Source organism: Trichoplax adhaerens, genomic scaffold (assembly GCF_000150275.1).
Source record: "Trichoplax adhaerens TRIADscaffold_8 genomic scaffold, whole genome shotgun sequence".
Classification (NCBI taxonomy): domain Eukaryota; kingdom Metazoa; phylum Placozoa; class Uniplacotomia; order Trichoplacea; family Trichoplacidae; genus Trichoplax; species Trichoplax adhaerens.
This window is the reverse complement of record NW_002060950.1, coordinates 1,706,001-1,837,612: the sequence shown is the minus strand read 5'-3', so window position 1 is coordinate 1,837,612 and position 131,612 is coordinate 1,706,001. Positions and strand designations below refer to the sequence as shown.

At 34.2% G+C, this 131,612-nt stretch overlaps 19 protein-coding genes across 19 annotated transcripts in view; 9 read left to right on the top strand and 10 right to left on the bottom strand.

Annotated features, from left to right (window-relative positions):
• Nucleotides 1–24,905: 24,905 nt before the first annotated feature.
• On the top strand, nucleotides 24,906–26,875 carry TRIADDRAFT_28310 (uncharacterized protein; the record flags this gene model as incomplete). Its single annotated transcript, XM_002114759.1, has 8 exons — nucleotides 24,906–25,005; nucleotides 25,291–25,387; nucleotides 25,591–25,646; nucleotides 26,044–26,103; nucleotides 26,197–26,305; nucleotides 26,457–26,478; nucleotides 26,577–26,675; nucleotides 26,774–26,875. Coding segments are annotated over 8 exons (645 nt in total), but the record flags the coding sequence as incomplete, so codon positions are not given.
• Nucleotides 26,876–29,927: 3,052 nt separating this feature from the next.
• TRIADDRAFT_58636 (uncharacterized protein) lies at nucleotides 29,928–31,108 on the top strand (the record flags this gene model as incomplete). The annotated part of the gene is made up of 2 exons (XM_002114758.1): nucleotides 29,928–30,206; nucleotides 30,863–31,108. The coding sequence occupies 2 exons, from the start codon at nucleotides 29,928–29,930 to the stop codon at nucleotides 31,106–31,108; spliced, it is 525 nt and encodes a 174-aa protein (XP_002114794.1).
• A 2,197-nt stretch (nucleotides 31,109–33,305) lies between these two features.
• On the top strand, nucleotides 33,306–33,908 carry TRIADDRAFT_58635 (uncharacterized protein; the record flags this gene model as incomplete). Its single annotated transcript, XM_002114757.1, has 2 exons — nucleotides 33,306–33,467; nucleotides 33,675–33,908. 2 exons carry the CDS (start codon nucleotides 33,306–33,308, stop codon nucleotides 33,906–33,908), a joined length of 396 nt encoding a protein of 131 aa, XP_002114793.1.
• A 1,777-nt stretch (nucleotides 33,909–35,685) lies between these two features.
• TRIADDRAFT_58634 (uncharacterized protein) lies at nucleotides 35,686–37,136 on the bottom strand (the record flags this gene model as incomplete). The annotated part of the gene is made up of 7 exons (XM_002114577.1): nucleotides 35,686–35,912; nucleotides 36,044–36,086; nucleotides 36,162–36,269; nucleotides 36,416–36,535; nucleotides 36,680–36,728; nucleotides 36,954–37,016; nucleotides 37,123–37,136. The coding sequence occupies 7 exons, from the start codon at nucleotides 37,134–37,136 to the stop codon at nucleotides 35,686–35,688; spliced, it is 624 nt and encodes a 207-aa protein (XP_002114613.1).
• A 690-nt stretch (nucleotides 37,137–37,826) lies between these two features.
• TRIADDRAFT_58633 (uncharacterized protein) lies at nucleotides 37,827–38,255 on the bottom strand (the record flags this gene model as incomplete). The annotated part of the gene is made up of 1 exon (XM_002114576.1): nucleotides 37,827–38,255. One exon carries the CDS (start codon nucleotides 38,253–38,255, stop codon nucleotides 37,827–37,829), a length of 429 nt encoding a protein of 142 aa, XP_002114612.1.
• A 1,630-nt stretch (nucleotides 38,256–39,885) lies between these two features.
• TRIADDRAFT_58632 (uncharacterized protein) lies at nucleotides 39,886–46,602 on the top strand (the record flags this gene model as incomplete). The annotated part of the gene is made up of 20 exons (XM_002114756.1): nucleotides 39,886–39,994; nucleotides 41,478–41,598; nucleotides 41,824–41,947; nucleotides 42,047–42,112; nucleotides 42,313–42,372; nucleotides 43,371–43,482; nucleotides 43,601–43,632; nucleotides 43,714–43,757; nucleotides 44,036–44,093; nucleotides 44,200–44,331; nucleotides 44,438–44,566; nucleotides 44,669–44,741; nucleotides 44,838–44,899; nucleotides 45,056–45,154; nucleotides 45,250–45,359; nucleotides 45,665–45,805; nucleotides 45,965–46,008; nucleotides 46,113–46,217; nucleotides 46,310–46,358; nucleotides 46,455–46,602. 20 exons carry the CDS (start codon nucleotides 39,886–39,888, stop codon nucleotides 46,600–46,602), a joined length of 1,818 nt encoding a protein of 605 aa, XP_002114792.1.
• A 586-nt stretch (nucleotides 46,603–47,188) lies between these two features.
• TRIADDRAFT_58631 (uncharacterized protein) lies at nucleotides 47,189–52,103 on the bottom strand (the record flags this gene model as incomplete). The annotated part of the gene is made up of 12 exons (XM_002114575.1): nucleotides 47,189–47,287; nucleotides 47,379–47,491; nucleotides 47,746–48,251; nucleotides 48,360–48,464; nucleotides 48,697–48,786; nucleotides 49,273–49,325; nucleotides 49,469–49,618; nucleotides 49,907–49,929; nucleotides 50,043–50,299; nucleotides 50,662–50,719; nucleotides 51,403–51,513; nucleotides 52,085–52,103. The coding sequence occupies 12 exons, from the start codon at nucleotides 52,101–52,103 to the stop codon at nucleotides 47,189–47,191; spliced, it is 1,584 nt and encodes a 527-aa protein (XP_002114611.1).
• Nucleotides 52,104–55,907: 3,804 nt separating this feature from the next.
• Nucleotides 55,908–56,629, top strand: TRIADDRAFT_17859 (uncharacterized protein; the record flags this gene model as incomplete). The annotated part of the gene is made up of 2 exons (XM_002114755.1): nucleotides 55,908–55,965; nucleotides 56,484–56,629. Coding segments are annotated over 2 exons (204 nt in total), but the record flags the coding sequence as incomplete, so codon positions are not given.
• A 1,183-nt stretch (nucleotides 56,630–57,812) lies between these two features.
• TRIADDRAFT_58629 (uncharacterized protein) lies at nucleotides 57,813–61,202 on the bottom strand (the record flags this gene model as incomplete). The annotated part of the gene is made up of 7 exons (XM_002114574.1): nucleotides 57,813–57,865; nucleotides 58,106–58,154; nucleotides 58,890–59,036; nucleotides 59,155–59,301; nucleotides 59,405–59,497; nucleotides 59,583–59,749; nucleotides 59,855–61,202. 7 exons carry the CDS (start codon nucleotides 61,200–61,202, stop codon nucleotides 57,813–57,815), a joined length of 2,004 nt encoding a protein of 667 aa, XP_002114610.1.
• Nucleotides 61,203–64,549: 3,347 nt separating this feature from the next.
• TRIADDRAFT_28388 (uncharacterized protein) lies at nucleotides 64,550–65,632 on the top strand (the record flags this gene model as incomplete). The annotated part of the gene is made up of 1 exon (XM_002114754.1): nucleotides 64,550–65,632. One exon carries the CDS (start codon nucleotides 64,550–64,552, stop codon nucleotides 65,630–65,632), a length of 1,083 nt encoding a protein of 360 aa, XP_002114790.1.
• Nucleotides 65,633–68,547: 2,915 nt separating this feature from the next.
• On the top strand, nucleotides 68,548–69,756 carry TRIADDRAFT_58627 (uncharacterized protein; the record flags this gene model as incomplete). Its single annotated transcript, XM_002114753.1, has 3 exons — nucleotides 68,548–68,663; nucleotides 69,111–69,217; nucleotides 69,569–69,756. 3 exons carry the CDS (start codon nucleotides 68,548–68,550, stop codon nucleotides 69,754–69,756), a joined length of 411 nt encoding a protein of 136 aa, XP_002114789.1.
• A 1,168-nt stretch (nucleotides 69,757–70,924) lies between these two features.
• TRIADDRAFT_58626 (uncharacterized protein) lies at nucleotides 70,925–76,297 on the bottom strand (the record flags this gene model as incomplete). The annotated part of the gene is made up of 10 exons (XM_002114573.1): nucleotides 70,925–71,041; nucleotides 71,218–71,505; nucleotides 71,642–71,746; nucleotides 71,853–71,971; nucleotides 72,247–72,329; nucleotides 72,578–72,663; nucleotides 72,807–72,878; nucleotides 73,005–73,091; nucleotides 73,308–73,381; nucleotides 75,808–76,297. The coding sequence occupies 10 exons, from the start codon at nucleotides 76,295–76,297 to the stop codon at nucleotides 70,925–70,927; spliced, it is 1,521 nt and encodes a 506-aa protein (XP_002114609.1).
• Nucleotides 76,298–78,655: 2,358 nt separating this feature from the next.
• On the top strand, nucleotides 78,656–81,519 carry TRIADDRAFT_58625 (uncharacterized protein; the record flags this gene model as incomplete). Its single annotated transcript, XM_002114752.1, has 4 exons — nucleotides 78,656–78,736; nucleotides 80,427–80,457; nucleotides 80,571–80,627; nucleotides 81,071–81,519. 4 exons carry the CDS (start codon nucleotides 78,656–78,658, stop codon nucleotides 81,517–81,519), a joined length of 618 nt encoding a protein of 205 aa, XP_002114788.1.
• Nucleotides 81,520–83,682: 2,163 nt separating this feature from the next.
• Nucleotides 83,683–88,029, bottom strand: TRIADDRAFT_58624 (uncharacterized protein; the record flags this gene model as incomplete). Its single annotated transcript, XM_002114572.1, has 18 exons — nucleotides 83,683–83,916; nucleotides 84,132–84,230; nucleotides 84,321–84,356; nucleotides 84,513–84,574; nucleotides 84,983–85,061; nucleotides 85,176–85,261; nucleotides 85,347–85,399; nucleotides 85,549–85,648; nucleotides 85,738–85,803; nucleotides 85,908–85,979; nucleotides 86,111–86,389; nucleotides 86,445–86,621; nucleotides 86,731–86,896; nucleotides 86,970–87,088; nucleotides 87,249–87,377; nucleotides 87,534–87,598; nucleotides 87,739–87,823; nucleotides 87,936–88,029. The coding sequence occupies 18 exons, from the start codon at nucleotides 88,027–88,029 to the stop codon at nucleotides 83,683–83,685; spliced, it is 2,001 nt and encodes a 666-aa protein (XP_002114608.1).
• Nucleotides 88,030–88,155: 126 nt separating this feature from the next.
• On the bottom strand, nucleotides 88,156–93,750 carry TRIADDRAFT_58623 (uncharacterized protein; the record flags this gene model as incomplete). Its single annotated transcript, XM_002114571.1, has 10 exons — nucleotides 88,156–88,355; nucleotides 88,559–88,685; nucleotides 88,799–88,895; nucleotides 89,017–89,122; nucleotides 89,304–89,375; nucleotides 89,472–89,647; nucleotides 89,790–89,927; nucleotides 90,107–90,220; nucleotides 91,560–91,646; nucleotides 93,569–93,750. The coding sequence occupies 10 exons, from the start codon at nucleotides 93,748–93,750 to the stop codon at nucleotides 88,156–88,158; spliced, it is 1,299 nt and encodes a 432-aa protein (XP_002114607.1).
• Nucleotides 93,751–101,629: 7,879 nt separating this feature from the next.
• On the bottom strand, nucleotides 101,630–104,110 carry TRIADDRAFT_58622 (uncharacterized protein; the record flags this gene model as incomplete). Its single annotated transcript, XM_002114570.1, has 7 exons — nucleotides 101,630–101,700; nucleotides 102,050–102,132; nucleotides 102,288–102,459; nucleotides 102,624–102,851; nucleotides 103,116–103,245; nucleotides 103,749–103,824; nucleotides 104,061–104,110. The coding sequence occupies 7 exons, from the start codon at nucleotides 104,108–104,110 to the stop codon at nucleotides 101,630–101,632; spliced, it is 810 nt and encodes a 269-aa protein (XP_002114606.1).
• Nucleotides 104,111–105,406: 1,296 nt separating this feature from the next.
• Nucleotides 105,407–112,797, bottom strand: TRIADDRAFT_58621 (uncharacterized protein; the record flags this gene model as incomplete). Its single annotated transcript, XM_002114569.1, has 26 exons — nucleotides 105,407–105,497; nucleotides 105,607–105,677; nucleotides 105,788–105,875; nucleotides 105,983–106,104; nucleotides 106,375–106,408; nucleotides 106,497–106,607; nucleotides 106,926–106,968; nucleotides 107,178–107,259; nucleotides 107,367–107,429; nucleotides 107,509–107,639; nucleotides 107,729–107,823; nucleotides 107,904–107,998; nucleotides 108,267–108,354; nucleotides 108,439–108,481; nucleotides 108,576–108,633; nucleotides 108,749–109,041; nucleotides 109,112–109,179; nucleotides 109,307–109,392; nucleotides 109,530–109,598; nucleotides 109,919–110,011; nucleotides 110,101–110,193; nucleotides 110,476–110,552; nucleotides 110,693–110,822; nucleotides 110,968–111,060; nucleotides 111,373–111,414; nucleotides 112,630–112,797. 26 exons carry the CDS (start codon nucleotides 112,795–112,797, stop codon nucleotides 105,407–105,409), a joined length of 2,427 nt encoding a protein of 808 aa, XP_002114605.1.
• A 1,455-nt stretch (nucleotides 112,798–114,252) lies between these two features.
• TRIADDRAFT_58620 (uncharacterized protein) lies at nucleotides 114,253–126,660 on the bottom strand (the record flags this gene model as incomplete). The annotated part of the gene is made up of 33 exons (XM_002114568.1): nucleotides 114,253–114,485; nucleotides 114,724–114,799; nucleotides 114,922–114,990; nucleotides 115,080–115,308; nucleotides 115,963–116,059; nucleotides 116,217–116,272; nucleotides 116,353–116,414; nucleotides 116,493–116,581; nucleotides 116,687–116,759; nucleotides 116,987–117,091; nucleotides 117,245–117,330; nucleotides 117,964–118,035; nucleotides 118,122–118,214; nucleotides 118,382–118,588; nucleotides 118,698–118,808; nucleotides 118,886–118,986; nucleotides 119,227–119,324; nucleotides 119,622–119,719; nucleotides 119,861–119,962; nucleotides 120,134–120,289; nucleotides 120,570–120,698; nucleotides 121,087–121,212; nucleotides 121,297–121,431; nucleotides 121,527–121,652; nucleotides 122,177–122,305; nucleotides 122,381–122,437; nucleotides 122,558–122,629; nucleotides 122,780–122,846; nucleotides 122,954–123,027; nucleotides 123,853–124,023; nucleotides 124,344–124,474; nucleotides 125,370–125,430; nucleotides 126,516–126,660. 33 exons carry the CDS (start codon nucleotides 126,658–126,660, stop codon nucleotides 114,253–114,255), a joined length of 3,636 nt encoding a protein of 1,211 aa, XP_002114604.1.
• A 3,756-nt stretch (nucleotides 126,661–130,416) lies between these two features.
• The window catches only part of TRIADDRAFT_58619 (uncharacterized protein), a gene marked incomplete at both ends in the record, with an annotated part of 3,283 nt that continues 2,087 nt past the window's right edge, over nucleotides 130,417–131,612 (top strand). The window contains one exon of the mRNA XM_002114751.1: nucleotides 130,417–130,441. Coding sequence (XP_002114787.1) covers nucleotides 130,417–130,441 — 25 coding nt within the window. The remainder of the gene's footprint in view (nucleotides 130,442–131,612) is intronic.

Here is a 131,612-nt window from a genome sequence, read left to right as displayed (position 1 = left end):
AACTCAAAAAAATAAATAGACAATTGCAATTATTGACAGGGAAAGAAAGTAACATGATGACAATGTCATAAGATGCTCATGGGGTAAAAATGAACTCGTTATTGGGCGTTCAACTGCATTTTTTACATCTTGATGTTGATCAAATTTTCTCAGGAAATATCAAATGATCATCTTCTAATGTATCACTATCCCAACCGTTTTGCTACTTTATACTGACATACAACGAGGCAAGGAGATTGATAAATGAATTAACAATATATTTTTTTGGATTGTATTCTATCCCATTTTCCTTATATCATCATCGTCATCATTGCAAATCATCAAGATAGTTCCGTCCCTATCGATATTGACATTCGCTATCGATAGAACTCTACTTGCTCCTATAGCTGCACTTTCTCATCATCATCATTCGATTGCATACGAGCAAAAGTAGAGTTCAGTATGGTTCATTTTAGCCAAATTAAACATGATAAGAATGATTAACAGTCGATGGATAGTAAAAACAAAAGCGATAATTGTCATGAAAAGGAAAGCATTTACCTATCAAACTGATTTGGTCCAATCTTTACTAGCGATAGCTTATAAAATACTCAACGGTCATGATGAGATAGTAGAAATTGGATTGACTTGGTGTATTTTGTTGGTAATGTTGTTTTATCACTGGCTTTTATACATTGATGGATAGGATTAGAATAAGGAAGATGGATTAAAATAGGCAACGAAAGGGGAATATAATACATCTCTATATTGAAACTCTATCTGTAGTTCTATCATCTATTTTAATTCATCGTTTGTTGGAGCTGATTATTCCCGTTCATCAGAGGATTAATTAATGGAGAATCATCACGACAAAGTTGGAAAGCAGATTGTTTAAATTGCCCAAAATTGATAATCATCCTGGCATACATAAATTCAAGTTAGAACTACATTGGCAATTTAGCAATTGAAAGGTAAAATAGTGTTCAATCAATCTTCTATCAAGAAGGATGTGATATAGACTTGGAAGAGTAACATAATAGCGTTAAATTAGTTAAGACCACTGGTTATGATCGTTATTCAAATCATTTTGCAAATTTTGATCTAATAGGAGACTTTGACACGTTTAGTCATAACACTCGGCAAACAACAAACTTACAAACAATGCCTACTCATAATCAATGCGCTTCTATACCAAAGGTAATTGTTCACTAAATAGTGAATTAAGGAATATTGGATTCTTCTATTCCTATTTGCACTATCAGTCAATGATAATTACATCTATCAAGTCGATGAATAAATGGAATTGAAGATGGAGCTACATTTTTGCATAAAATAGCAACAATTGGATGCATGAACTTCAAGGCATGATCGTGTCAGGATGATAGTATAATATCTGTGGTTTTATTTTCCATCATCGTTGGGGAGAAAAAAGTAAACTTTGACTGATTCTATGGCAGACACGATACTATCTTAGAGAATGTCTCTCGATATGGTGAAAAAATGATAGAATGGCTATCGAATCGATTTCAATCCCATCATAACTTGAATAGAGTAAAATAATACATGTGAATGAATAGCATGATTAAAATTTGATTACATCCAAATGCAACTTTTTTCTTCTTATGTGATCTTTGAACAGCTCCTTTTTTGCTCTTCAATCGGTCCTCCACTATTTTATACAATAAAAAATCAACCCAACTAGATGATACAATAGTTGAGATACTTCGAGTTGATCAAGCAGTGTGATTGATTATTTTCCCCACTTGGCAAATGATAATCTAATATTGGCTGTATGTCCAAAAAAATCAGCCTTACCTTACATTTAATAGTAGAGTGATGATGAGTAATTAATTAGTCAATAGGGCAAACTTTTTTTCTCTCTTAACAGAATTAAGCAATGGTTTAAAAATTAACTTTAGCAACAATACCCATAGATAAAATAGACAAGATTATGTAAATTGCTATTTGACAGAGCTATCCAAGTGTATTTTAGTCAATGTTGACGACTGGATGGAGGATAATTTTTCAAGAATAACGATGGCGATTACCCACAGTCAACAATAGAAGAAACGAAATGGCGCTAGGTAAACTATTCAATACGACATCCCAAAATCAACTACAACTAGGAATCTAGGATATAAATCATTTCCATGATGGTGATATTGACGTTGACCGATTAAGTTATGACAACAACTTGGATAATAACCTTGAGTCTTGAAATAAACGAGTAATGGATGTTGTTGTTGAAGGGGTTAAGCAATCTTGACGAAAGGAGAAAAAAAATGCTTGACTTGACATACAATAAAAGAGGAAGATGCAGTAATCAGGCAAATCAATTCTTGAAAATTCAATAGTTTAGTCAATTTACAACTGTCTCACGTCACCAATCAGTCGGAATGGTATACCACCAACTGTGAGATCCCCTACGAAGATCAACAAGGCGAGACATTCTAGGAATGAAATGCAAGTCGACTTGCATCGTCAGGATATTAGATCGTTCAATTAGTCATCTTGTTCACTTTCATGTCTACCTATCGATGGCCATTGAAATTGCCTTGGATGGAATAGATTGGAAATGAATGACGATCGTTTACTCATGCAAGAATTACAAACGGATAACGACCATTGATGTCGGCAATACAGTAGATAGATTCCTCTTTAAGTTGTTGTTAAAAGATGGATAGGTAGGTGAAGTTAGAAAGGATCAAGATTAATTTGATCTTGATGATAGCAAGTAAGCGATTTCGAGAAGTAGTGGTTGAAGAAATGGAATTTGCATGTTCAAGATTAATAGATTCATGAATAATAAACATGTCATAAAAGAGAAGAGTTAACTTAACTGTTCAAAGAAATCAAGTTCAAGTTGATATCAATGTAAGGGAAGAAAAAAAGGGAATACGAATCCTATTTCAACTCTAATCGATTATTGTGCCATCGCTTTAAAACAATATTGTAATTAGCCTGAAATGAAGACAACATTGAACTTGATCATCCCTCACTAACAATGATTTTCCTTTATGCTAATACTCTCACTCTTTAACTATCATAGCAAGAATTGATCGCTACTATCCAAGTAGATATTTCCATCATGGAATCCACATCATTTCCATGAAATAAATTAACTTCATTTTGTTTTCATCCACTTTTTCCTAACAACTAGATTACGATAATACTAAAGAGATTTTGATGGATAAGAGGACAATACCAAAAAATGGATGGTTTTGTAGAAATGGCATTTTAAAAGCAAAGATCATTTTCCTCTATCCCAATTCATATTAGTAATGGAAATAGAAGGTGATGAGATCATTTCCTTTGACTATCAGTGAAAAAGTCGATGAAGTAGATCGATTGAAAAGGAGCGATCGAACGATGATTGATCACGTTGAAATCGCCGGAGTTGATGAAAGAAAAAACAGCCTGAAGTTCATTTTTGTTGTTTATAATAATTGAATGAAGGAGAAAAAAAGAGTCCATTGCCGTAGACAAGGTCATAACATTTCAATCACAAGTGTTTAATAGTAAAAAGAAACGGATAGCAAGAAAGAAAACGTGACTCTACTTCAAGCAAAGACGAGAGAGAGAGAGGATGGGAAGAAAAACAGCCGGAATAATGTACAAAAAGATCAATCGATTGACAACTCGTGTTTGGAAAAAAGTTCATGAAAAATCTTGAAATGAATGTCAAGTCAAGTTTACGCAGTTGACGATTATTACCGTATTCGATTCGATAGGAAAGATGACTTGAAGAATGAAATATTCCATCATCATCGTCCTATTGACTACTGTTATTAAAATTGGATCATCATGCTAACTAGCACAGTCATGATTGTCCTTTTTCAACTTTAAAAACGACGAAAGGATAGGAAGAGAACAATTTTGGCAAAGAAAAAAAGAGAAGGCAAGAAGAAAGACAGGAGATAATCGCTTTCCTCTCTGTCTCAACAACGTTATCTATCATCGATGTTAATTTTATCTAATCCAATTCAATGCTATCAATTTCTATCAACATTGGGTACTTCAACTAAAATCCGTCATATTCCAATTTTTTTTTACCTTGAGTTTGGCTCATGATGAAGTCGATCGCAATCAACGTAAAGTCCGTAGGGCCAAGACAAACTCGACAAGATGTGATGATGGCAAATAATAGATGAGGAGAGAGTGTACAGTGTACACAGTTAAGTCAAGACAAAAGATGATAAGATGCAAAATTTTGAAAAGTGTGAATTATCTAAAAGGTAATGTTATTGAAAGTTGTTTGATAAAGGACGCCAATCAAAGCCGGTCGATCAATCATTATTAACTGAAACCAATCAAGACAAAAGCATTGATTGACAAGTAACTATTATCAAATTACGTGTGTATCAAACAGCATGGCAAATCATTGACGTTTTCATCTTGATTCGATGTTGGATGATGAGAAAGAATTATTTGCATTTTCTTGCCTTGTAGGGTATTGGCGTTAAACTTATTAGCCATCATTGTGATAGACGAGCATTTTATCATCATACTTGTCTTGAATGATTGGGATAGTATCCGTAGAATACGATGAAATTGTGAGGGAAACTTTCATCAATGTCGATATCAATCGTAGAGCCCCGGTAGAGATAGGATCGTTCGAAATTCAACGATCAATTCTCCACTCTACTTTAAGGTAGCAGCCTTGCTGTTAAAATAGCAGCAGAAAGTTGAAACTTACGCTTAGCAATGGATGATGAAGGCACAAGGCAGAAAATGATTGCAATCTTACGCGGTATTCATAACTAATCACCTACTAATTGAATTGTGATTGCTAAACTTTCTCCACCACAGTCAATCATCATATTATACGATAAGTAAAGTGGCCATCATTCACGATCTCTAGCACTGTTTAGTATATTATTCGTGATAAGTTCAAGATGATCCATCATCCAATTAACAATCTTTTACACTTTTCGCCGTAACTAAATGCTACATTGAACTTGTTGACTTTACTCGAGTAGGACAGTCCCGCAGTCAGGATTGATCATCATCGAATTTGGCTGCAATCGCTAGCTACCGTAATCTTCACCTTAGTTAATCAACTACGAGTGTGTTTTACCCAGCCGAGCAAAAATGACCATCATATATGTAATTACCACTGTTAAACATATTCACATCCAGTTCAATACATGAATCATCATGAATTCACTATCTTGTATGCTGGCGGTAGTACTCTTTCATCTTAACTCGATGTTACATCGAACTTGTTGACTTTAGCCGAGTTGGATATTCCCCTTCTACTTGGATACAATTAATCAACTTCAACTCCATTTTTATAAATGGAATAGGATCAATAATACAATCTCCATCATGATGTTATCCAACGGATCGTTTATACAGGTACTACAAAGTGCTAAAATTGACCATACGATATTGTAAGCGATAGCTATACTTGGTGGCATCAAGACCGATATCAGCATCAGTTGAGGTAAATTGTTGTCATTTCTAACCAAATGGCCAACTTACTGACAACGGCTATTCCGTTTCATCTCGGATATTAGCGTCTAAAACTTACTCTTTCTCCAATAAGTTAATCACTAGCCCCAATTGAATTTGAACTAGACTTATAAACTCATTAAAAATGGTACACTTTCATCATCTTGCTAATTAATCAATGAAATAGCGGCGGACATGCGAGTAGAATTCAATTCATTCCTTTGTGGTGACGTATAAACCAAAAATGAATATCATCGTCATCTTGAGAAGATGATGGGAATTTTATCCTTACTAAATGTTACGAATATATCCGAATTGTTAATTCTTTTGGATAAAGGTTTAGTTTAACTTTAGTACAATCATCTTAATCGTGTCCTTTCTATTGAATAAACACATCCAGGATATGCATAGATAATAATGGAATTACGGGTACTTTCAAAGAAATTTTCTGCTCCCAAAAAAACTATCCCCAAGAATAAAACTCAATAGTAACAGCATGTCAATTCTTGCAAGATCACATCATCCATTGCAAAGCTATTGAATGATTTACGCGCTCTTAATAGACAGATATTCTCCCAATATTATCCATTGATAGATAGATAATGCTGTAATCAGAATTGAAATGATGGAATAAATAAGATCCTGTTTTTACTTTCATTCGTGATTCATTAATACGCGTTCATTATGATAATCGCTTCATCATCAGCTACCACGGTGTAATGACTGGTATTACCTTATTATCCAGCGTTTTACTTTTCTCTTTTTTCAAGAGGAAATTGTATTGTTGACTTTTCAACAATATTGGCTAACGTTTATTATTTATTATGATGATTTGTTATCTAAGATATCTACCTATTCTCTCTCAGTCATTATTTCACTTCATGGATTACTTATTCAATTTGATGTTATGATTATGAGCATAGTTCTTTTTCTGCAACTTGTAATGCTAGTTATTTCAAAAGTAACTAACTAAATAATGATACGCGTTATGAACAGTAGCCTTCAATTTAGCCTGAATATCTTCCTGTGTCATAAAACAAATATAGTATTTCAAGCCATTTACTTTAATCAATTTTAATCAATTTGGGATTTATAACATATAAATACGGCTATTTTATAAAATAATTTAAAGTTTCAAAATTGAAGATTTGTATGACCCGATATTGACTTACTGATTTAAAACTTGATGAAATCAGTTAATTCATTTATCTATTAAAGTTATGATGGAGAAGATCTTATTTTCTTAGTTTTAGGCTGGGAGTCATCGCAATCGATGAATTAATATCAATATTTTATCATCATTATACAATCATTACTATTGGAGTTATAATACTGGATAAAATAATCGTTATCATCGTCATCAATAAATGTTATCATAGACACCATGCTTGGTGGACCATACTTGCTAATTTACGGATGCAAATTGGTGATAATCTCATCGTAGCAGAGAACTTTGAACATTATTAATCATCGCCAGTCAATCTGTAATCATCATGTGATTAAGGTCTAATGACAACAGTAAAAATGATCAGCGTACTACTAACATCATCAATAGTGTTGAGTAAGCAATTGTTGATTATTGTGGTCATGTCATTTCCATCATGATGCATTCTGTCATGGTAACAAGGTAGAAAATACTCAACGATCTTATCACGGCAGGATAGGATAACCAATATTAATCATCAAATGGTTGGTTATATCAAAGCATGACAGAGATCATTATAAAGTACTTATTTCATAAAAGTAAAAAAATATAATTGAGACGGATTATACAAAACAATACCTGGCTAAATTAATGTAGTCACCAGACTGGAAAGAAAGAAAAGAAAATTTAAAATATCTTCAATCATGACGTGAAGAGTGAATAATATTTTTTTTACACTAAGATTCAACACAAAGGCGGGCAATATTTATTGAATTATTGTTTGTCAAGAATGTCATCACTCAACAGCTGTTACATTCTCTCAAGCCAATTTAATCTAATACCCCTGTTTTAAAAGTGGCTACTGTCAAGAAATGACATCACTTAATATCTAATTTCTTTTTCCTTCCCTTCTTCAATTTATCGGATATCATTTATTTCAACTATTCTATTAAAGAAGTGATCTTGTCGATAACAATAATAATCCTTTTTTTATATTATTGTTATTGAAAATTAAGTATGCTCGAAAGATCAATCATAACGGCAAATCCATTGCGATAGCATAACTACATAATTCTAGACGAATTTGATGCCAATTTGAAATTTTCCAACTTATTGACTTATTCGATTCAATTGCTGAATTGTAATTCTTGATGTATAACGGACCATTTTTCTAAATTTATTAAGCGATGACAACCCCAAATGACTACTTGTGCTAACTTGATGGCTTCTACACGTCGTTATTTGATCCAATGGGAATCCTTCTATTCCGTCTGTGTTTTTATTCACTAGGACAGGATTAACTCTTGACAACAGTAAAGTATTTTTGCTGCGTATTTATTTTAACTTGAGATTATTTAGTTAATAATGATAACAACAATTAATTAGACAAAAAATTCCTTCCTAAGCGGTATGCTTGTATGGGTTATAACTATTGCGGCTACCTTGTATTTCCATGTTATATTAAAATGATATTTCAGCGATTTATAAGCAAGGGAAAAATATGTTGACTCGTTTCTCTTTATATTTGCCATCATTATTGATGCTAATAAGGTAAAATAATGCTCATATGGTTCTTTTTTGTCAAAAAGGGTTGGGCCATTGTCTATTGTTTAATTGATGATATTAGTGTAATCAAACAACGGGATTTAAAGAAAGTTCTTTAAAAATTTGTTAGAAATAGAACAAAAAATTTTTTGTCTATAATATTTCAAAGCGATTATACGATTCAATCTATTGGTCTCATCATAGCGAGACAATAAACCAATGTACCATAGATCATGTTTCAATTAGCTATTATGATGATGATGATGAGGATGATGATGTTACTACGGCGGCCCAAGTTGACTTGAATGTCTCGTTGATCATCAAGACGAGATTGAAGTCAAATTGACACATTTTATACATTAGCAAGACAATTCTATCAAGATTATTTTATTTTCTTATCATTCAATTATCAGCAGTAGTACGTTAAACTTTTAACAGTCATCGATAGACATACCAATACGGAGTCAAAAGACAGGCCAAAAAAGAATAATAATAATAAAAGGGTTAGACTTTAATTAAGCAAATCAACTTTAATAGTTATTTGTCCTTCTATCTGATTTTATTATTAAATAATATTTTCGCCTTTACAACACTCGGCCAAATTGTAATATTGCTTTCTATTGCATAGTCTTTATATCCAGTTAATCTATTGTTCACTGTTATAGTAGTTATCTCTTATGCCTGTAGGGTAAATCAATAGCAACTATCAATTTATATTTGTCATTTAAATCAAGTGGATACGTTGCTATAACTTAGTTATGATAAGCAGTTGACTTTGTTAATTCAAAAAGCCAATCAACTGATCAACTGAAGTACTAGTCTTATGACTCTGATTAACGAGGATTTTATAGTCATGATTAATGATCGAGGAGTAGATTAAAAAATCCAGTTGTTATCCTATTTACTTCAATCTAAATTGAACTTTGATCAACGATAAACCATAATAGCCAACACCGGCATTCTTAATCAATCACTCATTAATCAGCTAAAATAACAACCATCTCACTTTGGGCAACATTTTCAATTATTATAATAGCGTAGGAATAGTGTAAAAATCGGAAATTATCCTCTATCCTAGCGGGCGAAATTTGTTTATTGTTTTAATGAATGCCACATGCTAAGTTGGAAGTATTATTATTACTTAGCCATGTTGATCCATGAACATTTTATCAAAACTATATTTTTGTCTCCGCTTTATCATTCTAAAGGGTAATCTTGGTTGCTTTACTTATTCAATTTATTATCGATTTTCTATAAAATAGAACGCTTTCTTTCATAATGATCTAATCATAGAACAATACAGATGGAATTTTTAATTCAAGACAGTCATATTAGAAGAAACTGATGACCACCACGTAAAAAAGACACATGTTTCAACTTGTCTCATGAATAGACACAGTATTTGCTTTCATCAACAGATTAATCATAAACTAGCTTATTTATCCCAATTGAAATAGATAGTGACTATCACTGTATAATGTAATTACGTAAGGAATTATTTTGAAATATTCGATAACCATATACGTATACTGTAATTATTTAGAAAATTGGATTACTCTGTCATAGTTTGGGTTCATCTCATACAAGGATTAAAAGTAATATCAGAACTTTTCTCTATTTTAACTGTAGTCAAATGTTGTATGATGGCAGAGTTTGTTTTGAGGTTATTTGATTTATGAAGAAATTTTTGATCGGAAATCAATTGAGGCATTAAAGCACTTTTTCATTAGACCTCTTTCAACATTTTCCCCAATCTTTTAGCTTTACTAGTTTATTCTACTAAAAATAAACACTATATGTAAATATGTTATTTGATATACTAGAAAATTGAATGCAATGCCTATAATTGCCTTCTACGTTAAAAATTGTATGCCGCTACCTCTGACGCTGTACAAGAAATATCACTACATTAGTTTGCTTGGATCTCGATGTAATGGTTGTAAAATAATGTCTGATAAAAAGAATCCAAGATGTACGCTAATAGAAATAATGATTCCATTCTAATTGGTCAACTAGAACAGTTACTGAGTAATGCCTTTATCTATTACTACAGTAAAAGTTGCAATAAATCGAAATGCATCCGGCGATGATTAACTTTTCCAAGCGTTAAGGAAGGGCACTAATAATCATCGTTTATTAAACTGTATTCTACTCTTTGGTGATAATAAAATTCATACACATCACAAAAAGAATCCATTTAATTCAATACAGATTGAAATTAATCCAGTAATGATTGCTTCTTTCTCAAGTGTTAATGAAGATTATTAGGAAGGAATCTCCATTACTACAAGAGTTATCCATGGCACGACTTGCTATACTAGGATAAAAATAAAAAGAATAATAAATTAAAATACGTTGTTGTAGAGAAGATAATAAGGTCAAAAGAAGTAATAATAATAATAATAGTAGGGATAACAATAAGCAGCAGGCTTATTATAATGATGACACTATTCTATCGACGATTAATAGTATAACCGGTAAGCGATGCCGCATCGTCATATCTGTATATAATTACTTAACGCGTTTCTCTCGTCTCCCGTTGCCATTATTTGTTTTATTTACTTTAATATGACGTATGGCAATAAGAGAGTCCACGGCCAGTCAGCATAGCAACATTCAACAAGTCAAGGTAATATCATGCAACTCGATGATGAAATTAGCGATTGATCGTGCCCCACCGAAACGAAATCAATTTCAAGCCATTCTCTTTCTTGAAAATAGCGTCATAATGATCCAAAATAAGTTGCCGCTAAAATTGAGCACAGATAGTATCCCACGCCCAAGAAAAAGTTATTTTAGAAAAACTCCAATCTATTCTACAAAGTAATCCCCCTCTCTCTCAACCTGATGATGATGATCTAAATGCGTTACGGTTGAAAATATCATCCATTGAATTGTATTCTCTTTTCATTGGAAAAGAGGAAATAGCAACTTATCCATGAGCAAAATCATAAGGAAAATATCCTCCATCATCAAGCATCATCTTGATGATGAAAATTGAGAGCTTAGCTTACTTTCTTGTTTGATCGGAATAATTTGTCTTTTGTTTACTTTCCCGCGAGGTCAGCCATCATCCTTTTGTTGTCGATTAATTGGCGTTTTCAATAGCCGTGTGTTAATCATACAAGATAATCAATTCCTAAACATCTAATTATAGATAGATAAATAGGCTTATTCAAAAGACACAACACCTGTCTTACTATAACATGCAGACTAGTCACGTCATTACCCCCTGCTAGTCTTTACTTCATCATCATCCATTTTTATTCTTAGGCACGTATTGATTCCGATCATTTTCATCATCATTCGCTAGTATGGCCATGATTGATGGATTTCATAACGTCATAAAACATGGTAGTAATCAGTTTATCTATTGGTTTAATCCTTGAATTAAAAAGGACGGAACAACTTTGGGGGGTGGGGAGAGAAAGACTATCCACTTGATTTTCTCTTGATTGACTATTTTCATCGATTACAGTGTTTATTGAATAGAGAAATAGCGATCGGGATAGCTTAATCGTCAAGGATTGTGGTAGTCTCTATACAGTAGTATGCTATCGAAGGGATAAAAAAACAATCATGCTTTGATTAGGCATTCTTTCGGTAACAAAGTGTAAATTTGTAAACTATTTTTCCTATCCTTTTGGACCGTCGGATAGAATACGAACTCAATCCATCGAGTCCGTAGACTGGATTTCTATTTCAGCTGGGCTCAATCATTTTCTTCATGTTGACCATTAAAATAATTGAAGTTGTCCGTGATCGAGACCCCAGACCACTCATACGAGTTATACGAAGTAGGCAATGGTTGCTAAATTAAGTTAACGAGCAGAGATGGTCAAAAATTCTGTAGATACAAATCATCCAAACTATTTGTCATCATCGATAGGAAATAAACGTAGCTGATAGTTCATCAGCAAAGAAAATATTCGAAGCATACAGAGGCAAAGAGGGAAAGAGATAAAATTAAATTAACGACAAGTATAATACTTGGATAATTTTATATCATCTACTTTACGCCATAAAATTTTTATAGCAACAACAATATTGAGATTGAATCAATAAAATATTTCTCGCGTCATTTTTCTTCATCGATATTATGTATTGATGGGATAACAGTAGTACAAAATAATTATTATTTAATATTATTCCATTGCATCTCAGTAATTACTTTATCTCGTATTATTCTCACCTTGTAGCATTTGAGGAAATGAAAGTTTAGATTGTTCAAATCACTCGGTACCGAAGGCAATAATGTCGCCATCTTCCATGATTGGAAAAACAAATAATTTTTGACGCATAACTTTCTCTACGTATCTATCTTAAAGCTTTGTTAATATTTGATGACATATAACTCAAGAGGCAACACAAATCAAAAGTAATAATGTTACATTTTCTATTCTTAATGTTACTTCTTTTCATCAACAATATTAAATTTTTGACTAGAACATGATTAACAAAGTGATTTTTCTTCTCAAGAGACAGTAGGATGGAAATGGATTGACCCCCAAATTTTCAAATGAATCACTCAATTTGAGTTCCGTGGATAGTCCATTTTGATGCTAAAGTAAGCGATGGATGAAAAGTAAAGACCGACTAACTAATGACTACGGAAACGATTCAAAATTCTCTTTTCCTACCCTCCTCCTATTTCTCAATTGATCTAATATCCATGATTTCCATCTAGTAATAGTTTAGCTCCTGTATTGAATCTTACCTAGGCTAGTTATTCTATTTTAAAGACAAGAATCATTGACAGTATTCTTCTTCCTAGTTGATAAAATACTCGCCTCTTCCTCTCTTTAATAAAAGCCTATTGTAATCATTGCAAACGAAATGGAATAACTCGAGCAATAAGTCAATTAGCACTGTAGATAGAAAGACTTTTCATTCAATTCGAAGGACGATGATTTATTAGAATATAATCTACATAATAAGTTATAATGCAGTCTTCATAAATGGTAGCCTATCTCTTGCTAAGATAGCTCACTGTGGTGTACAGTGATTAGTAAATTAACAGTTTAACTAGCTCGATCATTATGATTACAACTGAGTAAAATGGATATCAATCTGAATACTGACACCATTTTCTATCGTTTATTCAAGTTGTTACGCAACTAATTCTTCCATCCCTATGGTCAATACTGGAGTAACAAAGTATGAAAGATTTTGAAGGGTACTTTTACTTTATCTCCACTTCTTTCAATAAACTGAACTTGGAATTTGTGCTCTATGTAAAGTTGTCAATCAAGCTAGAAAATGCAATGCAGTAATGTGTCGAAAGATCTAGACGCTGCTGAAATTTTTTCCCGTCGTCAATGGTAAAGATTGTTTTCGATTCCGTTGATGTTGTAAGTCAAGGTCGAGCTATAAAATCCCCCCAAAATGACATAATTTGAGGGAAACAAACAATGTAGAAATATTTAAAGGAGGAAAACGACTAGATTTACGGCTTATATCGGGGGAAAAGGGACCGTTTAGTCTAATGCTGACTAAAATTACAGAATAGAGCCTTAATAAGTGATTATAATTCTTCTATTATATGATCTTTGTCTATTCTCTATTCATAATTAGGGAAGAAAAATTCAATCTTCTCCCTTCAATTTTGAATGTGACAACTATGATGGAATTTTCCCTTCGTTTTACATTTCACAAGGTGAGAAAGTCGAAAGACGGCTGTGATACCTCGTTCAAAGCTACGACTGGATGCAATATGGATAATGTGAACGTATGTCGATGTGGGCAAACATCATTATTGATGACTGCCCCAACTAAGTAATCAATTCATTATTATCATTAAGTAAAGAGAAAGAATGCAGCAAGACAAGGAAAAGTACAATATGTCAACTTAGTGATTACAGCTTCTTTAACACGTGCTGTATAGTATATATATATGTACATTAATTATGTTACTTTCCGTTTTTGGAAGATGGTGATGACACCTTCCCTTTTTTTCATGAAAGTCACATACAAAATGTGGACATTGAATTAATCAATTTTCGATAAGGATGACTACAGTAATTCTTATTATCGGTAGAAAGTGCTCAAGTTGTTGTAGTATCGTCATGATGGGGAATTCTCATTAAACATTAAACGTAGGATAAGCTATTGACTGGAATGCTGGATGACTATAGTCTTGGATAAGCGATCAAAAATGCGCGTTCATGCCTTCAATATTCTAGCAAACTATTATTGAGATCTTTTTGAACTTTCCTCTTTCCAGATTAAAGTGTAGAATACCGTAGGTTGTCATTGATTTAGGAGAAGCAATAGAGAGTGTACCAGAGTATCATCTTCAATATTTCTTTCGATATTCTTTAAAGTGAGACATTTTATGTCGATTAAAATTGTCCTCTTTCGGAGGTTCAGTGTAAAATAAGTTAGTAATGTGAGCACTAGAAGGCTACGGCCGAGGACAAGTAATGTAAAGCGTGTTCAACATCCTTTTTCAATATTTCAAAATGATCGTATTCGTATCTACCTAATAATTTGAGTTGTTTAATAAGGAAGAATGGAAGATAGGTAGAGATCGTCATTAGAATCATGATTAGGGGAATTTCCATTATTGTCAATGATAAAAATGATATTCTTTTTCATTTTATTGGCTGTCATCGCAATTGGATATGAAAATTCTATAACCTTCTAAGTTCCAATCATAATTTGCTATTGTATGTACAAGATATCATCAAAATAAACTTTGAATTGGTACTACTTTATCTAAGGTTGATTTTTCGGTATAGTGTCTGCCTGATATCCATAAGTCCACTGCTTTCGATACCTTAGTTCATGTTGGAAATCGTTTCATTCTACGCAATCAATGTGCAAGTAAAGTCAATGTTAGCAGTTTCAAGGTAAAGGTAGCCGATTGTAGAATAATAAGGTCAATCACCCACGGATTGGACAGTATTGACTATTTCCATCATATGACCATCATGAAATGTACTCCATTTAGCGAATGGATGAAAATTTCCAGTTGGACCGGAATATCTAGGACACCTTTCTATAGTCGTGATGAAGTTAAGATTTACTGTCATTAGTGATTGGGTTTTGGTGATTGATTTGCCGATGGATAATCAATCAATCCTATACGCGTTGATTTCTTTCGGAAGAGAAATTGAACCTATTTTCACTTCATTATGATGTCATCATCATTTTCTTTGATAGCCATTGAGTGGGAATGGATTTTGAGATTAGAAAGTAAAATAGTCGATTGAATTTTATGAATAATGTATTCAATGGCCGTCATATCTGATTGAAATCATGTTTCAGTTCAACGCCTAGAAATGAAATGCAAACAGGAGCAATGCAAGGGGTCAATGATAAGCCCCTTTCCGTCTGCTTGCTATCCTATTGTGAAGGATGAATTTGGATGTAGAATAGATTGATTGTAAATGTACCTTCTCCTGTATCGATTCATTTCATTTTAAGCCGTGGCTAGAAAGAAAGCTATTGATCATGATCAAGATTGATTTAATCCCCCTTGCTTTACACAAGACTGAATGGATGCCACTGTTGATGAATGGAATTGACATGATCGGTCAATCGTTGTCCTCTAGCTGATGTTATGTTTGGAATTGGGGAGGTCAAGAATTCAATCACCCAGTCACAAGATTAGGGAGAATGATTGAACGCCCCATTTCTCTCCATCTTGGGTCCATTGGTAGTAGATCGATTGGATTCTTTTCCACCATGAGCTATTGGACAATCAAGTCGATACGATGAGTTCTAATCAAGGGGTAAGCAGATCAATCCATGCTTGACCTGTCGCTCCTATATTGTTCTTGCTTCTGTTTTAAATGGACGGCCAAGAAATGATCCATCGAATCACAAGATTGGAGAGAAATGACGAAGCGCTGGATTTCTTCCAATCTTGGATCCATTGATACTGGATGGATTGAAATCTTTTCCGCCATGAATTATTTGCATAAGCGTTGAAAATCTTTCCTGCCCCCATTTCCCTTGTTGAAGCCACTTGCCTCAACTTGGTTGACTCTCTCACAGTCAACCTGAAAGTGAGCTGATCCATTTTCACATTGACTCCCTCACAGTCAACCTGAATGTGAGCTGATCCATTTTCACGTTGACTCTCTCACAGTCAACCTGCAAGTGAACTGACCCATTTTTACGTTGACTCTCTCGCAGTCAACCTGAAAGTGAGCTGACCCATTTTCAGGTTGACTCTCTTCACAGTCAACCTGAAAGTGAGCTGACTCATTTTCAGGTTGACTCTCTCACAGTCAACCTGAAAGTGAACTGACCCATTTTCAGGTTGACACTCTCACAGAGTCACAGTCAACCTGAAAGTGAGCTGACCCATTTGGACGGCCCCCTCACTGACTGTTAACGCGTCGGGTCGACTGTCGTCCAAAGTGACACGCAACATATTTAGAAGGTGGTACTGCAATCGACCCACAGTCGACCATGTGATCGTGTTGAGTCAATCACGCGCCACTTGCATTGTTAGGAAACTGATAAGAATTTGGCGATGCTCACTAATGTCAACCAACTGGTTCTTCTTTGACAGGATTTGCTTCCATTTTCAGTGAATTACTTCCATCTTCAGTGAATTACTTCCATCTCTGTCCTTTGGCTAAGCTTTTCTCCCATTTGTAGACCCGTTCTTGCTGGGTGAAAGAAGAAGTTGTCCATTTGCAAAGAGAAATTTATCCCTTTAGCCTATTGTTGTGGTCAATTTACTATTAACTCAATAGGAAATTGGATTATCCTTGAAAGACGACGTAGCGTGACTTTCACTACTTTCCATGGAGGTAAATGAATCCATCAGCCATGATTATGCAAGTGCTGATGGCATCCATTGATAAATTCCTTTTTCTATTTCTTAACATCCATTCAATTCTCTTGCATCTTATTCTATCGACTGTCTTCAATTTAGCCCTATTCTATCACGTATTGCATCCATTGATATCGTATTCAATCACCTTGAATTTTTTTCAATCCAATCGATGTGCTTGATTACAATGTATCTCTTCATTTTTGGCCCAACAAACATGGATCAACTTGTAGGTTAGCATGGTTTGTTTCAAGGTCTTTCAAGTAATGACTTTGAATCAAAAGAATCATAAGAATCAACATCGCTTGATCGATTGACCGTTGACACATACAGAAAGAGAGATGGATGACTAGAGACCGCTGTACTTTTTGCACATGATTCATGCCGGCATAACCTGCTCTAGTCCATAATGTGTTGCAACCATACAGTTGAGAAAAAAACAGCTTTTTTCTCAACTCGATGCTTTCAACTCGTCCTAATCGACAGGCTTAGGCCCTTTCCTACCCCGGTACAACATAGTGCAGCGGTTTATTCAAATCCTTGTGCTTTCGTTTACCTAATGGACTTATTTGGCTTAGCAGAATCCACTGGATATCGATTCTGCCCACAATGCAATGACTAAAATCGTATAATAATTCATTCGTCAATCCAATACGACAGTTCACCATGGATTCAATTCATCAGTTGTTACTTTTCTCCTCGGGGAAAATCAATTTAAAATCGTATCCCTTCTTTTCATCATTATCAACGCTCTTTGATTAAAAAATTTCTCCATGTTGATCAATCAGTTGGAACCGTGTGAGTCGATTTGGAGACAGAAAGACAGTTCAAATTCAATACAACTACGGTAGTTCCAAATAGACACGGATGAGAGTACGCATTTCTGTAGTAAAATAACAGTAGAACATAGCTACAATTGCATTCATAACATAATACAAGATTACGGCAAAATAATTAAATTCATTGCTGATAAACTAAGTACACATTCATTTCCGATGGATACTACTAGTACGCTTTCGTCAATTGCATGGCTCATTACTCATGCCATGACGTTGAAGAATAACAGTTTCACATTTCATGTACATGGACTTGGCTCATTCGATCGTCAATGAACATTCTTATTAATTATTGACCATCGACTAACGTACACAACTCGATCACACATCAACTTGAAATGCGTTAATATCAACGTTGCACTAGCAAAATGAGATATTATTATCCTTGTTCAAAGGCCAAAGCAACACTCTTACTACTTTGAAATAACTACTGCACAGTACGTGAGGAGTAATATAATTTGCACTGCTTTTTGATTGGCTCCTCACATTATGGCAACACTGGACATTGTTTGTGTGTAATGTAATTGTGATGAGTAAGCAAGTCCAAGCATCTTCCTACTCGACTAATTGCTAAGCTTTTGCTATTCTCTTCAATGGTAGTTCATGCTAAAAAAACCAAACGTATACCCTTAAACATCAATTGCAGTACTAATTGACATCATTGCAACAATTATCTTCCTTTGCTAACTTTTACCACCTAGACAAGACTACGAAGAGATAGGGGTTAATTATGCAGTAATTAATGAGTCATATTCAACATCTCATCTAGCGTGAATAAATGCATATTTTACCTTCTAGTTTCAATTCATCAAAACACGGTATTGTATGCTTTAGATCCAACTACATGGTGATCGATAGAAAATGAAGGGTTTTCAGCCTTTCTATCTTCTCTACCGTCAAGAGAAATGTTGTTTATACGATCTGTTTCAACACGATCGTTATGTAGCTTTTTGTATACTGCTTGGACTAGGCATGAACAGTTGATATCAAAGGTTATTTAAGACGTATCGGAAAGAATTTTCCCCTGGGTAGAGATGACTATTCCTTCATTAATATACAATTTGAAATTTGCCGCTATCGATGGACTGACTTTATAAGGCACAAATGACGGTTAAAAATACCAAGTGTACATAATAGGATGAAATAGTAGCGTGTAGTTTGGTCATTTTATTGAAAACGGAGTAGAATAGGGCAATGCACAGACACTGTAGGTTAATTCAAACTGTACTGTACTAGGCAACTTAGGAGCTATACACGATGATAGATGATAAAAACTGCCTTCAAGATGCTTATTTGTACGCATCTGCTTACATAACTGCAGGACTTATTCTTATACTTAGTCTTGAAATATGATTCCCTGCCGTGAAGCTGGTCTTAGCTCGGTGCACTTGTAGTTATTGCTAGTCACCTCTAGATCACTATTTACTATGCAGCAAGTTAGAATAGTAAATCCGTTTATGATATTGACTTGATCGGTAATTTTAAAATTCATTCATTTTATTTTAATCATGCTTCTATTTACTCTAAAATAGGGTGTAGTAAGGACTGTATTTGCTTTATTTATAGTGAGTCGTGGTAGAAAATTAAACATTTGTATTCACTACTACGCCTGTACTGGTTCAGTACAGTCGATGACAAAACCACTCTCTCAATCACTAAAATAAGATATTTAGTTACCTTTGCGGCCTTGCCACTAATAAATTACTCATTTAGAAATGCAGCACATTGCAGTCGCCTTGTCTATGTTGCTCTACTCTGCACATTAGAGGAAAAATTGGTTTAGTTGAAGAAATCAAAGATAAGGGGATGATATCAATAGAGTAATTATACAAATTTGCATTTCTTGGAACAACCTATAGTACTTTATTAGTGTAACACATGAAATTAGCGGAGAATTAATCATCTGCTGTGGTTAAATTTCATGTATCACAGTATACGAGTATTGCGACTTTTCCCTTGATCAAATAACAAAATACAACAATTCTTATCATCAACAGTAAGATTTGACTCGATTAAATTATCAAACTACAAGTACATCCAGCACAGTATTATTGCATCTATCACGACAATCATCAACTTTTTCTATTTATCAACTAGGGAAGTCGATGCCATACGTAAAACTAGATTTCACTAACTGCAGTACATATGGCCAGTCAACAATAACCAAGAACAAATAAAGCTGCTACACTACTCAAATTACAATTAAGATACTTTGCAGTTAGTAGGGGTTGGTTGCACTTTTGTCATCCGTGGCTAATCCATTTTTGTGTAACCTACAGATGTTATTCGATAAATAACTAGCAGCAACAAGAGGCCTGATACATACATTAGAATTACTGTGGCAACTAGTAACAAGTTGTCCAATACAATATCATGATCACCGTTGTTGTCTTTTTGGTTCATCTTGCTTAAAATTGGTTTGTAAAATTACATAAACGGAGGTAAACCTTGATAATCCTTATTAATTTATTTATCCATTTTACGGTGGTAGTCACGGTACTAACTGCGCTATATACGAGTATTTACTTTTGTATACCGTAATACTTTAGTGGACTTCCGTGAAGTTATGCAAATAGACTACTAAAAGTACCATGACCTTATTTGTTTCTATTTTGACCTACTGTATATATTTTACCCTATTTACAGTTTAGTAAGTACTTCTTGTTAGTAAAAAGAATACACTAGGGTAAATTTATGCCATGACATTGCACAGATATTTCTACTCTTGATCGTGATGGCTCAATCATATTGCTTCATACGTCAAATCGTCATGTCTCTCACTGGTAAAATTTCAGTTTTACTCTACGTTCTTCAACCATAACAATTTCACGTTTGTGTATTTAGATACTTGTAAACAACTGGTTTGATATCTGTTTTTAGCTACTGAAAATAACATATGTGTAACACACTCCGAGAGATAATATCATTTTAAAACCGAGAATCAGGGGTAAAATTGACAATGCCGAATGAAGATGACAATAAAAGGCAGTGGAAAAGGGGCAATCCACATTCTGCATCTTTAACGGCCTAGTTCTGATACATAATGCCGCTGGTCTCTGTGATTTTTTATTTATGAAAGCCTGTACTAAAATACATAAATTGACAGTAGAAAGTAATCATATTATGGGAATCTTTCAGTCTGCAACCCTAGTCCTTCCAGAACTATGACGCCCTTAAAGAGGCCCATCAGTCTGTTTTATCCACCTTTATGAAGGCGATTAACTATCCTCAACCAGTATTTTTACTTTTAGCGCAGTTATTCATTACTTCTTGTAGTTATGGTAAGTTATTATTTCATTGCTTATTTACTATCCTGTAATGTACTGTATGACTATGTAACAGTTTTGTATAACGAATAAGCTGACCGATAAAAATGAGCACGATTGTGAATTGCGTACTGTGCACGCTATAATCCAGCCCTTAAATTAACATTTAAGTCTATCAATCTCAGTCAAACGAATCCCGTATAGCTAGCATTCAAGAGAAAATCAGTCAACAAGTCCGCTAGGTGGAATATAGTACAGCTAAATTTCTGCCCAGCTACTAATTGTAGTCATGTATTAATAGTAATCCACAACCTTTCCATTAAAAAGTGTAGTCTATATTGAACTTTATCGATGGCATATCGGGTGGAAGCCAAAACAATAGCTCGCTACAATATTTGCCATACGTTTTCTTTTAGTATCAGTATGCTTCAAGTCGTGTATTGATCAGGATGTTACTATTGCAGCTATAATTATTCTAATTAAATAAGGGGAAAAATGTAGTTTGTCAAAAATAAAGCAAAAAGGTGCTAACGTTATTGATGGTAATACCGCATCTTGCGAAAATAGATAGAGATAGTTTGGCTTGATAAAGGAATTGAAATAGACTACATCTGTTAAGGCAATGGAGGCTCTGCTTTTTATTTCTAAAACCAAAGCGGTAAAATCAGCAATGTATCTATATACGCTGTACTTGTACCAAGTGGAAGAGTACATTGTGATCATTTACAAAGCTACCGATGTGTAATCATTGCCATTCGGTTTTTACACGTCACTTACTACGAATTACTGTAGGAAAAGGTCTTCTCTAGAATTTACGATGTTTAAACTTCACTTTTCGAGCGTTTCTATTAGACTTTTCTACGTTATAAGTTAAATTGGATGATCCAGTTTAAATTAGTCTATAATAGCATTCAGAACAACACACTAATATACGAGTAATTGAACACATTAGTCCCCATCTCGGGCGCAAAGTAAATTCTGTAGAAAGCGTTGCTTTCCATCAGTATGACAGTATACGATTGTTGGTGTGGTATTGCATGCTGCATAAAATATTTGCCTTGCTTTCTGATGACTGTGTGAATTCGCCGTATAATTTCGTTCTGTTCTTAAGTTTATTAATAAATGTTATTTAATAATTAATTAATTACAGCAATTATTTGCCGAGAGGGAAGCTACTATTGCAATGTACTGTAAATTGCTGTAATATCCTTAGTGAATGAATGACGGGAGGGAATGTGGTGTTTGTTAAGAAATTTCGTTTTGGAGACCATTGAAAGAACAAAAATTAAAGCCGATTTTCCTTGACGATCAACAACCGTACAGCATGTTATACACCATAACGAGTCGTAGTATACAGTACAGTAAGATAAACTGATGTACAATTTTCCATGGAGTTGGTTTTACTTGGATGATAAAAAATGCATCATTCCGTCAAAACTATATTGGTACAGTGAGAGGGATGGCATTTTTATTTCAATCATCAAGTTACAGCGTGGATGCAAGAACTACTAAAATGATGGATGGACGTATGATAGACTTTCAATTACATCATGCTATGATAAACTGTATTTATTATGACGAGGAATGAAAACTGATTTATTATATAGCTTAGCCAGGAATGACTCAATAAAATGCCTGTGATATTGCACGCTAGCTAATACAAGACAAAATAGTGGCAGATTGATCTACTTTCAATTTTTACACACCCCATTGTTCATTCCTTACTATCGCATGTAGAAACATTTTTTGAGGTAGGTAACCAAGCTTGAAAGGGAGTAAATTGAGAAAAGGTTAAAGGCACGGTCCACCCAAAAGCCAATTTACTTAAGCGAAATTTAATGTAAAGAATATGCTAAAATGTTGTGTACATTTACAATCCGTTGATGACTTTTCCTTTTTAACATACAAAAAAAACACCATCTATTGATAACTTATGTCAATACTATTGCAAAACAATAGCCTGGACTAGACAATTGAGGTAACAATAGCTCTTGGCATGGTATGCATTGTTAACGCCCGCTCTTGTAATCAAATAAATAGATATTTTATTTATAGCAAATGATCCAAGCGTAATCTGATCTGCTATCTGCAATCTTGATTATATTCATTAAAATTGTTAGGTTATTTCAGTTTAACGACAATGATGAAAACAGCATTTTGCTAAGGAAATGACCCTGTTGAGGTTGGTGTTACAACTTAGCACCAAGTCGGAGAGGAGAGAAAGTTCCAATTGCGCTACAAATGACGTACAGAAATGTTAACTTGAATTCACTATACAGTATTCAATCCTATTCAAGATACTGTAAATAGCATAATGGATTGGAACTTATGATTAATCTTGAATTCCGTCTTGTGATGTTTTTTCATGTACTGTATTCGACACAGGTCGGAAAAGAACGTAATATTTTGAGATACTTGAAAGTTCAATTTTTTTTTTGACCGTCTTTATCATTATCACCGATGTAATGTACACAGTAGAATAGAATAAAATAGAATTGATCGTATTGTACTGTATGTACTGTACTGTACAGTATGTACAGTACTATACATTGTTATCTAAAAAGGAACGACGATAACGAGTGGCCGCTTGGATCAAGTTCTTCGTAACGAATAGCGATTGCCTTACGTTCGAATACTCTAGATGCAATATCATGTCCTAACTCAAATAGATACGATAGAACAAGAACGGAATCAGTACGCATGGACTGGCAATTACATATGGTACTTACATAATTTTTCCCCTTTCTGCTATACGTACGTATAACTATTGACCACAAACAGACAGTAAGTTGATCACGGTGAACAATGCTCAAAATAGATACTGTACAAGAAGTACAGTATTGAACATCTCTACGGACTATTATGCTACATATTGTTTTACCTCTTCTGCTACTCATTCCGAAGAAACACTGAAATCGGTTAGGATGCAATATTGATTTCAATAGATACTGTAGATGAAGTACAATATTGCTACTCATTCCGTACTGTAGAAGCAAGGAAATCCATTTTGTAACCATATCAATTTTCCTATTGCTAAAGTCTTCAATCATCCCTAAAAGGGTCTTGTTCCCAAAAATTTTGAACAGTTTGTTATTTGCATTGACATTCAGTGAATGCAGTCAGTCGTTGACTGTATTATGCTGTTTAATGATAGCGGATAGAAAAGCCATCGTCCTTCGGTTCTGTAAATTAAAATATGGACTACTAAAAAATGTACTCCATGACTAAAATCCATATCAATACAGCAAAATTTAACATCAGTCTACATACAGTTTTAATGCTATTTACACGCTATAATTGGCAAGATATATTTTGTACTTCCCCTGAATAGCTAGCTCTTTCATAACGGTTAGCTCGTTTCAAAGCTGCTTAATTCTAATCAATGGTATCGATAATTTCGTAGAAATTTTCGTCTATTTCATTATTAGTTATAAAATTAATATTATTATGTCCTACATATTTCATTAGTTGCCATAATTCGATCATTTTTTAGCTGAGACTTTAGTGTACAAAATATTGACAGTGAACAACTTTGATTTAAGTTTATTATAGTAATACAATATATTAGTTATCATGTATAATTTTATCATTGACTGATTTTTTTGATCAACAACTATTGCTATACCCGAATAAATATCGACGTTCTCAACTAATTTTCTTACTACCGAGTAACAATAACATCAAACGTTTTAGATCGTAAAATAGCTAAATACCCAAATATCTAAATCTGTAATCTGCCTATAAATGACAAAAGAGAGCAAGGCATAATGTTATAAAAACGTATTATCAGGCTAAAGCTATTTTTAAATACTGGGATGATAATGTAAAGGATACTCTTGATGATGTTGAAAATTGAAAGCCAATTTTTTAATGATAATGTTTTTTAGAGTCGAAAGCTGTTATTAAAAGACATCAATGAACATATTACATGTGGTTTGTGCAAAGGATATCTTGTAGATGCCTCTACGATCACGGAATGCCTGCATACATGTAAGTTCGATAACTCTTGCAGCTGTTCTCGAAACTACCAATAAAGACTATCCTTTACATATTTTTAATTATGAAAAACATTTTACAGCAACAACTAATGCATACAGCCAACATTTGCTTGTAATTGCTGCTCAATATAGATTTATCAATGATAACGTAGTTAGATTAACTTAATATTTCATATGCGATGCTGTAATAATATCAGAGAAGATGTGGTTTACATCGATTTTTTTTAAAGTTAACGAAACATTTACCACCTGCTATGCTAACTAATGATTCGCATAGATTGCAAAAGCTGCCTAGTAAGATATGTACAAGATAGTAACCGTTGTCCTACCTGCGATATTGTTATTCATGAAACTCAGCCATTGTATAATATAAGGTTTGTTGTCCTAGTTATGAATTTACCGATTATTGTTTTAAGAATATACCATTATAAACTCTATTCTGCTGGCCTTGTCCTGTCATTATCAACTAGTTGTATGTAAAATGAATTATATACATGCATTCATAGTGATAATATGCTCTTAATCTTGAAGTTATTGATGATGAAAGTTATTGTTGCTCTTGTTGTATGACTTTCAGGATGGATAGAACAATGCAAGATATCGTTGATAAATTCGTTCCTTGGTTAAAAGAAGGTATACTGCGTTCAATTTCGGTATCCATTATACTTTAATTTTTAAATTCATAAATCATCAGGGTTATTTTGAATGTAATACCCTGCGATAACTGAAGAAAGTATAACGTCGCTATAGCAATTTTGCGTAGCACAGCATAAAGCTATAGTTATCAATAATGCTATGTACGGTTAAAAAATAGCAACTATTATTTTCTTATTCAGCAAGAACTAATTCAATTCTTATTATCTTGCTATTAGAAAATGATTTCGGCCAATAAATAAGTTAAAAGTTAACTTTTGTCAACACAAATAAATTCTTGAATGTTTTTGAACCCATTTTACTAACTTATACTTATGTTCATCAATAATTTAACACATTTTATTCATTGATTAATCTTAATCCTTTTGTGAATTAGCGGAGAGGGAAAGATTGAATAAATTTTATATTGACCATGGATTGCAAAACCCTTTCACAAGTATGTAAAGTATTATTTGCTATAACCTAGTGTATATTTACCCTAATCATAATTGTATTTTCTTTTAACTATGTTTTATGTCGGTTTGTAAAGCACTAACAAAGCAAGATAAGTATAGAGATGATAGGCAGCGAGAGAATATAGAAAAACGTCATGATTACGATTATCATCGATCTGATGAGCAAATTGCTATATGTTTTCGGTACATAGCTTCACTGCTTTACTTCAAAACATCTATGAATTTTTCATTACAGTTGTACCAAACTAATATTCTAACGCTAATTAGGTGTTTAGAAGACCAAGATAAAAGTTTGCTTACCCCTATAAAGGTAGAAAAATTTGATCAGTGGAAGATGTGCAGACTCTTTTAGCCGAGTGCTAATGGAGTTTAGAATCTACAAGCTCGATAATTAACAATACCTTGCAAGATTCTATAACGACTTTCTTTTGTTAATCTACTTATTATTCTATAGTCTTTAGAAAGAAATTTTATTTTGTGTTCATCGCAAATAACTATCCGACATTTGAAGAAATTTTTAATTAAAAAATTATGTCTTCCATCCTTAGATAATGTAAGGTCGTGTTATTAACGCAAAGTCTTTCTTTTTCATAAGTTGATCATTTTTGTAGTATAATTTTGTTATAGTATTTCACATTTTTATTAAAATAGATAATCATAACTTGTAATGGTGTCAGCGTAGGACAAAGTCATAGTATGCAGTTTGTCCGATTAACTCATTGGCTTAAGGTGAGATTTAGATGTGGAGATTAGAATTCATAGTATATGTTGTCGTATCGCTAGTATATTAATTTTTTGTTACCATGAAGTTTTTTTATATTTATAGCATATTGATTTTTGGTGTTGTAAAAAATTTTTGTTTTTTTCTACGCGCTTATTTATCAGGAGCCTCCGGTTGTTCTAAATTATACGTGTATCTAGGAGAGTTATGAATACTAGCTGTGACCGATTATTTCATCAATGTCTACAAAATTTATACAGATCTAATTACTGGTAATATCCGATCGTAATATAGTTTAAGAGCGTAGAATGTGTAGTATTCATACCATTTACCCATATGTATTCACTAGAATAATTTCGCAAGACGACCAAACTAACTTACTTATAATTTTGATATGTATAAAATCTTTCTTGCGATTGGAAATTTCGATTTGCCTTACTGACTGCGTTCCAATTTTACTTACTTTATTGATTTAAAATCAATACTTGTAACATCAATTAATTGTACCAAAATTAATTTCTATATAAATTCTACAATTATCGCTGTTATATGCATGTCAATGACTGAATTATCCATTGTACAATAGAATAAGGTATGAACATATACGACAATGATTGAAATTCTAATAACGGATTAGATTTGACTGTAATTAACTATTCGTCCAAGTCGTTACATTTATTATGGACTGCATTTATTTTGTTAACGGTAATAAGTTTGTTTTATTATTCTGTTTAATGGCTGTTCTTGTTGTATATTGTTTTCGTTACGCTGTATGGATGTTACAGCAATGGTTGAATGATACAAACACCTGTTAGAAGAGCAATAAATGCCGTTTTACAGCATCAATCATTTATTGCTACTGATTATACATGCTATAGTATTTTCTAAATTACATTATTGTAGCACATTCCAATACGGAATAAGCTTCGATCCGAATTGTTTGTTTGATAATGGGTGCATTGATAGAGCGTAGCTTGAGTAATTTCAGTTCCGAAACTGATAAATTCTCTCGTTTTCTGTATAGAATTGTAATTCGTAGTAGATATACTGGTAAGTCTACACAAGATTCGTTGCATGGCAAAAGTTAATATATATATATATTCGTAAGACAACATAGAGACATTTACTTTTGAAAAAGAATAATAATTATAACTAAGTGCAATTATGCCGGTGATGGGCTTTATACTCGTTGAATGTTCGATATCATTTGCATGAAGAGTACGAAGTACTATTAACACTTTAATCAATACAAGAATCAATATGGTCAAGATTGCTAGTAAATAGAGTATGTATGAATATCAGTGCAAGATGAATTTACAAGATGTGTCTTCTGAAGTGAAAGAATTGCTCTAGCTAATGACGTTTAAGGAACTAACAGCATCATACTGTACATATACCGGGTATGCATGGATATTTCTGATTTTGAGTTGATGGCCATAAAATCGAGTCCAAATTTTACTGTACGAGTGTATATCGTGCTTCATTGTAAGACTAGCTATACTGTAGGTCTGTACCTTTACTAAATATCGAAAGCCACATAGCAAGCCAGTAAATTATACAGCAGTAATATGCATTGAGTTCATACATACACCACTACAAGCGTAACCGTAGATACCCAAGTGTAGGAACTTGTACAGTATGTAAACGGGGTTTTCACTCCTCAGGTGCCCCCCTTAGGGCAAATTACTTTCTTTATGTTCTTTATGTTCAAAACCATAGCGTAATGTTACCGTTACGGTAGGCAAGCGATTAAGTAATTATGACTACTATAGCAATCCAAATGCCTTGCACGTCTAAAGAGTTTTTTACTAGATACAACAGACTATTTTTAATAGTAGTACACCGAAACGGCTAGATATTTCTTTCGTCTACACGATACATTGGCCCTCGTTATTCATAATTCATGATTTTCACGTTAAATTACCGTTAAAAAATTGTGACGTCATATTCATTATGGTATTTGGAGCATCAGCTGTTGGCAATGGCCCTGTGGCCCAATGGATAAGGCATCTGACTACGAATCAGGGGATTCCAGGTTCGAGTCCTGGCAGGGTCGGTTTTTTTAGAGTTTTTTTTTAGACCTTTTACCTGACCATTACAAGACCCATTACAAGTATGAATAATGCACAGAAGACACCAATTCTGTGCTCCGTGATAGAGGTTGGATCTTGCAAATTTGCAACTGTAGAGGAAAAAAACAGTATCGTAGTCTCTAAAGCTAAATACTTTATTTTTTTCGAGAGAGTAGTAGAATGAAACGGAATGAAAAGCGACTTCTAAGGTACATGACCTGATACCCTTCAAAAAATTATCTGTCGAAATCGTGGGACTGTAAGTCTGTAACTATGAACAGTCTAGCAAACTAGTAGTTGTTTATCAATTTAGCTGTCGTAAAGTGGTCCAACAGTGCTGGTTATTACTGTACTGTACACTTGTAACCGTGCCAAGGGACTTGTACAGTATATAAATTGAAAGATTTTACTTTGAACTTAAAAGTTTATGGTGACATCATTTTTGCTAACGATTGGAACTCTGTATAGTTCTGCTACATTTACGCCTTTGGCCGCAATGCACTTTTGACTGCAATGTAGATTTGTACAGATAGCCCACTCCAACTTACGAGCAAAAAGGATATCGCCATAATGAATTTGATTTACAATGCTGTACTGTACAGTACTGTTAATCTGTGCAGCATTCGTACTGGTGTGTGATACTGTACGACCCGCGGCGCACACGATACTGGACTGTAGTATCGTACCGCACCGCCGCTACCATGACTTGACTTACTACTGTACACTGTACACTGTACAAAAAGAAGAGAAAACGCTGGTGCTGTACCGTGCAGTATAGTACTTAGGCCCGAGAAAGGTTCGGTTCGGTCCAATACTTTTATGATCTACAGTATATTAGTACTGTACAGTTACAGTGTACAGTACGCAGTATAGAGTACTGTACTGTAGTACAGTACAGTATTAACCAGGGTAGGAAAAAGGATTGTGGAAAAATTACCAGAGTAGTGTGAAGAAGCGTTTGGGTAGAGTAGTTCCAACACCAAAAATCCTTCACGATTTCATTTATGAAGCAATGGATCGCAATACCATAGAAGGGAATAGTTCACCACAACTATCGACTTTTCAGTCTCAACCTGGAGTTGCAGGAGCGACAATTTCTTCGATAACCCATTCGGCTATTGGGCTATTACAGCATGATGCGTCTGGTAAAGGATTATATGTTGTAGAAGCACCGCAACAACATGCTTACACAATATTTAACGGCGATCAACGATTTGTTGCTGGTAATGTGGATTTCAATCCCAACTCTGCTGTTACCACAACAGGAAATAATGTTCACCAAATTGCTTTGGTAGGTCAATCTTTGTTGTTCTTTTTTTGTTTCCTAGTCACTTCACTTGTAGAATTGTAATTATTGCTGGCATCTTTGTAGTGCTTTAGTAAAAGCGATCTTTTTGCAATGTTGTTCTTAAAGCGGGAAAAAATTGCTTGAATAATATTGATCTCATGTTATGGAGTGTTGTGGTCGCTATAGTTGGTCTAATATGGTCGATACCTATAGGATTGAGACGGGACTCTATTATTTTTAGATTGTGTACGCTCGACTGAGAATAGTCTATAGCACTGCAGATACTGGTAGACTTTCTCAACATCAACATTGACAAATTGCAGATTGGATGAATTTTTCCCCTCAACTTTATTGATTGTATTGCATTCATGAATCTCCTTGCATACAGTGCTGTACGTATCGAGTTCGTTTTATGCGTGCGAATGGATGAGGTCTAAATTTCGTCTAATTGATGCAATAACAACCATTCTATCGAATATACATTGGGTGAACTTTGAGAATGGGAGAACTACCATTACTTATTGATATTGGTCATAAAAAATGCATACTGCTTAGAATATGTAGTAAGTACAGTAAAACATGGCAAGTCCGGTGGTCTCTATTTTCTTTGAGAGGATTGTCCACCGGACATTACACAACTCCAACTCTTCACTGTATAGTACAGTAACGTTTTATGCCGCGATAGCACAGTGGTTGCGGTCAATTGTGTTAGTCATAAAGGACCGACTGTGCACTTTCTGTGGAACATCATGCAAAACAAGCGATCACCATACTCTCCCTACCGTTCATTCGGTGTAGTCCGCGATATAGACCAGGGTTATAAAGCGAAACCCCTCTCTCCATGGCTAGCCTATGAGTGTGGTGTAGCTAGACCGGGAACGGTTCGGTTCGGTTCAATACCTTGATGATCTATATCGCGCAGCCTTTACTACAGTACTGTACTGTAGGCTACAGTACGTACGGTAGCAAAACAGTAGATACTGTATCATGTCCATGCTAACTGTAGTTGCTATGGATTTCTTGTCCAACGTCTAACCTGGCTAAGCCAAGTTGTTAAGCTACCTAGTTTGCAATAGTGTTTACTACTCTTCCAGACTGTTAAATAAAGTGATAACAGTCTAAATATTATGTCAATACCAATGCCTGTACTTACGTATCTAATATCCAACGTTGATCGGTCAAGCCATTTCACTAGCTAGTTCAAACGAATCTATAAAGATGAAAGAGGGTGCTTCAATAATGCTCTTTTCTGCAAGGATGAGTAGTTAATTAAAGTGATAACAGTCTAGATATTATGTCAATACCAATTACTGTACTTAGGTATCTAATATCCAACGCTGATCGGTCAAGTCATTTCACTAGCTAGTTCAAACGAATCAATAAAGATGAAAGAGGGTGTTTCAATAATGCTCTTTTCTGCAAGGACGAGTAGTTGGGCTACTTGGATCAAATAGCAACAGAGCAAATTATGTCAATACTAATGCCAACTAATGTACTTACGTATTGAACGTCCAATGCTGATAGACCAAGCCACTTCACTATCTTGTTCAATAATTCAAACTGATGAATAAAGATTAAAGAGTATGTTTTCAATAATACTCTTTTCTGCTGTGATGAGTAGTCAGCGACTTGGATCATGGAACAACAGTCTAGATTACCAACTATTGTACTTACATATCTAACTTCTAACGCTAGTAGCTACTTCAAAACTGATGAATAATGCATAACCAGTGTATTTTCAATAATGCTCTATACCGCAGTGATGAGTAATGATGAGCTGCTTACAATTGAAACACGATGAACGATATCATTGTTTGTAGCCCGGATGCCAATACCAACTACCGTACTTGGTATGCATTTCTTTCTAACGTATCCAACATTGATAGGCCAAGCCACTTAATTAGCTAGTGCAGACTGCTTTCCGTATTGCTCTTTTGGGCTGTGGAATAGAGTATGTTTCCTATGCTACTCTTTAATATGATGATGAGTGGTGACGTGCTTAGATCAAGTAATTACTTTCTAGATACGATGTCAATACCAATGCTAACTACTGTACTTGGTATGCATTTCTTTTCAGCCTATAGTAGTATCACTTGTAGGTATGCAATGAGTCGTTTTGAATGGCTTGAAAGATCTTTGATGCCATTAAAATGCCCTGAATATAAATACCTTATTTATAGTTTAAGTAGCATTATGTTGCCCTTTATCGTAAAAGAATAACCCTGTAAAAATATTTAGCAAAAGAATAGAGTCCTATAATCGAAATATTACAGTAATACCATGTTGGTTGAATATGTCTTACTTACCATAGAATTGATCATAGTTGGAGACCCGGTAGTATATACGAATTTTATAGCTAGTTATTACAATATCACTGGAAGCTACAATATTACTCTTCATGAAGTATCCATTGAGCAAGGATATATATTTGTAGGATACATTCTTAGGATAAAAATCGATCCAAAGTGTGACAATATCCGCTTGATAGTGAATGTCTTGCGGAAAGCAGGACTGATCATACGTAGTAAACACAAGTTGTATAGCTAGCGATTATAAATATTTAAGCATTTAAAGTATCCATTTAGCACATTATATCATTGTACACTGCGTCGTTACCGTAAGCAATCATAAATTATTCATTGACCAAGGTTGTGTATGAATAGGGTACCAATTTACAGTGGGACTCGATCCAGTGTATGGCAAGTTAATACCTTGTAATTGTAGCCTAGAAGAACTACTGTACTTTCATATGGCTAGCCTATCTGCTGCGTATATGAATATACTGAGTAATTTCTAGATAAGCTGCAGTTGCACAATTGCAAGACTAAGCTGCTTCATGTGAAGAACTTTGTAATTATTAGAGTTGTGTTATCACTACGGCTCTGGGCGAGCTTACTTAGTTATCATACAAAAAATGAAATAGAAATGAATCATACTATAAATAGAAGAGTTTCGACGACAGTTATATCATGAATGTTGCGCTTTATTAAGACTACACTATAACGTTATAGGGCATACGTTGTGGTACTCCACTGCATTCTATATGACTATGCTTGCCGTTATGTGCGCCAGATGATGATGATGTATTATAATTCTATACAGATGAATGGACAAAGTCTTCCTCATAATCAGCGTGTACCCGTTCAAGTTGAAGCTATGGAGGAACCGCTGTATGTAAACGCAAAACAATACCACAGAATTTTAAAGCGAAGGCAAGCTCGCTCAAGAATGGAAAGTGAGGGAAGATTAGCAAAGAATCGAAAAGTATGTTAAATTTGGATAGTAATTAGTAGTTCATACCATTGCAATTAGATGATACATTCTCTGACTTGTTTTCGCTCTAGGCACGTTACTTTCCTAATGAATAGAGTAATAGTATACCAACTTTATTATAGTATATACTCTTACTGGTATATAATTTTGACACCTTTATTGATTGATTGATTATATTACTTGTTTGGATTCATTTAGAAATATCTTCATGAGTCTCGACATAAGCATGCTTGTCGCCGGCGACGAAGTAACGGTGGTAGATTCATAACTAAAGAAGAATCGGAGAAAATGGTCTCAGATAGCGATCTTAGTAGCGATCAAATAGGACAGCGAGGCGATGATATGTCTAATCCAGATAGTATTAACAATAAATCTTCACATTCAAATAGCGTTGGACAAGGCGAAAATAGCAACGGCATCGAGAAATCGTAATACTGTGCCAAATTAGGTTTAAGATTATTATGATTAGAATTTGGTATGCTTTTACTGACTGAATTTAAAGTATCAGTTATCCCACTATGGTATCGTCTCACAAGAAGCTGTTTTAGATTGCTTGTGCATAATAAATCTTTTCAAGTTAAATATATACTTAATTTATAACCATATACTGTACAAACAATACCAGGATTAGGACTAAAGTAACAATTAGTACATACTATTTGTAAATCGATGGCTGTTACGGATTATTTCTTTACATTTGTATCTTGTCATTTTCATTGGGAAATAGCAAGCTATTTTGCTGCCCATGTTATAGTATTCGGCAATAGTGCAGCTATCATATTAATAAGTTAGAAGAATAGTATCAGATCATATTGACCAATCGATTGAGTTATTGCCATGTAAGATTTTGGGCTTTTCCGGAAAGATTATTTTATCTGTAAGGTTGATTCTTAATAGATAGATTTATATATTATTTGCACTACAAATACGGATTCGCCTTGTTGCAGTAATCTCGGTATGATGTATATTATTAGCTGACCATATTGCGCTAACCTGTGAAAGAAGTTGCTATTGTGTTACGCCGTGAGCTATGGACCTAGCTTATGGTGTAGGTACAATGAAAATCACTAAGATGTGGGGCAGTTATTAATTTGTGAATAGCAACAGCAAGGAATGTGCCCATTTAGCTGGTCAATTATTTGTATTGACTTATTACGTAGATATTGTTGTAGAAGTTACATGTTAGCTTTTGATCAATTTTATATGTAAATGTCTACATTTGCTAAGTATTATTTTAACTTAATTTTTACTGTACACAGAATTGACACTGACCTGAATAAAGTAACGTCTCTAAAAATATGTAATCGATTGAAGCATTGCTAAAACCCAAGCGTGTTATTCTATTTTAGCTAGGTATAAAAGTTTGTGGTGTACGTACAGTATTATATTGCAAATTGACTCTTTTAAATAACGAAGCTCGTTTCCCATTCAGATAGTGTAAAAGTTATTTAGACTACTGTATCTACGGTAGTATCTAGTACATTATTTGATTTATTATAGCTTAGTTTAGAGACTATCAGACTTGAGTATAACTGTGCTAAAAAGGTGTGTTTATCGTGCTAATGTTTAATATCAGGCATGAGAGCATTTCATTATTGTTAAGATCGCACTATTGCAATAGTGCGATTAGAAATGGGTAGTGTACATGTTACAATGCCAGTTAACGTAACAAGTTCAACAATACAGGCTATTCAAAATTTTTATAGAAAGAAATTTATATGTATTCCTTATTATGGTACAACAAAAAATCAGTTTATACATTTAGAATGTAATATATTGTAAATCAAGATTTTTGATTTATAATATTATACTAAATCCATTAAAATATCCTCCTTGCTAGGGAAATTGAGGTCTGCAATGAATTACGGTACTTTAGGTTAAATTATAGGATAAAGTTGAAATACGCACATAGGCATAAATTGGACGCTATCTATCTTTAGGAATTCAGAGTAATTATAGTACAATTATTACGGTACACCTTTTAATTCTCTATTAAATGGTACAGAACTACATTGTTATTTAACAGTATCATTGTAGCTTAATATCTGCAATAACTTAGTCAAAGGCAGGTAAATATTCGATAATGCCTTTACATCAAGTGGTAAGATTGCTTAATTTTTTTCAGTAAAGAGTAATAAATAGGGTAGTCGTATAGTAATAATTGTTCAGTACAGTATATACCGGCTACGTTTATACAAAGAATATTTAGTTAACTTTCGACAAGACTAGCACGGGCTACTTTTGCCGTAATCTTCCTTGGTTTTATAGATGGAGTTGCGGTAGTCTGTATAGGCGATGGCACAGTAGGCGTAGAATCCTGCAAGCCATCGTCGATAGGTTTTTCACAGACCTTTTCTATTTTATCTGTATCTTCCAGTTCAAAATTTTGCAGTTCTTTATTTAATTCGTCCATTTCTGATTGATTTAGTGAATGATCTATGGCGAATATAGTGGTATAGGAAGTTCAGAGTGAAGTTCAATTGTGATAACAGAAATACTGCTATACAAGTGATGGATGAGTAACACCATTTCATGTAAACAGAAATCTAGCCATGAAAGAAAAATACCTCCAGTAATACTATCGTTCATCTCTTGGATATCATCCATTGCCTAGAATGAAATAAAGTCACAGTCTATTGAGCACTAGGTGGTATTACTTTGTAAGAAGTAAGCTATAATACTCACAATATCGAAATCGGTTAGAATTTTTGCAATGTTTTCGCTAGACAAATCTTCATTTTTTGTTGTTATGCGATTTAGAGCTTTTGTAGTAATTTCGTATACTTTCAATATCTATGGAATAAATACGTTTCATATTGAATAATAGTGCAATTATGAAATAGTACGGACAGATTGCAGTTTACATTGTACTAAAGAATGATATGAAGTTGATTATAATTAAATATACCCGTATATAATTAATTATGTAAGAAATTTACCTGGCCATTTGAAATGGCATCATCAATAAGTTGTAAATGCATGGATAAATTTTGATAATTCAGTTCACACTTGTGGACATTTTGTTGATGTCGCTTACTAGTTGATAACGACGCTCTAGCCTAAGTAAAACAATATACGCGTAGATAGACTAAAGTGAAGACATTGAAAACCAGGACTATTGGATAACACTAAGTTGTCTTACGGCTAGGTGTAAACAAGTATATCTATCCTATTATATAGTATTGACGAATTGCTTTTTGTACCGAGTCCTTCATGTTATCTTTCCAATATTTTAAAGCCCTTTCTTTATGGCTGTAAAAGTAGAAATTGAAGATTATCTACAGGATAGTGTCAGGAAATTGACTAGCATGCGTTTTCATTTATAATTACAGTATATATTAAAATTGTCATTAAATGGCTAAATTTATAGGTCAAGTCTACTACCATCAATTTCTATTTGCTTATCATAGTTGTATAGAGCTAACTCGGGCAAGAAATGCAACTGATAGTTTGTTGTAGTATCGTAATTATTCTGACCTTTTCATAAGCTGGCTGTGATGGTCGATTTTTGTTTGCAATATAGCCATGAATGCTTTAATTCTGCAGTAGAGACGAACAGAGACAATTTACCGATATCAAGCATGGTGGAAGTGTACACAGATTATAGTATCATGGAAAGCTTAAGAGTCCCGATCATTTGACTTACTGTCCAATAGCCATGATTGCTTCCTTTGCATCGCAAGTCAAGGTATCATGTTTTTGACAAAATTGAATAGTCTATGTGCAAAATAGAAGGAAACCATTTTTTTAAATCATTGGTATAGGCTTTGTAAATGAATAAAATTAAGAATGAGTTATTGTGAACCTTGACGGAATTATTAACAAGGCTTATGGTACAGTAATTTTCATTTTGTAGCCAGGTTAAAATGGATTCAATTTCCGCATCAGAGTATCTTTTTAAAGATTGATAATTTTTGAGCTGGATCCAAGGTACAATATAATTGAAGAGTTCATCCTTGTATCGTTGATTATTTTCATCCACAACTGACATCGCTACGTCCTAATCATTTAGCAGAAAAGGGTAGAATTACAAATTAGTCATTGCATGTATGATATAGACATTGATTGGAAAATGCTATTTTACGCTGGTAGTACATCCAAATTGAAGCATTTTATTGGTTGTTTGAAAGTATTCAAGAAGTAACTCAGACGTGATCAAATTAGACATGTTGATTATTAATACAGTATTTGTGTTTGGCGGTTTGCAAGAAGACAAGCTTGTAGAATGCTTGTAGAATCTGTGCAACATTTTTACCGTACTGCATCCATGCATGAATTAAAGTAGGGCTTGTTAACATCAATAAAAGGCTAGCTAGTAATGTGGAATTGGAAAGAAAAGTGGTTACTATTTTATTCAACCTTGATTACTGGTAGTACAATCCATTGATTTGTAGTGGAAGGAGGTCCGATAAAATAGTTTTGAAACCAAGTGACGGATTTTTTCAAGTATCGTATCCACATGGAAGAGGATTGAAATTCGCTAGTAGGAATGAGTTGATTACTACTCAGCATATGATCTATGATTAAATTTAGGCCAAGTGGTTGACGACCATTTCTAGTCAGTATACTTTTAAGTTGATTTCTATTCATGTCAATATGATGATGATGTTGGCAATAACGCAGAATACATTGCTTCCAAAAGTTCATTTTACTATCCCAATGAGCACAATTAACCTCTCGATTGCTTGGAAATGCAGACATCATAAAGTTCATTCTTTCATCATCAAACCATTCAAGTGGTCTATCAACATTATGCGTATCGCTATCCGTAGTAGCCATTTCTTTTCCCTTATGATTTACGTCTTGAATTCAGAATGGATTGATTGATTGTAGATTAATTCTTTGCAAAGCATTTCATTTGGATGCCCAGGTTATCCTTCCTTACAACTGATGATAACATCTTATGGCCATATTCAATACAAGATTGCGTATGCCAACGCTTGAACAGGATTGATGTTACTCTAGTAAGCAGTATGATAGCAATAAGCAAGCTGAAGATATTGAGTTAGCATGGATAAGAAGCACCAAGATGAACGATGATGGAGAGCAGTTGTTTGCTAGGCTTTGCAGATGAGCTCATTTCTGCAGCATTTATTGCTATGCTATGTTGCATACAGTAGTGTAGCAGTCATAGAGATGGCTGTACAACTTGGCAAAGCTCTTGATGTTGTAGTCTACCTCTGTCAAGTGTCTTGTCAACAACGTACCGTAGCCTACAGTGTACAGTACAGTACTGTAGTTAGGCTGCACTGTACACTGTAGCCCAAGTGACTTGCATAACGGTAACTTGAAATGACGGGTGACCTTTGCTGCAAGTCATGCGTCCAGTACTGTAGAGCAAGTCATAGAGCGACCGTGGCAGTTGTGAAAACAGACAGACATAATACAGACACTAGGTAAGGTACTACAGTGGATCTCCAGTAAGATCAGTAGGCAGCAGTGAATTTGCGTTTTCACTTCATTGCAAGATTGTGATCGTACAGCACAGGTAAAGAGTCAGTTGTCAGTTGTAGTAGTCCATTCATTAGCAGTTATTGGACAGTATTGAGCAATGCATGGATGCTTGAGTGTACAGTGTACAGTCCAGACAGGACAGTACTGTAGCATGGACTCGTACTGTCCATGGACATGGGACAGTCTTGATACAGGCACGATAGCTTACTTCAGTTGGCACATTGGAGCCATAAAGAGCCATTGAAAGGAGAGTCATACATGATACAGTCAGTCGGTACACTCCACTGTTGACTGGGTATAGTATGAGCAGCAATGTGCTTCACCTATGCCCTGTCAACGCGTACAGGCTGAAGCGGCGAAAGAGTCAATGCACAACGGAGAGTCATGACACAGACAGTTCAACCTATCCCCTAGTGTAGCCGCGTACAGGTGAAGCGGGTCACGAGTCATCCAGCGCACCGTCGTGATACAGACAGTTGACCGTATTGTGGAGAGTGTAACGGCGTACAGGTGAAGCGGCTAAGCTCATTTCAGCCATGCTGGGCTGTACCGTACAGTGGTGTCTATCGACGATACTAGACACGGTCAGGCTAAAGCCGGTAGTAAACCATTGAAACCGAGAGTCATGATACAGGTAGTAGGGTACTTGAGTAGAAAGCCATGTAGAAGAGGCAATACGCATGCGTACAGTCTCGAAAGGCGGTCAACAGCCATCAAAGAGACAGTGCGCATGCGTGAAGCCTTGAAAGACGGTCAACAGAGACTGGAGAGGACAGAACTGCGCATGACTGCATGGGGAGGCAAGTGTCTTTCACAAACCAGTAATCATTGCTCCACTGTATTGTACAGTAGTAAGCCAGCTATACTAAATGATACTAGTGATCAGGCATGATCGCGAGTATCATACGTTGGTTCTTCTTGCTCGCTCTCTCTCTCTTCATGGTAGAACTCCGCCATGGCCAATTCGTCGGCAGATTCCTCCTCGTTAGACCAATTATTCGCTCAATTAAAACGTTTTGCTGATGAAGGAGACTATAATAAAGCTGATCCTGTCATTAAAAAGAGTAAGTCAATGATGAGGCTATGTTCGCGTTTCAATATTGAGAATGATTGCCTGTCAAAATGGATTCTTCATCAATCGCAAGCACTGGCAGTGCGTAGCAGAACTGGCGTTACTCTTCTTCTTCTAGTCTCCATCTTACATATTCAATGGAGATAGAAAATACCATCCAAAACTACATTACCCATGGCAATAGTCGACATCGATACACCATTCATCATCAGTAGTAACTCAAGTCAAAACAATCTCTTACCATTTGTTCCACAAATAATGACTACCTCCCCATTCTTCTTCTACTCTCCAATACTATATACAAAACTAGACTATCCATGGCAATAGTCGACATCGATACACCATTCATCATCAGTAGTAACTCAAGTCTAAACAATCTTTTACCATCAAAACTAGACTATCCATGGCAATAGTCGACATCGATACACCATTCATCATCAGTAGTAACTCAAGTCAAAACAATCTCTTACCATTTGTTCCACAAGTAATAACTACCTCCCCATTCCTCTTCTACTCTCCAATACTATATACAAAACTAGGCTATCCATAGCAATAGTCGACATCGATACACCATTCATCATCAGTAGTAACTCAAGTCTAAACAATCTTTTACCATCAAAACTAGACTATCCATGGCAAATAATCGACATCGATACACTATTCACCATCAGTAGTAACTCAAGTCAAAACAGTCTCTTACCATTTGTTCCACAGGTAATGACTACCTCCCCATTCTTCTTCTACTCTCCAATACTATATACAAAACTAGACTATCCATGGCAATAGTCGACATCGATACACCATTCATCATCAGTAATAGCTCAAGTCAAAACAATCTCTTGCTTGGGTTAGACGAGTAAGTACTCCCAATGGATTCTTCATGGATAGCAACAACCGTCTACAAGCTAATCTGACGTATTCAATAGGGGATCGAAAAGCGATACAAGACTATACTCTTCATGGCAACAATCTTCATACAGATTGCATTCATCATCGGTAGTAACTAAAGTGAAAACAATCACTTGCCATGGCTTAAACGAGTAATTAGTACTCCAAATGCATTCTTCATGGATAGCAACAATCGTCTAGACGAAAGGACGGCACTCTTCTCCTTGTATACTTACAGTCTTTACGAGTACATCTGACGTATGAAATGGACTTGTTCAATAGGGCATCCAAATACTATACGAGACTATACTTGAAATAGGAATAGCCTACATACTGTACAGATAGCATTCATGATCGGTTGTAACTAAAGTGAAAACAGTCTCTTGCCATGGCTTAAACGAGTAATTCGCACTCCAAAATGCATTCTTCATCAATAACAACAACCGTATCGAACCTAATCTTACGTATTCAAGGGACTTATTCAACAGGGCATCCAAATACTATACCAATAAATAACATGCATTAAATGAACAAATGATCGTAAAAATGATATGTTACGACTAATCACGCTTCTTTTCGCTTTATAGTTTTAAAAGAAGCTCCCCAGGATAAAGACGCTCTGCTATGTCGACTTTGCAGCTTAATTCAACAAGGAAAATACGACAATGCTTTAACTTTTATCAAGTCTAAGCGAGACCTATTATCCGGGTAAGAACAAGTAGCTCAGGTTCACATTCTTGACCTATTTTTATACATTTGGTGTAGAACGATCGGTCCTTAATATCCACTTCAATGTTAAACTGCATCTGATGCATATAATTTTCTGTCTTTCTTATGCAATACGGCGGAAAAATATCACATGGCCGCTCTCTCTCCCAATCTAAATTATGTATTAATCAATATTATTGTTATCATGATTAAACTATTCTATAGCGTCGATTTGACTTTCCAAGAAAGCTACTGTTATTATCGTTTACATAAAACTAAAACTGCACTGGAACTTCTTCAATCTCAAGCCAATCCGAACGACAAGTGTAAAGAGTTATTGGCGCAAGTAGTAAGTGAAATTTTGATTACCAAGTCCCATTTTAATAAACACGACCATACTATTACAATCACTCACCTTCATATTCTATCGTCCTTTCGCTGACAACAGCTTTACAGGTTGGAAAATTATAAAGAATGCATTACTGTATATCGAAACTTAATCAAAAATTCTCAAGTAAGTGTATTCTTGCTTTACATACTATTCTATACTATATGTATTATCTATAGAGTATCCAAAGATCCTCATATAGATATCTTGATCAATTAAATGCCTATGGAATCACTCTAGTTTATAGCTAATCAATGTCTCAACTGGACGATATAACATAGTTATCTAAATACATGGAAATAGAACTGAGTGTAACTTACTTTTAGGATGATTTTGAAAACGAAAGAGAGACAAACTTGGCTGCTGCCTGTGCATTACTTAGCATCGTAAGTCAATCGTATAAAAGAGATCACAACAAATGCTATCACGTAAAACTTGTTTAGAATATTGTGCTTGTAAGTTGTACCTAAGCTATCGAAGAGATCATTGAGTTTTTTAGACAATTGACCTGACCCATTGCACTTTACTTTATGAATATGAATGATACACAAAAGACACAAATACTCCGTGATGGAGGTTGCAACTTGCAACTGTAGAGGAAAAAAAACTGTATAAGTATAAATGATACACAAAAGACACAAATACTCTGTGATGGAGGTTATAACTTTCAACTATAGAGGAAAAAAAACAGTAGCGTAGTCTCTGAAGCTAAATACTTTACTGTTTTCCATAGTCTTAATTTACATATTCCACCACTTGCAATGGATCGGAAGAGACACAATGCTATACGATATCTTAACAGTCTGCAGCGCTAGCACCGAATATGCATAGACATATTGATCTACATCAATGATGGCGTATTATCATAGTATCTTAATAATGAAATTTGCAAGATGTTCATATGATTTCTACCGCGCTTATTTGACAGAATAGGCCCATTTCTATGCTAAAAGTATAATTAACTGCAAGGAGATACAGTAAAATTCTTGCCTAAATGGTAAATAGACGTCGCTCTTAATAATAACACCTTAAGACTGCAGATGAACACAATTATTCAGTTATTCTACACGTATATAAAAGGTACTTTAGATAATAGTTCTAATTGATCAAGTTAATTCATTCTCCGGCTATTACAATATAAAATTCAACCAACTGACCGGACAGCAAAGTGACCTTCTTAATTGTCAATATAATAGATACTATCTTAGTTATACCGTAGTTAAAATGGAAACTTTCATCCAAATTGTGAGATTATTGTTTCCCTACCCAAGATTATGGAATACAGTCCTACTGTATAGCAATGCGCTTATCGTTACAACAAACGTTAACATGAATATTGCTTATGGTATCTTAAGCTGACCTTTATTTTTGTAACAAAAACTAGCATGACCGTAATTTGCGTGAAGATACTTACGAATTGCGTTACAACGCTGCCTGCAATTTATTATCCAGAGGACAAATTAAAGAAACAATCAATAAGCTCAATGAAGCGGAAGGTTTATATCCTGATTTGTGATCATTTGAGCGTAATTTACAATACTTTAATCACATACATCCTATTTATAATAAAATTGACCATGCTTTTAATTTTGCTTTCATTATTATTGAATACAGAACTATGCAGGCGATCTTACGATGATGATGCGGTAATGGGTCAACTACTGTAATTATTTTTCTTTGCTCATATGCTGAAAGTAATTTTTTATTAACTTGTATTATTTCCAAAGGATGTAACCGAAGAAGAAATTGAAGACGAGCTCGGTGTTGTAAGGTACTATAGTAATGATCTTTTTTAGCTGTAAGCACTATAGGATTTACTCCATCACGATCCTTTAAATCTCGCGATCGATGTTGACATCCACAACATAGTTATTAATTCGACAATGATCTGCTAGAGTACAACTTGGTTTTGCTCACCAACGTAATCAAAACAATACTGAAGCTCTTCGCCTATACAATCAAGTTTTGAAAACCAAGTATGGATCAATATTAAACCACTTGAAATTGCCGATTATGTTATTAAATCCTATCTTTATAATACGATTTTAGACCCACCGACACTACTTTGGTTGCTGTCGCTTCCAATAATGTCATTACCATAAACAAGGTAAAGTAGTATTTGAATTTTGCCCTATTTATGATGGTATTATATGTGTGTACAACCTAACGTATTAATTAATTGATGTCTCATCTTTCTTGACTAATTTTTTTAGGATAAAGATGTCTTTGATTCAAAAAAGAAAATCAAAGCCCTAGCAGCTGAAGGCCTACGTCACAAACTAACATCATCTCAGTTGAAATCAATGGAACTAAATAAATGCTTGCTGCATATATATGCTAATCAAGTATTGAAGAATTTTTTGTTTAATATACTCGTACAACAATTTCACTTCTGTACTCTCTCTAATAAAACGTAGCACTAATATGTCAAAACAATTTCCTAATTTACAGCCTGAACAATTTCAAGAATCGTTACAACATTTAATAAAATCTCATGACATGCATGAAATGGCGGATATTCTGCGTTCTTTTCGTTCAGTTAAAGAAAAAAATTTCGAGAATGCAATCTCCATCTTGCAGGTATAGCATTGAATGTGATCAACTATAATGATAGTATTTCAATTTATCGTAGAATTTACCATTACAAAATTAAAATTACAAAAATTGGGGTCTATTCGCTAGAATATGATAAAAGAGTCATCCAACATAACAGAAAAGGGATTCTTAACACTTGCCCAATTGTATTTAATGCAAGGTATTATAACTTCTGTAAATGTAACAATATTTTAATATTTTATGCCCATATTTTACTAGTGCTCTCACAATTTCACATTGTCTTTATAATTGTTAGGTAACAAACAAATGGCGATAGAAACCTTGAAAAAGATGAAGGACAATCACAGATTAGGAATTGTTAGTAATCACATTCATGGAGACAAATGCATTTTTAGGGATAAATAGTAAAATTATTTTGATGACAGTACATCTAGACTATATATTTTTACGAATACTCGATATACATATATGCCTACACCCCTTGATGAAGTGTAAATATCTTGTGTAATTCAGATAGCGACTGTCGTAGCTCTTTTGACGAATTTGGGAGAGGCACATTCTGCCTCAAAACTAATGGATGAAAATACTCAACATTGGTATAAAGAAGCCCAGGTACAATAAACTATAGTTCAATAATTTTTGTCGGCGCTTCTCTACCTATAATTCTTGATATTCATACGCTTTTATCACGTAATTTATATATGTAGGGTTCAGAATTGCCACCCCAGTTGTTTGTCGCTCTGAAAGAAAACGCCAATCTTAAACTGCAGCTTGGTAAGCCCGAGGACGCCGTTGCATCTCTTGAAAGCTTACGAAAGTAAGGGAGCTTTAGCTGATTCGTACGCTTGGAAAATAACTGATATTCGAGTAAAAAACTGAGGATATTTATCTACTAAAATGTTTTGATTTGGTGAATTCATTGTAGATCAAGCCCGAACGATATTAGAATTTTATCACAATTAATTACAGCTTACTCAAAGTTTAACTCAGAGAAAGCAGAATTGTATCCTTACATGACACAATTTTGACACTTAAATGATTGTAGCAACACCATCTGTATAGGACTGATTCTGTTCATCTCCAAACAGTGTAGTACTACCTTAATTCTATAACCTTAAAAAGATTAAGTAAAGAACTTCCAGATGTAGAAACTGAAGTTGATATCGATGTCGATAACCTGGAAATGGCACAGCATTTGTATAGTGCTCGTCAAGCAAAGCGAATGGTAAAAGTTGGCACAGATGCTGGCGACAGCGATCTTAAGTAAGCCTCTTCTTATAAGCATAGATCAAAAAAATTTCTTGCTCAAGCGCGTACTGTTAACTGGAAAAATACCTAGGCTGCTAATTAATTATACTCGACATCGAATCAGGAGAATGTTATTTAATGCGTTTCATGACTCAAATAAATCTTTATTTGTAGGCCTATCATTGTTCGTAAGAAACGCAAAGCTCGCAAAAGAAAAGGTGAATTATTTGTATATCATAGTGAATAATTCTATTTTCGTACAGTTCTTAAAAGCTGCAATCTTATCATAAGCTACCGCCTAATGTAAATAAAATTTCTATAGGAAAATTACCAAAGAACTTTGATGCTACTAAACAACCTGATCCAGAGAGATGGTTACCTCGACGTGAAAGATCATATTACAAGAAAAGGAAGCGGGCACCAATAGGTATGCAGTAAAATAATGCAAAAAATTACTATTAAGGTTAAAATAATGAGTTCACTGAAGTAACGATCATATACTGTAAATACCATACGTAGGCAAAGGTGGTAGTCAAGGAAGTACTGCAAGCTCTGCTGGATATGATGCGTAAGTCTGGCTACGAGTGTATATTTTTATTTTTTATCGTTGGTTTTTTGCGATTTAATTGAAGTATTTTCATCATAAACTTTTCATATAAAATAGATCTGCTACTGCTGCGGCAGCAACATCTCAAAATAAGACAGCCCCAGTAGCGGAAGCTACTAAACAACAGGAGAAGCCCACTGCAGCCCAGCCAGTAAAAAAGCCCGTAAAGAAACCTGTGAAAAAGAAAAAGGGCAAAGGATGGTAATACCCAAACTCACAATTAAATACTTTTATTATACGTGATGATGTATTTTTAACATTTTGACTAATAAACGGTAAAAAGACTTAAATAAAGATCTATTTGAAAATGACAAATTCGGTATTTTACGCTATCCATCACTCATTAATTATTCTGAATGACCTTATCACAATGAGTAGCTGCTAATTTTGTGTTAGCCATAACTCCTAAGAATGACTGACTTTACGATTAAATCTTTTCAATTTATTTGTAAATACACTTGCACGATAGCTAAATGGTAACCAAATAAGACATCAGTAAGTAGGCTTTCCAATAATTAATAATATTTTATTGCTATTATTACAGCAGCAAAATTATCGTCCGTAGTTTGAACATACTGTACATCGTTTAATATGTTTGACATAAATAAAACAACAGCATTTATATCAGGTCCAGTGCTGCTTTTTCATTCTACCATACAAGTATCTTACATTCCAATTTTTGTGTAATTTACACGGTAGTTTCGATCACTACTGCAAATGAAATGATATTATATCAGCATTATATAGATAAGGTTATAGTACGCTGATGTTATCATTGGTGAAGACTGAGGTTATTCATTATTGAAGCATTCTTGACAGACTTTAACCGGTCGATTAAAGCCTAAACGAGGAATTTTCTTGCTGGCAGATACACAGTTCTTGCAAAATATCTAGTAATTAAAGAAATTATTCGATTGTAAGATGAGAGTTAAGTAGTTAGTAATTCGCAAATAGAAGATCGAAGCGCAAAATAGTACTTACTTTTCCACAATTTCTGCAATGATGCTTTCTCCTTAACACGGTAAAGGTAGCTTCGCAAAAAGTGCAAGCATCACATCTTGAATCAGGGACCCAAGAAGGCGGCTGAATCAGATCTAATTAATAATAACATCACTTAGGGCAACGTAGTTCTTGAAAGCCATCAAATGTTATGAAAGACAAGTATACGTATTAATGTGAATGTGACATGTTGCTAATGGACTGATGAGTAGCATTATCACTTATTACATAATAACATAATGCTGTAACGTCTGTGCCAAACGCAATTTTACTTGAAAAAGTCCTGCTATGTTCCGTGTTTCTACCCGTTATTAAACGACTAATTAGCCTATACCCAAAACTATCCTACCATTTTGTAATTCTTGGGGTCTTTCATGCTGAACTTCATTAACAGTTCTATGCATTTTATCTCCATCATTTGAGCTGCTACTATTTTCATTAGTTGTTAACACTTCCAATGGAGTAGATAATTCATTTTTTTCTTCGGCAACACTTTGATTCATATCGCCATCACTATGAGACGGTTTCGACAATAAATTAACCTTAATAGACTTTTGGAGAGCAGATCTGATATCTTCTGCGTGAATATGGTGCAGCCGATCGGCAATAGATGAAATTTTAACGAACAACTCATGTAAAATATCGCTATTTCCTTGAACTTGCACTACTTTCAACGCGGTATACTTAATATCATCACCATCACTGTTCGAAACAGGCGCTTGACTTGCCATTCCAATACTATCATTATTTACACTGGCTTCCTTTGCTGCCGTCTTTACTACCTTATTATTCTGATTTGACAAATCAATCTCCAATTTTGATAAATCTTCATCACCAACTTCACGTAACAGTAATCTAAACGAAGATATTTTAACACAAATTAGAATTAGTTCTACGCATATGTTAACATCAGCATTTATTATTCAATTCCAAAAGATGAATTAGTTCAAGAAACTAATATACTTGATTTCTTGTAATTCCTCTCTGAAGCTATTAAACATTAAGGGTATTGTCATATCGGAATTGAAATCATTTTCGAATTCTTCTTCATGGCAACCGGAAATACAGCTTTAGATTAAAGCGATAACAAGAAATATTACAATTAGATTATCTTTATAATAAAATATATAATATTGGATAAAGTAAAGGTATCATAACTACTGCAATGATAAACTGTTGATCCATTGTGTTGACTTGTATAATTTGATAAAAAATTTAAAGTAAATTTTTTGGATGTGAATAGCCCGATAATTTGCGAGATTGGTTAGTAACTACAAGGTTTCATCTAGAAAGCACTTACTATAGAATTGCTAGACGTGGTACGGCGAAGAAAACTGTGGGATCGAAACATTCTAATTCGGCAGATGTTATAAGATCTGACTTTAATGCCCTAGAAGATTAGCAAAAGCATCAACTGAAGTTAATGATCCTTAATCATATGATAATGTATAAGTTATATTCTAGATTTATTTTTAACCTATCAATGGCTTCTGAAAACATTACAGCAAGAAGTTGTCCATCTTCAACTGATGTAGGTGACTTTAGTTCTGTTAAAAGGTTTACATATCTTTACACACAACCGTGGTAAATTGAAAGAAAAAACTTTGACTTAGTATTTATAATTTCAAATAGGTAAATGTGAAGACAGTCGTATTAAATATTGATGATATTAACGATAGTAAGATTACGAAGTAATAAACATCTTAATGTAATATCATTGCACTTAAATAGTATCCCATGTAGTACAGCCATCAAAACTGAAGTTAATTTACGCATTTTTTTCCCATTTAATAGATACAATAACAGTACGTGGTTGCGGTACCTCATAACTAATAATCTTACGAGAATGGAAAGAAATGACAAATAATAAATTTACCTCAATTCAAATTCTGACCATAGCCTATCAAGTTCTATTAATTCATTTATAACCTATAAAAACAAGAGAAACGATGCAGTTTATTTGATAATAAGGGTAACGTAAAACGTAATTATGAAAGCATGTGATTTTTAAACCACAATTGATGATAATAAGACCAGAGAAATTATATCTCAATAAAATATAAGTGTAGTACCTTTTTAGGATAGATATTAATATTTCGTAATGATTGATTTTTGAGCCGGTCCCGCACTGTATTTAATTGCTTATGCAATTCTGCTGCTAAAGGTTTCATTTCCTGGCTTTCCTCCTCGTGATTTAGAACTGCACTACCAGCTGAGATCCCCTATTACAAGTTACGATTGCAAATGGAACATGAATTTTACTTGCAATTTGTTTATTAGTCTCTTGTAATCACCATAATTGTTTTCGTTAGGTAATATTAAGAATTGAAGGTTTTAAGCTATATAAAGATGTATCTTCTACTGTAACTAGCCATATTTAAATTGATATTCTCGTAGGCAGTGAGCGGAAGACACTATTGTAAAATTTATAGCTCACTTTGTACTGCATACACATTATTAAAAGTCGTAAAATACATCGAATAATACCCCTAAGAAAGTGGGATTCTTACCTCGATTCCGAACCAGATCATTCCTATTTGAAACAAAAATAAAAAAATGTCTGATTAATACAATTCCATAACTATAAAATTTTACGGATATCTTTGATTCAATCAATCATCAAAACGATAGAATATTGATACGTACCTCCTAAATTGTCGGTTAAGAAATCTTCAGGAAATTTTAAACGATAATGACGAGGATGACGTAGATTCATTGGTATAGCCTCTTCCATAACTGCTGTCATTTTCTGATAAACAAGCTGATGTTGTTCACGTAGCTTATTAACTAAAGTCGCACAACGTTGGACATCTTGTTTACCATCAAAACTTCCCAATTCACGAATAATTTTATTTAACGATTCATTGGCGTGATAAAATTGGGCCAGAGGTCGAGTATCATTTCTCTATTGCGTAATTTAAAGATATCTTATATCAAATTCTTTTAATTAACAGTAAAATTATATCGCTATAGCTGTGTATTACGCAAGTTATCCGATATTGTTATGGTGGTATATCATTCGGCTCCTTATCATAGTTACATCATATTGAAAGAATTATTAGATTGTATCAATATGTAGACACCAACTCAAGAAGAAACATTTCATCCACCAACATTTAAGCTGCAATTATCGTGCATTGACTAGTATATCACATTACGGACTGAATAATGATATGAAGGTTTATATTTATATTTTAATGGGGATACCAATACCTAGATACCGCTATCGATTCCATCATGATTTTATTGTTGTATTATCACTCACTTATTACTTATACAAACGAGTGTTTTAGGTACGATACCCACTGCAGTGATATTATCGACTATTGAGTAGTAAAAACGAGGCCAGTTAAGACATTCAATGACAGGATGGTTTCATAACGACTTGTCTACGTCGGTAGAGTATAGCTGAAGGAAAAACGTCGTGATTTTTTTGGCCACTCTGTTAATACTACGTAGTTCAATGATTGAAATAGATACAACTCAGAAACTTATTCATAGAATGCTTAGAATGGAAATTGATGTCGGTATTTCGATACTGTTTACTATTTACCGTACATAGCGATGATGATATGACAGACTTTCCATCAATAACAAGCACACAATATATCCCCTATAGTCCGCAGAACTGCTGTAAAGTACAGTACCAACGATTTATGATCCAATCAAGCCACTACTGTATTTTTAAACAAGTAAGACAATTTCCTTGACTGGTGGACTACGGCATTAAAATTCATTTTGGTATTCCTTAAGCACACTGTGTGAGAGTCGATAGAGCAAGAAGAGTAAGACGATATCATACGCTTGTCTTGTACGGTAACGCAATTTTCATACAAGTAGTCAGTAGTCAACAAAAAGGAATACTGATAAGACATTTCCTGCCTCTTGACTGGTGAAAACTTTGGACATGGATACCATAGAGTACAAGGACACTATGCAATAGTCCATCAATTGCCTATTTGTACAGTATGACAGATATGCAAAATCAACTTTCTAGTCTTATTACCTTTGGCGGCTGAATCCACTGCTTGACTTTTAACATGGTTATTTTTCAACTTGACACAGTGGCAACGTTTGCACCTCCTACCAAATAGGTATTGAGCAATAATGTAGTCCTCTAGTAATAGAGTAGAAACGCTGTGGAGAAGTCTTTGGATGATGTTATTGAAAGTTTTTCTAGTACGCGTATTTCATGAATTGAATTGGTTTTCGTCGCTTCTTACAAATAATTCTAATCTGCTGTGTCACAGAGAATATAGACAGTCAACAACTGCGAGAAATGAATTTTACTGACTGAGTAATCAAGTGATTGCGATCAGAGACTGCGACGTCGGTGAGTGGTACCGTGATGAAAGAAAAATTTCAACGATGCTTCGATCAATTAATGTTGAGTGCGTCGACTACAAGTTGATTTTCTCTTAGACGAAGGCAATTTTGGTTTTTTTTTCTTACAGCCACATCCTATCCTTGGACGAATAAGCCAAATAGAATTTGGTTTCTATGAATCTCGACGACTGTTGTCTGTCTTCAACACTATCAAGAATTGATTTCTTAGTGAAAAAAAATTCAAAGGAATGAAAGCAAGTCCAAGTGGACGTTTGCAGTGGGATTCAAGTTATGGCAGGTCAAGCGATTTTGACCAACAATCAATTCAACCTTCCTTGCTACTGTGTAAATAAACATCCTACCTGTACCAGTGCCAGCCATAGTGGAGTACCGGTACGTATCAACTGTTGTCGTCCCGCTATAGTTAGAGAATGGGTTTGCCTATACAAAACTGTGTAACTAGTTGTACAGTACTAAAAATACAGTACTAAGTGGAAAATTACAGTACCCTACTGTACAGTAAGTACTGTACTCAGTTAATTGTTTTGCATAAATAAACATACAGTACAGGTGTACAGTACAGCCTCAGTACAGGCACACCAGTGCCATAGTGGAGTACCGGTACGTATCAACTGCTGTTGTCACGCTATGGTGAGGGAATGGGTTTGCCTATACAAAACTGTGTAACTACAGTACAAGTTGTACAGTACTAAAAATACAGTACTAAGTGGAAAATTACAGTACTGTACTGTACAGTACACTACTGTACAGTACGTACTGTACAGTACAGTACTCAGTTAATTGTTTTGCATAAATAAACATACAGTACATTGTACAGTACTGTACAGCCTCAGTACAGGCACACCAGTGCCATAGTGGAGTACCGGTACGTATCAACTGTTGTTGTCACGCTATGGTGAGGGAATGGGTTTGCTTATACAAAACTGTGTAACTAGTTGAGTTGTACAGTACTGTGACTGTACTAAAAATACAGTACCAAGTGGAAAATCACTGTACTGTACTGTACTGTACTGTACACTGTACAGTACAGTACAGTAACAACCGTACTGTGTACTGTATGGTATAGTACTGTACGCCCAGTTAATTGTTTTGCCTAGGACGTCAACGTCAAGACTGAAGTCGTCAACCTGACCCACAGTACTGTACAGTGTACAGTACACGTGACTCCTGAGCACTGTACGAGTGTACGTGCGTGTCAATCGGTACTGTATTGAATCGAAATGCTACAATCAAGGGCTACGGTATGGTGTTCGGTACTAGGTACTGTGCACTGTACCGTTGATTGCAACGTCGATGCTGGCATACGCTATCAAACAGCCAGGTCTAGAAACAGGCTTTACCATCGCATTGGTTTTGCGCCATCTTTTCAATCATTTTCGGATATGTAGCACTATCAAGAGTTTATACGTATGCTTATGGAGTTACTGTAGCTGTAATCACATTAGTTGATGCTCCAAGTCGATCAGCGGACGTACAAGTCCACTCGTTTTAGAGGATATAAATTCGTGTCTTCAGTGAGGTAGTAATGCATGTGTAGAGCGGTTTTAGCCAAGCGTAGAACGAGTTTGATGCATTTTGACGACAGCTTTTGTAGCAGTCGTTCTTTCACCTTGATCCGCAATGGTCAAGCGTTTTGCAAGCCTATACCTCAAACGTTGGATTGAAAGCTTGCTGTTACTAATACTGAGTGAACACTTGTTCACTCAGTATTGGTAGTTCAATTTGTTGCCATGGATAAGCTTGATCGAGACACAATGTTTTCAAATTATCGGTTACAACAACCGCTTACAAACGATTCAAGAATATCATGCAGTTGCACTCATAAATTTTCTGATGACGATGATAGACAAATAGCATCCACAAACTGCCGACTACCTTGCAGTCATATTGAAGCATAATGAATAGAGAGAAAGTCCTTCTCAACAAACAATATCGTCATGGACCAACTATTGCATCCATGTGGTTCTCACTCTCATACTTCATATCCAATACGTTTCAATCTGATCTTGAAACCAGACTACGTGTATATAGATGAGTAGAACTTACAGTATATAGAATATAGACCGACATACGTGCGCTGAAAACGAAATGGATGCAATCGATGAATCTCACAATCGAGTACATGTGGAGCACTTGAAATTTTATTTACACTTTCACCTAGTGTAAACCAAAGGCAGTTTATACAGTATATTTTCCTCAATTCAGTAATTAGATACATTAACTTTTGTACAGAGTTGCATAATTATTAAATGAAGCAAATCTAAAGCAAAGTACTCTGTATCTGAGTTTATCTTCCGATTTGAAGATACAAGATAGAATGCAATTGTAGTAATAATAACAGATGCTTTGAGCTATGGATCGCATTAACGCCATTTCTTTTGATTGACCATTTGTTTCAATAACTTTGCCTGCTTATTACTGCAAAAAGTAGGCTTTCTTAGATGTCGGCGGTTCTTTTTCGATTTGCTTAAAGCCAAGTGACGTCTACCACATTTCCAACGCTTAATTTTACCACTACCGAGCATTTTAAATCTCTTGACAACAGCTTTAACGGTTTTCCTTTTCCCTTTTTTGCTGTACACGACAATGCTACGATTGGGTTGCTTTCCTATCGGATTGAAAGTATTGTTCCTCCATATTGAGTTGAATAGAAATAGATTCGGACGGCCATTCGATGCGTAGGTTTGCGGAATGCTTTGATACGAACGATATGAAATCAATTTTAAACTGGCAATATTAGAATGACCGGGTAGCCATCCCTTAGGCATCATTTGTGACGTAAAAGATGGTAATGTGCTATATCTACAAGCTGAAAAATACATGCAAACAAGTGAGAAATTTCATTGAAAGATCATTAGCATTTATTAGCTACTGCCTACTAGATGCATGCATGCAAGAATACAATCATTTAGTGTGTACTAGAATCATTGAAAACATATCGTAAATAAGCAAATCTGCAGCAGATGCAAGGATATTATTCGTATATTGATCCTGAAATGTCCCTGCAACTGGCTAGGTAGTCCTATATTACCGCTACTACAGTAAAGTATGGAAGGGGTGCATCTTGCAGCCAACGAGAATCAAATTGTAATTACATATAAGGCATCCGAGCAGATATACCCGTACAATCATTATTTTTATCGATAATTCCTGTTATGCAGCATGATTTACTAAGGCATTCGATTACGCTAAGAGCACTTAGCATCTTTGCATGTTGAACCATACAATGCACTAACACGCTACAACACTGAAAGAACACCGACAACAGTAAAGCCTCTATGCTATCAACTTTGACTCAAACTATGTCCAAATTTACAAAACATTTCAGCGTTCTTTCCACATTGTTCAAAAGTACTCCAAGTAGTCGTAACCACATGTACATTTGTAAGTTATCCTATTATACACAGCATACACGGAATCTGTTTCAAACGAGTTATTTGAACGCCATGATCAAGTTGCTCATAATATGGCAGAAAAACGTAAATGTACGACACAACAACATCATCATTGAAATAAAATCATTCTCTTCATTTCATTACAATGGAATCTACCTGAGGTGGCTAAACTTCTCATGATAGAACCTCGCATTGCCGTCAGGATTAAGGACGCCATCGCCAAGCTACTCCAAGATTTACAATCTCCAGATGAATCTTGCCCAATATGATCAGCGACCACGCATGGTACTGTTACCAGAGTGAATGGGGCACCTTACGTTCACAAGACACTCAGCGAGTTGTAGTCTAATCCAGCCAGTTTACGATACTACGGTGCACCGTATTGACCGAGAGCGTATCGACCACATTAGCAAGCCGACAAAACACGATAGTACTGTACTGTACTATAGTGGAATTAATTACTTGTATCAAGTGAAGGAGTTTCGTAAGATCAGTGCAATTTCTACAGACATCTGCGATGGTTGGCATTGAACGAGATCCAGCTAAGGATGCTGAAAGACATGCCAGAACAATCGCCCATAGAGAAGCGATACTTCAAGGGCAAAAGGGCAAAACTATCGACGAAAATGCTCAAAATTCTGCACTAGTTAAAGAGGCTGAGGAACGAGCTGCCGCTTTTCAGGCATTAAAAGAAGCTAAAGAACAATCAGCTTTGGAGGCAGCGAAACAACCCAATACACAGCCTGATATCAATGCATTAATGATTGAGGAAACTCCTTTTCAAAAGTTGCTAAGAAAATTTAAAGAAAATCCTTTTGTACCACTAGGTTAATGCTCTCTTCATTTCTACAATAATAATACTGCATATTATTACCTTAATCAAGCGTACCGCCAAGTGTGCGGTAGCACGTATAAAATTAATTCAACAATTCCCAATGATTAGGCAATGATGAAGGATGAGTAGTAAAGATACTTGATCAAATCAATATTATTAATGCATGGATGGCACGCCAGTCGTTATTGATAGTGCGATAATAACTGTTTATCCTACTCACAGTTAGTAGCCGTGTCGACTAAAATGATAATTATAATTGTCATCATTTATATATGTTGCAGTACAGGTGCACAATCGACATATATAATTATAATCAAAGAAAGTTATGCTAGATAGAAGAGAACTTACAGTAAATTGGTGATGTTGGTAATACCGTAAAGCACTTTACCAAAAGATCAGATTTTACACTTCATTGCTGTACTATGCTACACGTACTATATCACGGTAGCTTTTCAAGCTAAATAGACGTAACTAAAAGATGCTTATTATTCTGGTAATGGACATTTTTAGGTATGTTAGCAACTACGGTCGCTTTAAGTTATGGTTTGGTCAACTTCCGAAGAGGGGATCAGAAAATGTCGCAAATGATGATGAGAGCTAGAGTTGGGGCCCAAGGCGCCACTATTTTAGCCGTAATCGGAGGACTTTTAGTCTCAGGTCAAAGAACTGTCTTTGGTAAAGAAAATTAGTGTTCCAACCAGTTGTTTTTCTCCCTATAACATAGGGTATTAGTTTAGAAAACAACTACAATTAGACTATAATTAATAAATGCCTACTAGGATAAACGAGTCTACACTCAGTAGCATAATTAATTCTGATGTTAATTTCTTGAATTTGCGTCAAAAAGATTTTTATTGCTCTAAGAAAAGACAGTGTGATCTGCGTGGACAACGTGTATGCAGTTGCCACATTGCTTGGACAATTATAATATAGGTATACACATTTTGGATGAATCTCCAATTAAACCAATAAGATAATATTCAATATCAATTGACGACATTTCCTATAAGAAATAAGCTTTATACAGTGAAATTTTTAGAATGCTATTGCAGCCTTATATTGAGCTGTTTTATAGATCACTGTTCGTTATCTCATGCAAACAATTTTAGTTCTAAAATTTTTGCAATGTTTGCTAAAATAGGCTTTACATTTAAGAATACGTGAAATTGATTCAACTATAGTAGTTTCATAGCTATAGATACAAATTCGAACATATAATTAATTTATTGTGTCGTTCAAGAAGAATCAAATTCGTATTATCCACTTTTTAATATTAATATGAGTAAAAATTACAATATAAAAATAAAAATACAGCTACTGCAATATCGTGCCTATTCATAAAGTTGATCTATAACCTATTATATATTTATTATTACCAATATAGTAAATTTACATGATTCACCAGGCAGGTGTTGATTATATCAGAGAAATCTTATAAAATCATTTGCAATCCAAGTGCTATACTATATGATAATCAATACAAAAGTGTGACTCTCAACGATACATAAAACGTATAAAATATCTGTAAAAACTGATCTATCTCTTAGGCATAAATATATGATATTTACCATGTCATAAGCCATTTATCAACCATGATACTGCATGAGATAAAGCTATACTGGCTTAATGATTTGCTAACAGATTATTAGTAAAACGAGTTTCGCTAATCACTACGTTGCCTATTCATTAATGGCATAAAATCATTGTGGCTTAATAGACAACCTTGAAGACTTTACAAGTTTTATAGCTAAAAGAATTGCCAATTAATTTGAGTAAAAGATTAGTTTAAAATTCCGCAGTGATTTACAATCTGTAGTTATAAGACAATCTAATTTTCTATCAGCAAACATTTTCTTTATTGTCAGCTTGAGCACCTTTCCTTCCGAATATACCTGTTTACAGTAAAGTCAGCTGTTATACATGAGGTATCTAAAAATATTGGACTTAGTATGCATTAAAATAAAGCCATCGCAGGAAATAACTTACGTTGCTTGAGCGAATGATTAAACTTCGAGGGGGGTTTATTGACTTTATTAAATGTAAATTATACAAGAATGAGATACTAGAAGCACTAAGAATAAAGAGTGCTACTTCTTTGAATAAAACAAGAATGGCTTAAAAACGATATTTACCTTTCAAATTTTTGTTCTCATTCGTCTTCTTATCTGCATTCAAATTTTCCTATTACAGAAATTAAAATAGAATGAGTTTTTAGGTCACAATCTGAAGTACGATTTTCAGTAATCTCAAATATTTTTGATATCTACTCATTTGCGATCATAATGACTAAAAACAACTTGATCAATTTACTAATTATGGCTTTGAAGTAATTGATCAATTTGAAAGAAAAGTTGAAACGATAAACTCTTTAGAGACACACAGTTATAATCCATCAATCGACAAATTTAAAACAAGCGCACATTATCTATTCGGATCGGTATATCGTACACTCTAATTAAAATGTTAATTCATACGTAACATTTCAATATAAGGATGCAATGGCGTAATTGTTGTATATATAGTTCGTAATAGATTAAATACGATATCTTAACCATAAAGGCATAAATAAAGGAAACACTATAAATGTACGTATATGATGATTGTATGGTAGTACTTGTAATACAGTAGGTGATAACATTGTAAAAGGCGGACTGATAAGTTACTAATTGTAGTGCGAAGTATAAACTGTAATCGTATCGAGGTGTAACCTCGTGTAGCTATAAATACCGATCAACTAATAATAGAATGCGGTTATCAATCTTACTCACGGAGTGAGCTTATTATTGAAGAACATAACAATAGTAATAGAATTATATTTGCAAATACATAACGAATATTTTAAAGTGTTCTGTACTTGCTCCTTATGATAGTTTATAGAAAAAAGAGTAAGAAATGTTAAAAGTAGGATAAACTTACTGAAGTAGTCACGAATACATGATCAATGAGGACATCAATTTCATTATTTAGGACTAATTTCTTTTCAGCTTCCTTACTTAGCAGCGTTTTATATAGTTCCGAATTTAAAAATCTTTGGTAACTATCAAATTTTAATAGATTGATGATCTAAAGCAAAAAATTTTGATAGCATATCCTTAATATTTCTTAATTTTCTCACTATACATAATCATACATGTATATATACTGGACATTACATAATGTAATTCAAGATGTTGATTCAAACCTGTCTTTGAGCCATATCAAACATAGTCACATTTGGCGATTTCAGATACTTTCTGATCGTCTTTAATACAATGTAATCGACATTGATAGGCATAGCTGCATCATCCGCCAAGTATGTACGATATATAGCAGATGAGAATTTCTTAATCTATACATGTTAAGTAATATCCAAAACGATCATAAGATAATAATATACCGACTTTTATGATAAAAAGAGAGCTAATAGAAATCGAAAGTCCTTGAAAATTAACCTCAGCGATTTCCGTTGTAGGGAGTTTCTTAAATTTCTGGCATGCGTGCAAAAACAAGATATTTTCTTCACTATGTTCTTTCATAAGATACTCCTACAGAGTCAATGAAATTAGTACCGGCAAGATTGTTGATAGCTAGATATGTTAAAGCATATAAAATGTATAAATTAAAACTTACGTAGAATATACGAATCCCGGCAGGATCCACCAGTAAGAGTTCAATCTTAGTTTTCCAAGTTGCAACGCGATCTTTACTTGGTGTTACATCAGGCTGCTGGTTTATCTTTTCGTCGGACATTGGATTAGAGACCTGTTCGGACTGATCGCTATTATGCATAATTTCACCTAATTTATAAGAGTAAATCAAATAAGACGTTTGCAATAGAATTGCACTAAGTGTTTTACTGTACAGAAATGAGCACGAAATATAATGTATGGAAATTTACTAACTTTTTTGCCTTGTTTTTAACCTTTTATTCTGATGATTATTTTCGCTGTCAGTGTAAGTAACGACATGACTACTGGATCTTTTCCCTCCAGTAACTTTATCGTTGCTATTTAATTGTTGTGGTATATCATCAATAGCAGTATCAGAACGAACAGTTCTGATTTTGATATATTTATTTTTCATTTCCGGTAAATCATTGTTATCAATCATAATTGGAGTTTTGCAATCACTGAGCTTATTATCAGCATACTGCATGTGTAAATTTGAAAGCTTTCTCAACAATGATTGAGGTAATGATGGTATTTCTACTTTTGATCGATGGATATGAAACTGCTGCGCTGCCTGGTCATAATTGCACTTAACACTGAGACACTTGTATAAATGTAATGAAAAGATTGATTTTGCGCCATCTTTCTTATCGCAAAAAACTAAGCCAAAGAAATGTTTGTCGTCCAAGCATGTTCCAGTAACAGCCAATTGATCAATATTATAACATTGATTAATTTCGCCACTGCTAGATTTGATACAAATTGAACTATTTCTAAATTGGAATAAGGTCAATAATAAACGATTTTCTTGATCTTGTTTTAATTCTTGCATACAATCACGAATTTCCGATAATGATTTAGAATAGAAATTTTCATCATGCGTGAATGCTCTACTGCCAACAAACTTAACAATGACAGCATCGAGCATATCACCCGTACTTGTATTTTCTAAATGCCCACTTAATGAAGAATGTATTTTACTTGCAGAATAAGTGATACTAAATCGATTAGTACCTCGATCTTGATCTGCATTCTTTTTCTTGTTCACAGTTAATGCTTTCATTGGAGGTGGTAGTGATGAGTCTGTATCACTGTCGCTGTATTCATTGTCTGACTCTTGAGAATTGATACGAGCTCTCATCTTTGCAAAGAGTGAATCTTTCTGTAATTCTGCAAGCAATGGGTTCGTACCATTCTTAATATTGGAATCACTTTTTGATTTGGAGTCTGATAAATTTTTTTTTGCAGCTAGAAATCTTTTATTTTTCTTGACGTCATGAACGATCGAGACTCTCCTAGGACTCCAAAATGTACCAGAGGGTAATAAATGAGGGTTCTTCTTTTTACATTCGACTAATAATTTTAGTGAATCATTTGGATTGGTAATTAATCGTATAATGCTGTCGTAATGTAGCTTGTCGACCTCGACATCGTTAATTTCGTACATAATATCTCCAACCTGTAGTGCAGCATAATCAGCAGCACTATCTTTAACAATTGCTTCAATTACGGCTGGTGCTTTACTGTTAATGCTAAATCCATAGCCAATATTTCCTCTTTTCAGGACAACGGTTCTAAGCATGATGAACAACTATTTATGTAGCAGTTTGCAAAGTACTGTGGTTTTAGGTTTTAAACATGTGACGTTTACTTCAGCACCTGGAAAAAAAGATGAATTTATTATTTTACTGTATTTAGTTTGTGTATTAATATGCCTATAATAATGAATAGATAGGTGTGCAGCGGTGAATAGCTTGAGGACACTAACTATGCAGTTTACTACTCATCGTGAGTACATTAAAGGTTCACATGATTTTAAAAAGGAAGAGACACGGTAAACAATTGCAATCGACTTTGTGAAATAGGAATCGATTAGTCCACTGTAGAGTACCTGAATTATGGCCAATCACTACCCGACTTTAGTACGAATACAGTATTTGCAAATGGCAACGGTTGTGTAAACTGTGTGCAAATTCGATAAATGCGTAATGTATACTATATCGATTAAGAATACTACATCCATATTGATAAAAAGATAGAAATGATCAAAAATCATACAGCTATTATCCAATTCGTATACTATTTCCTGATATCTGTCAACGATCGACCGTATTTGCATGCGGAACGTAGATCAGAGTAGAGTTGGAAAGGGATCCATTCCGGTTAAACCCCCAAAATTGGCAAACATTCAATATTACGTAAAACAGCCAATAAATGAAATGACACTCTAGCATCAACTAACGATCAATCTAAGCCTTACAATGAACACGATATTCACATCAACAACAGCATGCTATAACTATGGCAATAGAATTTACCTGCTATCAAGGGGAAGTAAGAGATCACTAATTGTATAATGATTGATAGAGTCGATTTGCGATGGAATGGAATTCTTGATCGCCAGCATCAACAATAATTCAATTTATATTTTGAAAACCGTTGCATCGATGATGACGTCACACTGTTCCAAGTCACGTGAATCGACGCTCGAATCTGCCGTGGATGGATGCACTCACTCATGACCATAGCATCAATATAAAAGTTGCCCGGGTGCAATCCCTAGGACCATATTGTGTACTGTATTTTTTTTGGCCTGGCACTGCAATAACAATGACCATCAGGCTTCATACAGTACGTACTGTACAGTGTACAGTACGTACTGTACAGTGTACAGTACGTACTGTACAGTGTACAGTACACGTCTACAGTCCGAATACTGTAGTCACGACCAGGTGACTGAGAATCGACTGTACAGTACAGTACTTTCTGGCTTTCTTATTACGGTGCTGTACTGTACTGTACAGTACTGTACAGTACACTGAGTACAGTACAGTATACTGTACCTCCGTAGATACTGTAGTCTGTGGTCCGTAACTTGATCCTGTAGTCAAGACCAGGTGACTGAGAATCGACCGTACACTGTACAGTACTTTCTGGCTTTCTAATTACGGTACTGTACAGTACCTCCGTAGACAGTCTGTGGTCCGTAACTTGATCCTGTAATCACGACCGTACAGTACAGTGTACTGTACAGTAAGCACGTACATGTACTGTACAGTACTGTGCCTCCGTAGACAGTCTGTGGTCCGTAACTTGATCATGTAGTCAAGACCACTCGGTGGTGAGGGTTAGCGGGAAAATCGACCATTAACGTGTACAAACACCGAGTGTAACTCGATCACTATACCATCACCTAGAGTAGGTCTTTCAAAAAGAGTGTCGGTTGCTACAGTACTGCGCAGTTGGCTTGTCAGTACATCTCCTACAAGTATGGCGGAAGAAGAGGCTACATTTCGTGTGCAAAAAAGGTTCAATGAATACGATGACGGCCAAGCGATTACCAAAAAGAATCGTTTAGAACAAGAGTATGGTAAGTCATTGAAGTACTTTGGATTTTAGAAGCAATTTTGTACAGATAGGAACGTTTTTTGACGTCTTCTTCAGCATTACTTTATATCCATCGACAAGAGTCGTCATCACAGTACAGTAGGACTGAAAATAGCACATGATCCTTGTGTCTATAGAGTTGGTCAGTAGATGACTGACACTCAGTACGGTACGTACACTGGAAAGAATGAGCTGCGTTGAAGTTCAATGTCGAAGTCGAGTCACCATGCTGTCAACACCACAATCATCAAAATGGCTCAGCCCTTGTACATATACCCTAGTAGGCCATAGACTAATGACTGCAAAGAGACCAAAGACACTTTGAGTAGTCTACAGGAAGGCTAGAAGAAGAATTTCTTCATCATGGAGGTCGGATTCTCCATGATTTTCATGACATGTCGTTGCAACTGGAGGACAGTTTGCTATGAAGATACTTGAAGCTGAAGTTGATTCAATCTTGTGTCTGCTACAGCTAGCAAATGCTACAAGTATTGTCGATCCTTCAAGCTGATAGACTCAACTTGATCTGTATCGATCGGTACCCATGATCGTTAGCCCAATACGCGCCATAGTGTAGGGATTGCCAATCTTAGGCTTGGAAATTGGAATGATAGGCAACGTTAAAAGTGAACATCGAACCATTTTATTTATTGCAATTTGTAGTGGCTGTCACCATTTTATACTCTAGTGGACAGAATGATAAAGTCTAATGAAGTGTGCTAAATACACCTGTACTATAATGCTAACCTCGATCCTAATGATTCTTCTATTCGTTCCATACTGTATAATTCAGATAGCGTATTAGTGATGATTGAAAAAAAATAATATTGGAGTTGCAACGTTACTTGGCATTTCTACCCCTTTCTAGGTTGACTGTGGAATGGCTATCGCCAATTTAGTATAGAAGGAAACTAAGCGTGATGTTCATGCATAATTTAGATAGCGTGCTAGTGATGATTGAAAAGTTAAATTCCAGTTCCAAGATACCCTGATATTGCTACTCTTTTGTATGTGGACTCTGTTATTTGCCAATTTGGTGTCGAATTAGGCTAAGCGTGATGCTAATACTTAGAGTACGCCACTACAGTACGTATTTCGCAATTTACAAGTTGTACCCTTAAATGCCAGGTGCCATACCTTTGCAAATCACTATGGTGAACTACCTAGATGGACGATATGTTAGACATAATAGTTACAGTGAGTAATTGACGCCAATCATGGACACAAGTATAGTAACTTACTGTTCATTCTCTTGTGATGGAGTAAACTGCAGTAAATTTGCCTTTGCTGTCTTTTAACTATAAGGGGCAATATGATCAACACCGTATTTGATACAATTGTAGCTTTTCACGGTTTAGCGAGATGAATTCTTGTGAATTTATTCATAGCAATCCATAAAATAGGGCAAGATACTGTGTATAGATAGATCAATCATAGATAAACGGAATACTATTGACATTATGAAAACACATTTACATATGAGTATATATAAATATAGCGGTGCATGCCATTTAATCAAGCGGTATTATCTTCTTTTATATCATGAACATATCCTGCCAACGTCGACATACTGAAATTATAAAAGACAATAGCAGCGGAGATAAAGTCGTGCTGAAATTACTGATCCCCAATTACGCTGCTGGCTCGATCATAGGAAAAGGTGGAGATGTTATTAATGACTTGCAAAACGATTCCAAAACTAGGATTCGTTTATCGCATAATAATGACACTTTTCCTGGCACCAAGGAACGTGTCATTGTTATAACTGGTAGTATTGCTGGCGTACGCCAAGTAAATCGATTCATTTTAGAGAAAGTCAGTGAAGAAGGTAAAGCTGATAAAGCAATTCAGTACGGTGTACTTGATAAGAATCGTAATAGGCAGTTAAAAATGATTGTACCCAACGCTGCTGCTGGTGTCATTATTGGCAAAGGTGGATCTAATATCAAAGAAATACAAGATAAAAGTGGCGCGCACGTCCAAGTATCCCAAAAAAAAGCACAATATGCCATTGATGAAAGGATTTTAACCGTCACTGGTGAATTTAATGAGAGATTAACTGCTTGGGAATTAATTATTTGGAAATGCCTAGAAGACATCAACAATTTGCCAAATACATCAGTATCGTATAGCCACGTAGAACCAGCGGGTACTCTTCCTGCCCTCCATAGTAACTACTATGGTGGTGGTAACGCAAATGATAGACCGATGGACTCGAGTGCAGCTAGCTATGACCCTTACACCAGTGAAAGATACTCGCCAACTCAAGTTACACAAGATGCGCAGGCTGATCGTCAATATGGAATGCAATCCTATCCTCCCACTGCTAGAAATAATCGACCTAGCAGTTACGGTGAAACGGTCATTAAAATTCCTGTTCCTGATAGTATCATTGGAGCGATATTGGGTAAAAGAGGCAAAGTTATCTCTGATATACAAAATATTAGCGGTGCACATATTCAAGTATCACAGCGAGGAGATTACATTCCAGGCACTAAAGATCGCGAAGTTACCGTTACGGGGACAAATGATGCAGCTCATTATGCAGATAAATTGATAAAAGGTTATCTCGATAAAGAATACAAAAAACAAGCTTCAAATTTTGTCTCTCCACAAAATTATTAGATTGAAATAATTGAAATTAGGCTGCAAACATTCTCGCTATACCAACTGTATGGAATTGGCAACCCATTGGTATGGTTATCAATTGTAATCATACCCATTGAATGAATTTATCTTTCATATCAAATCATACTATGGTCTTGGATTTAATTTGTACTTTTAAAAGGCAGTATCAATATTCTATCATTCTTCACTGCAGCAGTTAGAATTTACATCTATGTCATACAAGTATTTACTTAAAATTCAGTTTTAACCATCCGTTCTCGATTTAAATTGGAAAGATGCGATACAGTAATTGTTTAACGTTTAGAAATTATGTAAATTTTTACTGTTTCACCTACAGTCAATCGATTGCTTCCATTTAGGTAGTCATTACATTTAAAAGAACGTTTTTAATCATTGCCTTTAGATAGCACATTTACACTGTACTGTATATTGAAGGGAATTCAATCACTCAGTTTCTAAACTGTTTTCTACCCATTATCAATCACGTAATGCTGTTTCTAGTGCCACACAACTACTACATATTATTGCAGAAAAGAAGGATTGACATATTATTGTTATCATCTTTGTCGCTACCACATTTAAAATCAATGCTGTCAATTGTTAATTGTAGGATGAAAGCGTATTTCACACATTTTTTGTAAGATGAAATTTGTAGTTACGTTTATGTAAGCGATGTCAATTTCAGATGAAAAATTCTATGACATATATCATAATGATACATATTCATGCTCTAGAAAAAAGTCAGAGTCATAATCCCAACTGGAAAGACTCTGTTCGATAATACATTATCAGCGTGTCTACACGTGTATATTGTTTAATCATTTCAAGCCATTAACGTTTCGTGACGCTTTATTAAAAATATAACAGGAAAATAGTTTCTTGAGACAAAGTAGTTTTTGATTGATCTACCAATTAATTCAATACGATCGACGCCAAGCGCTTTTACGATCTTCTATTGTGTTGCTGCCATTTTGATACCATATTCACAGCCGATAGCACATCATTCTGTTGAGCACGTCCTTTTTTATACATTAAATCACGCGTACAGTCCATTAGTTGCTAGTTGGGTCAAGTCATCTTGAGCGTATTTGTTATGATTTTTTTATGCACGCTTTCGATATCTGATAACCTTATTTGCTAAGTGATGTACATCAATGTACGTAGTGAGAAAAGAAGCTCGCTTCCTATAGCGAGACTTACCACCTTCAATGATACCTTTCTACGGTACAGCGCAAGTGGAGTATATATGTAATCATAATAATAATTGTATATTCATCAAAAGCTACAGGTAAGCTAGTGTTCATCTATTTTGAATGCAAATGATGAAAAACGATATTATTAACAGTAAGAAATTAAGCCGCCATATTACTCAAATGATGTAATGGTATTGGTTGTAATTGTAATCGTCAGCATTTTATGGCTTAACGAATGATATAAAAGAAGGCTTTCAAATGTTAGTATGTTGTATAGTTGTGATTATAGCAGACTATGGACTACGTGTTACTCTATGACTTAACTCAGGAAGGTTAATAATTACCAGAAATAATATTAAAATGCTTATATTTAGTAATTATCGGGCTTCAGTTAATCCCCGGTGCTACACTGTGTACTGTATGCATCAATTTTGACTCCGTTAAAATTTGATTAAAAATTCAATTTTTATGTATATAAAAGTGATGTTGTTGTCTTTGGTCGGATATCTTATGATTGCCGACGGTACGTTACAATTTATCTTCTATTTACTCAACAGTAAAGTTAGCTTATTCATTAAATTAGATATACTCGTACCTAATATCAGCAGTCATTCCCAATTCAATCGAATCAGATTAGATAGGATCATTTCCTATTTTCTATTAGTAAAATAGTGGTGCGATGCATCGAGTCATGGACTACTAAATGTAATCCCAATGTTGTGTTATTTTTTGAGCAATGCATAATTTGATAACTATACATTCTACTGTACCGTACTCGAGATAATTGTTATGCGTTCTCATATAATTTCGATATCCATGTTTTGCCTTTCCAAAGGACAAGCCAGATAGAAAAAAAGGCTAGATTAGATAATCCTATTTTAGCCATCAGTGAGCTGATGGTAAATGCATGCAAAACTGGCTAAAATGGCGTCTTTATTAGAAGTTACCATGATTTTGATGCAAAAATGCGTTTGAAGATGAATTAAAAAAAAAATTGAGGTGTAATGTACTCTATTCTGCAGTCTGTCAAGATGAGTGCCGGCATTGGACTAAGCCTCATTTTGCATCGTTTACCGAGCTTTGAGGTAGAAGAAACAGGTTTTTCCTTCTTTTACCTCGATGTATTCTGCAGTCTGTCAAGGTGAGTGCCGGGCATTGGACTAGGCCTCATTTTGCATCGTTTACCGAGCTTTGAAGTAGAAGAAACAGGTTTTTCCTTCTTTTACTTCAATGCCTATGGTATAAAGTCAGTGAAGTCCCTAGTGCAATACAGTGCAGGAGAGTAAACTAATTGCAAAAAGTCAATCAACGTGATTTCTGATTCTCCAAGCAAAGTGAGCCTAAAGTACAGTATAGCTAAATGAGTTCTGCTGCAAGCTAACTACGTCCATCCAGTCATCCCTACCGTCTGTATCCGTTTTCTTAAAAGTGAGTACAGTATCCATGCTGCCACGACGTACTGTAAAGCCAGTCAATAAGTGAAAACGTACTGTAGAGTTCAGTACACTACTATACTGAACTCAGTGAACTGTTCCATGGGCTACTTGCTGTACACTATACTGTACTGCACTTTCAACTACAAAAATTTCACGAACGAATGACCAGAATACGGTACAGTACACGATGCAAAAGTCATTGTAAATAACTACTGTAGTACTGTACCGAATTGTACCGTGCCAGTGATCAGCTCCACTGTACAGTATATCCGCGTCCTTCAAGATGGCTTCCACACGGTTAACTGTCTTAACTCAATTCGTTAAAGGTCGCTATATTTGCCAACTTCAGCGCATAACACTTCGCTATTGTAATAAAGGAGGAAGTAGTCGAGGCTTAAGGTAATCCAAGCTTGTAGAATGATTTTGTATACAGAGTATGGCTTATTTTATTTGGCAAATCCACATGCAAAGCGAAATAGTGTCACCAGTATGGGTAAGCTGCAAGCTGGTCAAGAAGCCAGCATGGGCAGCAGTGATAGACAGCATGGATAAAATTACTTATTGCAGAGTGCTTGACCTCCTCTTATAATTCTTAGCCATTGACTACAATCATTCAAGATGTACAGTATCTTGATATAATCTAGATGAATCGAAATGAATGATTGTACGCTTGGTCCTGTACTTGGATGATTGGATAATAATTGAATTCAATTTATAAACTACTACAACTTCGTCAAAATAGCCACCACTCTGTACATTAGATTGACAACTTTTACAATCAATAATATTAAATTTGATATCGATATTCCATTGATCGAATGAATGTCAATCTATTTGCTATTTTAGAGAATATATCAACTCCAACGCGGTCGATTTCGCCCAAAAAAATCCACAAGTAGTTGTCTACGTTCGACCGAGACCTTATAGACATCCTTCAATCATTGCTGAATTTCGTAAGTGGTATCTTAATTGCACAACCATAAAATGACCAATAGTTATGCTATAATCACCAAGTTGGAAATGATAGATCAAGATAGAGTAGACTATTGTAGTAAAAATGTAGACTTTTACATTTAGATCCTGTATCTTTAGGTATAACATCCGTCATTGAGACATTTACGCGCATAATGCAAGTAGAGAGTATTCTATTGCTATTGTCTGCTGTAAAGCATATCGATTCAGTTTTTACTTGTAATAAAATAGAAATACGATATATCGGACTAAGACAGTAAGCTATTCGTAGTACTTCTTTTTTACTAATTACAATGTCAAGGTTGATGTCTTCTCTCGTTAATTATTTACAGTCAATGGTAAACATAAGGCCATTTCTGTTAAAAATTTATCACGCGCGGAAATAAACAATAAAGTTGAGCAACTGCGTAATTCGTCAGGAATAACCAGAAAGAAGATGAAAAGATGGTGGCATACTGATTCTCCATCTATTCAAGGAGTATGGACTCCTTTTGATAGTTTACCGTATAAAAATTATTAATAATGCTTTCACTGTGTATCTTGGTATGATCACCACCTATGCTTTCCTATGTTATTTTATACAAATTTAATGGACGCTTTCTTTATCATGACAGTGAAATACTATTCTACACTATTAAATATTTAATAGGTGGCATAATAAGCTATGCATGAGCTCACGAAATGCCAATGATTCTGTTTTCATGCCTATCCAATAATTATTCCGATAGACGTACCCTTTAAGACTAGCTCAAGTTCCCAATTCTATTCTAGATAAAAATGTATAAAGGAATGCAACTTTCGCTCATTTTAAAATACCAAAGAGGAATTCTTTATTTAGCAAAATAGATTGCATTTTATAAAATCTATAAGTTGAATGCTCAAGCCAAACGCGATACTATATGATAGTAAGTATTTTTACTAGCATAACAGACTGATTTAAAGTAACATCTACTGTATATGAACGGAATATCTTTAATTAACTTCTTCATGTAACACATCTGATTTCAGTGCTATAAAATACAGATGCAAAATCACAGAATGAAATACATTGTATACCTTAGAACATTGTATGTTGAGCTAATTGATAATGCAGAAATAAAACAATATTATAAATAATGCTTTAGAAGAATGTATGTGTTGCATCCTATATTAACATAACTGTGATCACGCGAATGTATATAATAAGCGTTGGAAGGTAAGCAAAATTACAAGCAATTCTATTTAGATTTAATGTTAGCAATAGAAGACCATTATGTTATTATCATCATATCATTACCATGGATGAATATTTTTAATTCATTAGTAAATAAATAAATAATTCAAAAAATCAATTTGACCTATCTATCACAAACAGTGATATTATAAAGTAGATAGCTATATATTACAAAATATACAAGCAGGAAAGCAACCACATTTTCTCTATGCTGCTGTCCTAGCTATAACATACTAACTGATACCATAAAAATCAATTATATATATATATATATATTTAACCTAGCCTTATACTAGATTACCACAGTCTACTTGAGATTGTTTCTCTTCATGCATAACATAAAATAAACTAAGCACGTTGAAATAATGCTTTTATGCAAATTGTAAATACCTCGATTTCGAAAGGTATTACTTGAAGAGGATATCTGTACTTATTCTTGATAAAACGTACGATAGTAGTGAAATAATAGAAACTACTATTCCTGACTATTCAATTGTAATTTTTCTATCGTCCCTTCTAATTCTTTAGTTCTCTTAGCTAAAATTCGAGCTGCAAGCTTTTGGTGTGCTAACGCCTCTTCTCTATCATTTAACTAAAAGTGTAATACAAATAAATGAATAATAAAAGACTTATCAAATGAAACTATCTAATGATATTTGCAAATAAGTACATAAGCATAATGTTACTTAAAGTTCTAATCTCAGCAAGAATATATTGTAACATTCTAATTTAGTAGTTAATGCATTTTATGTCCATCAAGTTAATTACCAATTCTCGTAGCTTGGCTATCTTTAGATTTGCTTCTTCCAAGTTATGCCTTTTATCCATATTTTTATTCGATTTATAATAGTTATCGTCAGTAGATCCACGTCTCTTTCCATCGTTTTTATTTTTTAACGATGATTTAACATTACTACTATTAAATGTAATATCTTTTCGCATCATTTCAATAGATAGCATCAAGGTTGTATTTTGATTAAGTTGTTCTTCAAAGGTTTTACGATAAGCATCAGCCGTTTGCATCAATTCACTATTTGATTTAGATATCTTTTTTATCTATGAATTATTAATATTAAGATAATTGAATAAATATTAGCCTCAAGTCTTATAAAAATATCGACAATAATAATCTTCTTGCCCTGATATAAAAGAAAGAATATAGAAGTGAGAACTTGTAGAATTATCCGCTTACTCTCTTTCTAAGATTAACGTTATCTCTCTTTGTAATAGCAGCAGCCTTGGCACAAATACAAGTTTCATTTTCACCTAAACAATGGCAGGCACCAAGTATAACAAGCTGATATCCAAAAGAAAAATATTAAAATATTTAATTTATAATTAGTGCTATGAAAATAACTGAAGTAATATATTATCAGTCTGGTATCACAAATGATATATCTTACCTCATCTGAAGTAGTATCTTTATTAAATTCTTCTGATAAATCTGTCTCTTCATCGCTAGCATTAACTTTATTTTGAATTTTAATACTGGAGGCAAGTAAATCTTTTTCTCTAGCTATTGCTAATATTACATGAATGATAAATTAAGTGTTACTTGCACTTTACGGACGTCATATTCACTAATTATATTTAAATTCTATTTTAATTACTATTAGTTATCATATAGTTAAAATACATAACAAAAACGATTTAAATTAGTCAGTACACTTGCGATCAAAACTATTAAATCTCAAGACAAAAATAATTAGTAAGATTACAGTACAGCATTGAATGTTCTCGAAGATATAGCAAAAACCAATGATTAAAATCAATCTTATGCAATTCCATAAACATTACCTAGTTTCTCAGCGTATAAACGTTTTAATTCTTGTGAGCGGGACTCCAATGTAGCTAAAAGAGCCTTGTTTTCTGTTGTTACTCTATAAATAATTGGGCGAAAACAACATTTACTATTTCTAAATTGTTATAATAGGTGGAAAAATAATTTGTAGTATGAAATAATATTACGATCGGAATTATTACGGCGATTCCTAACCAATTTTATTATATATTAATAGCAAAATCTTATATTCAATCTATGTACGCATATTATTGATTTATACGATAAATAAGTAGTAATGAAAGCAGTAAAAATTTTGCTATATACGCAATAGCGATTATAGTTTACCTATTGAATCTTTCTGACCAAACTGCTTCACTATTCATAATTTGCTTTTCTTTTAACTCCATCTCCCATTTAAGAGCTCCATTTTCCTATTAAAAATATTATTGTTTTCGTATAGTAATTGAATAAAAGAAAAGGTTTTATTGCTTAATGGATCAAGTAAGAGAAGTATGGTATAAATGAATGAAGCGTTAAAAATATGGTTATTCTATCGATTGCATTTGATGCTGACCTCCTTCAATTTTTTAATCATTTCTCTCTCTTGTGCAGTAATTTGCTGTTGTCTTGCTTCAGCAAGTACAGCCTTTAGCAGATTACAATAGTCAATTCTCATATAATTACTAGACAATGATATTGTACTGATTTCGATTTAGAATCGATTAGCTCTTAGTATTTCGTACGCGAAAACTGTGACAGGCTACATACATACTTGGCTATGAAGTATTTTAACAGCGCCATCTTTGCTAACAATTTGTTGTCTATAAGCTGCTAGTTCATTTTGAAGATGGTCTATTTGCTATAAGATGATACAAAATGAGAGATAATAGTGCAGGTTTACGATATGGAAAGAAGAAATGTAGAATAACACAATTTTACTTTTTCCTTGAAAACTTATGTAAAATTGGTCAACTAATACCGAGTAGCATTTCTTCAATCAAGCTATCTAATAGAATTTAATTGCTCATAGTATGTATTTGTTATCGATTTACTGCTACAAAATGATTCAACATACTTTATCAGCAGCTGATAACCTGGCTAACAGATCCTCAATTCTTTTCTTCTTGACACTTTTTGATAGCCTTGTACCTGTACCATAAATTAATAAATATTGATTGCGTCAAGAATAAAATGTTGTTTCTATCATTATCTACATTTGCAGTATATTTCCATTAAATGGTATACCGCTTCTCGAAGAGAGATAATTTAATCAAAATAAATCTTGCTAATAAAGAAGTCGATGTATACTATGTATTAATAAGTTACTGCAGTTTAATAGAAATCATAATGAACTTAATGTTGATAGTATAAATGATATCATTAATAAATTTTCAATTAATCTACGTCTAAGAAAACTAGAAACTATTGCATAATCTTTAACGTTTCTGATCCTAACCTATTTGTGATACAGTGGGCTAACATAGCAACTAGACTAGGATATTTAGTAAATAATCTTAATAAATTGTACAATATACGATTACATTTCATTCAATCGGAGGAAAAAAAGTGAATATAGAAACAAAGTTGACGGTAAGTACATCAATAAGATTGGATCTTTAATTAAGAGGTTAGATATAGCCTATTGATAGAGTCTACAAAATAAGTGATGATTTAATATTGTCGCTACGCACTGGAAAGTTCATTTACTTCTTTTTGTCACTGTATGCTGTGAAAATGATGAAGTTGATGATGAAATAATATTGCTGAGGTATGAGATGATTATTTTAATTCTTTACTTTATCTAATGAGAGAATCGATTTCATCAAAAGGATTGGTTACTAGGTGACAGGCAGTATTATCTTGACGTAGAAAAGGAACAGGAACTTGAAACTACATTTTCTTAATTAATATGCAGTGCTGGAACTATTTTATCCATTATATCGTTAATATGGTATCCTACATTACTGCTGCCATGAAGTAATCGTTGTATAATGTTATAACTAAACACTGTATTATCTATTACAATAATTAAATGGACACAATATATTGTCATGTCGAATCAAGGAGATTTTAAAACAAGTCTCGCGTTAGCTTTAGCTGCCTATCTCTATAAGTTATTGCATTCATTTTATTAGTCATTAGCTTAGGATTGAAACCGTTGTTGCATCTTAACTTGGTTACTATCAATGGCTAAAGACCTATTATTTTGATCAACGACTTACTTACTGTACTCCAAATGTTCTAACATACTATATCTTAAATTAATCATTAAGATGACCTGGTGATTGATGTAGAGATAAGTAATACAATTAAGAATAACTGTGGGAATTAAATTGGCCTTCTTGGTAGTATTATCCTAATAGTTAAAAATTAATTTTATTTACTCGTATACGAATGCTACCTTTACTTTTTAAATACTGTACCATTGTATAGCTGTCTTTTCCATATAATGTAGGAATAATACTTTATTAATTAATAAATGATCAATAATCGACGTGGACTATCTTAACTATTATCATCAAGTAGCCGTTATTATATTTACAGTATGTGGCATATCTACCGTACATACAAGTATTTTAATTAATAAATGAGGTCGCTAAGAGTATCGATTGTGTTAAAATGCAATATACTATATGTTGTATCCACGCACTCGTTTATCATGATGATAATTATAATTAATAATAACTTCATGTAAATTTACAAAGTATTAATGTTGACTGTATATCCTACATTCACCTATTTAACGGTGAAAGAAAATTTTGATGCATGATCGAATTACGTTTACTAACGATTAGAGTAATCGTATGTACATATTACACAATAGACAAACAAGAAAAGTTTGCTCTTGTTCTAATCTTTTATATCGTCAATCTATCGTATCCTACCATAGTGATAAAAAAATAGGTAGAAGAAATATCTAAATTACCATCTAGTCACTTAGCGTTTATTACTTTACAGTGATAATCAATATTGCCTACGCTAGTTACGCTGATTAAAAGTATATCGCGTAATGTTAAGCATGAAGAAGCGAAAGGAATAAACCATGTCATGTAGTGTATGATTGAAAGGATGAAAGAAAAATCAAATCTTATCACTAGTAATCCACAACACGATGATTACAAGATATCTGCTATTTGAGATGGAAATTAATGATGGTGTTAGCGATTACAATTTATAGAGTAGTGGAGAAGGTTACTGTTTATCAAAGCATTACTATAAGGTCGTTACTCTAATACTACTACAGAACTGGATAGATGAGTGCAAAAGAGCAACATTGAAAATCTAAGTACAAAGTGTCATTTCATGCGTGTCTATGAGGATTACACTTGTTATATAAGAAATGATATAAAAATTGAGCTCAGTAGGATTGTCCATGACAATATCATATAGTCTTATCAAAGTTGATATTACTGCAAAAATGATGGATTAATATCATCTATTAGTATAATTAGTAGTGTAATACTATTACGATCAGTTGTATAATAATACTATCATTGGTCTTTTATTAACACTAAGCCATCACTCGAACAATAATTCTATTGCGATGATCGATGCTATTCATTGCTATAACTTACCATCAAATGATAACAATTTACTTCGACTTAGAAGACGTCTCTTCTCCTTAATACGGCTATGATCAATGTCTAAATGGGTAATATTGAATCGTTTGGCAATGGATAACTTTTCAATTGGTTTATTTTGTGAGCAGTTTCGAAGATTGGTCGGTACGTCGACTTGATGATCAATTACGATGTAATCGTGCGTACCTGCAGCTTTCTCTTTATAATTGTCGTCATATGCGTAATGGCGATGATTTTGATTGTGTGGCGATACGATCATTTTGGATTGATCTTCATCTTGTAAATTGGTTGGCCATGGTATTTGATATGATATCATGGTAGGATCATCGGTTAACGTCTCATCTTGATCGAAATCGAAGAAAGTAAGGGGTAAAGCGCCAGGTTTTAAGCCCATACCTAAACCTAAATCGCCAGATGCTTCATCGTCATGGTCATCATCGAGGCCATATTCCGATATTAACGATGGCGTACTTGGAGCACTCATCGGTTAACAATTGGAATACTTTTGCGATTATCTGGCCGAACAGAAAGATGATTTTAACAGAATACACGATAGTAATATTCGACTCTTGAATATTTCATTGCAGCCACCATGCCATAAGGTTGAAGTACCACTGGCGTCCTCACAGCAACATATTCATTTGTCTACTATAAATAACATCTATAATAATTGATGAATCAATACAAAAAAATAAAAATAAAGAAAAAAATACAATTATAAGTAGATAACATACACGATCGACGATCATCTAATCTAATTGATTCAATCATCGTCAATTTTAATCATTAGCAAGGTAATAAATCAGTTATACGATTACATGGCAATGATAGGATCGGATTTTTAATTCAAAAGTGCAATATTACAAAAATCGGCCGGATTATAGTACAGTTAACTTATTGTTCATCGAGAATAATAATTACTGATAATGTGCCCGTTATATATGCGTATTACATGATCTGCCTGTTGTTGGTTTACTATACAAATTTATACAAGCAGAGTATTGTACATTAATTCCCCCCCCCCTAAATCAATCTGGGACATGTGGTTACCAAACATTGTGATAGAATATGGTCAATGATTGGGATTGTACGGACATTTTGTTCTTCTTGGCTAGAGTATGGCCTAGTGTTTTATGATGGTAGTTGGATTAACTCTTAGTGTTGCCGACTGTTGCAGTCGGGAGTGCACAAGAAGAAGTAATGGTAGTACAGTAGCAGTATAGATGATGATAGAGCAAGTAACGATCCTATGATGGTGGATCGTTTTTGTGATGAAGGATAATGAGGGAAATTTTAATGAATATTGATGTCATGTTAAACTTTTCGACTTTGTATTCTACATTATGGAAGTGTAACATTGGTCCACTCTGACTGATGACTTGCCCGTTATGTGCAAAATGCGAGTATAGTGGTGATTTCTTCTATCATCTACAGCTGTGTATGAACTAGCCAGCTGAATATCGATCGACTCTACAATAGTGTATTACTGCAAGTCTTTCCAAACTCTGTAGTACAGCAATTTGGATATAGCAACTACCAAATACCAATCAGAGACTTTAAGATTGTACTGTAAACTACTTCTTGCAACTGACGTTCGTTATTTGGCCAGCAAAAACGTTTTGCATTGCTACCCTTTGTAACCATTGGTGCGGCCATGTATTATTTCAACTAGGGAAATACCTTTTATCATACATGATAGAAGACAGTATAGCACCGTGTTGTAGTGTAATGTATTTTATTGATGAATACATTATTCTAATTATTCTTGATTCTTGATAGACTGTATTTATTGATTTACGAATGACTACTTTAATTTCCAATCATCACTCCCACCGATTGAATTGAGCTCCAACATTGCAGTACGCCATACGCCATACTGCATGATACACCAAGTGTGGCACATATCCAACGTTCCTCTATACTGTATACTGTCATTGATTGCATATGGTCGATCCTCAAGGTTGGACCATTTACATGGATCATAACCTAAATACTATGCAGTGCGTTGCAGCCTGGAAAAGAAACTTTCAAGCTGCATTTGGCACCATTTTCATGACATTTCCTCCATTGCCGACCCCAACATGAACTCGTCATTCCACTCCAACTCATATTAGGTATATGCACTTCTAGTCAAATCGACCAATTCATGGCCATCGATAGCGTACAAGAGTACAGTACGGTACCAGCAGCCAACTGACGGTTGACCGGGTGGGTGTCGCACCTCGCTTTTCCAGCAGATTGACGTGAGTACAAGTCAGCACACCGGCCTATTGTTTTCGTCCCCTTTGGGGTACCCCCGCGAATCTGTACCATACTGTACGTAGTTGAACCGACGTCCAGTACAGTGTACAAGACTTAGTACTGACGAGTGTGTACTGTACTGTACTGTACAGTACAATGTACAAGACTTACAGTAGTACTGTACTGACGAGTGTGCACTGTACTGTAACACTGTACCGTTCCGTATCGGTACTACCGGTACGGTACAAATAGAGCATACCACCATGTAACGGTACCGGTACGGGCAAAGTCGCTTCTTTGACGTAGCCTGGAGTGATCTCTTGCTTAACCGCTGAAGAAGGTTGTTTTGCCACCATTTCTTTATTCCTTGGTGTTTCTCATCTTCAACAGCTATTCTAGACTACTCACAACTGTACTGGCCGATCATTAAACGGTCTATGGATATTCTCATCCACTATTGGACTCATCATACCAAGAAATCGTCATCTACAGTGGCCTTTGAATAAAGTCCAGTCCATTCCATACCGGACGTCTATTGTTGCAAAAACTAATTTTGTATCCAATCCTCAACTATTCTTGTCCAAACAATCGATATTCTATCATGGCGGTCATGCCGATCCATTTACGCAGTGGTATGCTCTTATCCATCATGTTACTAAGCTTGCTACCTACTTTAACCAAGGTATGTTTCCTTCTAGACGTAGATTATTATTATCATCAACTAGCTAATCTCGATGACGAAACACAATGAATAGTCTTGTACAAGGATGTTATTGTTATTTCTAGAGCACTTGATAGGCTGATGACGTTTTGCAATCAACAGTACAGTATACTGTACATAGACTATAGGATACTCTTCACTTCTATAAATACACTCGTCATGGAGAAGAAATAGGAAATGTTTTTTTACTTTCTAGCCAACATCAATGTGCAATACACTCGTTGCTCGTAGTCTCTGAAAAGGAGACATACTGTAGCAACTGGGATTAGCGCTAAGGAAATGAGATGTGGTTGATTCTATTCACACGTTAATTCGTCTATTGTTGTTTTTAATTTCCATCTGCCTTTCAGTAAGGCTACACAGTAGATATTATTTTAGACTTGTAAAGACCCTGTTGAAAAAATTTCCCATGTAATATTGCTTTCAATGCTTTGATAGACTACACATTTGGGGGGGGGGAGGCGCTGTCCTTACTGTACTTTCGCCTAGTAATCTTCCATCGCGGTCCATTTTACCATCGATACCAACAATGCAACATAGATCATCATCGCGTTAATCAGTCAATAAATATTATTATCTACAGAATCGACAATTGTCTTATTTTTGCAGTACACTATTTAGACATCACATTGATTTTACTGTACGTGATCTAGTATTACTTTATATACGTGTAGGTGCCGAGATGAGATATTTATTATTTTTTTTATTTTTCTGGACCGTTCCCATGGCACAGGCGAGCGAATTTTATGTTTGTTTACATTATTTGCATACTGTATTACACTAGCGGACAGTCCTCATTGAGATGTGGTACTCGTATCCTGCACATTAGAATGCGTTGAGCGCTTGAAACAGTCAATAATACTGCCTACTAATTCATGAAAGCTCTTACTGTATGCACACTACATTATCCAACTGTACTGTAGATGCTACAGACTGGAAAAAGACACTCCGAGTGCCTTGCCACTGGACGTCGTAAAAGTCAGTAGGAAAGTGGACAAGCTTTTAATCGATACTGTACACAATATAGTTGTGGATAGCATGGAGAGCGCGCAGTATGCAGCTCCAAAATGGAGGAAAAAATTGCAACCTGTATCTACACAATTCGCTAGTGCTAAAACTTGCTTGAAATTTCTTTCTGATCAATCCCAACTTCAATCGCAATCTATCAAAGCTTCTTGATGACTCATAGAGTCATCAAGAAATTTTATCCAGTACCTCAAAAGTATACAACTCCATATGCTCGCTCTTTCGTCAATTAAAAAGATAAATAGTATGGAATTGATTAATAATAATTATTGATGAATTATAATACAGTACAGCGACAGTAACTACAATCTTAATTCTACATGTAGAAAGTATACAAGTAGATGAAAGATGTAGTAGAAAAGAAGTATTATGGCATAGATAATACGCGTATACTATGCTCTATTGATACTATAGGTACAATTTGATTAGACTGTATACAATTCGATTTTTTGAACGGTGCAATTTCTTATTTCTCTATTAAATTAAAATGAGAATGATTTGAATAAATACGGTCTACAAAAGAGATTATAAAATAGATTTTAATTTCAAGTATGATCCTATTGACCAGCTACAAACGATATCATTATATTCATTCTATCTTTTTCTTCACTTTATTTTATAATAGGCTCATTTACGTTGCGTTGGATGTATGTCAAGTAAGTTGCAATTTAATTCATCTATACGAGTATACTATACAAGGTCATCCGTATAGGAAAATGCATAAAAACGACAAGTTATTTGAATAATAATTGATTTGGATATTTCTTAGAATGTTGCTGTAATGGTAAATGCTGTCGCTGTCGTCACCTTATTTACGAAATGTGGTGTAAGTTTCTATTCATTGAACAATCATTGAGTATGATATTCCTTTTAATCCTTAGCTAATAATAAGAAGAATAGATTTGCTAACTTATAGGTAATAACACACGGGGTGATGATGAACGATTACTTTATTATAACAAAAGAAACGGCTAAAGTTTATCCACTAGTAATCATAATATATAGATTACTTACTCGGTAGATATTACAGTAATCCTTTTTCATTACCAATAGCAAACACCAACTACAAAGGAATTATTGTAAAGGCACAAATCATATGCTACCACAGACAGCTTTTAATTTTTTCCATAACGGATTAATTAATTTTATCTTATCATTTTATTAGTATCAATTGATGTTAGAATAACAGTTCTTTTTAATTCTGACGGAACAATACTTCTGTAATATTAGCAACAATGTAATATTGACTTTGAATATGATTGATGACAGGGTTTTGGCTATTATGGTGCTTAGTAGTCTTATTAAGTTGTTGCTGTGCTTACATCAAACGACGTCATAGACGCTTTGCAAACCAAAATAATCGACTTCGAACAATCACTACTACCGGCGGTAACCTTGCCCAAACAAGAATCGGCAATGGTACCCAAAATTCAACAGTGACAGTATCTTTAGAGAAATTACCCTCTTATAATGACGCCATCAAATCGTCAAACCGAGATTTACCTGAGCCACCGCCACCTGCTTATGTTGATATGCCTAATCTGACCCATGATAACTTTAATCAATCTGGACTAGAGCATTTTACGGAAATCCCGCTACGCGTAAGCACCAATCAAGACAATGATACTGGAAACAGCAAAAGAGATAACTTAGATTCTGAAACCTTAACAATATCTTCTATTCAGCCATCATCGTCGAAAGGGAGTGATGCTGCTTAGTCCTATAATCTGTAATATAAGAAAGTATAAATAATTATAGTTGGCTATTTCATATAGTAAGCTATCTTGAAAAATTATGATATATTAAAACAATAACTAGCATTAAGAATTTCAACCAGCTTTCAATATGTCTCTAGTACTATTCCGCACCCTATTTATCAACTAAGGTAAAATTCATTTTTGCCTGTATATTAACAAATTTTAATGTAGAGGTTAGCTCAGTAATTCTATTGACTAACTGACAATAGCTAAAATTACTTTTTTCAATTCGCTGTTGTCAATTTAGCGACATAATTATTCATCAACCTCTAGCATTAGCAAACAATGTATAATACCCTAATTACGACTATAACCTTAGAATAAGATCATAAAAGAACGTAGACGTATATTATAAAAGTAAATAATCCAATATGGGTAAGCACTATTTAATCATTTTTTTGGCTAAAGCAAGTGGAAATTTCAAATATACATATTTTTTGGCAATTTTGATAACGATGGTAATGAGTCAATCCTGTTGAAGTATTATTAGCTGTAATTGAGGAAACTCAGAACATCGATGATTTTTGTATTGGCTGGTATACTTGCAAAGCATACACAAATAACTTCTATGACTTAACTTGCAAATTTTTCAACATGATAGAAAGGCTGTATTCCTACCCTTTATAGGAAATAAATAAATTAAAGCACTGTATCTGAAGTGATATCATTTAACTCTGAAATAGCCAGACTAAATATCCTCAACTATCGGGCAACATCCTGGTATTTGCTAATAAAAGATATTACAATAGTTACTAGAATGTATCGTTTATGCGGACATCTCAATTTGTTGCTGAATTGAAGGTTTTCTAGCCATTAAAACAAAACAACAAATACAAGATCTTATTAGAGCTCTACTCATCGTTGCTTACTTAATAGCTACTCATGCAGAAAGTTTTAAACTTATGACTACAGTAACTATATTTGAATAAAACTCTCTTGTTGTACGCGTACCATACTTTAGTGTAATACCCTAAATACGTACATACTGCAGTTTGTAATCCTAATTTGATATATGGAAAAGTGTTCTTCTACAGTATTTTTCTTATCATATAATTATCGATCAAAACAGTTGTCTGTACAACCAATAACGTCAGAGTAAAACTTTTAATTCATAACCTTAGTAAAGTAAAAGGCAGAAATAGCTTAGTTTAAAACTATATCGAAACCATCTTAAACCATGATTTTTTCATGCAATGTTACTCTGCTCTCTCATTCACATCAAAAACACTCCTAAATATTACTTATATGTAAATATATTTATATACGAAAACAATACCAATTTATTCATATCCACTATTCTTTGTAGTGCCATTGTAATTGGTAATAATGAAACGATCTACAATTTATAAAACAGCATTACAGTATATTTGAGTCAGAATATTATTGCATTATTAAAGGCAAAAAAACTACCGTAGCAGTATTTACATATTGCTAATTCGTTTCGACTACAAAATAAATTGCATTACGTACAATGAGGGTAATCAAAACTATATTAGTAATGCAGTTAAGATAACAAAAGATTCAATAACGGTCTGATATTTATACCTGCAATATGGTTATTTCAAATAACAATAAGAAGTTCATTCCATCGATAAATGTATTCATACTATTGTACAGTAATTCGATAAATAACGGTATACGGAATATAGTGATAATAATAATATTACAGTATTACAAATCGATCTACAGCATAAGTACGTCGCATCAAATCAATGATAACAGCCTGCTATACATCCAAAATAAAACAGCCGAAGATTTAAAAGCACACAGAAATGCTATTCCCAACTAACAGAAAATATAAAATAATGTAGCAAACTATTCTTAGTGCAATCGTTACTCTATTCTATCGTCGATTGAAATACACGAAATACAAGAGTATGATTTTATCAATCATAACTTTTTAATGTACTGACTAGCCTGTACCTCTTCTCTAAAATTGCTTTAAAAGGTACCTTAGCAACGTGATTCTGCGATCTTTGCTTATCTCATATTGATATACTATATGTACTATATGGACTGGTAGATACGAACTTATTCTTCTTACTTCAAATCGAAACTAACTCACATGCAAAATAATAAAGATATAATTCTTATAAAAGATACGAGCATTATTTACATAATATATCATGCTGTAGTAGTAGAAAATGCTTTCCTTTTTCTACCCAAGATATATCTTTTGTTAGCTGATAATAACTGCTGTTGTTCCGGGCTACACACAATAAGTGCACTACCAAAAGCTAAGGCCGATTGCCCATAACCAGGCATGTTTCCTTGTTCTCCCGGTAAGCGCATCAATACGGACATGATACCAGCTTCGCCGTTATTTACGGGTTGTAATGCAACCTGACTTGGACTTTGCTATTATTGGTAGAATAAATCAACAACACCGCATTAGCTAAACACTCTAGCCATCAAATATCGTCACTTATTGACCAAATTTGCAAGACGATAGGAGAACATAGTACAGTAATGTGATAGTACTACTACCCATTTCGTTAACTTCTATTACCCAGATATCAATAAAATATCGGTAAAGACGAGCATTTTAAATTTAAAGTCATATTAATGTTTACCTTTTTAATAGAGCTGTTATCATTATCGTAACGTTCAATAATGAAAGAAATGGATGAAAATGGCCGGTTAGCCATTTGTTTTAATTCTACCATACGTTCCTGTAGTAGTTGTCAAATCAACAAGCATCATTTTAGTAAATGAAAAATGTAATGTAATACCAACAGTTAAAATAACCCTTAATGACGTACCTGTCTCCTACGATAACGATCAAGGCGTTGCTTTATCTTCCACAAAATGAACGCGAACAACAATAACGAGAAGAAGCATCTATAGCAGTTAAAATATTTAACCATGTTAGTTTCACATTTCGAGGAAAACAGGCCTAATAAAAACACGCCACAATCTCCATAACTATATCTCAATATTACTATTGTACGTACACAAAAAATGTAAGAAAAAATTGCAATAACTCGATGAATGCTATCACATGAACCGCGGATATCTGATATATAAAATAAAGAGAAAAGCTAATTAGCGTAAGTCAGTAGTAAACACATCATTTTTACCGCCCCGTAATATATGAGAAAAGCTCACATATATAATTTCTACCGTAAATTGATAGCACGATGTTAAAATATAAATTTTGATACTTGCCACAATCAACACTTTAGAAGAAAAATTTCCAATATCCACAAACAATGACTTTAGCTCGTTAGTTCCTCCAACTTTGAAAGTATCGATAGCAAACGTTGTTTCTAGCCTTCTTTTATACATTTTTTCTGAATGTAAAATTTTCATCTCTTGTGTGTAATCTACAAGCAATTTTACACATAACCAAAAAATCATTAAAATCAACCGCACAATCTCTCATATATATAGAAAGTAGTATGGTATTTTAGGTAAAACTTACTCCAAGCAACACTAATAACTATTGTCGGAACAAGACGATATTCTTCAACTTCCACAGTTAACTTGACATTGCGATCCGGCTATCATCATAAAAGCATGACGTCATAGTAAGCAATATGATTATAATAACTAGAAAGTCAAACTCTAATAAGATTGCATAGCTACTTTCACCAAGTTAATCAATCACCAATTACCTTTGTCGGAGTGACAGTAAAGTGAAAATTCGTTATTCGTTGATTCTGTATCGAGACATTTACTTTGCTATCTATAGCGACTCTCACTATAATTTATCGTATAATATATCAAGATTACAGCAGCACATCATACATGTATTTATGAATAAGTTTATATTTCAATTTACTTACAATAACAATATCCGCCATTCGCTGCTGACCCGGTATATTTACTAGTATCGCATCTATAAACAAATCCATTTTCAAAATTACTACTACGTAGTAAGAAACCCGCGTACGATTTATGTAAGACATATGAAATATTTCCATAAACATTGAAAGAAAAAATTATGCGAATGGCTATTTAATGCCAAGCAATCAATAGCCTCATTACCGTTCACAATATGAGCCTTTGTTCCCTTCCATTGTACAATAATTTTCGCATATACCGGTCGAGGTATCACAAAGCCAAGAATGTCCATTACAGTTACAGGCTACACAATTATAATTATAAAAATAAAGTAAGGCTAACTAAAAATCGGGATGCGTCCTTGACTGTATCAATATCTTGTGCAATATATACCTGAACATGTCCCGCCATTGACTGGACGACCATAAAATCCCCACAAACAATATTCACAATTCTTACCTATTTCCATAAAGATGTTAAGACCGCAGTTTAGAAACATAAGATTATGGGCAAGCAATCAACATGTTTGATAGCTCAACTTGCTTAAAAATAGCAAATCTTACCACGTGTATTATCGCGACAAGGTCTACAGACACTACCATTTATACAAGTACTGTGTCCATTGCATTGGCATGCTAAACATATTAAATCAGGTTTAGATATTTATAGTTTGATGCTAGTATTCTATAAGATTGGTTTGTAAAGATAGCGACATAATAGCTACCAAAGAAATGTAGTCGTAACTATTAAAATCAACTATACATACCAGGACAGCTTGCAAACAACCATTTGCGCGCATCACATGCTGAATAATCGACGGTAGCATTTCTGCTGTAGACGTATCCATTATAAGAACGAATTGGACCCTCATATCTGCCGCTAATACATTTTCCAACACCAGTTATGTTGGATTCACACCAACCACATCCTGGCACAGCTTGGCAGGCATCACAAGCAGTAAAAGATTCACATTGGGTTTCTAGTAATTGTGATAGCCATAAACATGAAACAAAAATGTTGAGTTTAAACTTAAGGAATACTGTTCCTAATGATCAGATACAATTAAATAATACAAAAGTACTCAGGTATGCAAGTTTTACCTTTGCAGGTACCACTAGTCCAAGCTAAACATTGACCAAATGAAAACAACGCCGGGTAAATAGCAGATGATACACATCGATTTTCGGATTTACACCACATACAGTATGGCGTACGCACACATGAATTACAACTTGACTTGTAGGCGCATGTAGCTGGACAGTCTTGAGTTACAACATCTACAATTAAAAAGTTTACAATATAGCATTTCACCATTATCATATAACAATGGATATCCCTATTAGATTTTGTTATAAACAGGCAGCAACTAAGAGGTTAGTAGACTACCATCAGACTTCTTCTTGGATTCGTGCACACAAAGGTACGCATTAGTTCCCGAGATAGAACGCCTAACCCAAGAACACTCTCGCCTTTTGCATTCATGGCAGCTACCAGCAAGTTCGCAGGAATAAACTTCACGCTTGTAGTACGAGTCAGTGCAATTATTATCCTGCTGTAAAGAGATTCAAATATGAAGTAATACTTCATAACGGAGTTTTATTAATCCAAAGATTTGATCAACGTACCATTCCACAAATAGTCTTCACAGTAGGTTCATTACATTGACTTTTATCACAGTAGGTACAGATAGGATTGTAAGCATCGCATGCCGTACAAGAATCAGCTAACTGACAAGGCAAGTTCACTAAATCGTCAAGGATAAATAACAGTAACTATTAGTTTGATCAAATCATTAAATAAGTACAAGCCATGTACTGACACTCATAGCGCACGGACTTATATAGTTAGATCGAATACGAAAATATGGTCAGTAAACAAAAAAAATTGGATCGTTGCATTCGTACCCCCGCAAGAACTGTCACGTATACTGATGTTTGAGACATTTGCTGACATACACAGCTGTTTCCTGTCTGACCAAAAGCACTTTTCATCGCTAACGCAAGTTAATTCATCTAACCATAAATCGCAGTAATCTGAGCCAAATAAAATACATTCAAAATAATTTAGAAAAGCGATAAATACTGAAATCAATTTTTACAAGTATGACCATATTTTTAAATAGCTATACCTATTATTCAATATTAAACGTTATAAATGTTGTCCAACAATGATCTTAAAATTGAACTTACATGGAGAATAAATTATAATATCATCATAAACTTTGCCACTGAATCCACCAAAAATGATCATAGAACTGCGATCAATAAATTAATTTCAAAGGTTATCTCCAACATAATTGTACCAATAATTAACTGAAAATTTTGAATAGTAACATTATAGAAAGGTCTGGCAATATAATGCATGAAAATTAGTCATATTAACAGTGTACTATACTTGTTATAGGTAACCGACGAATGACCATATCTGGGAGAATCATAAGGAATAGTATCCGAAATGAGCTTTTTCCAAGTATAACATCCTTAAAGGAAAGGTTTGCTTTCATTATGGTCCAGTAAAGCTATCGATACTACACGATAAAATTTTTTACGCCATCGTAACGTGGCAACCTACTATTGATTGATAGTACTTACTGGTGTTGTAGACCATTAATTCGGCACTATAACATTTGGCCGTTCCTGCAGTTTGCACGGTGTCATTATGAGGATTTCCACCCCAAACATACATGTTACCGTTTATAAATGTAGATGAGTGAAGAAAACGTGGCAAACCGCTACCTTTTAAAGTAATCCTGGAAGTATAAAATACCCAATTAGATCATTTTCAAGGAAAGTAATAACTAGCATTAATTGCTTAGACCAACCAATAATGATTGCTAGGATCAAAGGCATATAATGAATCGGTTAATCTTCCAGACTCGGCGCTCAAGCTTCGATCTAAATAGCCTCCATGTACATAAATCTTTTGAGTGACACTATCATAGACACTAGTATGACCGTACAATCCGCGAACCGCAGATCCATATGTGGTAATACAATTCCACTCACGAGATTCTAGAAACGTAGAAATTAAATAGTAAGCAAATATTGATAGATTTTATAGGTATTGTCAAATAAAATATATATATATATAGATTTCGAGCATAAAGTACCAATATTGAATTGCTGAACAAGATTTGTGATTTGATAATCTGGTGAATACCCAAAGAACGTATACATTACGTCATCAACGATTACTGATGAATGGCCAATCATACTAGAGGGAGAGCAGGAGTTTGTTTTTAAATTTTGGATAAGAGACCATATATTTGAAGTAATGTTGTATATCCATAATTCATTAAAGATCTTTCCATCATATTGTCCGCCATATATAAAAATTGCGTCCTGTAAGTAAAATATTTTTAGTCAATAATAAGACTTTCAAGGATAGTTCTATAGCTGAAAATATATTCTGTAAAATCATGTTAATAATTAAGATAATTGTAATTAAGAATAACCTTGTAAGCTACTGAAGAATGTCCGTAACGTCTTGAAGGCATCGCATAAGAACTATTTGGACTAACTGCGCTCCAAATACTATCCTTGAGGTCAAATCTATCCAAAAGGAAATTATTATAAGTTTGAGAATTAATAGGAAGCAACTACCAGACAGGGATGAAAAGTTTAATTGACCCAGAATTTTTACGTAGCAATTTCGTAATTAGACTAAACGTACTTAATAAAATCATTTAGCAATGTCTGCTTCAACGCATAACCGCCAAAAACCCACATATAACCATCGTTAACAACCGCCGTATGAGACACTCTGCCCTCGTTAGTTTCTGATAGAAGAAAGGAGAAATTATTTTAGCTCCAATATTAAGTTATGCGATATAAGCTTACTCTACAACTAATAACTGCTTTTTCATCACAAACTGAGCCGTATCACCCAACAAAAATTGAACTTGTTAGACAGTCAAATCTAAGCTAATATTTGATAATACTATCGAAGAAATAGAATACCTTTCATGCCGGTTATTAGCGCTTTCCAGTAGCCATCACTACTGTTTGCAGCAACCAAAGAAACTAATTCGACTGTATACAATTAGCAATATAATTAAAAGGTCGATATTTGTACATACTTCATTCGTAATTTTATAAAAGATAGATATAATATTGAGTTAATCGAACCTAGTTTGTAACATTGACAAAAGAAACCACGACTACTGCGATCGATTACAAGGGAGCAGCCATCTGAACAAACATGACTGCTACAATCACTTCCTGTCCAACCAGTATCACACAAACAATTTACATTATCGATGCATACTCCATTGCCTGAACATCCATGAATACAAGTCACCATACTACAGATATAATAAGAATTGAAATTGGTGATCAGTCAAAAAAAGTATAATGTTTAGCTAAGCATGGATATTAATTAAAATCAGCTACAATTAAGACGTTTACATCAAGAATGAAAATAAGACGTAAAACTTGACACGATACCTGTAAGAAATGTTAAACCCTTTAGTTACATAAGCTTGATCACTATAAAAGTATAGAAATGCAGCTCCAGAATTGGTGACAACAGTTGGTACCGAAGATTGTATTCCATTAGTAATAGTTTGAGGTGAAATGATACCACTACGAATGCAAATAAAATTATCAAATTAGTTTAGAATTTCTTTAACTGAAATAATCTATCGATTAGTTAAACTACAAATATCTAACCAACTAAGTTATACGGTCTTTTAAATTACAAAAGAAGTATAGAACATTTTTTATACATAAAAATCCTCCGTATCAAATTTCTATTTCAATACCTAAAACTAGCAACTAGAGGAGCGAACGAATCACGGCCATCGAAAACATATAAATGGTCCCAGGAACATTCTGTGGCAAATTCTGTTAATTCTATCCTTATTGTTGTGTTAGTCCTATATAGTAAAGAAGGTACGAGATATACCATAAGCCTATATCAACTATGATCGTAACAGTAAAGGAATAGAATAGCGATAACGAGTAACATTTCTGCTATAGCAAAGTGTGACGCTAAATAAATTCATGAAAAGTGGTTTATTTATATGGCTGGTAAATAGGTTTATTCAATTACTCAATGTAGCTACCAGTACTATATTATAATAAAACAAGAAGATAAATGATATATAAGAAGAAATTGGCATCAATGCGTATTATTTCAATCGTTTCTATTTTGAGACTATCGAACGGTATCATCGTAATTAGATAAGTTCGTAGATAGGATAGATCTCGTTCAACTAAGCAAAGCGGGTGGTAAAACTGTGTTGAATATCTGGAAATAATTTTACTGAATTAGTAATGACAGAATCTACAGCTGTTATCGTTATATCGCTAAATTGAAAGTTGTAAACTATAGTGATGGGAATACACTGTTTCTGACTACATTGTTACAGTATACAATAAAACGTTCAATATTCCTGCATTGGTAAATGAATTACTTATGCCTTTTCTTTAATAATGTACTTGAAGAACATTATAAATTTAATTACAACATTGCAAAATTTTCTAGCTAAACAACTCCTATCTAAAACTGATTAGTGTGAGCAAAACTAATGTTTTATATTGTATATCGTTTATATGTGACACTGTCCCTATTACTACCCATAGAAACGAAGTACGAAATTAATTTAATGTCATTTTTTCTTCACAAAAATTAGTTGTATTAATAAGCAAATAAATAAATTATTTATCCGACACTCGATTAACTGTATAGATTGCAAGACATTAGCGTCTTTATCTAGATTTTACGTATGCGATTAATTATTCTATGCCTATATTTATAGTATCTAAAGGGTAATTAAATTGTTTACGCTTTTAATTTACACTTTATTAAGTGATAGATAGTGGCATAAAATATTAGTTAACCAAAATCAGGTAACGTAGCATAATGGAAACATCAGAATTTGATATCAAGATCAATTAACATTTAAAGGCGTTGACAAAACACCATGATAAACTCTTCTACTTGTACGTAACTAGAAATAGCAGAATATTGGCGGTAATCAATATACCCAGAATAAAATAACGCTAGTAAAGTAAAATTCGTTATCCAGCACTTTGTGTAAAACTGTTTTTACGATATTCTTATAGAAAAACACCTACTTCAATTATGCTTCAATGTAGCTAGCTATCACTTTGGGCTTACAGTCAAATGACATAGCGTCAGCCTGATAGCTATTTATTATGGTACAGATACACGTCTAGAATATGATGCAGTTAGCAAATAGATCAACTTACGTTCCACTTTCAATTAACCAAGAGCAATTCACGTTAGTTTGGTAATGATGAGGAGATTCGACAATACGACCCTTTGGTTCTGTCAAACTGCAAGCAAATATGATAAATAAATCAATTATATAGGGTAACTTATTTCTATTCAAAATCATAGCACGGTAAAATAGATTTTAGTTACAATGAACTTTAAATTAATAGATGGAAGGAAATATTGTTGAGTTCTGACAGATGCTGGCATATATTATTGTAAAACGTTAATCAACAGTTTCCGAAGCATCATTCAGGAGTAGTATTAAACTGGAAAGAGCAAGTTATTTTTCAACCTATTGTACTATGTTGTATGTTAATCCCAACGTCGTGTTGCGGGAAATTCTTCAAAAAAAATAGATTTTATATGGTAGAAAAGGATATTTAACATTTGATATGTGGTAGATTTTTCTTCCTTGTTTCTACCATAGGGGTATTAGTACGGCTTTGATATAAACGTTGTGCATATCGTCCAACACCCAAATAACAATTACTATAATTCAAATTTACTTTCTGACATGACGTTCAATCATGTTTGTTACTATTTTCTAAACCATGCCTAGCACGATCGGTTATTCATACGGTACTATTTCGTCTATAGATCACAGATTAATAATAGAGTATTTTTCTGCTACCCTTTCACGATATGATCTATTAATTTTACGTTTTTACCGCTGAAAACTACCGTCTATCTAGAATAGAGATACTGTCTACACGCACAACTTACGAAATAGACTAGTGCAAGCACGATCTTTGCTGATGATCATCTCGTGGTCGTTGTTTCTCAATACTGTATGTTTGAACTTATATTGTTATTAATCAAGTCCTTTATTACGCCATCATGAAGGGTCAAAAGTAAAGGTGATTCATCATTTGTGACAATATTTCAAGAAATCGGTGTTGGAGGTAGGTATCCTCAGCGCTCGACTGGAAGTCGAGCAAGATGGTTAACTTTATCTGCATGGTATAATTGGAGGCGGAAAATATGATCCTATTGTTGCAGTTTAGTGTATAACTTTACAGCATACATCTAGTATCGTTCATCTATCTTGTGCGCATTTACCACGTACAAATTATGAATCAATTGTACTATCAGCATAACGTTGTTGGAGCAAAATGAATCATCTGTCTATTATTGACGGTTACTGCTGTATCTTGTGTTGTATTTCTCACTAATAACATGCTATCTAGAAGTATGTTATGGAAGAAGAGATACACTACATACTGCTATACAGTAAGTGCTTGCAATCAATTGATTTATTAGCGATGCAAATCGTACCGTACGTTACAATCTAGTGAAATCATGGAGGTAAAATCAAGGTTTCCTTTTTATTTTGCTCGGTCATGACCGTGTATTCTCAGCATAACATTGGCAACCGTCCTCGTTAGCAATCAGTAACTGTGTGACTCTTGCAATTCCATCCAATACTATAGCCCGAGAATACATCTAGTATGACTCTTCTATCTTGTATGCATCCACCACGTACAAATTATGAATCCATTGTAGCCTAAGCATAACGTTGTTGGAGCAAAATGAACCATCTGCCCATTTATCGACAGTTATTACTGCATCTTGTGTTCTTATTACTCACTAATAACATGCTATCTAGAAGCATGTTATGGAAGAAGAGATGAACTACATACCACTATACAGTAAGTGCTTGCAATCAATTGATTGATTAGCGATGGAAATCGTACCGTATGTTCTAATCTAGTGAAATCATGGAGGTAAAATCAAGGTTTCCTTTTTATTTTACTCCGTCATGACCGTGCATTCTCAGCGTAACATTGGCAACCGTCCTCGTTTGCAGTCAGTCACTGTCTGACCCTTGCAGTTGCAGTCAATACTATAGTCGGATACGTCCAATATGGGCAGTAACCTTGACTTGTAGCTCAACGATACTACGGGTCAATCAAGTCATATGGGGTTGCTAGTGGTTTGCTATAGTAATCCTTTATGTCTAGCTCTATTTTGGGTACTTTACCTCTCGAGTCGACCCAGGAGAACGACGATAGCCGTGTAAAGGACGGATGGTATGACGGATGTTCCTTTCATCATAGCTTTATACCACTGGTATACGGTATCAAAATAGACTACGTAATAATACAATTTGCATGATATTGGGAATGGACAATCCATTCCACTTGCGGATTCAGTATGGCCCATTTCCTTGTGGCATTTTGTATCAAAGAAAAATCACTTTTGCTCCATTCATTATTGGATTGATCAGGTTGTCTATAATTTTTACTAAGAAAGATGATATAGGGTACCATGATAAAGCTCTGACTGTAGCATTGGATGACTTTACAGTCAGTACAAGTAGAATAGTGTAGTATGCATTTTCTACACCGGTAACGTTGAATCCAATCTTATTATGGAAAGAGCAACATTGATATAGTAATGATAATTCCTTTTTTTATAAAAAGGCTGTGACTAGACTTACCATACGATTACAAGTCACTTGCAAATAGAAATCATAGAAGCATGCGATGATAAAGACTAAAGTAAGTAAGACAATTTATATCAAGTGCGATTGGCATCTTTAGGTCGAAAGGCTAATGAGTTCAAGTTAATCGAAATAGAATGCGTATATGCGAACTTGGATTGGTGTTGTCAAGGCGTATAGAAAAGAATCCTCTCTACAGCATGATCGCCGTGATCAATAGAATGATTGCAAAATCGTCCCAGGCTCTTTCTTTAACTTTTTTACAGAAATTATTTTCAATACAAGTCCAATTTGATGATGAAGCCAAAGGCACTCTATTACGTTGATATTGTCTATTCTATAGTATACGAGTCTACACGTAAGTCAAGGGCAATGCAGCGGTCAAATCTAGTTGACATTACGTAGTGTTGTATCATCCTGTAGGCAGTCTTGTCTTGATTGGACACACTGACTCTCCTGGGCTGTACATCAAAATAATTCCCCATTGATAACAAGGGATAGTCGATCGTCCATCGGTACTCACTTCAATGTTGTAATAAGAAAAGATTGATGACTACAAATAGCTATTTTACTCCTATGTAAGTTGTACTACTTGATATCGTTTGGAAGAGAGTGAACCCTTGATCCTAGTTTGTACGGTAATCCCCTACTTGATCGTCAATAAAATTATGCAAATGAGGCATAATACCATCGATATTGCGTCTAACATCGATGCTTGGTCAACTATAAAAACATAACAAGATTGGTCTATCATAGCGATATACTTACATTCTTCGACTATAACATTCAGTACAAGTAGGGCCAGTAAAACCTTTATAACATTGGCACTCGCTACCATTGCATTCTCCATTCTTGCATCGTTGGGGTAAGCATGAAGAATTTCCATACGCCAAGAAAATCAAAATAAACAGTATAGTCACAAGATTGATAAAGTATCTCATGGCATCGAGTTACGATAGAGGATAATTACGATAGTTGATACGCTTTCATGAATGTCAATATCGACAGTTTGACTACAACCACTCTTGCTTTCCTCCAAAAAAAAAATGGTGTTATTGACTAGAAAAGTTAACGTTGCGTTTCCAAAGTGAAATGGGAGGATCGCTACTCTCTACCTACAGTACGAGTACAGTATGGTACCAACTGCAGGACGGTACTGTACTGTACAGTACAGTACAGTACCGTAGTGGTTTTTCTTTCCCGATACTGCACAGTGTACAGTACAATTCAGTACGAGGCATTACACTCTACTCCATCCTCATATACGGATGGGCGGACAATTGGATGCACACACAATCGAGGAGTGCACTCAGTGGACCGAGGTGAACACCGGTGTAGCGAGCGATTGAGGTGCTATTTTCATTGAATCGATTCAATACAGTGCGCACTGCTGCTATACGGTACAGAGTAGTGCGGTAGTTGTTTTCTTTCCATGGCCATGGAGGCTAGTATACAGAGGTATGGAATACTAGACGCTAGAGCAGAATTTTGCATCTTCCTTCCCTATCATTGAATTACGCTCTTGTCCAGAGTGTATTTTGATTGTTTGATTTACTGAGCGCAATCACTATGGCATGAAACGATGTACGGTACCGTATAGCGTGGTAGTTCACCGTAGTTGTTTTCTTTCCATACGGGGTAGTATACAGAAGTATGGACAATTGGACGCTAGAGCAGAGCAGTATACAGAAGTATGGACTAGTGGACGCTAGAGCAGAATTTTGCATCTTCCTTCCCTATCATTAAATTACGCTCTTATTCCTAGTGTATTTCGATTGATTGATTTACTGAGTGCAATCACTATGGCATGAAATGATGTATGGTACCGTATAGTGTGATATGGACAATTGGACACCAAAGCAGGGCAGTATACAGAAGTATGGACAATTGGATGCTAGAGCAGGGCAGTATACAGAAGTGTGGATAACTGGACGCTTGCATTTTCCTTCCATATCATGGATGCTCTTGTCCTTAGTGTATTTTGATGGATTGATTTACTGAAGGCAATCACTATGGCGTCGAGCGATGCACAGTACAGTGCAGACGTCGTTTTCATTCCAGAACCCCTATTGGAATATCCATTTTTTTACTTCTGGGTTAAGTTCCTCTAGACATATCGATCGACTGGGCTAACTGTATAAGACAGTTTGTGGTGATTTTTCTCTCATAACTCTTGTAGTAGATCCCTCGCTCGTTTTACCTTGTGTACTATATAGACCGGTATTACAACGTGACTTGTAAAATGGTTGGAGCGACTGGTTGTTTTGGAAACTTGAAAGAAAATACAATTTTTCTATACTGCCATTAAAAGTAATCAAAATATCAAGAGCCAATTGCTCAAGGTTATACTAATCTATCTGCATGGAATTGCAGCTAAATTAAAAGTCCATTTCTTCACAATTGAAAGATATAATTGAAGGCAACACTACAGCTCAACATCTTTCAACCATTTTACAAGGCTCGTCACGCCCCTGTAATAGTGGTCTATACTTTTGCTTTTGACCATTTCTCTGACTTGAGAGAGAGAGTTCTTTCTCTTTCTCTCACAAGCCCCTAATATTACGGTACTCATTAGCTTGACTAGTGAGTAGACTGCCCCATGATATAGTATCCATTTCCAAGTTAAGTTCTTGTAGATATGACACAGTGGCAATGTTCTTCTTCTCTGATCGCTAGATAGAACACTCGGTTGCGTTCATGGCCAGTCAAAATGGATTCTATCAATCGCGCGGGATTGATTACGGTAGAGAGATTTCTTTCTTTCTCTCTCTCTCACAAGCCCCTAATATTGCAGTACTGTACATGAGTTTGATGTTCTTTAATTAAACATTGGCTTCACTATTGAATAGAATGCCCCATGATACAGTATCCATTTCTAAGTCAAGTTCTTATAGATATGACACAGTGGCAATGTTCTTTTTCTCTGATCGATCGATAGATAGAGACGAGTAAGTGGAAACACTCGATTGGGTTCATGGCCAGTCAAAATCGATTCTATCAATCGAGCGGGATAGATTGCGATAGTATGGCGGACAGTACTGTACAGAGACTACAACAGCTCAGGGCAGTAAACTGGACGAGTACACGTACTTCAGTCAATAAACACCATATTAGCATGGGACTTGACCGCTGTCCACGATGCGACAATCTCGCAATGGCTGGACAGGAACTGTCCTATTTTCCTCAGCCTCTTTCATGAAGATAGAAAAACAACAACAAGTAAATAAATACATTGCACAATAGAGAGTAGAAACCCTTAATTTCTATCCAGCAAGTCGAAGAGACCGAGTTGTACTAGACGTGCGTGATCGTCTGGACTCTGGACTCGCATTCTATCCGACAACAACGATAACGGCTATTGATCTACCTTAAAAGAAACGACGGAACAAGATTGACTAGTGAATGACGATGAGTTGATTGAATAAAATACAACAGGAATGAATTAAGCCATAGACCACTGACTAATGTACGGGATATGAATATGCTGTAGCTTTATCTTGGAGTTGTTGTTCTATCCTTCAGAATTGAGATTGATTGTGAAAATAGAATAGATCGGAAGGGATACAGTAAAGTACATACCGTGTATAGAAATCGAAAACAGAAAGTATATAGTACGCAAAAGTATTGACAAGCGAGTTTTCCACGAGTAGATTGTAATAAAATGACCACATTAACAGTAAGTTATAGTGTAGTTGCTTTTATTACTTCTCGATCTTTACTTGTAAGGTCTATCCTATCGGAACAACGAACACAGTACGATTGATCTATTCGTGATCTATATTCCGAATTTCCGATACCATTTATCACTTACTGTAGTCTAAGAAATGACATATATGCAAATAATATCAATGCACCGAATGCCAAATTAAGGACCTTGGGTGATACAGCCTATGATGCTTCGTACGACATAGATATCGTCAATTTCTCAAGTTAACTCACATCCAATTCAAGGGTTGAAATGATATGAATGGAATATACGAGTACATTTCCATATTCTCCAATGCAGCGCCAATGGAATGATATACGCATACAAAGTTTGATTTCCACAACAAAGGTAGACGATTAATCTCGACAAGATTAGTCAATCAATCCATCTACCCCTCTCCATTACCATTTTCCTATGGTTACGCTCACACAGGCTATTTTATTTAAATGCCAATCCAATGGTGTACTATACGAGTAGCTTTAATTGGCATAAAATAGACGATGATATCATTCCATCTACCCCAATTGATCGATAATTTCCTATTTATGATGATATCCACTATTTTATTCAAGAATCGAATGATGTCACAAAATATTGTATAGGCGTATACACAAGTAACACAACCTCTTGAGAAGTAATCTACAGTATATTCTATTCTTGTTTAGATTCAAGATCTTTTATTAAAGGATATCTCATATTGAAAAAAGAATTGAGCTCCGGTGTCTGATAGGAATTTCCCGAATTTAAAGGGTATAAAATAATTTTAAATGTACCTACTGATATCTCAACATAATCTTATCTTTCAAATAGAACACACAAATATTGTATAGATGTATACATAAACTCTCGAGACGCAATTAGAATAAGTTTATAAGGACTTCTTTCCGAAAATTTATTTATTTCCGCTATGTGGCTCTTCGCACAGATCATCTATTCGCATGAATTTTAAATATCCTTATAAGACAGAGTTTGTATAGGCTTACTCTCCTAAATTTATTTATTTTTGTTATAAAGTACTTCTATCAGGTCATCTTGTTTGTTCAATTTTAAATATTTTTATAGCAAAACCCGGAACTGAGTTTATGAGGACTTATTCACGAAATTTACTAATTTTGCCCTCAGATTATCTATTTGCATGAATTTAGAATATCCTTTAAAGAAAGAGTTTTGTATAGACTTGTCCCCCTAAATTTATTCATTTTTATTATCGATTTCTTCCATCAGATCACGTATTCGTATGATTTTTAAATATTTTTATAATAAAAATGAGCTCATAAGGACTCATTCAGGTATACTAGTTTATTTCCGCGATAAGATTCTTCCCCAGACCATTTATTCGTATGAATTTTTGAATATCCTTTTAAGAAAAAGTTTGTATAGGCCTATTCTCCTAAAATTATTTATTTCCCTATAGAGTTCTTCCCATTAGATCATATAGTTGCATGAATTTTGAATATTTCTATTATAAGGATGAGTTTATAAGAACTTATTCACGCAAACTTACTTATGTTTATTATTAATTTCTCCTTTCAAATTATATTGTTATCTATTACATAAATTTTGAACATTTTTTAATAAGAAAGAGTTTGTATGGCATTATTACCATAAATAATTTATGTACACTTTAAAGTTCTTCGATCATTTATTCAAATAAATTTTGAATATCCTTCTAATGAGAGAAAGTTTGCATAAATTTATTCTTGAAAATTTTATCTGCTCTAGAGTTCTTCTATCATCTATTCGCATAAATTTTAAACATCCATGCGGCAAGAAAGACTTATTTCGTTACCGTTACAGTGTTCTCCATCATTTATGCGCATAAATTTTGTAATCCTTTTGCGCGTAATGAGAAAAAGTTTGTATAAATTTATCCTCATAATATTTCAGATTTTCGTCATTTAATTCGGACATATCTTAACATTCTCGTAGTGAAGTAGGCTTTCTACAAATCTGTTCCTGTAGATTTACCCCTGTTATGGAAATCTTGCATTTGTTGGTACGCTTTTAAATATCCTTATTACTTATAGGAAGGAAAACTTAAGGTAAAATAATTGATTCCCATCAAATTATCCCTATTATAGAGTTTTCTCATCTATTCGAAAGGATTTCGAATATCCTTATAATAAGAGGCTGTTTACGTAAATTTCTTTATATTAAATTATCCCCCTTTATTTCCTCGTCATGAGTTATTTGAAATACGAGTTTTCAATTTTAAAATTAATTATATTTGTTAGAAACCTTTACCAATGCAATATTAAATTTCTATTCAATCGATTCTACCTTATCATTTAATCAATCTTTCATTACTTACTCATTCATTAATTAAATTCTTTGCTTGGATGTCAAGTAAAAAATTCCAAATCTCATACTGAATATGCCGTTTTGCATACTTGCACTAAATTAGAACTAATTAAATATTAAAGTCTTGATTAATAATACATGCTAATGCGAAAAGGTTTATTCATTTCCGATTTCAACAAATACTCGTACATAATGGAATGAGTATTCTAATTGATATAGTAAGCAAAGTCATCATGTTTTCGTCTAATTCAATATATTTCAAGATGAATAAAAATTATATGACTATATCATTTTGTATCGCTAATTATTCACCGGTCATATTTTATTCATTTGCAATTACGTATTGATACTCTAATGTTTTAAATAAAATTCTATCGGTATTATTGTAGAAATTCAATTTATAGATGAGAGAGTTCAATGCAAATGACAAGCACCATTAAATTTTAAGCTAATTAAGTACGATTTGAGTAAAGGGACCTTATTTCATCAGCGTTTATATAGTGTACCATAGCTATTAAATGTACTTCAAGAGGATATTTGACATAATATAAAATCTAACTACAGTTCGATAAGGGTTGAAATTTCAACCTCTATTAAAGATGAACATAAATTTAACTATAACTCGATATAGTCATAAATTTCAGTTTCTATTAAAAACTGAGGGCTTACACGTTCTTGGTATAATAAAATTTAGCAGTAACTAAGTATACTCATAGACTACTATTAAAATCTATCAAGCAATACTTGGAATGAAGGATAGAATTTCAATTACAATCAGATATATCATTTCATAATTTATTGTGGATTCGGCTTGTATATATATATATAGAATATATCTCAACCACTATAAGAGACCTATTAGAAGAACATTTAGTGCAATAATAATTTAATTAAAACCAGATACATATACATACAAATTTAACCACTATTAAAACTCTATCGAAAGAGTACTCTATGTATTATGTAAAATTAGGTGGGACTATTCCAAATATTTACTACTACTACAATAGTTCAATCAAGAGAATACATGACATCGTAGAATTTTCTTACACCTTGTACACGAAATACGGCATAGATACTTCAACAATTATTAAATATTTGTTCGGGGAATACTTGATATTATAGATATACGTTATAAATCAATTTGAAGCATTGCTAATGGTCTGTTAAAAGAATATTTGTATGATGTAAATTTAATAAAAATTGTATATGATTCCAATCTTTAAAGATTCATTAATAGAAAATAATGGCTACAATATTGATTCAATTACGCATATATAGTTATGTAAGCTTCTACAACGATTAAACATCTATCTGGGAGAGTAATTGTCATACTTAAAAGTGGACTACATTTCAACACATCTATAAAATCCAATTTTCACTAACGAACTTGAGAATCCATTTGTGTAGACCAAGAATTATCAAATATTGGGCATAACAGTGCTCTTTTTATATTTCACTAATCTTCTCTTCGGCTAGAATATGGCACTTTATTCATAGCAGTTGATGATCGAATAGTCTCCGCTTAGTCTCAAGCTATGGATTATGCTTTGACTGTAGATCTAGTTAAGTGGCCATAGGTACCTCCAATTTTATACCGATTTTCTTTTACAATAGAAATAGATAACATTAACTCTTCTCCGATTGCTTATTAAGCCGTATTCTAATTAAAGTATAATTATAATGACATGCTTTGATAAAGTATTACGATTGCAGAATATAAAAACTTGCTTTGCTTCTTAAAGGAGAATCATATGGGTGCCTATTCACTCTGATACCGATAGTTTAATATTGTATGAATAATTTAAAGCTGTCTTAGTGATTAATTATATCCAAAACTAAATGGCACCCTTTCGAAGAAGTAGCGATTGAAAACATTTATCGTGAAATATCAACTCATCACTACATTACTGGATCATATAATGTTGATTTAATGATCAATAAATCGAAAATGTCATCTATACGAAGTTTGCACAGGCCTTGATAATCATGGTACAACATGAATCACTTACTAGGAATATGTCCAGTATAGTTTGGCATCATTCCAGCGTCAGAATAAATACCATTTGCGTCTTTTGATGTAGTCGAAAATGGTCTACATAGGAGATTAGATTGTTATCAAATTTAGAGAAAGTAGATTCCATTCATTATTTAAAATAAATAATTTAAGAGCGGTTAGTGATAACATTTATAATGTTAAATCATGGTTCTAACGATTGTCTAAAGATTATAGAGCTATAAATCAATAACCTAGCTGGCACTTGATTCACAGATTCTGATGGTATTGGAGGGAAGTAATGAGGATGTTCGAATACAGTTTTCGTCATATCAGTATATCTTAAACCTAGCCCCCCATCAGTTTTTTTTGGAATGTGGCCTGAGTATCCAGGTATTGGTGGAGGCATGGACTCTCTTCGACCACCTTATAATCATATACATCATAACTTCTCCGTCACATTGCTTAGTAATTTTAAATTTTGGCTACAGGTAAGGACTAACTAAATCTTCTTTCTTATTCTACATACGTAATTTAAACTAACTATTAAGTTAAAAATTTCGTAGAAGGGCTTGATATAAATAAAATACCTAAAAATCCATGATTTCGATTCTTGACTAAGTTATCTAGTGCCATTTGGGCGCTGTTAAAACTAGAATTCGATTGTTGATGAAATTTTGAAGACATATCTGTCATTTGTTTTAAATTGGAATAAATTTCTCGGTTTTCCTCCTTTCTTATGATATGATCTCGAATTGAGCTTTCTGCAGTATCTTTATAACGTGCTCCGAAATGATATTTAATACCGGGGACGTAACCTAATTAGAATAAGACCATAGACTATCTAATTTTCTCTTGAAAGCAAATTTACCTTTAAACCATATCTACTATCAGACATGACAGAATCAAGGCATAATATCCATAACATTCTACTACATCTATTAGCACTTCAGTAAGACTTAAATAAAGCAATTATCAGTCTACAATCATAAAAATTTATAATAGCAGCCTGTAGTAGATAGTAGATGTATCAAAATAATTGTAATATTACTATACTGATTTTAGTACGTCGTAGCACTTACCTGTATAGCCCGGCACCATTTCCTGGGCTAATTTTATGTCATCTCCACCTCTTGGGATAGATAGTTTCCGGTTCATATCGATTTTAGGTAGCTTTAACTGATTTGATGCCTGGGAACTCGGCTTTTGTTCCTATTTCGAAATATCAACTCTATAACTTATGAAATCGATAATTACATTTCTATATACTTTCTACCCATTTGCTAAAGAAGTTAAACACATTTATCGACATGATAGAGCTGTAAATAGGAGATTATAGAATTAATTCTATGCATGGCAGCTTATTCTTTGTTTTCAACGCTACGTCAATAGGAATGATTGAAAGCCTTTCTATTTCAGATATATTTTGTTATAAACCATGAAGACAACGATTTTTGTTTGGATAAATTAAGAGACTTAAAAAAATAAAACTTGAATAGAACTTAATCAATCTATCTAATATGTAGCTCTGAGACTATAAAATTAAGCAGCCAAACATCCTGAAGTACACCAGCTAAATGCTTATTTTATTGATAATTATTATACTACAACGTTATTAGTAAATCTTGGAAAAGCTATCCATTTCATTCCTATTAAGTTTCGTCATGTTATTACTTATATTTTCTCTATACCACCAACTTAATTTACTAGCTTACTAAATACAGATGATGAGTCAACTTCCCATAGGTTTCACCGCAATGAAATTTAATGTTTGGGCGATAGCCACGATATCTGTTTAGGAGAAATCATCCATGATCAAATTTGAAGCTTATAGTTAAGATTGGAAACGAGTTACTGTAATCAATATAACTAGAAAAACAGAATATTACTAATCATGGCATGTTGCATGCAGGATGCAAGATGGCATAAAATATTGTAGGAACGATGTTATATCTAACTGATTTAGTTAAAACTCCAATAAACATATCTATGCCAATAATATTACTACTTTATTTTAGTACTATTACCCAGGTATTTGAGCGCCAACAAGTGGTTTTCCAATATGTTGCTGAACCATTTTGATTAATGTACGCAAAGATCTTGAAAATAAACACAATAATAAATCTAGATAGCAAAACTATTAATCAAATATGACCTAAAATGTTATAAAATCATTAATGTTTCCACTCGCAGATTTAGAATCCGAGTCTATTGATATTATAGATTGTTTGCAACATCTACGGCGTCGTTGTTGACTGACAATGGTCGCTAAGGAATTGCTCATAATATGTACAACTGCTTTAATTAAATAATTATGTATTTATTCATTAATAATCATAGATAATTAATTGTTTTTGTGAATGTTGATAAATAGACAAGCAATCATAATTGCAATTTGACTATTTAGTCAATAGACAATATCAAATTATGGCTTAAAGCATTATTCCCCATACTTTTTAATTGTTCTTATGTTAATAGCTAGAGCATTCAGCATAATTTAGTACTACCTAAAAGCAAACTATGTACTGAACTTTCGACAGGTATACTAGAAACTAATAGGGTAATTATCCATGTTAACTGGAGAAGCTATGAAGATCACTGCTTGTGCGTGATTTTACTATGATCTCAGTAATCGAATTCTTTCGCGTTCTCTCAAATATATTATGTAGCCTTGAAAGCCTGAAATTACAGCTAGTACCACATAGTTGTTCAAGTACCGTATTTATCATGGCGAGAACTTGATGGAAAACTTTGGAATAGCTATCAATATTAATTCGCAATTTTGGCACAAAGGGTTTGAGGGTGTTTGCATGACACTTATCTGCTTACGTTATTATGCTTCAGTTTCTACCCAACCACTGTAACTAATTTATGCCATAAATTTCATATCATAGAGTAACAACTTGACTGATAAAACATCACTTTGTTGTATTTATAGAAAATTAACTCAATTCAATGATGTCTGATCTGCTAAAATAACCATTATAATAGTATTATTACACTATGTTCAATGAACTAATGAAAAACAGTTAATAATAGCCTCCTTTATTATCGAATAGAACCACAAGATTGAAATGTTATTTTGATTTATACAAGTGCTCGCTTGATTGACAAGTCACCTACAACATTTTGTCTCCTTTGCCGTAGATACCCTCAGGATTCTATACTTTATCATAGTTATATGAAACTATTTATCAAATATTCGTTAGGCTATTAGCACATAAAATTACGTAAAATAGTTCATATTATTTATTTTATAGCGGCTACAGGTAAATGATATTTTCTTATGAAGTTGCCTAATTCGAATTGCTTGTACACAGTATTTTCGTTGATGATTGCAAGATAAGATTACCACTAGAAATTAGCGATATAGTTATTTCCTTTTCTTATAGGCTTTCATCTCTGCTTGCTGATTTGAGAGTAGATGTTCAATTTCCTTCACTTTACGCTTTCTCTCGGTATCTCTGTGTTTAGAGGCATCAATTTGGAATCACAAGGGTCAGACAACCAATATCTCAATATATAATTTAGTAATTCATATACAAATCAACGACAGTTACAAATTTACTGTACCTCATTCGCCGATCTTCGCGCTGTTTCATAGCCACATAACGACTGTCTCTTCTTAGTTCTCGTGTAAGTCTCTACAGTCCGTGAAAGTAACAGACGTCAAATATTATAATTATTAGATGATTTTCATATCTACAGATTCTCCGATCAAATTATGCATATATTTGAAAATCTTGGATAAAACCTTTTGATCTCGCTTATTTTGGCGTCTGTCTTTCATTTTTTCTAAGTGTTTCTTGTTTCCGTAGCTTCGCTCAGAATTTGTTTGCGTACTATTACAAAACATAAATACCCAAGAAGAAATGCAATTAAACAACAGTTAAATCTTAAACCTTTAGGAATACAGTTTAAGTGAGCAATATGACACTCTGCTTCTTACCGATCTTCAAACCTTGGTTCGAGTAGTTTTAGCGGCTGAGGTTTACGCTTTTGTAATATAAGATAATTTCTTGGTTCTGATATACTGCTACTAATTTTCATTTGTATCGATTCATAATTAGCCTACAATCATGCAATAACACAACGACAATGTGAAAACATTACGTTTCCGCGTGGCGTTTTGTATCAATTCTACAATATACAAGTACGTCTATGGTAGCTACTATCCATAAATTGATTATAAAATATCTAAGGGTATATTAGCTGCAGGCGTCGCATTGAATCGGAAAAAATCTTTTATTTATAAATCTACTTGTAATCTTGTATCATTTAACCTATAAATCAACCTTACGAGAATCATAAAAATGGAAGCTAAAAATGTACTTTTAATACCTTAATTTCTGCTGGATAACCTTCAATATCGATGCTACGTCAAAATACACATTAATATAGTCAACAAATGAATCTTCGTTGACGTTCACTGCTATTTAATATACATATGAAAGTATATTTACCAATTCAGAATTTCAGAAGTACGATGATAAATTTCCGGAAATGCCACCGCATTAGCATATAGTTTCGCGAATTGATCGAGCAAATCAATGGCTAAAGCCAATAGAGACAGCCTATAGTGTAGTACATTTTGAGGTCATTGTTAAAAGTTAATTTGCAGTTAGAGACCACAGTAGATTGTAAGCTAAAATAGGCGTGCATTAACCTTAATGTATCCATGGATATATCTGAAAAAGTCGTTGAATTCAACCAATGCAATTGTATAGGCTGGATCTTAGCACTAAATGAATTAAAAGTGAGTTCATAAAACATTAATGCCTCATTTAGTATTACAGAAGATCTTACAAACTGAGCCATAGATCACAGATGTTCGATTTACGTGCCATATAAATATAATAATAACATGTACTGTAGCTAAGTGATTTTATTACCTTTCCAAATTTTCGATATGAAGTAGATTTTCATATTTTCGATCTAGAATTATTTAAAAATATAAAATTTCAGATATGTTTATGACACGATATCATAACAAATTTAACAAATCTTGGCTAGAGATCGCTTAGATCCACAAACATTAAGTCAATTGTATCGACATTATTTGAATTAGTGAAACTAGCAAAAGCAAAATCAAGGTTGCAACGGCAGAGTGAAAGAGCAACGCAGTTTATAATGCAGCAAATTACCTTTGAATGTTGAGAAAGCAGAGATAATATCCGTCAAAAATATTACAACTTCGGGTACGAATCGTTTGGATTTAGAAACGTACTGTAAAGTAGTAAGTAATTATTAAATCAGTAATAAACGGACTGTTGGTAATTTTCACTAGCTTTCAGCATACATAAGGCAAAAATACCAATTCGTACAGAACTTACGTCTAGTATGTTGTTACAAATGAATAGTCCTTTCGTTATATCTGTAAGACTTTCTACATTGGACTAATAGTGAGAGGATATAAAGTGAAAAAACAATGATAATGTGAAGTACAAACGAGTTATCTAGTAATTTCTTTCGTACCTCAATTAAAAGTTTCCCCATATAAAGCATGGTTGGTGTCGAAATGCAGTGATGATAGTCGGTAGTGGGAAAAATAATTGCCATGACTCGGAAAAAAATTAGCTGATGAATTCCTGGAAATGCAGCTTTACCTAAAACGGAGAAAAATACTTGTTATTGTAAACTAGAATTACTTAAATTAGAGTAAATCTTTGAAAACAGATCATAAAGCGTGAATCACCTTTTTTTTTAGTTTCGTTGACGTACTTATTTAAAAATAGCAAGCAACAATTTGCTGTATACTGTGGAGATACTTGAGCTAAACTAAAAATATGCCTGCAACAAAATGATATACCAAATTGTCACTATCAAGTAAATACAGCTGTTGATAAAGCATTGATCGGATCTTGGCTTACTTAATTAGTCCGTCTAGTACATTTGAATTTAACATTTGTTCGGTGAATTCTTGAGTTATGTTCTCTAAATGATGTAGTAAACAATCTAAGAGGACCTGCAATGGCACATGCAAACTTTTAGAATTCAACGTGCTAATTTAGTAAGTAGAGCAGTTACGACATATCAAAGCAGTATAATAGCCAGATCCGATGACAATTATACGAGCATGTTGATCGCATATTGCAGTATATCTGCAGAAATAAAACTGATATTGTCCAAATCGTTTGCTTTTTGTAGATTTGATAGCACAAATTAATCTATCAAATGACATGATCTGATATTGAAAGGTTGAAAGGCAAAAATTGTGTATCTATTTATATTACCTCCAATTTACCCCTGTTTTTACTATCTAATGAGATGTGATAATGGGTTCGAAGTCTGTCAATAATGGTAAGCTGATCTTGTAAGGATCTATGAATCAGAAACGAGATCTTAGAAATTTCAATGAAAAAAGTATATTAATAAAATTATTTCATGATAACCAATTAGACAAACCTTTTTGTGACTAAAGATTTAAATTCGTTGTACGATGCTGGTGCTATTACCATCAATGTAAAGATATTATGTAAGCAAACATTATACCTTTCTCAAATTCGGTAGGCAATATAAATAACGTATAAATGAAAACATACCTTTGAATTGATATGGTAACTCTTCTGCAGCAGCTTTCATTTCAAGGCTAACTGTATTCTAAGTGTTGATTTAATTTATATAATACTCCATCAAATTAAGCAGCCGATGGAGTAATACTCCATTAAACAACCTTTAACTATCAGGAAATCTATAAAGTGCATATACTACATACTTTTTCTTCTTGTTTATTCATTTCCTCTGCAGAATCTTCATTTTCAGATTCTTGTGGACTATTTACATCCTCGTCAGAATTTAAATCCTCTAGACTGTCACTATCTTCCTCTGAAATTTCTTCTTCTTCCTCTAAATCTTCTTCTTCTTCCTCTGAACCTTCTTCTTCCGCGGATTCTGCTTCATCGCTGTTTTGATCATTGTCGTCGTCTGATACGTCTTCCTGATCACTTAATTCGTTATCATCAACTGTTGTCGCTTTCGATCGAGGCAGTAATTCCTCTTCGGTGTATCCTAATCAATGATATTGTCGTTGATGATATCAATTCTACCAAATATGTCGACAATTACAAGGTAGATTTACCTTCTGGGATGACCGCTTTACCATCCATGTAACGTAATGCAATTCGTTTATCTCGTATTTCTTCAATACTACATTAAGTTTAATAATTAAAGTGACAATTTATTTTCTGACATGAGTTTATTAAATATTAATTCCTATATACTGGTAATTTTTAAAGTATTTGAGTGTATTTTTAAAAAAAAGTATTAAAACTACTTTGTTTCCATCGCATCAGCAGATAAATGTTTGGGCCGTTTTTCAGAAGTATCGGGTAAGCCCTTCATTCGTCTCAGTCTATCTGCCTGTAACAAACAGTACGAAATTCAGTATAGAATATAACATTGATATAGTAGTTAACTGAAAGATATCAATGCTATCTATTTTCCAAAATTCGGTACGGTAATGCGTTCGAAGAGAAAGTAGGCTTTTTCCTAATTACCTCTAATTGCTCCAATTTTTCTTTTTCTTCCTTGATTAATTCCTCTTCAGATTTTAATCTACTTGTAGCCTAATTATACAGTATAATAGTTGATTGGGACGATCTTTTAAAATATTGAAGAGCATAAAGCATAAACTATTGAGAACGGCGGAATAAGAATGTATATGCCGTGGATTAGCATGTAATACCCCTTAAAGAAATTTTTGGTTAGTTTATTAGTTATTTAGTAATTAAATTTTTAGTCCAATAAGTACTTAATAGTTATATTTACATTCTAAATATAGGGGTATAAAAATTTTAAATTAAACATATACCTAACAAATGGCTTTATAAAATAATTTTAAGAGAATGGCAGCTCAGTGCAATAAATATATTCATAGATATATTACCTTTGCTTTTAAATCGAAAGCGAGCTCCCTGACCGATTTATCATAGGAATCCACCTTATTTTCTTGACGGGTAGTATTTGCGGCGTTAATGGACTGAATAAAAAAAAGAAATGAACAAGAAAATAAAATATTAATGAATAAACTTCTCAGGATTAATCACATTAATCTTATGTATTTCTTACCGATTGAATTAATACAGGCATCATTTCTTTCCATTCCTCATCAATATTAAGCATCATATTTTCAGTTCTCTCCTTCTCACGTTTTCTTTCGTACTATACAGTAAATAATGACGTTTAGAAGTTTGGTTGTAACCGATGAATACTATTGACTGTGAGGTTATATAAATTTGATGTATGATCATTACTTTTCTCTGTTTTGATTTAGCAATAATTTCATCCATAATTTCTTTCTTCGATTTTGGCTAACATTAAAATAACTTTTAATACAAATAAAGAACAGACTCTAACATGCTTAAATGTTAGGGTAGACGAAGCTATTATGAAGAATAAAATTAACTCATTCTTTCAGATAGTGAACGTTTCAAATAATTTTACTTGATTAGTGCTTTCACTTTGGCTTTCCGATTTTTTCTTTAGGAATCCGCCAAAATATAAATCGCTATCATCTTGAGCTAAATAATTTAAAAAGGGTATCAAATCTAGTAATCATTTCATCTACATTATTGACTATTGATTATGCTACTTGAGATTTACGATTTGCAATTAGATGATTTACAGTATTAAATTATTCATGCTATCATAAGGCTAATACCATTATCGTTGTCTTCGTCTGAGCTAAATTTTTCATCTTCTTGAAAGTTTTCAACTTCAGCTAATGACTGTCCAAGATGAGTTAATTGATAATCTTCTAATTGGTAAGCTTCTGCTTTCTCATGATGTTTCTAATAAGATGATCAAACATATTTAATCAATTATGTTCATCCTGTATAATCAGAATGATTATTTTATTATTCTACCGCAGGTAAAATACTTATAATCTAATCGAATAGATACTATGATTTATTATGGTATTTATTGTTGATTTACCTTTTTCTCTACAGCAAATCTTTGTATCATTTTATCTTCAGCTGATAATGATTGATCGTATTCACCCAGTCTATGATCGACAATTTTATTACGCTATTGAAAAGAATGAATTATGGTTAATTTATGTTTGGCTCATGATAGATCAACAATATATTGAACCTATAGGATAATAATCGATTATGATAATGTAAAACTGTTCATACTATAGCGATAGACACTTGCTTTATATGATTACTCTACCTTGGTACATCATCCATTTTACAGTTATCAGTATTAACTAATGATATTGTACTGTTACTACTTTGTCTCTATATTCGCTATTACGATCTCGTACTGTACGTTAGGATATAGTTTTGATGTTATTGATACTTTTATTTTCAATCTATTCCTATCAATTGGGCTTACCTTGGTTCGTTGTTCAATCATAGTATTGAGTCTGTCTTTACGCTAGATTGAATCAGTAAAATGATCCATATTAAAATAGGATGTTTATAAATAATCATCCAATCATCTAGACTGTGTCTTTGTAGTGTACTCGCACAGCCATCATTCAATCATGTTAATGGTTGCATCGATAGCCATACTATAGAATATGATCGAGGTATAAGACTAAATCTTCCTATGGTTAAATTATGCTGAAGGATGGCAACTTAGACGTGGAATTTCGTGATTGTTATAGCTCATAATCCAATTTAAATCCTACATTAGGTAATTGTATAGCTCCTACATGAGATGATCATAGAGTACGTGGACAATATCACGTAAACGACTTGGTAATATGGTCCCCAGTGGTTTTATCCATTGGTACGTCAGCATAGAACATATGAAATAACCTCTTAGCAACTTTAATTGGTTAGTAGTAAGATAATGCGTAATATATATAAATATCATCGTAGTACTAGTTGATTATTTGTAAAATGATGACAACTGGTAGCTAACGAATAGTAACAATGAGATCAATCTCCATTTTGAAGGATAGTCTAACGTACGACCTAAATGGCATGATAGTTGATGGTAGAATGGATTGAATATCTTCATATCGTTTGTTGTACTACTTCGAATGATCATCAGTTTTACAGTAGTTACAGTAAAGAATAATGTTACATAGCTGTATCTATAGCTACAAGGTAAAAGAGTTGATGGTAGATGATGAGATTAAAGAGCCCCACGTTAGGTGATCGCCTTACTTCTACGCCCACAGAATTGTAAAGCGTGTGGATAATGTCGCCTATACACCTGCGGAGTTTCGTAATATTATCCAGATTGTTGCATCTATTGGCAGAGTAGAAGGTAGAATATGGCAGATAGCCGTTGCACCTTTGAAATTATCGGATACTCGAGTAATGTATCAATCTATTTCTATCACAACATGCGGTTATACAACCCTTCGTAATATCACAACGGTAAGGACAACAGGTAGTCCAATGGTGAGAGCTACCTTCATTTCAATGACGGCATTCATCGGTAAACAACATGATTAGTGATACTAGAGCAATTTACATGGATCAACTGCCTTCCTATTCTATCCTCTCCAATGGTTGTAAGTTACAGAATAAACGATGACATTAAACTCGATTAAGACCGAAGCATAATAACAAGAATCTTACAAGACAATCGATTGCCTATATACGACAATGTTAGGCAGAAGAATTGTATACGTACCTTTAAAGCCAGTTTGGAGTTAGTATAACCAGCAAATCGGCCATTTTTAGTCTTAGTACCAAGGATATGACGTTTATTTTTAGTTTTTTTAACCTCGAAAGGACGATCGATGGGACAATCCTTTAATTGGCGTGAAAATCGCTTTCTATCGGCAGTCTTTTTCTTCATGTTTGCTTTAATGCTTGTGTTACCTGAGTCTTGCTTGCAATGGAGATCCACCTACAAGGTTGCTACATGCACTGAATTAGATGGTATTAAAGCCTAGATAGTATTGAATAAGTCCTTCGAGTGCTCTCTTAACGAGTAGAATTGAAGAATCCAAGCTGCAGCTCTGCAAGAAGGGAAGAAGGAGATGGAGAAGATCGTAGCCTAAGCAACATGCTACTTACCAGCGTCATTGGCAATAGCCAATTCAACTCCTATAGTAATAGCTGTATTAAATGGTAGTGTTAGGAACTATGATCATGCTTGCCAGGCTATTATTGCTGTAATCCGATCCAATGACTAGCAACAGCTAATATGAAAGGACTAACGTTATGACATGTTTCAGACATTATACTCTGATTGTGTCAAATGATACCAGGTGAATTTTGCAAAGTATTCTCGGCTACTATATTGTACTAGGGATTACTCAAATATAATTTTCCACCGTCTACTTCTCTCTTATTCTATAATCCCCGGAGATTATAGTAAGAGAGAGAGAGGGAAAGTAGACGGTGGAAGAGGGTAATATTTTGACTTCAGTAGTTCATGACTATACCATCCACTAGCTCATATTCAAGCTTGCAGTATCAAGATTTTGATAAATTATATTGGAATATGGCTCAAGTTGAGAATTTTGACCTGGCAACACTAAATTAATTTCTTAAACGATTAGTTAAGTAGTAAAATCTGCACAAGCTCTATCCAATAGAAATTAATCAATATTTAGCATTCTTCGACCTCTCTAATATCAGATTATCTTTAATTAGTATTGCAACTAAATGGTATGCAAAGCAGTCAGAAATGGTACACGATACACTGTGATCCTATCTGCATAGGAAGCACTATATTTGCGATAGTTATGAGGGATTCGTGCAACTTTTACATTTACTGATTCAGAGCATCTATAATATTACGACTTAGCCAGTTACCTTCTCTCTAGAAAGTCAAAATGTATTTTAGTTAGTGTTTTGTGTTATGATCTGTTCCCTCATATTTAAAATAGCAACTTTGAATGAAGTTATTAGGTCAATTTTAAATTTGCACCTCCTTGGCAATAATGAACTCTGTTTCGCAGCTCGCACTTGCTACGGGACTGCTCTTCATACGAATTTACGAGTAGGTATACCTGATATAGTCGTGGTATACAAAGATAGCAATAAAGTAGGAGGGGGTACATTGTAATGAATTCAATTAATGTTAAGATGTGTTGTTTCAATTAGATAGAAAGAGGTGAACAGATCTGATGCTGCGTCGTATTGTGGATATGATAGCGAACTTTGCCTTTTACCTAACGACTAATTTTCATTTCTTCCCACAAAGCATTTTATGTACACATACCAATCAATTATTTTATTTACAGTTAACAAAATACTTTAAATTATCTAATACGTATATAAAAAATAGAATTATTATGATGTATTAATTTAAATAATCATCGAGGAAATCCGCTGGATTTCCTCTACCATTTGCTGCACTCTGTAAAATAGCCAATTCTTGCAATTTTTTACATTGCTTTAAACGTGCTTTACTTTTATCGGCAGCTTGATATAAAAATTCCGATTCACCGTAATTGATTCGATGATTAAAATTGGTGAAATAGGGGATAGGTAAACCTTCTATGCTATCATCAATTTCTAATTTATAATATTGACCTACGAGTAAAAATGATATGTATTGAGTCAACTTCTAAAATGTTATCCTTACGAACATATGAGTATATCATTAAGGGATAAAATTAAATTAATTTGAAGTCTACCGTTGCAAATAGTGTATGTTAATTGATACACATACATAGAAAGATAATATACGTACATCAATCATAAGTAAGCAAGTCAATAAGGTAATAGGTTAATATATACTACAAAGAATGATGCGGTTAAACTCATTTACCATATTGTTGACCATTTACGGTAAAAAATCCGAATAAATCGGGTAGGCATAATCCACAACCAATGATAAGTTGTTTCTAATTAAGAAAATAGTCAATTACTTAGTTTATAGTCAATAACAGCCATTAAGGTAACAGTGAATCAGTAAACTGGCAATTCATAATATTTTCTAAATGTTTCCACTGCATAATTAGCATACTTCTGTGATATCAAATTCCTCGCCATCTGGCATGGTTAGCTTCCGATCAGATGATAATTTACAATAAAACTAAATATATGAGAAAGAAAGAATTAATTTGGTATTAATCAATAGCGGCTAATCAAGTAAATTATGATGAACGATAAACAATTATACACCTTATTGATATTATTTGTCCACCAAAAGCCGTACTTTTCAACGTCGATCGATATACTTTGAAGGCTAACTTCATAGTAAATCATAAAATCGGGAACATAAATTGTACGTCCCTCTAGGGCATTAAAGGAATCGGAATTGGATATTGAAATCTTTTTTTTTCTTTTCGATGACTTTTTGTTAAATGATGGTGTCGAGCCAATAGCTACATATTGACTTGGCATTTTGTATCTATTTGTAATTATCCAAAATTTAAATAACCAAAGGTTTAATTATTTATAAATAAATGTCGTTATAGCATCGATTCTATCCCTTGACTGGCGCAGTATATGTTACTCCTATACTAGGGACTACCAATGAGAAAGAGAGGACGGGAAGCCATTTTCAGTACAAAATAATATGGAGGCTGATCATTTTCCGGTCATCCTACTGTACGGTATCAATGAAACCGTATACCATACTGCACAAAACCAACTTAGCAGCATGTTTGCAGCTAGTTTGGATACGAATAGTAGACAGTATAGTGTACCGCTGCAGATATACGATACAGTTGAAATGATTAGTACAATAATTAATCACCCTCCACATTATAAGTATAGTGAACGACCGTTTCCTGTCCCTCGCTTTCTCTTTAGTAGTCCCTACCTATACTATAGTCGAGTAGGGATAGTTATGACTGAATGGACTACATTTGATAAAGAAGCACGTATAACGAGTAGTGGTTTATAGCTAACAACACATGATTGAGGCATCGCTTTAATTAAATAATTTATCTCAGATCTTAGCTAAAGTGTTAACATGGATTAAATTATAAATACGTTTAGTGATAGTTATATCAATATACTTTTCATTAAGTACATTAATCATGCAGTACTTTAGATTTACCTAAAGGGATGCATTTCATTTCCAGTAAAATTAAATATGCACTGTTGTTCTGTTGATAATGATGCGCCAGGATACCAATTATGACTCAGATCAATATCTAATTTAAGGATATACAATCGGGCAATTGAAACTGACCATGCTTTTTAATTATCCTTGAAAAAGATTTTTAAAATCTGCTCTGTACGCTCTGAACTGGTTATATAATAGTTCATATAAAATTCTATGGTAACAGTTCCATTAGCTAATAATCTTACTAGAAAAAGCAATCCCTAAATTATTTCCATTGTGCCAGTAGGATATATCACCAGAACTGTGGTAAAGTATACAATAATTTACGTTAGTGGAAGGAAATCGTTGAAGAATTAGTTTAATGATTTGGGCATAACTAACCTGCTAAGTAAGCAGCTAATGATATCACCTTCTTTCCATTCACGTCCATATCGCATATGGTCCTAAAGTAATTATTTACAGGCTTTACTAAATCTTATAACTGGATCAATAATGGCTTAACGCATAGTTAACTAACTTACTTGAAGAGGTACATTTTTCATATTATGCCATTTCTTGCATCGACTGCCGTCAAAAGCATATGAATACTCGTCGTCACCAACACCATACCCTAGTAGCGGAAACAAAATAATTATTTTGAAACGGCAATGTAAATGAAATACGAGTTGATTTTAGGTAAGCGCTTTAGTACTGGATTCAAATATTTAATTTGTACCTTTCTCTGGCAACATACAGCATTCCTTTCTTGCCCAGCCAATTTGAATTATTCCGGGTGTTTTGAGAATTACCTATGCGAAAAATATCATGTGAGTCAAATACTTCAGTGATAAATAATTATCTGAATTGTCATGAACAGTGAAATAAAATATAATATACCTAGTCCGCTATTTTAAGTTAGTCGATTATAGCGACATTACGATAAATATTTGAACTCGTAATTCAAAGTTATTCAACTATATCAGAAGATTAATGATAATTGTAATTGACGTTACAAACTATACTTTTCTGTTAGTACCTCGTAATACCATCCATCTGGAATTTGCTTGGAATGATCATATATTCCTTTACAAACATAAACATCTGCAAGTACGCTTTCAAATGTCCAACTTTCATTGCATGCCTATAGTTGAACACGGTCAGTATACCATTCAATATCATGATTATTTGGGCGTACGTGTATATTGGATGCAGTATAAGATCATAAATATACGAATCGTAATTTAATACAATTAGCATAAAAGTACATTATTTGGCAAGAAAAAAATATACTGACCTCCAAATGATCAGGACTAATGATTAATGATGGTGTCCTACTCGATGCAGATAGGGCTGGATAATTACAGAGTCTAACACGTTTTCCTTGATCATTAAGGTATTGCAAAAAAATAAAATCCATACTTAATTCAATTTTATACTGCAGTATATGATTGATCATCATTAGGCACTTTGCTTATACCTTTTGAGGTGGATTCAATCACCATGTTGGATATAGTGTATTCAACGTAAAGCTAGCAAATCAGAATGATAACCATCTGCGTTATTACCAAGCTAGTGATATGGTGAATAATTTATTTTCATCTAGTAATGTTGAGATATTATCTAATTATATGATCTTAAACATTAAAGGTGTCATACTCCGACTGATTCCTTGATGGAGTCATGGCAACTCAGTATAGCGGTCCACAAGGAGTACAATATTCCAGCAGCTTGGTAATTTTTATAAAGCTCTGGAAATGATTTACAAAGTAATATTATATAAACAAATTCATATTTTAGTATTGTAGTGAGTGACTATGAAAGTAGTTTTTATTATTTGACTGGTAAAATTAAAACTATAATTCAAATCAGTAGGGCAAGAATAGTTTAAAATTGAAAAGTGTAATCACTAAAATATATGCTACAGTAATGCGACAGTAAGAAAAGAGTTTGTGTTTTAATAATATTTCGAAATTTCTACGTTGATGTGATTAGGTAAAACATGATCACACTTACCTGGCAATGGATATGCAATTAAACGGGCAAAGCAGTAAGTGGTAAGATTTGTGAGAGTAGCATAAGTGTCCTCTATTACAGTGATATTTGAAGATTTATATGTTAGCCCTTGGGAAGTGGTATAAATGCCTGAGCCTTGTAGCATTAGCTCTAATTACCGTAGGATAGATACTCTCCCACTCGAGGCGTTGGTGGGTTATCAACATTCGATTGAGCAATGTATGCGTCCAAAGAATTCGATATTTGGCTAGCTATAATTTATAACAGCATACAACAGATTAAAAGATAGTTATCAGATTCAACAGTAATTAGCCTATAGCGGGATAAATTTGATATTACTTCATACTTTATACTACCTAAAAGTTTTATGGCTTTATTGACAACCAATCAATTACTATCAGTCACTACAGATTGTTACCTTGAAGGCTAAAACTGTTATTGAAGGAAGTATCCAAATCAGATGATGTGCTACAAAATCGTTTAAGCGGTGAAGCCAGTTGCAACGTAGCTTTCGATTTACGAGGCGATCCACGAGTAGGTTTGCTGTTACTTAAGATGTCCTCTGCTTGCGAAAAAAATGCTACGCGACTAGTAGAGGAATCATTACCCCAATAATTGTCATCCCCTAGCAAAACATGTAAGAATTTAAGATGTTTATTCATAATAATATAATCTAATCCTGCTACTGAAAAAAGTTGTCGGCAAAAAATTTATCTATAATATCTTACATTTACCTTTATCTAGTTGTTTATCAAGTAATTGAATGCGATGTTTATTAATTCGAAGAATTAAAGAGGCCAACGCATCAACTATTCCACAATAACACATTTGATGACAACATTCATCTAGATATGTAGCATATATGAATAAATTGTTAGTTGCATTAATATAGTGATAGAAATCACTGGTTTTACGGTCTTACTATGTGCTGAAAGTGTCGCTAAAATCTTAATAGCACCGTCACAATGATAAATGACCATTGGGTACAAATGTAACGATTCCGCTTGAATATGACAGAAGTGCCTGATTGGTAGTAAATGCAAAAATTAACGTCAAACCAATAAAATCAAAAGATGAAAATTTGATTGAAATGCATGGACAAAAAATTAACCCAAGAATTCCTGAGTGACTATAAACTGTTAATTAAGTTTACTTCCATTTTAACAAAATTTGTGGTGATCGAAATGACTAGAGTAATTATAAATATATTCCAAGTCATAAATTGCTCCACGCACTACACTATTGGTTAAAACAAACACAAACCAGATTAATTCTGAAAGATAATCCAAGAATCCGTCATAGAGTATCATAAGCTGCCGATTATCTTTTTGTCGTGCTAGAATATGTAGCAATTCTAATTCCTTGTGTTAAGAGAAATTTGTCGATATTATGATACATTAGTAATGTTTGCTAACATTTTCATGTGGTAGATATTCATACAGCAAACATATTTTAAAATATTTGTAATTGATCAGATCAATAGAGTATAGGTAAACACATTAACTATTCGCATAAACCATCAAAAATATGTATTTGGCAAATATGTGAGATTATATTACTATTCTAGCGAACATGCTTGAAGAGTCCGAAATTAATGCCATGGCAGTAAAGCGCGTATTATAACATAATTTAGTGGCATAAAAATAATCCATACTTACAGTTACTTTGCTGACTGAATCTCTAGCAGGGTGACATAGTAGCAAACTAATAAGGGGTGTTAAAATTTCCCGTTGGATAATACGATTAACAAGGAGGCCTAAAAATAACTTGAAATGGTTACTTGAGCAGTAATATGCAATAAAAAAGCAATTATACAGCAAACATAATGTACCAATGCTAAAAGATACGTCGAGATCAACTTGTAATTGATCAGACTCTTGAGAAGCAAACTCATAACCTTCACAAGTTTCTTTGGCTCCAACATAAGCTACCATACTATCGTGATTGGACAGACTCCCTTGTAATAATCCCAATTTCGATAACGATGACCAACATTTTGCTGTAGTTAAAGGAAATAGGCGAACGTAACATAACTTGCATCAAATGCAGTAAATAAGCTTAACTCTAGACATAGTGTCATATAATTCTGCCACTTAAATGTGATACACTAAAGACTACACAATAATTGCAAACTAGAGATGAATGTAAAAGACAATACACTATACTATACCAGTAATGTCGTTGACGCTTACGCCTCTAGCGCATAAAACAACTATAGAATCATGATCAATTGCATCTACATATTCTTTGATTTCTTGCGATAATTTTAGGAGGCTAGGTTCAAAAGTATGTCTGGAGATTACCGACATCATGAATGGATCCAATTCTATAAAGTGAAACTAACAATGATAGTGGCATATATTTACTGGCAGAAAAATACGAAAAGTGAGGATGGAAGTCGCATAAAATGATATCTCAAAAGTATCTAAGTAGTTTTTACCCCATCCTCTCGTATATGATAGTCTGCCTGGCCTATTCTAATATAAGCCATTTCCTGTCTAGCGCTGACATGAATGGTTATCTGAATATCTAAAAATTAGGCCGCTATGAAGACATATACCAAATTGAATGATAACCATTAAAATTAATATGTAACAATTTTTTACCTAGCAACGATAGCATGACCAACGTTTTAGCAGCTAAAGAAGACGTTTGAGATTGTTCAGAATCTGATAGAGCCAGATTGACGAGACATTTTACGCCACCTTCTTTGACAATACCTAACCTACATTGATCTAATCATAAGTAAATAAACAATCAATTCGTTCCTTCTAGTGCAATTATTAGCGCTATGCAAATCTTAAATCCTATCACAATAAGGTAAAATATTTACTACTACAGGATTCCAGCATTTAACTACTGCGAAAGGTACAATACAACACTAAAACTAACTGTAATGTCTCGTTCAGCGTATACATATTTATTATGATTCGATCACGTAATCTATAATTGATGCTAGTAAATACTACTATTAGATTTCTATCTATATCGACGTAATATTTCCGCATTGCGTGTGACACAAGTATAACTCATATTAATTGCAAATTTAGACTATAAAATAAAATTTTTAGAGTATCTAAATATAGTTCTATTAGTAACAAAATGAATTTTAGTTGAGCGCACCATTCGACATGGATAAATTTAACAACATAGTGACAGCCCAGAGTCGAACACCGGAATCAGAATTATTCAATAAACGCAGAATTGGAACTATACCATTTTCTTTAAGTATTTTTGTATGAAAATTTTCTATAAATGATGTGAAATTAACGTAACATTTCAGTGTATTTATATTACAGTTGAAATACGAATAAAAATCAAGGATAGCCGCACCACAAGAACAGAAAAATCCGAGCGTCTCAGCAATTAAATGAATAATTGTTCTATCTTCGCGATTCATTAATGATTCCGTAAAACAGGTAATAAAGCCATCCATTGCATTTAAAATATAAGCCGATACTTCCTTACCTATCATTTAAAATTAGAAGTACAAGTTATATCCTATATTCTTGCTACATACTAATAATATAATAGTTAAAAAATCGGATAATTTATCTACAAACCAATCATAGCAAGATCATGGACAAGAGCCAGCGTCCAGTGCGCAACTTCATAGTCACTAGAGGCCAAGCATATTGGTAGTCTGTTTAGGAAGCCTTTACATTCCAAAATCTTCTTATAAAATTGATCTAGAAAGTTGCATTAATTATGATGGTAGTATAATCAGTTGGTAATAGTTACTAATTAGCCATAATATTAGATAGTACAACAATAAGTTGGCTACGAGTAGGCCATCATCCGATAAAGTAAATATGAGTTGTCCTGGTATATATCATAATAACACATGGGCTACAGTAGGATCTTAGGGAATGCTTTTGACCTTGACACTCATTTTAATGAAATTCTAGGCTTTCATTTCACAGCAATATTACGGTATTCTTAGATTAAGAATTTACAATAGTATTTAAGCATAGTTAATGGCAACTTAAAGCGATAAATATGTTGTTTTAAGAAGGTTAACGAACTAATAGTAGAGATAGCAAAGTTGACCGCATAATCAGCAGAATATCATACAGATGTAACAAAACAATTTCACATAATAGAAAACTTGTCCGAATAACATCATACGTAAAATTTTAAAGTTGATTAGCTATGAGATTAAAATAAGCATAAATCAGCATAAAAGAAGTGTACGATGTAATTTATAACATACCGTCCTTCATAACCAAGAAACTGCAAATTTTTAAAATGATTTTTTGAATACCAGAATCACTTTTTGACAATGCGTGACGACAAGATTTCATTAGCGTAGGAATACAAGAAATTTCCTTTCTATAAATATCTAAACAGCAAGTCGATAATTAATCGCTTACTAAGTGATGGTATTAAAAGTAAAAGTACAGTGTAACATACAAACCATTGCAAACAAATTCATGAATTAACGTGGCAGCCCAGTAGCGAGCTTCCTCATCATCTATAATTAAACAAGCATGTGAAGTCATCTGTTAAAACATTGTCAGTACGCACTACATTTAAGTATTGTTTGTCAAAGCGTATTACATCAAAATGCTTAATTATACTGAAATAAACTTACCTGCAGTAAAATACATAATAGCCGTATAGTAGACTTTGTGCTGGCCAATTTCCGTTAATGCTGATATGTTATCTGCATAGTCACAATATAATATTGAATATAGGCGAATATTATACATTTGATTCAAGTTTGGAATTTTGTACATCACATATCTGATTATTTTCTCTAACATGCAAAGATAATAGCATGATTGCGCAGTGCTATTACATATAAATGAATTACCTTTACTTTTCACATGAGAAAGTAGAGCCAACATATGTAAACATATTTTGACAGTTACCGGCCTTTCCTGTAGATTAATATTAGTATATGGAGATAAAGTTAATGTTGATATTAGAAATTGATATAATTGATGACATAAGTAAAAATATTTGCATGTTATAACGATAAACTTACCCGATTATTCATAATTACTTTACTTATAACAGAGATAGCGCCTAAGCCCACTGAGTCAAGCTTGACAACTTCTGCTACAATAATACAAATGTGTGTGTATATACATTAGTGAAATAAGTTTCTGCGTGAAGTACTAACACAATTAGAATACTTTATTTTAAAGTGTCCGTGTAATATAAGTTAATTACCTAATGTACGTAAGTGAATAGAAGATTTAAAATGCTATTATAAAGAATACATTAAAAAGGTTTAGATTATAACCGTACTGACCATTTTCAGTAATGGATAATTGATGTAACACGAAAAGAGATAATCGCCCAACTTCTTTTGTACACGGAGACGATATCAAAGCCAGTAGTGTACAAATAATATCCCTTTTGCATGAAAAAGCATTAGTAAATATATATGGTTAATATACATCATATTTCTATAATTTGTGAGCGTGTAAAACAGTATTAGGAAAGGATTAATATGCAGTCGTTCAAGGCACTATGATAGATAAATGTTAAAGTTGTTTGACATAGAAGATTATAGCATACCTATTAATGGAAAATTTATTACATTCTAAAAGAAAATAAGAGAGGAGAATAAAAATTAGGCGAGGGTGTATAGATATTGTACTTGTTGAAAACAGTGCGAGATTGATGAAATTAGATTAGTGTAGTTGAGGATATCATCGACATATGCTATTGCAGCTATTAAAATACTGTACTGTACGATGAACTATGTAACATTATTCAATTGAACTTTTGCTTTAGTAAATAAACATTTATTCAAGCGTTTGGTCAAAATTAAAACTTTGATTGTACATTCTTGATATAAACGATTACTGTAAAAAAAGATAAAGTTACTTCATTAATCGTGCATGGCACTCTATTCAGCATCGAGTTTAGACATACCGGGATCACAAATTAACTCTACCAAAGTGGAACATAGTATTTTTAGAATCCTCTCTTTTTGAATAATTAATTCTACGTCATCGTTTCTAACTTGGTATCCTTGCCATTTCATTAAACAACAGCAAATTGCTTGTAAACCATTGAGATCATACAAATATTTTTTATGAACCGCTAAATAAAAAGTGTAAAAAGAGGTTAAGAGAGAAGCACATCATCACGTGAATTATAGCCATGTAACTATTAACTATCATGATCATTTTTAATATTCGTATATACTGTAGTGAATGATAGGATAAGAATGGCGAAAATGAAACGACTCGTATTTGAGCGAATTGTAGTGTATCTTGCTTTAAAAAACATCACAACTATCGTTGGTATACGTTTCTTGGGTTAGGTGATGTGTTGTTAGTAACGATTACAGTTTATAGTGTAAAAAAATCATACAAGATATTCAAGTTATACAACATTTCGTAGTTTGATAGTAAATTTACCAGATTTGCTAATCAAATTTAAGGCCATAACCGCATGTAGAGCTTCTTTGATATCGTCACACGAAGTTTGATCGATAAAATACGATAGATATTGTCGTTGACTAGCAATGTCAATAACAACACTTTGTACACTATAATTGAGAAAGAGGTGAAGCATACGCATCATTAATCTGGCTATTGCACTATGGCTTTCATTTTGTTTTCAAGTCTAGCCTTAGGAACATACAATTGAATCAATAAAAATGATAATTTACTTATTACTACTATTTATTTTGCCTAAGGCAGTTGATAACAGAACTGGATTATTTCAAAGTTTAAGTCTGAATGATTTATTTAGTAGATGTCATCTTCTAAATCACTGGTCTTCTATTCTATTATTTATTAATGCATGGTACGGTAGGGGCATATGAACTATGGTTAAAGTATTTTTTTTGCAGATTATTCAATTTCTGTTTAGAGTTGTATGCATTCATTTTTAAACTATTCTTACTAGGAAATGCAATTAGCGTCTATTAACTCCCTTTCTTTACGCTGAGAAATTCTATTTTTAGACAACTCGTTGTAACAGCTCAAACATTTGATAATTGACCTGCTATTAAAATTGAACACTACAGCTTTTCGAATACAAGTTGTGAAATTCTTTCTTACTACTCAAGGGGAATGATGCATTTTTGGACGGTGATAACCTATCGGCTAAAATAACTTTGATGTGAACATGTTGCATATTGCAAATGCGTGATTTTGTAGATAGTACGTAATGCGTATGTAGATCAGCTTTCAATAAACTAATATCTATTTTTAAATATTACGCAGAATTTGAAACAAGATCAGATTGTGAGCGCAATTGTACTGGTAATTGAAATAATTCTTCTTTATACAATAGCTAGCTATTCATGGTTTTTAGTGCATGAATATTATCAATATATTTTGGAGTAATTTTGGCGAGACTACATTGGAATAGATAGAGTATATAAAATGTAGGAAAAGTTGATTTATTTTTATTTCAGAATAGATACGTTTAATTACCTCCGCCTTAGAAGATAATTATTTGATCCAAGGAGTACTTGCAAATCCTGTAGATTGATAGCTGCAATATGAAAATAGGTAGTTGTTATCATTATGATATTGTGTAAGGAAGCTTAAAATGATCATGACCAAGGTATAGAAATGTCAAGTGAACTCGTTTAGATTGCTACAAGAGTTGACATGTGGGAAAATTGGATCCACCGAATGATGTATCCTACCCATGAATTTAAATATACATTTTCATCATGGGGTTGCTATGGTTTAGTCAGTTATTCGTCAAACAAATCGCTTTCATTTTATTCTAATCTGCTACTCCTTTTAGTCATTAAGTTGGTGATGATACAATCATGATGTATGTGCCTCTCATTTAGTATTTACAACAGAATATCCATATACTGGATTATCGATACCGTGTACTGCTTTGACATGGCTTATTCGTCCCTGAGCTGGTAATATTGTTGTGGTGATATTAACCTACATTATCCATTATACGCGTATGCTACTATTTTATAGTACAGTACAGTAAAATAGCGATGTACCGTAGGTCAACTAATCTTGGTTTGCAATTGATAATGACGTCTTGTATCGATATGCATGAACTGAAGTTCATGTAGAAATATCCATTAGCAATATTCTGCTTATGAATATATATATATATATATATAGCAAGGTAAGGGTTTTTTAGGAGGGCTGTACTCGTGCTGAGAAACGAATGCAGTACATTGTATCTTCTGATATTGTTCCTACACCGGTTGAAATGTAGTATTTACGATGACTAAAAAAAGGGAGTACAGTGTTGATTCTGTCTATGAATCCTATACAATGATGTAGGCGAGAGTATTGCTACATTTATGAATTATAATTGGAGGTAAGCTTGACTCGTACGTTGCTTGAGTATGGTGGTTGTTTTCAGCACAAGTATTGAGGTCCTGTAGCTGATTGGTAGTAATAGGCAAAAACTGCACTCAAAGTACGGCTAATAACGCCTTTGTAGGTCTGTCATTGGCTCCAATTCTAACTAGATGGATATCTAGATACGATGGATGTTGAGGATAAGCTTAAGGATAACCATATCAGTAAGTAAATTTAGCCTAGCATAAAACTGTCAACCAGTCCAATACGATTGATTGCACTATGCTCAAGTACCTTCAAGTTGGCTGGCGCGGCGCTCTTCCACAGTTCTACTTCTATTTCTCCATGCCTCTACTATCTTGATCAACGTGACACCACTTACAATGATGGTTAGGCTACCGATGAGCCATCCGTGATGCTTTTTCAAGATCAATTCCATAGCTAATGGAAGGGATTTTGGTGAATTTCACTGAAGAATATTTGCAAAGGCTAAGTTGACGATCTCTTTTGCCACTGTCAATCTCTTCTGCGTTGTTATGACTGTAGTTTAGCTGGTGAATGACCATTTGCCAATAATAATATATTATTCTATACGATGGCTGTTGGCCTACAGTATACTTTGTATATAATGCGGTCTATATATAAGTTATAATGTGTGCAACCATTGCTATTTCGAGCTATTCCTTGTTAGTCCTTGTCGCAAAATCAATCCATAGTCAAGGAGACGGAGGCAATATTAGACTAGGTCCAAGTCGTCAAAGCGCGATGTACTTGTAGTGCCGTAGTCCGTATCAGTTCTGTCCTTTTGCTTGCTTGATTTGTACCGTATCTGTACTACTGTACTGAACAGTAGAGTAGGCTGTAGTCATGATGATACAAGCCATACTGTACATTATTATGTATGGACAGAGCGAGAATTCAGTAGCAGTTGGATAGCAACACTCAGTGTACTGCTGTGTCTGTAGTCCTCGACTGATACAGAAGCTGAGCGCATTTCTAGTCTACTCGGAGCTGTCCGAACTGCAACATGTCTGCTTGCAGAGGAAGATTGATTGTACAATCTAGTATAGCAGCACAGCTTCAATCACCTCGATCCCTTTACCGAAGTATACTTTCTACAATGTTGATTCTAAAAGCATGCAAGATTCAGTATACTGTAGTTCCAATCTTGTTCTTTGAATCTGCCTTCCATCTCGATGACTACCGTAATGAATGGATATGTTACCCTTCGATCATGCAGTCCAATTGGCTGTCATCATACTGAGTCATGTGTTTACCATGGTCGAGAATCGTCGGCCATGGTAGTCTATCCTCATGTGTTCCTATCGTGGATTTTTAGAGGAAATTGTTGAAAGTTCTTGGGATAGTCTTGCCGCTGTCGCCATCATCCCCGAGTTGCAGTAGAGTCGAATGAAAGAGAGAGCTTGCACTCGCTTTAGCTTCAACTGCACGACGAGTCACCACTGCTGTGGTCACCTTACTGTCGGATGAAGCTCATAGTAGCTACGTTCTATTTCGAGGACTACGGTAATGAATGGATATGTTACCCCTCGATCATGCAGTCCAATTGGCTGTCATCATACTGAGTCATGTGTTTACCATGGTCGAGAATCGTCGGCCATGGTAGTCTATCCTCATGTGTTCCTATCGTGGATTTTTAGAGGAAATTGTTGAAAGTTCTTGGGATAGTCTTGCCGCTGTCGCCATCATCCCCGAGTTGCAGTAGAGTCGAATGAAAGAGAGAGCTTGCACTTGCTTTAGCTTCAACTGCACGACGAGTCACCACTGCTGTGGTCACCTTACTGTCGGATGAAGCTGATAGTACTGTAGCTACGTTCTATTTCGAGGACTACGGTAATGAATGGATATGTTACTCTTCGATCATGCAGTCCAATTGGCTGTCATCATACTGAGTCATGTGTTTACCATGGTCGAGAATCGTCGGCCATGGTAGTCTATCCTCATGTGCTCATATCATGGAGTTGTAGAGGAAATTGTTGAAAGTTCTTTGGATAGTCTTGCCGCTGTCGCCATCATTCCCGAGTTGCAGTAGAGTCGAATGAAAGAGAGAGCTTGCACTCGCTTTAGCTTCAACTGCACGACGAGTCACCACTGCTGTGGTCACCATACTGTCGGATGAAGCTCATAGTAGCTACGTTCTATTTCAAGGACTAACGTAATGAATGGATATGTTACTCTTAGATCATGCAGTCCAATCGGCTGTCATCATACTGAGTCATGTGTTTACCATGGTTGAGAATCGTCGACCATGGTAAACTATCCTCATCTGATTATATCGTGGACTTTTAGAGGAAATTGTTGAAAGTTCTTGGGATAGTCTTGCCACTGTCGCCATCCTCCCCGAGTTGCAATAGAGTCGACTGCAAGAGTGAGCTTGCACTCGCTTTAGCTTCAACTGCACGACGAGTCACATCGTCGACGTCACCACTACTGTGGTAACCTAACTGTCGGATGAAGCTCATAGTAGCTACGTTGTATCTCGAGGACTACCGTAATGAATGGATAGGTGTACCCTTCGATCATGCAGTCCAATCGGCTGTCATCGTACTGAGTCATGTGTTTACCATGGTCGAGAATCGTCGACCATGGTAGTTTATCCTCATCTGATTATATCGTGGACTTTTAGAGGAAATTGTTGAAAGTCCTTGGGATAGTCTTGCCGCTGTCGCCATCATCCCCGAGTTGCAGTAGAGTCGACTGCAAGAGTGAGCTTGCACGACGAGTGACATCGTCAACGTCAGCGCTACTGTGGTGACCTTACTGTCGGATGAAGCTCATAGTAGCTACGTTGTATCTCGAGGACTACCGTAATGAATGGATAGGTTACCCTTCGATCATTGCAGTCCAATCAGCTGTCATCATACTGCGTCATGTGTTTACCATGGTCGAGAATCGTCGACCATCGCAGTCTATCCACATGTGCTTATATCGTGGACTTGTAGGGAAATTGTCACAAGTCCTTGGGATAGTCTTGCCGCTCGCTCGCCATCATGCCCGAGTTGCAGTCGAGTCGAATGAAAGAAAGAGCTTGCACTCGCTTTAGCTTCAACTACACGACGAGTCACCTCGTTGACGTCACCACTGCTGTGCTAACCCTATTACTGTCTGATGAAGCTAATCGTGCACAGGCATTAGACTGACCCTTGGTGAAACGGTTGTAGTCACTATTGCACCCATGTCATCACCCTTGGTGTCAACTGTGTCGTGCGAGCGTGTGACGACTGTCAGAGTGTACAGTGTACAGTACAGCAGACCCTACGGTCTGTAGTACAGTAGGTTGTAGTCCAGTAAAAATGGTCCAAGGCAGTGTTTTGCCACCAGTTAATTTACTGTCTGATGAAGGTCGTAGGCAAGAGCAATTAGACTGCGATGCTTGCCGCTGTGATAATCCTACCGTAGTTTGCCATTCTACTCAGTGGTATGACATAGTGGAACACCGTGGACAATATCTGACGTTGATTTCTACCTAGGCATGACCAACTTTGAAGTCAAAAAGGCAAAACGAATTGGCTGGCTGATCGACTTTGGACGAGTCTTGTAGAGTTGAGATTATCGTTAGTGAGGAAGTTTACAGCGCAGGATTGTAGCATCCCATCTTAGTGGAGAATGCTTTAGCTGTAGTAAAATTGTAAAATTGATTTTCAACTGGGCGCCGATTATATAGTCAATCACTTGCAAGTCAACTTGATCTTCTTCTTCTCCATTTTAGCTTGACATTGATATAGTCAATCACTTGCAAGTCAACTTGATCTTCTTCTTCTCCATTTTAACTTGACATCGAGCAGCCAGTAAGCGACTACAAGCAATCCATCGCTGGATCGTATGCTGAATACAGTGGATAGTAATGATAGTGTAGTCCGTCAAGGTAGATCGACATCCTTGTCGATGGTGTAGCCCTTTCAATCTTCCTTGATACTATCAATGATGTATTAACAGCGTTGGACTTTGTTTTTAGCTTGCTACTGCATTCATTAACTCAACACTTTTACACAGCACAACAAGGATCCTTAACTCAACTGCATCATTACCAAGTCATCCACTGACAGGCTGTGGATAGTCTACCACGATCAATAGCCATATCTTTTTCAATTCATTCTACTCCTGCAAATTAGACAGATTAACAGACCATTTATTCGTCCTTTCTTTGCTGGTGATTCTTTACTATATAGAATACATGTCGCACCGAGATCGCCACGAAGGTAAGACTATTCTCTATCATCTTCACATCAATCAATGATTCTTCTTCTACTGCCTGCCTTGAAAAGACGACTTTCATACCCTATACGTACTTTCTTAAAAATCATTCTACTATATCCATCCAGGCATGAACGTAGCCAGCAACAAGCCAATCGCTTTGCTGTTGTTGCTGTCTTCAGCCTATTTTGACAACATCCAGTCCAATGCATTTGCTTCTATCGACACGATACCATCATGCCCATTGAATGACCTTTTTTGCATCGATCATTGCTATAATAGCTTGTGTACTGAGTACCAGTCTTGTTGACCTCTTGAATAGTCATGTAGATCAATTCCATGTTCATTGAACTGTTGAATCATTCTCATAGTGATACGCAATCTACTGTACCCTCTTAAATAGTCATGTACATCAACTTGAGGCAACGATGATCCATTCCATGTTCATTGGACTGTTGAATCATTCTCATAGTGATACGGCATGACAACATCGCTTTCAATCTACTGTACCCTCTTAAATAGTCATGTTCATCAACTTGAGGCAACGATGATCCATTCCATGTTCATTGGACTGTTGAATCATTCTCATAGTGATACGGCATGACAACATCGCTTTCAATCTACTGTACCCTCTTAAATAGTCATGTACATCAACTTGAGGCAACGATGATCCATTCCATGTTCATTGGATTGTTGAATCATTCTCATAGTGATACGGCATGACAACATCGCTTTCAATCTACTGTACCCTCTTCATCTTGTCCAAACGACAATACTGCCTGGAAAAATAATTTACCCCTATCCAACGATACTCTACTCCACATCCTATGTAATCGTGCCAATACATACAAACAACGATAGCGATCATACATGATCCTAACAGCATATTATTTTGTGCCTTGAATGTTATTGGTCTTGCATGATGATTATTTTGTGCATTGGTTTTAATCCACTTCAAAGACAATCCAATGCCTGGCATGACATCAACAAGCGATGGATATTTATTGCAACCTCATGCAATAAATATTGCCTTACTATACAGTACATGTTGAATGGACTACGACTATAGACTATATACAGTAGGAGAGTTATCCATCATGATCGAATAGAATATTCATATCGTAAAGTACAATTAGCAATCAATTAGTCACAAGCAACATGGATATCCCCAAATAA